The sequence below is a fragment of the Balaenoptera musculus genome, chromosome 16 (assembly GCF_009873245.2).
Source record: "Balaenoptera musculus isolate JJ_BM4_2016_0621 chromosome 16, mBalMus1.pri.v3, whole genome shotgun sequence".
Classification (NCBI taxonomy): domain Eukaryota; kingdom Metazoa; phylum Chordata; class Mammalia; order Artiodactyla; family Balaenopteridae; genus Balaenoptera; species Balaenoptera musculus.
Window position 1 is genome coordinate 20,174,292 of NC_045800.1, and position 144,179 is coordinate 20,318,470.

The window sequence follows — 144,179 nt, forward strand, 5'->3', positions numbered from 1 at the left end:
GGTGAAGGGCCCCAGCTCACAAGGCGGCATGCTGTTCCCAGACTTTCTCTTGTGGGGGCTTGTGCTCTGAGGCTACATGCTGTCTTGATTTCTCTTTGAAATCTGTGGCGGCCTTGCAGCATCTGCTGCTTATTTTGTGAACTGTGGCCGAAAGGAGGCCCCGCAGAGGCCCAACAGCTTCTCCCAGCACTCTGGTGTTCCTGTTTTGATCATCTGCTGCCCTGATAAGCCTTGCAGAGATCTCAGTTGCCCACCAGTATTCGGCCGTCTGTCTGGTGTCTGTCTTCTCTCTTTAACCAGGGCCATACAGAGTGGGAATACTCCTGCAGACAGCAAATGCACCAACACCTCACCCAGGTCTCAATCATCTGGACTAAGAGCCCTGAATTCAAATACATTCAGGAACATGGCCTGCAGCATGATGAGTGGGGCCCACTAGGTGGGCCCTTGGTGGTGCTGCTCAGCTCCAGCCTGTTCGTTGCAAAAATTAAGCAGGAACCACAGGCCCAATGTTAATAGATCTTTGTGTGTGGGGGGTAAAATCTCTTCATTTTTATGAGTTGGCAGCTATTTTTTTTTTTTAATCTTAAAATACCATGTAGCCTAAGCTAAACATACCTATGGGCTAGAGTCAGCCCTCAAGTACCTGATTCACGACCTTCGATCTAGGTTTTGACTTGAGTGGCTTTTGTCTAGGAATTATCCAGGGAATCACCTAATTCTTCACTTTGCTTGGTGTGTGTATGGATGCAGCCCTTGCTCTTGAAATTATAACTGCCCCAGTGTTTGCTGAGCTGGGTTTGCTCCGATCACTGAGTGACCGGATTGCACTGACAAGACCAATAGTAGAGAATCATCAGAGCTGGGTTCCAGTCTCATTCTGCAAGAAACCAACTATGTGGCATCGCTCACATGAATCTCCTGGTTTGAGCATCCTCATTTATAAAACGAAATCTTTGGTGGGGGGTTGCTTCCAGTTCCGAAATTCCATAAATCTATGGCTGTAATTTACATGATTGAATTACTTTCTTTTGTTTGTAGCTAAAATATGTAGACTAGGTGCTTAGAGACTCAGGTTTATGGCACACTGTAGAAATAAATCTGATTTACTAGAGTAATGGGGACCTTTGAAGTATACTTTTTCCAATGGCTTCCCTGAAAAGAGAGGCTAAGTAAGGCTTCTCTCTAAAATGAAGTGCCACTTCACTTCCCCAGTGGCAAAAGTCATTTAGAATTTCATTGAAATCTGGGGAGAGTTGATGGAGGAAGGAGGACAAACATATTAATCAAGAATAGTAAGAATAGACAAGGATGTAGAGGAATTGCAGCTCTTATTCATCACAGGTGGGCATATAAAATGGCACAGCCACTTTAGAAAACAGTTTGGCAGTTCCTCAAAATATTAAACATAGAGTTACCGTGTGACCCAGTAATCCATTCCTAGATATATAGCCAAGAGAAAGGAAAACTTATATCTACCAAAAAAAACTTATACATGAATGTTCCTAGCAGCATTATTCATAATAGCCCCAGAGTGGAAACAACCCACATATTGATTAAAAATTTAATTAATTAATTAATCTCTGACAAATAAAAATTATATATACTTAAGACGTACAACGTGATGTTTTGATAAATGTATACATTATGAAGTGATTACAACAACCAAACTAACATATCTACCACCTCCCATAGTTACATTTTTTGGTGGTAATAACACTTGAGATCTACCTTCTCAGCAAATTTCAACTGTATAATACATTATTATTAGCTATATTCATCATGCTGTATATTAGGCCTCTAGAACTTATTTATCTTATAACTAAGATACCCTTTGATCAATATATCCTCTTTTCCCTACCCACCAGCCTCTGGTAACCACTATTCTACTCTGTTACTATGAACTTGACTTAAAAAAAAATTCCACATATTAGTGAGATCATGTGATATTTATTTTTCTGTGTCTGGTTTATTTCACCTAACATAATGCCCTTCAGATTCATCCATGTCTCAAGTGGGAGCACTTCCTTCTTTTTTGAAGACTGAATAATATTCTATTGTGTGTATATACCACATTTTCTTGATCCATTCATTCGTCAATGGATGCTTAGGTTGTTTCCATATCTTGGCTATTATGAACAATGCTATAATGAACAATGCTATAATAAACATGGGAGTGCAGATTTTTCTTTGAGTTTGTGATTTTATTTCTTTTGGCTCTACACCCAGAAGTGAGATTGCTGGATCACATGGTAGTTCTATTTTTAACTTTTGGAGGAACCTCCACACTATTTTCAAAAATGGCTGTAACAGTTTACATTCCTACCAACAGGGTACAAAGTTTCCCTTTTCTCTACATCCTTGCCAACATTTGTTATGTTTTTAATTTTTTAAAATCATAGCCATCATAACAGGTGGGAGGTGATATCTCATTGTAGTTTTGTTTTGTATTTTCCTGATGATTAGTAATATTGAATACCTTTTCATATATCTGTTGGCTATTTGTATGCCTTCTTTGGAAAAATCTCTATTCAGGTCCTTTGCCCATGTTTTAATTGGATGATGATGATGATGATGATGATGGTGATGCTCCTGCTGCTGCTGCTATGGGTTTGTATGAGTTTCTTTTATATCCCAAATGTCCATTTGAATGGATAAATAAAACGTGGCATATCCACACAATGGAATATTATTCTGCAGTAAAAAGGAATGAAGCACTGATAAGTGCTACAAAATGGATGAACATTGAAAGCATTATGCTAAATGAAAGAAGCCAGACACAAAAGATGTCACATTGTGTGATTTCATTTATATGAAATGCTCAGCAGAGGCAACTCTACTAAGAGAAAATAGATTAGTGGTCGCCCAGGGCTGGGGAAAATGGGAGAAATGAGGACTGATGCTAAAATATAAGAGGTTTCTTTTGGGGGTGATGAAAATGTTCTGGCATTAGATAGTGTTGATGGTTGCACAGCTCTGTGAATATACTAAAAACCACTTATTTGTACACCTTAAATGGGTGAATTGTATGGTATGTGAATTATATCTCAATAAAACTGTTTAAAAAAAGAATAGTAAGGATAAACATATTTAAACGAAGGAATGGATGAGTAAAGAGTTAAACAAAGGTTGATGAGAAACGGGAAAAGAATGTTATATGACTAGGTTAAGTTACTAATATATCTCTTTAGACATTCTCATTTTATTCTAAGAGGGGGCTGCTTTTGGAAGGCAAATTATGATTAGGGAAAGGGACGGTCAACAGTCAGAAATTGTGATTTTCACTCCTGGCTATGGTCTTAAGCACAAAATTGTTTTTCTGGTATTTTTAGGCAGTGTTTTGAAGCTCAGGCAGCCTGTTACTGTATTTTTCAACTCCATTTGTTTGAGTTTAACTGGTTTGAGTTAGTAATAAGGATGCATTATGGCAAAAGGGACACTCATAACATCAGCACCAACAGGGCTGCCAAAACCCTGGAGGCCTTGCCAAGCCCCAGTGAGTTGCCTCACACCTTACACAATCCAAATCACCAAACAAGAAGTGGGGGACTTGCTTGTTTGTGCTAAGTTTGGGGGAGTCTGTGTTTAAGTGCCAAAGGTGAAAACATTCTAGCAAGAAGTAGTTGATTCAACTCAATTGCCAGGGCAATTTCAGTGGAGTGGAAATTCAGTCCGTGCTTTGTCAAATTCTTTAGGAGAAGGAATCACTAACTGGGATGTGTACAGAGGTCTAGAAGGTAAAACAGAAAAGACAACATGGTCAAATGGAGGGCTCCCTGTCCCATCTCAAGGGAGTAGCCCGTGCTCCATTCACGCTGGTGTTGCTGAAACAACCAGCAACAAGAAGGAAGGACCAGTGTTGCTAAAACCAAACTTCTGATTTTCCAGAAGAAGCTGAAGATGTGGATTCTTATTTTTATTTATTTTTGAATGAATTTACACCCTTTTTTTTTTGGCCGCCACACCACATGGCTTGTGGGATCTTAGTTGCCCCACCAGGGATCAAACCTGGCCCTCGGCAGTGAAAGCGTGGAGTCCTAACCACTGGACCACCAGGGAATTCCCAAGATGTGGATTTTTAAATAGCGAACATCTCCTTTTTAAATGTTGCTGTCTAATTAGAATAAAAAAAGCAACAACCACAGAATGGGAGAAAATATTTCCAAGTCATATATCTGATGAGGGACTTCCATCTAGAATATATAAAGAATGCTTACAACTCACTAATAATAATCCAATTTAAAAATGGGAAAAGCATCTGAATAGATATTTCTCCATCAAAGATTTACAAATGGCCAAAAAAGCATACGAAATGAAGCTCAACATCATTAGCTACCAGGGAAATGCAAATCAAAACCACAGTCAGATACCATTTCATATCCACTAAGATGGCCAGAATCAATAAGAAAAATAATAACACATGTTGGTGGGGATTTGGAGAAACTGAAATCCTCATACACTGCTGTTGGGAATGTGAAACACGTAGCCACGTTGGAAAACAGTTGAGCAGTTTCTCAAAAGGTTGAACATAGACTGATCATATGACTCAATATTTCCATAGGTATATAATCATGAGAAATGAAAACATATGTCTACAAAAAAACTTATACATGAATGTTCATAGCAGCATTATTCACAATATCCCAAAAGTGGAAACAACCCATGTGTGCATCAACTAAAGAATGGATAAACATTATAGGGAATATTATTTGGCAATAAAAAGGAATCAAGTTGATACATACTACACCATAGATAAACCTTGAAAACAATATGCTAAGTGAAAGAGGCCAATCACAAAAGACCATATATTATGATTCCATTTATATTATATTATATTCCATATATATTTATATGGAATCCATTTTTCCATAGAAATTCCATTTAATGGAATTCCATTACATGTCCAGAAGAGGCAAATCTACAGAGACAGAAAGTGGATTAGTGGTTGCCTAGAATGGAGAGGGTGAAGGGAATTGGAGAGTGATGCTAAAGGGTGTAGGTTTCTTTTTGGTGTGATGAAAATGTTCTAAAATTGATTGTGGTGATGGATGCACAGCTCTATGAATATACTAAAGAACTGCATACTTTAAATAGGTGAATTGTATGGTACATGAATTATATACCCATAAAGCTATTATGAAAAAAGAATACAGTGAGGGCCACATAAAACTTATCTGCCAGGCTGCCAACTTCAAGTCCTCTTATTAAGGCTTGATCAAATGCATAGCAGGTCTGGAAGGGGCTGGTCCAACCCAAATTCTTAGGAAACCAGAGAAGAGGGTGCTCTGCTAGTTCTAAAGTCACATGACTTTTCAGTGGCTGAGCCAGGGCCAGTACTTGTCTCTTGACCTTGACCTCTAGGCCATGCTACCTCTGTCCAAAGCCTAGGTTTCAGGGCATAGCCAGGAAGGGACTGTGAGAAGTCAAGATCAGGAACAGCTGGATATACTCTCTTTCTTTTGCTACGTTTTACAAAGGTCCCTCAAAGACTTCTTGAGAAAGGGATAAAATATGGTAAAAAGGAATCCTCTTTAAGGGAAGAGACAAACATAGTGCTTCCCTGAGTGCTAAGTTTTTTGTATAGCATGGGAGGGTGTGTGTGTTTTAGATTCACTTACTCTGTATGTTTCTGATTCATTTACACTTAGCTCATCAATATGTTGTTTGTGCAAGAAACTTTTGATGTCCAAGAAAACCTCTGGGCCTCCTGAGGTTTTTTTTTTTTTTTTTTTTGAACCAGAGAACTGAACTTTGCCAAGAGTAAATGGAACTCAGATATCAAAGGTCTGAGTTCAGTTTTCATTGAATACAAAGGGTGAGTGGATTCTGAACTGAGCCAAATGCATTCTCCCACCCTTAATTTACAGTACATTGTTTTGGCAGACTCTACAATCCTGAAAGTTGGCTTTTCTTCTCTGATTCCTTTCTAGGGTGTAACCACAAGCCTATCGTTCAGTTAACTTTACAGAAAATAAGACCATATTATAACAATTTATGAGAGCCTCACTCATCACTGTTCCTATAACTATCAATTTTATTAGAACAAATTGAAATGTTTGAAAAGGTTAAAACCATCCTCTGAAGTTTGTAATTTTGTTTGATAGCTTACAGGAATCTCTCTTTTTTTTCAGTCCTCTCATCTGGGTGTTTACGAAAAAGGATGTTGCCCTTCGCCGCAATCATTGGTCTGGGCATCAACCAGTTATCAAGTTGACTATTGAAGGACTACTATTGCATGTGGTGCTCAGATTTGAAGGATGGAACAGGTTCCTCATTCTCTCTTCAGAGGTGAAAGGCTCAGAGAAATGACTAGTACTTTGAATTTCTTTTAAATTAAAAAATAAATCTCAAAAAAAAAACAAAGAAGCAGAGCAAAATTAAGATCATCCCAAATTCTGCCACCTTGAGATAAGCGTTATTAATATTTTGTGGATCGTTTCCTTTTTATTCTAAAAAATAAATCTATATCAGTATAGACATATTTATATAAAATTATAAAAATGGGATATTACATTGTTTTACAATCTATCAATACTTGTTCCATTTCTTAGTTTAAGATTATCAATATTAATACAATTATATCTACTTCATGAATAAAATCCAGTTGTATAGATGAAGCATAATTTACTTAAATGATTCAGTGAGGAGTCTTTTGATTGCAAGTGACAGAAAATCCATATCAAACTGACTTAAACACAAAAGGAAATTTTTTGGTTGACATCTGAAAAGTCTAGTGGGAGATCTGGTTTAAGGCATGGCAGGATTCAGGGATCAAATGATGTTATGAGGTTTCCGCTTCTCTTTCTTTCTCTTTGCTCTGCCTTCTGCTGCTTTGGTGCCATCCACATGCTGCATGTAGAGGCAGCAGTTCCAGAGTGGATACATCCAGGTTTTTGCCTGGCAAAGGTGAACAAGGCTCTCTTCCAGCACTCACCATGGAAATTTTGTTGCACTGGTCCCAAAGCAATTTCTGAGCCTATCACTGTGGCTTGTGCCTGGAATCCAAGTGTTTCACCAAATAACATAGACTGAGAATGAGAGAGGGAGGGATGGAAGAAAAGATGGGTCCTTAGAGGGAAATAGGAGGAGGGTTACCAGAAGAATAATGGTTGAATGTTGTGTGGCCAAAATAACAGTTCTGCAATTCATACACTTGGACATTTAGAAGTCATCTTGTATTGTTTCCTAGGGCTTTTGTAACAAACTACCACAAACTGGGTGGCTCAAACAGAAATTTATTGTCTCACAGCTCTGGAGGCTGGAAGTCCAAGATCAGGGTATCCTCAGTGTTGGTTCCTTCTGAGAGCCAGGATGGAAAATCTGTTTCATGTCTCTCTCCTAGCTTCTGGTGGTTTGCTGGCAGTCCTTGGAGTTCTTTGGCTTGTAGATGCATTGCCCTGAATTTTGTTTTCATCTTCACATGGCATTTTCTCTGTGTCCAAATTCCCTCTTTTTATAAGGACATCAGTAATTTGGATTAGGGGTTCACTCTGCCCCAGTACAACCTTATCTTTACTAATTACATCTACAACAACCCTATTTCCAAATAGTGTCACATTTTGAGGTACAGGGGGTTGAGGCTTCAACATATGAATTTTGGGAGGACACAATTCAACCCATAACATGTTTCCACACAATGTTTCTGGCTACATTTACAACCCATCCAGTCTGAGTTTGAATGATGAATCCAGTTGCCTCCCGCTTTCCACTGTGTAGACTAGGAGGTTGAATGAGGTGACCTCTAGGGTCCCTTCCATATAACTTAGTGATGATTAAGTGCTTGGGGGCTAGGAATCCATCCTGCTGCCTGTATGTATACAACACTCCAACCACTGACTAGCTTGTGGACTTTGGGCAAGTGACTCAACCACTGTAAATCTGTCTCCTCAAGAGTAAAATGAGGATTACAGTCCTTTGCTCATTGGGTTGTTGTTGGCTAGGCACATTGCACTCAGTAAATGTTAGTGTGACTGTTCCACCTCTTCAAACATGTGAGGACTGCAGAGATAGGAGAAGAGCCTGACATAGCCTCAGTGTTCTCACCCTCTGCTGATAATTCGGCTCAATAATTTCTCCCTGAGGTTCTCCTGAAAGAAATTCAAGAAGGGGAGGGATGCTTTGTTATCCTGCAAACAGAAATTCAAATCCAGTTCAGAGAATACAAAGTATTTCTCTTTCTCGGCTAAAGCCAGATGCGATAAATCTTGAGCAGCCTCCTCCTAGGCGATGTGATTACGAAATACCTGTTCCCTTTAGGTCCCACTTATCTGTCTCTCAGACATCTCCTTTTTTTCGTACAACTTGATCTTTCCCACCATCTTTTAGATGTGGGCTGGAACCAGTCATTATATTTACATTCTTTTTTTTTTTTTTGGCTCCATAAATTTGGGGAAATGAAGCAGATGGTCTGCTGCTTTCCAAGGCGCCACATCTTTTAGTTCTTTTATACTTTTTCTACAGGGTCTAATTTAGCTTGTCTAGATGCTGATCGAATACCAACTAGAACTCTAAGCTCTTGCAGGCAGCATAACCTACTTGTGATACAGGTGTATCAGGGGTTCACCAAGGTCAAAGCAAGAGGTGTAGGTCGCTTTTAAAAATGTGGTCACTTTCATTTAGCAAATATTTCGGAAGTGCTGACTCTGTTCTGGGAGCTGTTCTAAGCACCAGGGTCAGAACAATGAACAAGAGAGCGACCATCCCTACCCTTGAGTACTGCACATTCTGGGGACATTCACTGATGCAGAAAATATGTAATGAGAACTTACTGCATGTCAGGTATCGTTCATCATTAAACAACACAGATACCATTCCTGCACTGATGGCTATGGTGTGTGTGTGTGTGTGAAGTGTGTGTGTGTGTGTGTAAAGTAGGGGGCAGAATACAATACATATAAATACATTTTTTAAATCATGTTAAATGATAATAAGTGCTACAGAAAAAAACTGAGCAGGTTAAGGGGGATTAGGAATGTCGGGGGTGGTTTACAATTTTAAATAGGGTGATCAGGGTAGGTCTGTTGAGAAGGTGATACTTGAGCTAAGATTAGAAGGCAAGGGGAGGGGAAAGGTGAGGAAGGGACCCTGGATTTTGGGGGAAGAGCAAGTCCAAGGGCCCTGGGGCATGAGTGTGCCTGGCTTTTTCAAGGAAAGCAAGGAGGTCAGATTCACTGGAGCAGAGCGATCAGTGTGAGAACAGCAGGAAATGGTTAGGGGCAAATCAAGCAGAGATTTTAGCCTGAGTGAAATGAGGAACCATCAGAAAGTCCTAAGCAGAGCAGGGACAAGATCTCAGAGTTCAAAGGACTGAGCTGGCTGCTGTGTTTAGGCTAGACTGTGCGAGTGCCCGTGGCATTAGGGAAGCCTGAGTAATCAATCACAAGGGTGAGAAGGTAGTGACGCAGACCTAGAGGGGGGACAGGTGTGGGTAGTGAGGAGCGGTTGGATTAGGGATCTGTTTTGAAGACATGGCCGACACGATTTTCTGCCAGACTGGACGTGGGGTGTGAAAGAGGAGGCAGGGATGACTCCAAGATCTAGCCACTGATTGGTGGAGCACAGTTTTGTTTTGGTGCATTGGGCCAGGAGTGCCGTTCGGACATTGTAAGTTTGAGGAGACTATTGGCTATCCAAGTGGAGTGAGCAGCTGGATTTTGCCTGTATAAGTGATCTGGGGGATATAGTAAAGCTTCAGGAAGTGAGGTCGTGCTGAGGTACTTCCAGAATCGGCCACGTCCTCCTAAAAGCGAGAACATCCCTGAAGGGCAGCTCATCGCGCCGCAGCCCCTTCAGCCGACAAAGCCCTTCTTTTTCCTCCTTGGGGAATGGCGAGAAAAAGGAACAGAACTGACGCGCCGCGTCAGAGAGAACAGAACTCTCGCTCGCCGCAAGGAAAGACGCGATGCGTGTTGGGATGGGAACGCAGACGGGTCCCAGCGGGTGGGGCGGTCTCGGGGGCGGGTGGGCGGGGGCCTGAGGGTGGGCGGGGCCGCGGCGCGGGCGTACGTCACCGAGGGGGGCGTGGCCGGCCGCCTTCCCTCCCGCAGGTCCACGGGAGATCAGCTGGTCTGCGCTGCCATGACGTGGGCCGGGGCACGTCACCGCCGAATGGCAGCCTCCAGGAAGGCACCGCGAGTAAGGTGAGGGCACTCTGCCACGGAGCCGGTGTCCGGGCAGCGCGCGCCACCCCCGGCCGCGAGCGCGCATGTTGCACTCGGGAGGGCAGGGACGAGCGGGTGAGGAGCGGCGGGCTGCCCACCGCAGTCGGGCGCCGGCCGGGGCTGACCGGAGCCCCGCGAGCGAGGCCACGGGGAGGGAGCCATGCAGCCGGGCAAGTTCCGGTTCCTTTCCGGCGGGGTCGCGGGCACCCCCGGGCAGCCCGAGCCGGGTCCCCGGACGAGTGTGTGTGCGGAGCTGCGGCGCTCGGCCTGAGGGGGCGGTGGCCATCGCCGCCCCCTCCCAGGCCCGGCCAGAGGCCCCGCTGTGGCAATAAGTTGACCCCTCCTGGCCCCTCCCGGGGTTCGGGGAGGCGGGCGAGCCCCTGCCCTCGCCCCTCTACCCTGGGAATCTAATTCTCAAGTTACATGTATGACAGTATGACAGTATGACACCTGCAGTTCGTCTTCCTGATCTGTCACCGCCACTAGGATCGGCAGCCGCGGCCCTTCCCACCCAGATGGGTTTCAGAGGCTGTGTACGGGAATACTTGGGCATAATCTCCAGGAAAATCCCACCAGTAACCTGCCCTGGGTTCTCCCTGGATTCAGGGAGGTGAGAAGGATGATCCCCTGGATTCACATTAAACAGCTTTCAGCCTGTGCTTCAGACGCAACCAGGGTATATTTACCAGAGCAGCTAGCAAAACAGGAGACTGAGAGATACGTTGAGAGGTCACAAAGGCCAGAAGCCAAACTCCCTGGCAATCCACACGGGGTCAGCTGTCCTCTGACCAGTTGCAACTTGAATGAAGAGGCTGGACAGCATGGCCAGACGCACTTGCTGAACACAGACCATGACTTGTGCTTGTGTTTGTGAGTGGACGGATCCCAAGCTGACCTTGACTTGGACTTGGCCTTGCCACAGCGTGTTGGGGATGAGTAGAGGACCTGCCCGCTCGGTGGAAGGGTGTCTGATGTGGGGCTAACCTGCATGGGGAGGGAAGGAGCTGCCTATGTGTTAAGTGCTGGAAGTGGGGTCAGGCAAGTGGATAATGAGTTCTCTTTCTAGAAACTTCTATGCCGAGAAGTAGCCTTTGAGGACCAAGTTGATCTTTGCTGGATTCATAGAATCACAACATTTTAAGGGTAGAAGGGTCTTTCAGCATCAGCTGAGAGAGCCTCCTTACCTCACACAAGAGGCAACTGAGAGACTGAGAGAAGGGAGGCCATTTGCCCCAGGCACCTCCCCTAATGGCAGAATTTGAGTGCCATTCAGTGTAAACATGACTTAGTTTAGGTGATGGAAACTAAACTCAAATTGACTTATGTAAGGGGGTGAGCTGGCTTCTAGTGCAGCTGAGTCCATGAGACCACACTGGCATCAGACTTGGCTTCTCTCTTACACCTCTTGGCTCTGATTTCTTCAGTGTTGGCTTCATTCTCAGGCAGACTTTCTCCTTTGGCAGGGTATGACAGTTCTAGTCTGACAGCCCCCGCAGAAATAGGGCCCTTTTACCTAATGGTTGGAGCAGAAATTCCAGATCTGATCCTCACTGGACTGATTTGATCCTTATGTCCATCCCTGAACCGATCATTGTGATTTGGAGGGTTGGATTGAGCAGGTCTGGGTCCCAGTACTTGGTGGGTGAGTGGGTGAGACTCATTCCAACTCTGTGGACTGAAAGTGGAGAAGAGACGTTCTCAGAAGGAAAACCTAGGTGCTCTGATCAAAAGAAGGAGGGTTGGATTCTGGGTAGGCAAAGTAACATTGCCCACTTCTTCATCCTAGAACTTGTTCCATTCTACCCTTGTCTCACCTCACAGGGCATGATTGAGCATTTTGGTCCTTGTGTTGCCCCATCCTGAATGATATACATGTACGATTCTCATCATGGACTGGGGGAAGGGGGAGGGTAACAACACTGCTGGGATTTCTTTAAAAAGAGAGAGGGAGAAAAATGTGTCATAACCATCTTATAAAAAGATTGAATAGGAAGTTCTCTGCATGCTTCTTTCTTCTTACCCATCTCATGGCACATCATGACACTGAGAAGGTGTAGGCTGAAGAAGTCCTGGGCAGGAGAAGAGCAGTGAGCTGGAAGTTGGGAGGCCTGGACTCCAGTTCTACCTGTGTCATCCTATAGCCCTGAGGCCTTGAGCAAATTGTTTGATCTCTGTTTCTCAGTTTCTTTCTAGAGGGGGGAGCTGAGCTGGATCATCCCTGAGGTATATTCTAGCTCTAACATTTAATGATAGCCCTGCTTTGACCGAGAGTCTGAGAATGTGTCTGTCCAAGTAAGAGAAGGGTAGATGGATCTTGGACTCTACAGAGACCAGGGTATGACAGGAGCATGACCATTTTAATGTTTAGCTGCTTTGTGGCTCCTTTGATCCTTACAGGCAGGTGGAGGTGGTGATGCTGACAGAGAGAGCTTAAACTCAAGTTCTCTGTGAGCATCAGCTGTCAGACTTGATTTCTGGTCTTGGCTTTGCAGCTCCTGATGTGTATGGCCTGTGGCAAGTTATCTTTGTTTCTTCTCTTGTGAAGTGAATGAATAGGGCTACTTCTGAATAACCTCCCTCCAGCTCTCTTGTCCTGTGTGTGAACCAGTCACTGGCACCAGTTAAATTTGAATAGATAGAGAAATTGACTTCCTTGGCTCACCATCTTGTAAATGTGCATATGAAGTCAAGGGAGATCAGGTGAGAATGTGACTTGTATCGCTGTCCAAGAAAAGGAGGTTTCTTACTTTGTAAAATATAACAGCTTTATTGAGATATAATTCATGTACCACACAATTCACCTATTAAAAAGTACAATTCAGTGGTTTTGAGAATATTCCCAGAGTTTTACAACCATTACCACAGTCAATTTTAGAACATTTTTAATCCTCCCCAGAAGAAACCCTGTACACATTGCAGTCACTCCTCATTTCCCCAACTCCACCGCAGCCCTAGGCAACCATTAATCTACTTTCTGTCTCTATGGATTTGCCCATTCTGGACACTGAATATGGAATCAAACAGTATATGGTCTTCTTTGACTGGCTTTTTTCACTTAGCATAAAATGTTTTCCAGGTTTACTGTGATGTAGCATGTATCAGTAATTATTCCTTTTTATTGCCAAATAATATTCCATTGTGTGTTTAGACCACTTTTATTTATCCATCAATTGATGGACGTTTGGGTTGTTTCTACTTTTTGGCCATTATGAATAATGCTGCTATGAACATTTGTGTGTAAGCTTTTTTTTTTTTTTCATTTTTGGCATTTTAACATGGAGACAAAAGTGGTAACAATAGCAAAGCAAAAAATAATAATAAAAAAAAACAATATTTAACTTTCCCATCACCCAAGTCTCACACTGAAGTTCTATTCCCGTGTCCCCCATCAGCACCACTGAACTAAAAAATCTATTTTAAAGCACCCAAACCAGTCCAGACCCTCTCGAAACCAAGAGCCCCAGCCAGAGCTGTCGCCTCTCTTGGGTCCAAGCAAGAGGAGGGTTCCGGGAAAGGCACCTCATAACTCACGCAGTGCAACACCGGGGACGGGTTCGGGCACAGGGCACTTGGCGGGGAGCCGGGGTGGCAGTCACAGCCTCTGTGCTGACACGCAGGGAAGGGGACTTCTTCCGTGATCCCAACTATTTGGTTACACAGCCAAGTAAATGTGACTAGAGAGTTGGGTTAGCGGAACAGGAACCCGGGCCTCAGAAACAGACCGGAACGCTTCCAGCAGGATCCAGCGGGGGGAAGGGGGTTGGAATAAAGACAGAAGCACAAAGGCGATAAAGGCTGGTTGTGTGTAAGCTTTTATGTGGACTTAGTTTTCTTCGGTATGCACTTAGGAGTGGAATTGCTGGGTCATAGGCTAACTCTGTATTTAATCTTTTCAGGAATGCTAGACAGTTTTCCAAAGCTATTATACCATTTTACATGCCCATGAGCAATGTCTGGGTGTTCCAATTTTTCCACATCCTTGCCCATACTTGTTACTGTCTGTTTTTTTGTTTGTTTGTTTGTTTTTAATTATAATCTTCCTAGTGGATGTGAAGTGGTATCTCATTGTGGTTTTGATTTGCATTTCCCTAATGAATGATGATGTTGAAAATCTTTTCATGTGATTATTGGTCATTTGTATATCTTCTTAGGAGAAATATCTATTAAAACCTTTGACCATTTAAAAATGGTAATATTTGTCTTTTTATTTTTGAGTTGTAATAGTTCTTTATATACTCTGGATACTAGAATCTTATCATATATATGAGTTGCAAATATTTTCTCTCATTTTATGGGTTGTCTTTTCACTTTCTTTATGGTATCCTTTGAAGCATAAAAGTCTTTAATTTAGTGAAGTCCAGTCTATTTATTTTTCTTTTGGGGCATGTGCTTTTGATGTCATATCTAAGAAATTGCCTAATTCAAGGTCAGGCAGATTTATGCCTGTGTTTTCTTCTAAAAAAACATTTACGTCTGTGTGATCCATTTTGAGTTAATTTTTGTATATAGTGTGAGGGTAGACGTTCAACTTGGTTCTTTTACATGTGAATATCCAGGTGTCCCATCATCATTTGTTGAAGAGACTATAGTTTTCTCCTTTGAATGGTACCCTTGTAAAAAATTGACAGTAAATGTGACGATTTATTTCTCAACTCCATTTCATTGATAAGTCTATCCTTTTGCCAGTACCACACTGTCTTGATTACTGTAGTTTTATTAGTTTTGAAATCAGGAAGGGTGAATCTTTCAACTTTGTTCTTTTTCATGATTGTTTTGGTTATTCTGGATTCCTTGCATTTCCGTATGAATTTAGGATCTGCTTGTAAATTTCTACATAGAAGCTAGCTGGAATTTGATAGGAATTGCATTGAATCTGTAGATTATTTGGGGGAGTTTTGCCATTTTAACAATATTGTCTTCCAACCCATGAACATGGAAAGTCTTTCCATTTATTTAGGTCTTCTTTAATTTCTTTCAAAATGCTTTGTAGTTTTCAGAGTATAGGTTTTTTACCTCTTTTGTTAAATTTATTCCTAGGTATTTATTGGTTTGATGCTGTCATAAATGAACTTTTCTTAATTTCATTTTTGCATTGTCCATTGCAAGTATGTAGAAATACAATTGATTTTTGTATATTGATTTAGTATACTGCATTCTTCTTCTTTTTTTTTTTTGGCCACATTACATGAAATGTGGGATCTTAGTTCCCCAACCAGGGATCGAACCTGTGCCCCTGCAGTGGAAGCATGGAGTCCTAACCGCTGGACCACCAGGGAATGCCTGTATCCTGCATTCTTGATGAGCTGTTTGCTAGTTCTGATTTTTTGTGTGGATTCTTTAGGATTTTCTATATTGAAGATAATGCCATTTGCAGTAGAGATAGTTTTACTTCTTTTTTGCTAATCTGGATGCCTTTTATTTTAGTTTCTTGCCTTATTGCCCTGGATAGGACCTCCAGCACAATTTTGACTAGAGGTAGCAAGAGTGGACATCCCTATTTTGTTCCTGATCTTAGGGAGAAAGCATTCAGCCTTTTGACATTAAGGTTGATGTTAATCATGGCTTTTGTAGTATTCTTGATCAGACTGAGGAACTTCTCCTTTTCTAGTTTGTTGAGTACTTTCATCATGAAGGGGTGTTGGATTTTGTCAAATGCTTTTTCTGTGTTTATTGAGGTGATTATGTAGTTTTTGTTCTTTATTCTATTGACATTGTGTATTACATTAATTTTTATATGTTGAACCAATCTTGCATACCTGGGATAAATTCCACTTGGTGATGGTGTATGATCCTTTTATATCTTACTGGATTCAGTTTGCTAGTATTTTGTTGAGAATATTTGCATTTATATTTATAAGAAATATTTAGGTACATTACTTTTTAATGAAAGAATATACGGTTCCCCCAGTAAAGGACACCTCATTCTGTCCAAGGAAATTAAAGTAGCAGCCATCTAAGAGCAGGCCTGGAGTGACTGGTGAAAATGTCTGGCTGTGTGGTGGACTAAGCACATACAAATGTGGTAAAATTATAACAAAACTATTTTTAAGTTCATAGCTGAATAAAATCTAAAACCCTTTCTGTAGCCAACAACAGGCTCCTTGTTGCCTCTGATCTTGTCTCCTAACCGCTTACCTCCCCGTCCCCCAGCACACACATCAATACCCCACTGGCCTCCTTGCTTTCCTTCAGGTATACCATGCCTTAGGGCCCTTGCACTTGCTGTTCCCCTTTTCTGGAGTGTTCTTCCCCTAGACATCCACATGGCTCCATCCCTCACTTTTTTTTAGGTCTCTGCTAAAATGTCATCTGTTAGTAAAGAGGCCTTGCCTGGCAACCCCATCTAAAATAACCTTTCCTCTTACCTCGCTGACACTGTCTTCCCCTTGCCCTGCTTGACTTTTTTTCATAGAACACATACTCACTGCCTGATAGACCGTTTTCTTGTGTCTGTTGCCTCTCCTCCTATATCCTCCCCTTCTAAGAGCCTCCCGCTTTCCCCTGCCCCACCATGTAAACCTCTTGAGGTCAGAGATGTTGTCTGTTTTGTTCACTGTTGTGTCTAGAATAAGACCTGGATTATAGAAGATTTTCAGTAAATATTTATTGACTGAATGGGCTTGAAAGAAAGAGAAATCCTCAGGTGCCAGAAATGTAGGGGAGCTTAAAGCCTGCATGGCAGTTGGTAAGCTGAGCTTGAGGGATTATACATGCTGTAGGCCTTCGTAGTTGGGGTCCACGGCACCAGACTATCCTTGTATGAGGACAGGACACTTGTATGTAAATCTCCTTGCTAAGAAGTTAAAGTGAAAATTAATCTCAGAAGCAAACAACAGTGACAGCAGTGCTTGTACAATCCAGGATACGTCTCATTCTCATAGATAAAATAGTCTGTGAATCTATAAGAAAAAGAATGACCCACGAAGAGGGAGCCAGCCGACCAAGCAAACTTGAGGATTACTATTCCAAGACCTTCTAATGGAGGGTCTGAAATGAATTTTAAAATAAGGGCCCCAAATAATTAAAGCTAAGAGAAGGAATAGAAACCATAGTGAAGGAATATGACACCATGAAGAAAGGACAGGCAAATTTGAAAAAGAACCAAATAGAACTGTACATGTGAAAAATATAGTCATTGCAAATAAAATATTTTTAGACTAGTTAAACAGGAGATTAGACATAGCTGAAGAGAATTCATGAATTAGAGATTGGGACTGAGAAGGTTTACCTGCCATGGTGTTGTTGTATCTGCAAGTTTTATCTGAAACTTATTTATTTCATCACTGATACTGGGGTGAGAGTTTTTCTGACTCACGAAGGAAAACGGCTAAGTCAAGTTGATGTTCCTCTCTGACTAAGCCTTGCCACGTTTACTAAGGTCAAAGTCTGCAATATCCTGTTCTTTCTCTTCCTTAGGGCAAACTACCAGGATTTTCAGCTGAAAAATCTAAGAATAATTGAACCTAACGAGGCGACACACTCAGGACACCCAGGTGTAGAAACAGGTAATAATTTTGTCTGTTACTGAGATGGAACATCTCAAAAGGATTTTGGGTTCCCTCACCCCAACACCAAGTTGGGAGAGAAGAGAGGGTAAGGGATTAATAATGAGTGGGGATGAAGGGATATATATCTGGAAATTAAAAACCGTTTTGTCTTTTGGTTTCCTGGGTTGTTATTGTTTTTATGTGTGTGTGTGTGTATAGCTATTTTTCAGTAGAAAGTTAGAGTTATGGTTTTTGCATTTCCTGTTCTTGGGATGGTGGTGATGGTGGTGGTAGTGGTAGAGACAGGTTGTTATTGAAAAAGTCCTATTCTGATTTTTCTAATTTCTAATATAATCCTTTATTGACCACCTTAGAGATTAGCTTTCAGTTTTCGTTATAAGACTATGAAATAAGAAAAGTTTATGGTGTATTATTGTGCTTTATAAATTGAATGGGCATTCAGGAAAATCTTTTTGGGAAAAATTTCTGGAACATATCCTCTTCCCAGGACTGGTTAGTTATATTATTGGGTTGCCAGAAACCTGAATTCTGAAAAGTGATGTATTTCTATATTTCTGTCCCATGTAAACTGGTGCTTTTCTGTGGGCTACCCAGGAGAACTATAGTGTTTCCTTCTAGTTGACTGAAAAAATCAATCCTGTGAAGCACGTTAGAAACCATAACGGATCTCTCTTTGGAAGGTCAATGCTGCAACTACATGCAATTTTAGGTCCTTTTTCTTTAAAAATTTGGATGTATCCAACACATTTTGGGCCGTGTTAGGAGGGAGGACAGGAAGGAATGGGAAAAAGAGGAAGTAGGAAAGGGAAAAGTGATAGAAAAATTGAATTTAGAGTTTGAAGAGAACTTATCTTTCTTTCTATTACATATGAAGAAATAGAGGTTCAGGGAGCTTCAGTTGTCTGAGGTTGTAAATCCCAGCTGGAAACTGGAACCCACTTGTTTCGATTCCTTTGGTCTTAAAATGCTTTAAGAGAGCCTCTGTTATGTTCCCTAGATAATATGATCTAATAGAGCATGGGCTTGGTAATTGGATAGAGCTTGGGTCCTGGTCCTGATGACCCAGTTGATTTGGGCAAGGATTTAACTCCTGTTTATTTATCTGTAAAATGGGAATAGTGAAATCTCCCTGGGGGGGATTATTGTGAGAATTAACCACTAATGTATGTAAAGCCCTTGGCCCTTGCTCAGCAGTGGGACAGAGAAACAAACCACCATCTCTAAAGCTATGGATGCTGGAAAAGGAGCTTGGCATCTGTGCAAATGTTAAGGTGCTGAAATTGGAGTAAGCCAGTCCCTTCTATTCTTATAACAAGGCATGTAGGAATCCCAGCTGGTGCTTCAGATTCAGATTCAAATAATATTTCTTGAGCTTCTACAATGTATCAGATGCTGTGCATGGAGCTTTCACACATGCTGTCATGTTAAATTCTTCTAGCCACCCAGTGAGGTAAATAGGGTGTGCTCTTCATGTACTTCCAAGCAGTGAAAAGTCTTTTGTTTGTGATAAAGGCTGAAGGTTTAGGAGCTTATGTCTAAAAGCAGACCCACATATGCAAGAGACTTTCAAATGAGTCATTCTTTTTAAAGCATGATTTAAAAATACCTGGCAATGTATGGGCTAATTTTACATCATGGCCTAGGTTTGTTGCTCTTGGCTCCCCACTTCCCTGCACACCCTGATTAGCTCTTGGCTGCTTCTAACATTTCTGAAAAGTAATGGGATGTGGAATGAGCAGATGCTATTATACAGCATCTTCTAGGATCCTAGCTTTCTTTCACTGAAGATTCATTACTGTTATGCTGAGTCTGAAAAGATCATAAACACAAAGTTGTGATATTCATTCAGCCATCTTTGAGTGAGTGTATGCATATGTTAGGTGCTTGGCTAGATACATGGATTCAGAGATGAAGTTGACATGGTCCCTGCCTTAAGGAGAAGCAATATATACACCTAATGCACCATTTATCACATTGCTTTCATAGTTAGTTGTGTATCTACCTCTAGTAATTGCAAACACAACATTTACTATACGCCAGACACTGTTTCTAAGTGCTTTGTATATAGTAGCCCATTTAATCCTCATAAAAATTACCCTATGAGGATCACCAGCCATAATTTTCACCTCTGCCATCTTGACTCATTTCAACTGCTGCCACCTCAGTGGCTGGGTTTTATAATTATACCTGCTTTGTCTCCTCCTCAGCTCTAGCTGCTCACCCATTCAGTCACTTTTAAGGCCTGTTGGCCTGTGGCCACCTCTCCCTCAGTCACCTTTGCCCATTGTATCCTCCTCCTTGATAGGTGCCTCCACTGCCACAGCCCATTCGTTGCCTCAGCCAGTGCCCCTTATCACATCCTATCTGTTAGTTGTGGTATTGGGAGTTCTTTCATTGGGTCTGATATAGGTGACAGGTGGCTGCCTCAGACTCAGGACACCGACCAAATATGAAGGGCATGAAGGATGAGGAAGGAAGGCGCAGGGGAGATGTTAATAGTGGTGAGGGGGGCAGGTGGCATTGTGGAGGGAAGTGTGAAGATGCCACTGTAGTGGAGTGAAACTGAGGATGCTGGTGATTCTGGGGAGGCCAGTCAAGAGGAGGAATGTAATGATGAGGCAAGAGATGGTGATGAAGGTCAGAATGTGGTGTTGAGGAGGCCGGTTGTGGTGACCAGGAAGCAGAGGATGTCTTTGACCGGCTCCATTTTGCCTTTGATGGTTTTCAGTTTGTAATTGAGGATTTTGTGCTTGCCATTGGTTCTGTTGACTTTATTGATGAAGTCAGTAACATAATATTGATCCATACTGCAGTCAGTGCTACAAACACCCAGTCGGTGCCATCAAAATCTGTAAGTCAGGATGTGCCCAAATAGAAGCCAAATTCTATAAGGAAATTAATGATCTTGAAAGAAAATATACTGGCTGCTGTCATATAGTTGGTTTTTAAAATTCCAGATGCTCAGGCTGTACTCCAGGCTAATTAAATAAGTTCCCCAGGTAGTTCTCATGTGCAGCCAAGGTTGGAATACTGCTCCAAAGGATGTCTACGTTTTTGCTTGACTTTTAAAAATGTTAAATTGCTCAGAAATATGGTTCAGAAACACAAATTTATTCTGAAGCTCCTGAAAGATGTCATAATAAAGTTTTCAGATGCTGGCAAGCTTATGAGGTCATAATAGGCTTCATTTTGAACCCAATGGAGGTATTGACATATAAATTTAGGTCAGATTAGATACTTCTGATCCCTCTTTTTCAGGTACATGAGAAATTATAGGCTCAGTAGGTCAGACAAAAGGAAAGGATGTCCCTCTGAAAAGTATTCAGAAGCATCTGTAATGCAGGGATCATGGACATGTTTGAATCATGAATAGGACCATTTCCATTGTCTCTCTCTTTGAGTACTTCTGTCTTTTGGAGACTTCTGAGTGGGAGCCCTGAGGCCAGCAGCTGAAGCTACCCTTGCAGATTATGAATAAAATGGGGCACTTTTTCAGTGAGTCCCAAGAGTAGTAGTATGGTACCTCGTAGGGGAATCTATTGGAGAGAACCATAAAGACTGAGGCTTTTATAGCCTAAGGTGCTGGTGATGATGGAGAAGCAGCAGATAAAAATGCTAAAGAAAAAAACAAAAAAAGGATCTATACCTAGCAGAGTACAAGCCACAGTGAGCCAGGGTGTAAATTCTTGAAGATAACCTGTAGTACAATAGCCTCAATGTAAATTACTTACAGCATTGTGCATTAGGATGTTTTTGGTTAAGTCAGGTATTTTTTATTTGTTTAAAAAATGGGTTGGCAAAATCCAAAAGTCTGACAACACCAAATGGTGGCTAGGATGTGGACCAGCAGGAACTTGCAGTCATTAATGGTGGGAATGCAAAATGGTACAGCCACTTTAGAAGACATTTTGGTAGTTTCTTACAAAACCAAATATACTCTTACCATATGATCCAGCAATCATGTGCCTTGGTATTTATCCAAAGGAATTGAAAACTTATGTCTACAGAAAAACCTGCAACATGGATGTTTTATTTTTATTCATAATCACCAAAACTTGGGAGCAACCAAGGTGTCCTTCAGTTTGTGAATGAATAAACAAACTGTGGTACATCCAGACAATGGAATATTATTCAGCAATGAAAAGAGATGAACTATTAATCCATGAAGAGACATGGAGGAATCTTAAATGCATATTGCTAAGTGAAAGAAGCCTATCTGAAAAGGCTATATACTGTATGATTACAACAATATGACTTTCTGGAAAAGGCAAAACTATGGAGACAGTAAAATGATTAGTCATACCAATGGATTGGGGGGAGGGGAAAGAAGGATGAATAGACTGAGCAGAGAGGATTTTTAGGGCAATGAAAACTATTAAACTTAAATCATAATGATGGATATGTGTCATTATACATTTGTCAAAACCCATAGAGTATACAACACCAACAGTGAACCCTAATGTAAACTGTGGACTTTGGGGGATCATGATGTGTCAATGTAGATCATCAGTTATAACAAATGTACCACTCTGGTACTTAACTAGTCAGTGAGTGGCGTGGAGCAGTCTGGTTTTGGTACAAACTCTCCTGTTGTTGCAGACAGCAGAATGGCTCCAAAGGTAACTTCGGAGCTGCTTCGGCAGCTGAGACAAGCCATGAGGAACCTGGAGTATGTGACAGAACCAATCCAGGCCTACATCATCCCGTCGGGAGATGCCCACCAGGTACTGAGTGGAGATGGGCTGGTGATGGAACTTGTCAGCCCCTCGTTTCTTTTTATTCCTTTCCCTCAGCCCCAATGTGTTCGTAGGATTCAAGTTGTCAACCCACATCTAAGCATGTTCTCCAGGGCTAGGTACAGGGACCTGTGTCCAGTAGAGTCTCACTGAATGCTTATTGATTTGGCCCTGGCTTCCTTATTTCCAATGTATATAGCTAGCTTTCAATAAATTGTGGAAGAATTAGGAGCTAAATGAAGGGGCAGAAGTCTGGACCTTTCTGTTGCTGATGCACTTTACCCCATCTCCTTTGCCACACCATGTCCCCAGCAGAATTGTCTGTCCTGCCTCCCTTCTCCCCATCCAGACTGTCCTGTCCCACTGGCACAGCCAGAAGGGCAGCCAGAAATTCATCTTGGTTCTCCACTCTAGCAGGTTTTAGGGATGATTCTGCATATTACCCCCATCATCCCCCCAGCCACCACCTTTGGTGGAAGCGTTTCAATAAGTGCCCTCTATATCTGAGAACACGAGTGATTTAATTATGGGAGAGTCAGGTTTAGAGAGGTGGAGACTGCATGTGATGGGGCTGAAAAGCAGAGGACGAAAGGATTCTAGGATTTACTTTTTTAGGTCATTGAGTCAGCAGGTGTTTGGATGCCTACACCATGGTCGTGGTACTGCAGGGTTACAGAGACGAATTTAAGTTTGAATTCCTGCCCTCCCCATGTTTACGGTTTAGTAGAGACCTGAGACGGTATACAAAGTGCTATTCTTCCATAGAGTTATCGACACATATACTTCTTATAGCCTTTGTTTATGTGCACTGCCTTAGGTATGGTACATGACACAAAGATGAGAATGGTCCTGGTCTCAAGAAGTAGACAGTTTAGTAATGGAGTTAAGATATGCATACACATGTCTATATTGCAAGGTGGAATGTGGACGTGCCATCAAGAAAGTCTGGGCAGAGGCTGTGGATGTTTGAGGGTGAGAGGGGAGGGTGATGGAAGGCTTCATGGGCAGGGGAGGCATGTGAACTGGACCTTGAAGGACACATAGAGTTGGGTAAATAGAGAAGGGGGAAGGGATTCTAGATAGAAGGATTAGTAGGAGCAAAGACAGAGAAGCAGGAAGCTTAGAGTGCTTTTCAGAAACAAGGTGGTAAGTTCCTCTGGCAAAAGCCTAAGGAAGTAAAAAGCAATAGTCAGAAATACTGGTGTTCTAGAATTCTTTAGTTGCAGGCAATAGAAACCACCTTGAAGTACTTTGAGCAATAAAAATGCTGCTTTATAAGGATTTAGGGGCAGGGCCACTGCACTGGCACAACTCCAGGTTGTGAATGGTACTCTCTGGAGTTGTGCCTCAGGTAGTCTGTCCCGTGGAACCTGAGGGCAGGGTGCAGCTGGCCCTCTAGGAGGACTGGAATGGGAGGGGTTTCAGCTCTTGCTGCAGATAAGTTTCTTTCTGTCTCAGGCAACAAGGTAGATAGTGAATAGATGGCCATCTCACAGTTTCTGCATATATATCTCTTTATCTGTTACTTTCAAGATACCAGATTGAGCCAGAACCTTAATTCCAAATCCGGAGGCCTGGGTGAGAACTTGATTGGTGTAGTAGCTTGGTGTTTATCCTTGGTCACTGTGAGTGTGTAAGTACGTGTGTGTGTGTGTGTGTGTGTGTGTACGCGCGTGCATGTGCATGCGTGCTCACATGTGAGATCACGTGTGGCACTGACATGACTGATGAGGGTCTGCCATGATGGAGGGGGTGGCAGATAAGGGTATTACTGTAAGCTGAAGCAAAGTTCCCGAAAGAGGTCCACTCTAGCTGACCTCCTTTCTGCCCCTCCTCCAACAGTGGCAAACCATATGGTCGTGACAATATCAGGCCAGTGTTAACCTGGGGACAGCATCAAGATTGGACCCCTGCTTGGAGGCACAGGAGATTTCCTGGCCTCAGGAGCAAATGAAGGGCTGAAATGAATAACCAAAGGGACTGGATGATTTGAGGCAACAGCATGACATTCAGGATATTTTGATGTTTAGAACAGAGTTTCCCAAACCGTATTCTACAGCATTCCTGTTGTGTTTTGTAAGGTGTTCTGCAAAAAATGTAGTCAGGGGTCAAGAAAATAGTGAAATGAGCTGAACAGTTTCTTTTTTTTTATTGTGGTAAAAAAACTTAACATTTAACCATTTTTCACACCACTGTACAATGCATCAGTGTTAACTGTGTGCACATAATTGTACAGCGGATCTCTAGAACTTTTTCGTCTTGCAAACCTGAAACTACAGCCACTGAACCCCTCTCCCTGTCCCCGCCAACTGCCATCCTACTTTCTAAGAATTTGACCACCTTAGGTGCCTCATCTAAGTGGAATCATGCAGTATTGTCTTTTGGTAACTGAAAAAAACTTATTTCACTTAGTGTAATGTCCTCAAGGTTCATCCATGTTGTAGCTTATGACGGGATTTCTTTCTTTTTTAAGGCTAAATAATAATCCATTGTATGCATATACTACATTTTCTTTATTCATTTGTTTATGAACATTCAGGTTGCTTCCACCTCTTGGCTCTTGTGAATAATGCTGCACTGAACATGGATCTGTAAATGTTTCTTTGAGATCTTGTTCAATTCTTTTGGATATATACCTGAAGTGGGATTGCTGGATCCTATAGTAATTCTATTTTTAATTTTTTCAGGAACCTCCACACTGTTTCCCATGGTGGCCATGCCATTTTACATTTACCCCAATAGTGCACAAGAATTCCAATTTCTTTACATCCTTGCCAACACTTGTTACTTCTTTTTTTTGATAGTGGTGTCCTAATGGATATGAGGTAATATCTTGTGGTTTTGACTTGTATTTCCCTGATGATTAGTGATGTTGAGCATCTTTTCATATGCTTGTTGGCCATTTGTGTATCTTCTTTGGAGAAGTGTCTATTCAAGTCCTTTGCCCATTTGAACAGTTTTCTGAACTGTAGGATTTCTCAAGGCCTTTAATATATGAGTGTGTACTGTACAACTCTAAGGAACAGATGAAGTATTCAGCACTTTTCAGATTTAAATGTCCATGGAATTCCCACAGTCATCTCAGGAGTAGGGTAGGGGACTCTGTTCCATGGAATTCCTTAGTCTGTTGATCTTCAGTAGCACTTTTTGTACTACAGTGGGTTTGAACTTGCTCCTTGAAGACGTGAGAGGAAGGGGAGGTGTAAAGAGGAGAGGCCCCTGAAGATGAGGGTTTGGCAAGTAGACGCAGTTGAAGGGGTGAAGGGGGAGGTGGGAGAACAATGTGTAAGTGTAGGAGAAGCAGCAGATCAGGCTGGAAAGGGGCTGTTGGCACGTGAGAAAGCCGAGGTGGCCGTGTACTGTAATGTTAAATTTAGTAGGGGGGGGAGGTAAGGAGAGACTGGTGGGGTTTAGGGTGGGGCTTTGGTAACAGAATTCTTCCATTCACCTCTGTTCTGTAGATGAACAAGATTCACCAACTTCATAGGAACCAAAGTTTCATCTTGACTAAGGGCTGGATGAGTAGGTAGGGTAGCCAACATAGCTTGGGCCTGAGGAGGTGTAAGTAGCAGAGGAACTGGGCATCCCACCATTTAAGAAGGGCAGACCTTGGCCTTGTCCTCAAGGAACTCCTTGTTTCTTCTCCTGCCTGGGTACCTCTGATGGGCTCTTCCTTGCCTCCTGTCAGGCCCAGGCTTCAGCCTTTGGACTTGGGCTTCCTGTCACATGGATTCTCTGCTGGATTCACCAGTGGTGTTTTTCATTCTCTGCCTTTCAACTGATTGGATGCAGCCCATGTGTATCGGTGAGGGCGATCTTTATTGGGTCTACCAATTCAAATGTTAATCTTTTCCAGAAACAACCTCGCAGACACACTGAGAAATAATGTTTTACCAGCTGGCTATCTGGGAATCCCTTAGCAAGTCAAGCTGACACATAACATTAACCCTCACAGCACTAGCACACTGCTGTCTGAAATTGGGTCTCTCCTTTGAAAGGGTCTCACAGGCTGTTGTGGAGCGGCAGCCAAACTCCTGCTAGTTCTGCTTTACTTGTGAACCTTCACCTCCAGGGGAGGCCTCATTGTGTGGAAAGATTGGACCTGTGAGTATTACTTGCGTTAACCTTTGAAGGCTTCCAGTTAAGGGTGTGCTGGAAGCTTTGTAGTGTTGGTATTTCAGTTTCAGTTTCCTTTTGCCTGGAGTTAGGATAAAATCTGTATGTTTACTGGTAGGGGATGTTCTTGTAGCCAAGCCAAGTTTATCTTGATGTTCTTGGTCCTGGGTGCTGTTCCTGAGCCAACTTTTTTTGGTATCATAATGCTGGCTTTTGGTCTGATACTCTGATTGATTTTTTAAAATTCTGTCTTTGACATTAGGTGTGACCTAATAGACCCAAAGCAATTTCTTATTCAGCTTTGGGAATGGCAGCGACACTGGCCAAACCCCAGTGATGTTCCAGGCTTTCCCTCAGTGTTTCATCTCCTGCTAATGGATCTGGAATATCAAAATTGGATGGGTCCTCCCTAAATGAGGAAGTTTAAGCTCTAATCCTGGAAAAATGTGTTTTCCAGCAACATCCTGAAAACGCAAAAAGTTAAGCTTGCTTGATATGAGCTGTCACTTTTATTGCAGAAGTCACTATTTGTTTAGGCTTCACAAACTTATATTCTTGTACTCTTGCTGTCCTCTTCTCTCTCACCTCCCTCCCCACTACCCCCCCCCCCATTTTTCTTTTATAATCTTTGGTTATCATTTCTATTGCTGTAGCTTAGCCATCTGCCTTGCAAGGCGGGAGAAGTTGTGTTTTGCTTGTCTGGTGCATATTTCCTGACTAACCATATCAGGGCTAAGTATTGGGACAAATGTAAAAGGCAAGCAGTTAGCATATAGGTAAGCGTATGGGCTCTAGAAACTGTCTGGGTTCAGGTGGCAGATTTGCCACTTAACTAGCTGCTTGACCTCAAGTAAGTTACCTCAAACTCCTAAGTGTCAGGTAATCTCTCTGCGTCTCAGTTTCCCCACCAGCAAAAATGGGACAGTGACATATCTATTTCTTAGGGCTGTTGTTAGGATCAAATGAGTTAATAGATATAAATGCTTAAAGCATATCTGTCACCTAATAAGTCTCATTATATTAGCTGCTATTTCTGTTGTTGTTATTATTACTATTATAGAAATGAATGAGGGAAAATATTCCCTTAAAGAGGTTAAAGAGTAGATAGCCCCCGTCACAAATCTAACACAAAATGCGACTAGTAAATGTCATAGGAACGAACTCAGTCAGCACTGTCCAGTAGAAATATATGAGGCACATATGTAGTTTTAACTATTCTAATAGCCATAGTAAAAAAAAAGTAAAAAGAAGCAGTGAAATTATTTTTAATAATACATTTCATTTACCCCAGTATGTCCAAAATATTATCATTTCATCACATCATCAGTATAAAAAATCATTAGTGAGATAGTTTACATTTCTTTTTTTATACTGAGTCTTCAATTCCGGTATGTATATCATTACAAAACATCTCAACTTGAATGTGGAATGTTCGTGGGAAATATTTGATCTGTATTTAGATTTCATAAAATTTACAGTTGAAAAAGTGGCCTTACATACCAAAGTTTTTCTAAACATACTTAAAAAGTTTTGTAATAACTGAGCCTTGAGCATCAGTTTTAAAATTTATATTTAAATTAGTTGAAATAAAATCAGACATTTAGTTTCTCAGTCACATTAGCCACATTTCAAGTGCTTGGTAGCTACATGTGTCTGGTGGCTACTCTAATGCTAAGCACAGATTTAAAGTGTGGACTGAACTCATAGGTGAGAGGGAATATTTTAAGCTGACAGGGTCAAGGAAGGCTTCATGATGGAAATGCATTTAAATTGGAATGTGAACAGGTAGAATTTGGGTGCTTATAGGTAGAGAGGTACAAGAAATACCATGGGCAAATCCATGGAAGTAGGAGAACATGAATAACAATAACCCTAAAGAAGAAAGAATAATAGGGTCTGGTCAAGGCCACTCAGGAGCCACCAGAGTCAGGAGTTTAGGTTTCTGTTAGACGGTAAGGACCCACTGAAGGTCTTTGAATAAGAGAGTGACACGATCAATGAACGGGAGCAGTGTTCAGTGTGGATTGGAGAAGGGAGACACTGGGAACTGAGAAGCCTGTTCCGAGGCCACTGCAGGATCCCAGAGTCGGGCTACAGAGGGCCTGGACGTGGGTGCTGGTCTTAGAAGCAGAGAAGAAGGGAAGGATTTGGAGGAGAAGCGGTAGATAGATGGAGCGAGGACCTTGCAGGCAGATGACCGAGGGAACTGGGAAGTTTGGAAGCTGAGAGGGTTTGTGGTGCCATCCACAGAAAGAAATGAGGAGCCCCACGTTCCTTGTTTCAGGCCCCATGGAGAGGAGGGCCCTCGTTGGGATGACTGTTAGGTGGGACTCTGGGTCCTTGCCAGGGCTGTGAGGACAGGGAGGAAGTGCTGGCTCTGTGTGACCTGCCGCAGGAGCCTCCTCAGTAACAGAGAGGCTGCTGTTCTCTGGGGCTCTTGCTCCTGTTTCGTTTCAGGCTAGATTCAGCGTTGCTGGAATTTCTCCTATGGGTTGGGGAGGGAGGGTGTTAGAGAAATGAAGAGGAGTCTTGAATTCTGTCCTTTGTGTACTTTGCAAAGCACAGATACACACACCCACACACTGTTGCGTGTTGGAGACAGTACGCACCCCGAATACGTAATTGTGCAAGGACTTGGCACTCCAGGGCTCTGCTCCTCTCTGTCCTTTGCGACTCTAAGGGTTTTTTCTTTTAAACTCAGAACAATGGTTGTAGTATTAATGAGTTTGGGCCCGGGGGTACTTTTACAGCGAGGAAGTGTCCATTGTCTCTTGTAATCTGGGTATTTTCATGTACCTTCTAAGCCAAATGCTGGGATTTGCGGGCACTACTGGCCCCAAATCAGGAGAATCATTGGCTGGGGCCAGAACTGCACTGGCCCCACCTTTGAGAAATCCGAACTCTTCATCCTCCCCTTCTGTGAGGCCCCTCGTCTGCTTTTGGGCTCCGCTTAGTCCAAAGATCCCGTTCTTGGAGGGGGCGGCCCTGCCACCTTGAGCTTTTGGCTGTGTTTATGGTTCCTCCTTCTGGAAGACATGACTCTGATTTTCCGAAACTCTTTTTGATTCTACTCCCATTCCTCCAGAAGCTGGCTTCCTGTTTTTATTTCTTAAATAAGCTCTCTCCTGGGGTGGAGGTAGTGATTTTTATCCCAGAGTGATTTTATTCACCGTATTAATTAGAGTAACGCTAGCTGTGGTAACACATCTCAAAGTTTCAGTGACTCTGTATTGTAGAGCCTTATTTCTTGTTCATGTAGCAGTCCAGAGTGGGTGTTCCTGGTTGGTGGGTGACTTTCTTCCACTAGGAAGAAGAGTGATTCAGGGATCCAGGCACTTTCCATCCTGTGATGCCACCATTCCAGCTGGCGGAAGGGAAGGAGTATGGAGAGGGTGCGTCCATCTTTAACTGCCCTGACTCAGATATCACTTCCCACCCACTTTCCGTTGGTGAGAACTAGTCATGTGATCCCTCCTAGATGCAAGGGGGCCTGGGAAATGAAGTCCTGGATGGGAAACCAATCATTCTTCAGTGACTTTACAGTAAGGAAAGGGCATGAATCTTTGGGCAGCTATCCGTTTTTCCCACGTACCTTGACTTGGTTTCATTTAAGAGACAAGAAAGCCAGTAAGTGGGAGCCAGGCTTGAACATAGGTTTGATTCCTGCATGTAGGAGACATCTATTATGTGGTTGATGAAGGTGGAGGTGAATGGGGGGCATACCTGTGTTCCTTGTTCCCTCAGAGTTTATAATCCACTTGTGCAGACCAGATGTGCACAATCTCTGTACAGAATAAAAGAGGTTGCTTGGCAGTGTGGTAAAGGCATGGGCTTTTGAAAGTCAGACCTGAGATCAGATCTCGGCTCTGCCACCTAGAGCAGTGGTGTCTTGGTTGGGGGGTGGTGGTAAGTAAGTAATTTACTTCCCTGAGCTGCTGATTCTTCTTCTTTTTTTTTTTTTTAAATCTGTAAATGGGAAGGATGATACCTTCCAGAGCTGCTGTTGGGGTTAGAATTAGGGGAAATGAAGATAGTTATTGGCAAGTAGTCAATCTTAGCCAATATTATTTGTTATCATCACCCAAGGTGGGGAGCATCGATAAGTGCCATTGTGGATGGTTCGGTAAAATTGAGAGGTGTGGGAGATCTCTGAAAGCTGGATGGGTCAGAAAGCTTTGTGGAAGAGGGCATGTTTGAGCTGGATTTGGAGACATGGCTGAGGCTTTTTTTTTTTTTTTTCTGTAGTTTACTGATATGCTTTATTTGGCTGTGTGTTATTTAAATTGTTTGAATTAGATGCCAACATTTAAAAATTGAGTGATCTCTCACGAACATACATATATTTAGCTTTTCCTGAAATATTGAAGGTTGGCAACACGTGGTTCACATTCCAGCATGACAGGAATCAGAGCTGAGTAGGAGCTGCTCTCTCTAGAAGAGACAGCCTCTTGTCCTGCTTTACTCATTTAGTTTACCTGCCTGTACCCTAGGGCTTTTGAGTTTGAAACCCCAGTTATAATCCCTTCTGGCCTTTTTCCTGTTGGATAAAGCATTAGTTTCCTGTTGCTGCTGTGACAAACTTAGTGGCTTATAACAACACAAATTTATTATCTCACAGTTCTGGAGGGCTGGAGTCTGCAGTGGTCAGCAGGGCTAAAGTGACTTCTGGAGGCTCTGGGGAGAATCCATTTCCTTGTCTTTTCCGGTTTCTAGAGGGCACCTGCATTTCTTGGCTTGTAGCCCTTTCTCTGTCTTCAAAGAAGTGGCTAAGGTCTTAACTACGGAGAAAGGTTCATCTCTCCTCCTGCTTGTTCATTTATTCTGCAAGTATTGGTTGCGGGACTAGTGTGTGTCACCTGTGCCCGGTACAGGGACAGTGACAAACAAGACAGACAAACACCCTGGTCTCATGGGACTTACATTCTGTGGGGCAGGACAATAACAGTGTAAAAGAGTCATTAAGAAGAGAAACATCTAGAAAAATGCGCTATACAGAGAGGTAGAAGAGGCTGAGTGGCTACTGTAGCTGGATAGTCTAGGCAGGCCTCTCTGGGGAGGTGACATCTGACCTGAAATACAATGATGGGAAGGAGCCTGCCATGCCATGATCAGAGGGAGACTTTTATAGGCACAAGGAAAAGCATGTGCAAAGGCCTTGAAGCAGGAATGAGATTGGCAAGCGCAAGGAGCAGAAAGCAGGTGGTGTGGCTGGAGCACCGTGAGGGGGAGGATTGTGGGAGGAGAGCAGGGCCGGATCAAGCTATGCCTTGGGGACTGGGCTGGGGTTTGGATTTTATCCTAAGTGTGATGGGAAGTCACTGGAGGATTTTAAGCAGGATGCTAACATGATATATACACATTTTGAAAAGCTCACTCTGAGTGTGTGTGAAGAGTGGATTGTAGGGACAGTGGTCCAGGTAGAGATGAGGGAGGCTTGGACGGGGGCATATTAGAGATGGAGAGAAATGGACAGTTTTGGAGGAAAAAGTCAACGGCTGTGTTTCTTTGCGGCTTTTTCCTAGTATGCTAAGGCTTTGGCTTATTTTAGGCCTTTTGCTGTTCTCTAGGGAGAATGTTCCCGGGCTTTGCCAGCTTCATGGCTGGGGGAAGAGTGGGAGGCCCGGGCCCAGTGCTCGTCTGGCCTCTGCTTAGCCTTTTGGTGTGGAGGTGACAGCTTTGGTCAGTGATGTCTTTCTGGCATGTTGGCCACTTAGGTCATGTCTAGACGTTCTTGCTCCACCCTCATCTCGATCCCAAACCAAACACATCCACCTGCTGTTAATTCCATCTCCCTTTGGAGAAACTCTTCTCCTGCCTTTGCTGAGAGGCAGCTCCAGGTAACCCCTGGGGGGCCGTGAGCCTCTGCCCAGGCTTCCCCAGGTAGGGGTGGGGCACTCCTCGAGAGCTGTGTCCCTGCGTGCCAGAGCCCAGCCAGGCTGAGCCCCTCACCCGCCTCCTCAGCCAGGGGGACCTCCTTGTTGGTCCAGAATGCCCCCTCTGTATTTTCCCCGTTGTGTACTCTGATTTTTAGCGCAAGGTTTTTTTTGTTAACTGAGTTTCCCCAGCCTCTTAGCTCCTTTTTCACCACTCAGGAGGAAGAGATTAATAGCATCTCTTCTGGTGCATGTGCGCAGCACCCCCGGGTTTCTGGCGAGTTGTTCTGAACACTCACTTACTGCTCCTCTCACAGGAGAACTAGGAGAAGGGCAGGAAGAGACTCCCCCATGTTGGCCTTTCCTTTTTCAGTCTTGCACTCACTAATCCCTGGTGAATAAACAAAGGAGGGCACTACAGTTCATAAACGATGCTGGAGGCCACTTCTTTTTATGTCCTTAGTGCTATCTGGTCAATGTTCCCTTGTGTTTTCGAGATCAAACATTTGCTTGCCATTGCATTCAGCAATCTGAAATGACCCGTTGTAGAAATGAGGAACTGAGGCTGAGAGAGGAGAGGAGACTCGTTGCAGACCACGTAGCTGGGCCTGCTAGAGGGCAGGTGTGGCCCAGAGCTCTCAGAGCTCCTTCATCCTGCCATCATGATTCTTTCTGCTGACCCTTCCAGCACCTCTGTGGGTCACGGTCTTGTGACTGGTCTGAGGCTGCGATTGTGGCTGCCTTGGTAAAAGGGGCAGCTCTCATCCACGCGGCAGGACTAGAACCTGGGAGCCGTTTTCCCCTACATCATGTTGACTGTCCCAAAATGCCTTGGGGTCCAGCCAGCAGCCCCCTTCTCTATCCTAAGCATTCTTAACCCTGCCAAGTCCTTTAGCTCAGGAAAAACCTGCTAACAGGAGAAGGAGCAGTGGCTCTGGTCTCAAGTAGATCAGATCCTGGCCCTGCTATTGACGTGTTAGTTACTTAAAGATTCTGTGTTTGAACCTCAGTTTTCTCATTTGCTATTGGTATTATCCTGGAGAGTTATTTTGAGGTTGGGAGACGATGTGTTTTATGGGGGCAGCATGGCATAGGGCTTCAGAGTTGAGGCTCTGAAACCGCCCAGGTTCAAATCCTGCCTCTGCTACTTATTAGCTGTGTGACTTTGAACAAGTTACTTGACTCTCTGTGCCTCACTGGCTATTACCAGAAGTTACACAATGTGGCCTCGTACCCTTTCCCCAGGAATGGGAAACTCTTACTTTCTTAGCCCTAATCCCATTCCATTCAGAGGCAAGAGATTATCTGGGAAGGGAAGGACCTGGATTTGAACATGATGTTTTATTTTGCTGAAGCCTCCTGGGTTAGAGGAAGCATTTCCCTTCGTTACCTAACAGGAAGGGACAGGGTCTGCGTGGGAGAGATTGGTGACACTGCCTTGGATGGGGGATACAAACAGGAAGTTCAGAAATAAGCTGATATCTAAAGAGACTTAAGTTAGAGAATTATTGGCACATAAAACAGAAATTCGGGCTTTTGAGAAAAATAACAGATGCCTAAATGTCAGTGGCAAAGAAGGGAGAAGGCTATTGGTTTGTTTTTTGAGTAAGATCTCAGTGAGGAAAGAGCAGTTTTGATCTGTTTCTCTTGACTTGCTTTGTTCTCCAGATGAAAAAATTGAGGTTAAAGGGAACAGCCCTTTAGCCCTTAATTAATTAGGGTCTTCTGTAGTGTGCACTAATTAAAAAAAAAAATGTTCAGCTTGCCTTTTCAGCTAGATTGGCAGTTCCTTGAAGGCAGGTGCCCAGCTTTTCCCAGCCTTTGCAGTCCTGCTGGGCTGAGCAGGAGTCAGCATGTGACTGATCAAGGTCCAATTCCTTGTCCTTTTTGTTTTCCAGAGTGAGTACATTGCTCCGTGTGACTGTCGGCGGGCCTTTGTCTCTGGATTTGATGGCTCTGCAGGTGAGTTTCTAAATTCTCTTTGTTCTTTTGGTACTTTTGTTTGCCTCTCAAAAATAACTAGACCCAGTTTCAGCCTGTGATATAGAACCAAAAAGAAAATGCAAACCAGACGTCCCCATGAGCCTCTGCAGAGGGGATGTGGTCCCGGCACCCCCAGCTCCTAAGCTTACATTTTAGTGTCTCTTTATGCCTTTGCTTTTCAAGTCTTAAAAAATGTTACTTAAAAAATATTTTTGAACTTTTTACTAACTGTAACATACATACAGAAAAGTGTATCAATTAACCTGAATACCCCTGTGTAACTAGCACTCCAAATAAGAAGTGGGACACTAATAGCATCCTTAAAACCCCTCTCCTTAGCCTATTGGTCCTGTGTAATTGTCTAAGCGCTTGACTTTTGGTTTCTCTGTTTTCAGTTTCAGCTTAAATAACAAAGATGAATGTCGAGCTACATTGTTGCCCTGCCCTAACTTTACCAAAACTGTTGTGCCCTTGAGTTTTAGGATGGGTTCCCCCCTTCAGACTCCCATCCTTCAAGCTGCTAGACTTGGTGCGAGCCCCTCTCCTTGCAGTTAGCGCACTGCTTCCGTTGATGTAAAAGGCACTTTAGGATTGGTGTTGGCTGACACCTCTGCTGAAAGCCCTGAGTTCTGCTGGGCCTGTGGGAACTGAGGGCAGGTAGAGGTGGGAGGCATAAACTCCCGGCTGGTGACCAACTGCTGTATCACAGTGAACACTGACAGCATCCAGGTGGTCTCTCTTGGGAAAGGTGAAACACCTCCTTTAGGGTGTCTCCTGGAGCAGATGGCTGTGATCACTGATCAGATCCACCACTATCTTGTTGTTAATTACGAGACCCTTGTGGCCGCAGGTCCACAGACCTCTTTCTACTGGCCTTGACTCATGCTGTACAAGTGGGGTCCTTTCTGTGCAGGGACCAGTACCCAGGCTGACTCAGGACTGTTTCTTTCACAGCTTGGCCCACAGCTGGTTTTCAGTGGTATCATCTTCTCTTGCCTGGAGGTTCTCTTGGAGTTAAAGGCCCCACTGCCCCACCAGAGGCCCCACCAGAGCGGTGGTGAGGCCACACGGGATCTGGTGCCCCTCACCGTGCTCGCCTGCCTGCTGCTGTTTTGTGCAGCTTCTAGGTGGTGGTCAGAAACCTTTCTCATCTCTTTGCTCCCCTGCTGTAGGCACAGCCATCGTCACAGAAGAACATGCGGCCATGTGGACTGATGGGCGCTACTTCCTCCAGGCTGCCAAGCAGATGGACAGCAACTGGACGCTCATGAAGATGGGTGCGTAGCGGCACCGCCATCTCAACTTTAGTGGGCAGCTCTGGCAGGGGACCCTAGGGCTCCTCAGGGCTTCTGGATCTTACCCCTTTTATGGGGCCACGGACCCCTTTTATGGGGCCACAGGCCCCTTTTAGAATCCAAGGTGTCTTAGTCTGCTCAGGCTACCAAAACAAAATACCATAGACTGGGTGGCTTAAACAACAGAAATTTACTTTTCATTTCTGGTGGCTGGAGGTCTGAAATCAGGGTGCTGTTGTGGTCAGGTTCTGTGAGAGCTCTCTTCCTGGCGTGCAGACAGCCTCCTTCTCGCTGTATCCTTCCATGGCTCTCTCTCTCTGTTCCCCTGCTCAGAAGGCCACCAGTCCTCCTGGATTAGAATTCTACCTTATGACTGCATTTAACCTTAATTACCTCCTAAACCCCCTGTCTCCAAATATAGTTGCATTTGGGGGAGGGCTTCAATGTATGAATTTTGAGGGGACACAGTCCAGTTCATGGCACAGGGAAAACCAAGAAAATGACATGCTGATATACACATACCATTACGCATTCAATTTTGGAAGATCCTGGTTCAGGATACTCATTTCAGTGAGGAGAAACTGAGGGCCAGAGAGGACAGTTGCTTTGCTGCAGCTCACATAGCTTGCTGTGCATTTGATTCATGCACTGGGGCCTTTCCACTGCTCTTTGCTGCCTCGTGATTCAGAGTGAGATAAAGGTAAGGGGCCACTGGCAACTGAAGCTAGGAGGCTCTCCCTCTGAGGATCCTGACTTGCTTCTGGCAACTCAGCCATAGGGCAAGAGCATGGGTCTGGAACTTTCTTGGGCAAGTTGCTTCACCTTCAGTGCTTCAGTTTCATATGTAAGGTGGAACAGTAATAGTAAGTACCACATAAAATGGTGAGGATTAAAGAAATAGTATATGGGAAGCATAGAGCTCAGTGTTTATTGGATAATGATTGTGTGTGTGTGTGTGTACTCTTGTTTTTTCATTTAATTTTGTGCTGTAGTTTTCCTTGTCACTATAATAGTCTTTTGAAACATGATTTTAGTCGTACAAAGGTCTCTGCCTGCTGAATTTTGAACTTGGACAATAGAAGGAGGGAAAAGGGGCTACCAGGGCTGAGTGAGGAACAGAAGATGAGGCCAAATCCCTGATATTTCTTGTTTGTAATTGGAAGTAATGAGGAAATCAGGTTGTTACCAGACTCATGGTTCAGGGAACAGAGGGCTGTTGACACTGAGTTGAGTTGAGTTGACTCCAAGATCCAAGCAGTTAGCCTACTGAGGTAGTGTGTGTGTGTGTGTGTGTGTGTGTGTGTATGTATGTGTGTTTCACACACTCTCCACATATATGTGTTGTTTGTCTTAGGGAGGGAGGAATTAGGAACGTTTTTATCCTGGCAGTGGATTTATTTTAAATTTCTGTTTCTCAAAAGTCTTTTTAAAAATATAGAAACATCAAAGCTACAGGTGGTTGTTGCCCCAGTTGTTCTCCCTCTTCTCTGTCTCTCTCTCTCTGTCACACACACACACACACACACACACACACACACACACACACAGAGGCACTTGGGGCTGTAGGGCTATTATAAATGGATAGGCCACTAGACCTCTACACTTCTTGATTACATGCCTCTGTTGACGGTATATGTGCCCAGTCCATCTGTATTTCAAATACAAGCAAAGATTAATACCTTATTTTTTAAGAAAAATTACAAATGGAAGTCCTAATACTTTCTGCTTGTACCCCAGTGGATCATTCAGTGTGCCTCTGGGGTGTGGGCATCTCTCTTTGGGGCCTAAACTCCAGCTGTTAGATAAGTCAGCGCTTTGGGGTTCAGAGTGTCAGAGGAGCGAATACTGTCTGCCTGTCCTCTAGAACAGCCCCAGCGGATGAGTCCTTCGTCCTTCCAAGCCCCTCTCTAGTTTCTGCCCTAAGCCCACCTCCTCACTGTCTCTCCTGTGTAGGGAGATTCTGGTGGGTGTAGCTGGGGAGTGGTTCATCCCTGGGGTTTTTGCCAAACATCTGTCTGCTAGGAGATGATATGACTTCATCCTGTGAAAGTTATACATACTAGGGGCATTAAAGAAACTTGGTTAGTAAGTGGCTTGTTCAGCGGTTTGAAAAAAATAGGAAAGAATCAAATAGCAAAATAACTCAGTGCCAGCTTCTAGGCAGTTTTTTAGAACAGATTCATGAGCTCATTTCTTTTTTTTTTTTTTTTTAAAATTTTATTTATTTGTTTGCTTTTTTGGCTGCATTGGGTCTTAGTTGCAGCAATGCGGGCTCTTCGTTGCGGCGTGCAGGCTTCTCTAGTTGTGGTGCTCGGGCTCCAAAGCGCGTGGGCTCTAGTTTGCGGCACACAGGCTCTCTAGTTGAGGCGTGCGGGCTCGGTGGTTGTGACGCCTGGGCTTAGTTGGCATCGAGGTGGTTGAGGCACGTGGGATCTTAGTTCCCCGACCAAGGATTGAACCCACGTGCCCTGCATTGGAAGGCTGATTCTTAACCACTGGACCACCAGGGAAGTCCCATGAGCTCATTTCTTTACAAACCTTTGAACTTCCCTTCTGTGGTTATGTGGTTATCAGTACTCGCTAGGGAGAATAGTAGAACAGTACTATTTCAGAATATGTGAACTTTTGCTCTTAATATTTTACCGAAATGTTAATTGTTTAGCAAAAATTTGATGAAAAAAGTATACATCCGAAACATACAAGATACTGGGTCGAATTAAAGAAAAACGGGGATATAAAAATAACTTTAGGGGCTTCCCTGGTGGCGCAGTGGTTGAGAATCTGCCTGCCAATGCAGGGGACACGGGTTCGAGCCCTGGTCTGGGAAGATCCCACATGCCGCGGAGCGACTAAGCCCGTGAGCCACAATTGCTGAGCCTGCGCGTCTGGAGCCTGTGCTCCGCAACGGGAGAGGCCACGATAGTGAGAGGCCCGCGCACCACGATGAAGAGTGGCCCCCACTTGCCGCAACTAGAGAAAGCCCTCACACAGAAACGAAGACCCAACACAGCCATAAATAAATAAATAAATAAAATTTTAAAAAAAATAACTTTAGTTCCTTTTTTGAAGCTTATTTGGTGTCCTATGACTGTTTGCTCTTGGTAGTTAGGAAGCCCAGGGAGCCAGTTAAAGACACGATGTTGGGTTCCTGTGTGTCCCTCTTACAGTCTTTGGATACGTTTCTCTGCTGCCAGTCAGGCCCTGGTTGTCTGGTGGGGGCCTTCACTCTGCAATGCTGCCCTCCAGATAAGGGGAGGGCACTGTGGGTGTGTTCCCTTACCTGGTGTGGCGATGTAAGGGAGGCTCCCAGCTCCAGCCTTCACCATGTCACCACCCACCCTCTCATCATCAGTAGTGGTAAAGTGGACCGAAGGCTGATACAAGATGATCTTCACGATGACACCATGTACCTGTATTGCAGCGATTCCTGGGAATGCCTTTTACCAGGGGTCTAATGAAAAATCCTGTTTCTTTTTTCTTCTGTCTCACCCATTCCTTATATACCATCTTACTTTATGTTTTCCTTTTATAGCATCTTACACTTTTCATAGCCTTCCAGGATTAAGTTCAGATTAAGTTCAGTGCCGTCAATTCTCTTTGAAGAAGGTGCTTAATAAAGACCCTGCTATCATGATGTTGGTGAATTGCCTTCTTCTGGATAGGACAATGAGCTCGGGTCCCCTGGGAATTGCTTCTCATCTGTTCCTTCCCTCTGTAGGTCTGAAGGACACACCAACTCAGGAAGACTGGCTGGTGAGTGTACTTCCTGAGGATCCAGGGTTGGTGTGGACCCATTGATCATTCCTACAGGTGAGTAAGCATAGGCCCTTTCATCTTGGGTGAGGAAGTGAGTTCTAGAGGCCTCTCCATCCTCCCTGTTTTGCTTGTGGGTTGTGGAACATTTGGGGGCTCAGCATGATTTGATGTCACAACAAAGGTCAAGGTGAGGAGAAGAGTTAGCACAGGGCCACGGGATAGCCTTTCAGAAGGTGCCAGGCTCTCAAAGCCCTGCTGCCTGTAAAGGGTGTTCAGTTCATAGCTAGACCACGTGTGTTTTCTCCTCAGATTACTGGAAGAAGATGGCCAAAGTTCTGAGAAGCGCTGGCCATCACCTCATTCCTGTCAGGAGAACCTTGTGGACAAGATCTGGACAGACCGTCCTGAGCGTCCCTGCAAGCCCCTCATCACACTGGGCCTGGATTACACAGGTCAGAACCACGGCTGTGCCCAGAAGGCCCCCGACCATCGGCCCCTATCACCTAACGAAAGTCCGCTGAATCCAGGTCGAGCTTGAGCTGATTGGAGGATTTTGCCCCACCCTGGCACATGGGGCATTTGATGCAGCAGGAGTTCAGTTTGTTTCCACAGTTGCCACCTACTTGCCACCTACTTTGGCATAGTTTATTCTTGCAAAGCTCTTCTGGGCAGACCTGTGGGTGCTGCTGAGATGGCTTTTTTACCATTCAGTTGCTAACTGCCCCTCTAACGTGTCTAATATTGGAAACAGACTAGAGGTTTCTTTTCTTTTCTTTTCTTTTTTTGATTTAGTCACCTTGAAAGTTTTATTTCTTTATTTAAATTTTTTTTCCTTCTCACATATTTATTAATCCACAATCAGTGTCAACAGCTGATTGGGTTGTATACACACCCCAGCCTTAGCAGATTGTCTTTTGTTTTGTTTTGTTTTTTAAATTAATTTTTATTGGACTGTAGTGAGCCTAGAGGTTTCTAGATTCCATTTCCTTTTCTTCTGTCAGCATTTGTAGGTTTACCTTCCCAGGCCCCCTCCTTCTGTCCGTCCTCTGCTTTAGTAACTTTCGGGTGTGGGTGGGTTTCTTTGGCTTGTGTGACAGTGGTGAGTGAGGGGCAAGCTCTGTGAACATTCTGTGGGCGATGAAAGTGCGGTTTATGGGAGAGTGAGGAGTGCAGAGGGAAGGGCCTGGGAGGTGGGGCTGCCGGGGAGGGAGCCTTGCTGTAGAAACGGCAGAGGAGAGGTGGATGGGGGATGTCTGGAATGTAGGCACATTGCCCAGAGGGGTCCTGGGAAGAAAGCGTTACAGCCCAGACTCTCAGTCAAGTTTGAAACAGCATTCCCGAGCTGGTCTTCACAGCAGCGTTTAGTTGTGGGGACAGCCCCCAGCTTGCTTTCCTTGTGACACCCTCACCTGAGGGTATTACAGATTAGGGGGATGGGTCCAGTGAGCGGCCCAGGGTCAGCTAAACATTTTCCATCAGCGTGTTCTGAGTTTTGTTCAACTGAAGCAGAGGCTCTGACCTATTGCTTATAGAAGGGGGGAGAGCAGGTGTGGCTGGTAAAACTTCTGTTCAGCAGACACGAGTGCCTGCTGTGTGCAGGACACTGCTAGGTGCTGGGCGAATAAGACAGATGCTTGCCGTGTTCACAGGTGGCTGCGCCCTGCATTACATGTGCTGTTTCAGGCTGGGTGGTGGTGGTGGTGGTGCTGATGGGGTGAGCTCCTCTAGGACCCCAGTTTCATCCTGGGGAGAGCAGGGAGGCCGTGGCTGTGTCTGACAGTGCAAGTGTGATTTGGAAGTGGTTGTCACACTGAGTCAGACTGTAGAGAGTTCCTCGGTCTTAGCACTGAAAGGCAAGTCTCGTATCTCCAGGAATGTAAAGTGGTTCCCCTGACCTCTAAGACTCGGTGAGTTCTCTCTGCTGGGTAGTGTGTTCTCAAAGCTCCCTGTACAGAAGTGTAACTAATTGCTGGTTTTTTGGGTTTCTTTTTTTAAATTAATTTATTTTATTTTTGGCTGTGTTGGGTCTTCGTTGCCGTGCGCAGGCTTTCTCTAGTTGCGGAGAGCGGGGGCTACTCTTCATTGCGGTGCGCAGGCTTCTCATTGCGGTGGCTTCTCTTGTTGTGGAGCACGGGCTCTAGGTGTGCGGGCTTCATTAGTTGTGGCTCACGGGCTCAGTAGTTGTGGCTCGCGGGCTTAGTTGCTCCAAGGCATGTGGCATCTTCCCAGACCAGGGATCGAACCCATGTCCCCTGCATTGGCAGGTGGATTCTTAACCACTGTGCCACCAGGGAAGTCCCACTAATTGCTGGTTTAATTGTCTGTCTTCCCCTCTAGATTATAAGCCCCATGAGCGCAAGGACTGCATGTAGCTCAGAGCTGTAACCACAGTGACCAGCATGGTACCTGCAGATATCTATGCCTGGGAAGTGTAGATGCTTCATAGACATTTGTTGGATGAACAAATGAATTACTTTTTCTTTGAGGCAGTCAGGGCTCTTGACAGTCAACTAGCTTAGAGTCACTTCTCATGTATGGGGCTTGAATCTGGGCCTTCTGTCTGCTCAGATAACATGCTCCCTGGGATATGGTGCTGGTTAAAAATGTTTGGAATGGGTTCTTTCACTTGGCTTCCGCAGGTCCCTGGGACCAGACCAGGGCTGGAGTCGCAAGTACGTTTGTTTCTTGCAGGCATCTCCTGGAAGGACAAGGTTGTAGATCTTCGGTTGAAAATGGCCGAGAGGAACGTCGTGTGGTTTGTGGTCACTGCCCTGGATGAGATTGCATGTGAGTGCTCTGGTTTCACTGTTGGGGTGTGTTACCCAGTCTCTGCATTGGTTCTCTGGGAATCTGTGTGTTCATGCAATTCAGCTTTCTGAGTGGCCAGGGAATAAGCAAAAGACTGTCACCAGTTGGGTATATGATATGCCGAGTAGGATGGAGAAGTAATTATAGGGAGTCGGGGAGGGGAATGTAGCTTGGTCTGGAGCTGTATTACAGCCAGGGGCTGATATTAAATCTGTGATGATGTCCCCCTCTGGCCAGTCTACTCAGGACTGTGACATCTCTGAGGAGGGACATTTCCAACAAACTTTTGGTGCCTGTCAACATTCGTGTGTCTCTGTGGGTATAGAAGTAAGATCATAGGAGGTATTTTCTTCTTTATCCTTTTCCTGTATATCCCCAAGTTCTTCACAATGAGGATGTTCTACAAATATTTCTACTTCAGAAAACTCAGGAACTGAAAGTTCTTCAACAAGCCTTTTGGTACAATAGCAGTTTTTTAATCTTTAGACTTTAAACTATCCCCATGGAATTGTTCAGTGCCTTCTAGAACCTGAAGGAATCTTCTTATTCTGTCTGCTATTTTCTGACTGGATTTGACCCAGGGTACCTGAGACAAGGCACTGCCTTATCCTTTGATTTTTCTCACTGGAGAAAGAAAGTTTACTGCACAGTGTCCTAGCTCTCTAATCCCCAGTTCCAAACTTTGTCAAGAGTGTCAGCGATTTATATCCCTAATTAACTAAATAACTTTAACATCAGAGGAAATAACATATAAAGCTAATTTCTCTCCTTTATTATTAAAAAGACACACATTTCCATTGCGGAAAACCTGGAAAGTGCAGAGGAAGTAGAAAGAAGAAAAAAAAATCACCTATAATTTTCTTACACACAGAGAATCACAGTTAACATTCTGCACATATATAATTTTGTAGCTAGATTTTTTCCAATGTATCGGGATACTCTAAGCATACATAAGCATAATTTTAAGTGAATATTAAATATCTCATCATATGGTTGTATCATAATTTACTTAACCATTCCCCTACGTATGCCCTTTGAGTAATTTCCAATTTTCTCGTGATTTTGTTACATCAGAGTACTTGGTGCATCACAATCCATGTCTTAGTTTCAGATAATTTTCTTCCAACTTCTGGTTGGCTTTAGAGGTGGAGTTATGGATTAGAGGGTGTGTGCATGGCAGGGCTTTTGACCATTTTGCCATGTACCTGCCGGGAAGGTTGCACAGGGGTGTATGAATACACCCCTCTCGCCACACCCTCGCCAGCCCCAGGTGCTGTCATTTAAAAAGAGTGCTAGTTTGGTCTGATAGGAAAAACATGTTGCCTCATTGCTTTACTTTGTGAAGCCAGATTTTAAAATAGAGGCAGTGCTTTTTACGCCAGGGTCTTCTCTGCACTCTCATCCTCAGGGGAGCAAGCATGAGGCAGCTGGAAGTCCTCGGACCAGAGCTGTGCTCTCTGCTGGTCCCTCCAGTTTCTCCAACACGCAGTGACCTCACTAGACCCCCTGACACTGGCCAAGGCAGGTCCTCCACCCAGCCGTGGTTCCGGGTGGGCCGCAGGCTCGGGTTTCATTCGTGGGCCGGAGCCCTGCTGACTCACTGCTTTTGTTCCTCTGCCGGGAAGCCCCGCCTTCCTGGGGCTCTTGACCCTCACACAGGGGGCCTCATCTGGCCTCCCTCATGGGTGGGTCTCAGTTTTTCTACTCTAGGTCGTTCCCCTCAGAAGGGAGCGAGTGCTTGGCTCCCCTCCCCTGTATTTGGGAGTGCCAGAGCGTTTTTCTGTGGCACGTCAGGCCTGCTAGGCCTGGCAGGTCACCGCCGGGTGGACCATTTCAACTCTTGTCTGGAGGGCATTTGTTGGGTTTTCTGACTAATAACTCTTGCATCCCCTTCTCGGGATGGTGATGCGGTAGCATAAGAAACAGTTCTGGTGCCATCATTTGGCGGATATGAGCAACTGCAGCTCAGAGGTGGGACCAGGAAGTGAGGCTCCCAGCTTCTCGGAGAGATGCCGCCCAGTGCTTCCCTAGCGAGTGGAAGCTCTTCCCTTGCTCTACAGGCTGCCCCTTAAACTCTCACTCAGGCAGGTGACAGGACCTTTTTTTTTTTTCAGGGCTGTTCAATCTCCGAGGATCAGATGTGGAGCACAATCCAGTGTTTTTCTCCTATGCAGTCATAGGACTAGAGACCATCATGTGAGTGCTGGCCCCGCGCCTGAAAGTCCTTCCCCACAGCTCCTCGGAGCCCCAGTTGCCCCCTTCTGGCCCGTGCCCGCCAGTCTCGGCCTGACGTGCGCTAGTACGCTGCTTTTCTCCTGCCTTTTCCCTTTGCTGCCTCTCTTCCTTCCCCTTCTTGTCTTCCTTAACAATAGATATTTATTTATATCCTGCCTCTCTTTTAATCCTGAAAATGATTTGAAATCTCTGAAAGTCTCTGTAGTACGAGGAGATAAAAAAAATAGGTGGTCGAGGACATCAGAACAAAACTGGAGAGAGTGAGGTTAGTTCACAAAATTCCTGCTGCAAAGTCTTGTTCAGGCCATACATTTGATTCCAGATTTCCCAGCAGCCAATGCCAAGGGGAATATGGGCTCTGTTATACAATCCTGGGTCCACGATGCAAATAGACCCAGTCATTTGGAAGGTCAGAAGTGACACAGAAAAACCCCCTGAGCTGTGCCTTGTCAGTTTCTCTTTTAAACTGCTGCTTGTGGCCAACCTGCCATTGCTCTTCTTATTTGGATGGCTTTCTGCATTCAGACAATGTATTTATTGAGTGCCTCTTATGTGCTAGGGTCTCTGTTAGGTGTTGGGGTGAATGAGACAGACAGCGTCCTGGGTTAGAGTTGCAGAGATGAGAGGTTTCCTCCGGGCATTCGGGCACATAGTGGGCACTAACTTGTCATTGGGGTGGGTACGGGTGTTACTGGAGGGGCCTGGCCTGGTCAGAGAGGCTCTTGGGGAAAGTAATATTGAGTCCGAGATTAAGGGTACATGGGGGTTAGCTAGGTGAGTAGGGGGCGAGGAGGAAGAGGAACGGTGATCTAAGCAGGGGAAGCAGCGTCTTCAGAGGCTCTGGGCAGGAGAGAGCAGTGTGCGTGGAGGACCCAGAGTGGTCCAGTGTGGTTGGAACCTGGAGTGGGAAGCCGGCAGGTGGGCAGGGCCCCCATAAGGAAGGCCTTGTGAGCCAGGTTCAGGAGCTTGAGCTCTTGTCCTGAGGATGCTGCGGAGCTACTGAATGAGTTTTTCACACGGAACTACGTGGTCAGGCTTGTAAATCATAAAGAATGTTACGATTGGAGTGAAATTACGGGGTGAATTATGATTGCTGCAAAAAATAGGGTGGATAGGGAAGACTGGAGGCAGGGAGACCAGTTAGGAGGCTGTGGCACGGATCCAAGTGAGAGACGGTAGTGGCCTGAACCTGGGCAGCGATTGGGCCAGGCTGCAGTGAAAGCTGGAGAGGTCTGAGGGGTGTTTAGGCTATAGGTTCAAAGATCTCAATGTAGGAGGGAAGGAGGAGCATCAAGGAGGACAGTGCCCAGGTCCTGGCTTGGGGAATGGGGTGGAAGGTGACAGCATACACAGGGCAGGGGACACAGTTTGGGGAGCAGGATTTGGGAAAGGCATGGAGGAAAGAGAAACTGCTTGGTTTGGATGCCGGGAGGTAGAGCCTGTCGCTTGTGTGTGGGTCTGTGTTCTCGTCCTCTCACTCCTGTGCCCGCCTTTTCTGTCACCTCACCTCTGGCCCCTCTGCAGGCTCTTCATTGATGGCGACCGCACAGATGTCCCCAGTGTGAAGGAGCACCTGCTGCTTGACTTGGGCCTGGAAGCTGAATACAGAATCCAGGTGCTTCCCTACAAGTCCATCCTGAGCGAGCTCAAGACCCTGTGCGCCAGCCTCTCCCCGAGGGAGAAGGTGTGGGTCAGCGACAAGGCCAGCTATGCCGTGAGCGAGGCCATCCCCAAGGTTGGTAGCCCCAGAGACCCATCTAAACCTGCCACTCCAGCTGCCAGGCCCTTTCCAGTCCTGGCATCGTGCGGCTTGTCTTTGAAGCAGAGGTTGTTCAGGCAGATTTCCAGGACTGGCTGTTGGGTCAGAGGTGTCATCTCCCTGGATGAGCCCTTTGGGCTGGAGTGTGAGGCTTTTAGAACCCATTGAGTTCTGTGTTTTCCAAAACATGACATGAGAGATGATTTTAGGTGGTACACATTCATACTTAGGTTTATTTAAATGTATCTGTTTTAAAAAGCATTTTAACAGTTATACAGAGAATGAACTAGTGGTTATCAGTAGGGAGAGGGAAGGGGGGAGGGGCAAGATAGGGATATGGGATTAAGAGGTACAAACTACTATGCATAACATAAATAAGCTACAAGGATATATTGTATGGCACAGGGAATATAGCCAGTATTTTATAATAACTTTGAATGGAATTTAACCTTTAAAAATTATGAATCACTATGTTGTATACCTCACACTTATATAATACTGTATATCAACTATAAAAAAAGTGTTTTAGTGTGTACTAGAAAAAAATATGATTAGCATATGAGACCATATATTATAAAAATTGTTTCTTAAGAGAGAGTTGAGTTCAGTAACCTATGTTGATTCAAAGATAGTCTAAAGAGAAGTCTTAGTAAATAAGGGTCCAGGGGGTAGCAGCTAGGGTAAGACCTGTGCAGGTGGTATGAGAGTATCTCACGTTTGGGAGACACTACTCTACACCCACCTCTCCCACCACATTTCATAGTTAAGGAGACCTGAGGCCCAGGGAGGCTTTGGGAGTTGGGGATTTATCAAAGGTCAAATGATACTGATAGCCCTGCCTTTGACTGAGCCCCTGCTGGGTGGTGCTAAGCAGCTGACACCTTCCCCCTCATTTTAACTGAGGCCTGGCGCAGGAGTTCAAGGCACCTTAGTTGTAGCCTTTTTGACTGTCCTGCCCTGGGCCTCTCTCCTCCACTAAGCAGTGGGCCATCCTGGGAGGAGCCCAGGCCTGGCCCTCTAGACCTGGCCTGCCATTGCACCCCTGTCACTGTCACACTGCATGACATAGTTACTCAGAGCTTTACCTCCTTGGGGATCATGCCTGCCTTTGTCTCATGACGGGTAGGTTTCTCAGAGAGAGAGCAAGGAGAGTGGAGAGAGAGAACGCCCTTTGAGAAGCTCTGTGCTAGTGCAAGTGCAAGGTGGTGCAAAATCCCTCCCCCCTCCAACACAGGGCTGGATTCTAACTTGTTTTCAAATTGGGAAGGCTCTTCCCCGGCCCTTTAAGGCCCTTTAAGATCAGGCCTTTAATAGTAGCTGATCCCTGAGCAGGAGGCAGGAAGGAGCAGGAGCCTCCCCTCCCCCCTCATCCGTCATGTGCGTCCCTAGACAGTGGGAAAAAGCCTCCTTTGTGCAGCCAGAAAGGGGTTGTTTCGGTCAAGCTTTGATCTGTTAGTGAACTCTGACCATGACCTTGGAGGTTTGAAAAGCAGTATCTCTCTGATGGCTGGCAGCCAGCAGTCTCAAAAAGCTACGGGGTGGGGGATAGACGAGAAATAACTTGTTTTATGTTTTTACTTTATCTTTTTGGATGAGCTCAAGCACCTTTTGCCATGCTCAGAGTCACCAACCAAAAAGGGCAGGTCTTCGGGCCCCAGGGGACAGCTGGGTGGGTCCTGGGTGGGAGCTCTTCCAATGATTTGTCTGAAGTGTGCTGTGCTGGGTGGAGAGGTGATAGCCTTGGTCTTGGGTGAGTGGAGCCAGACTCGATTTCCCATGTGACTGCCTTTCGCCCCAGGATCATCGCTGCTGTATGCCTTACACCCCCATCTGCATCGCCAAAGCTGTGAAGAATTCTGCTGAATCAGAAGGCATGAGGAGAGCTCACGTGAGTAAAGCAGCCTGTGCAGAAGAGGGGAGGCATGGTGGTCAGGAGGCCCAGCTCCCTCACCTGCTGTGTGGCCTTGAGCCTGGCACAAGGTGGGAACTTCTCTGAGCTTTCCAGAGTTAATGAGAGAATGAAATAAAATACTGGATGGGCTAGATCTTTACATAATATAAAACACAAGAGGAGATTGATGATGATAGTGTAGGTGATGGTGATGATGAAGGTGAAGCCTCTGAAGAGGCCTAGATTTGTGTTTCAAGGCCAGTAGTGGATCTAGAAAGATTTGGGGCCCAGAGACGGCTTTTGACAGTGGCCCGTCTTTCCTGCTCCAGTAGTACAGGAATGACCCCTCTGAGGGTGCTCGTGTGTGCTCTGAGGTGGGCCCCTTCCTGACTGTGCCTGAACTACTCAACAGCAGGGGAGCCCTTTCCCCCGTAGTGGAAACTGCTGCACACTTGTTCACAGGAAATGCCTGCATTTACATGCACCCTGATTGCTGATGGTTTGTAGCCCTGTAAGAGTGCAGCCCTCTCAGTATCACATTAGGGCTGGGCTTTGAATCTGCCCATCTGATTTTCAGTAATAACTTTAAAAAATGTCTCTGTTATTTGCACAGATTAAAGATGCCGTTGCCCTCTGTGAACTCTTTAACTGGCTGGAGAAAGAGGTTGGTTCTTAGTCTTTGTTTAACACATGGATATAGATTATTCAGAAATTATCTACATGTGATTCGAACTGTGGCTCTGGTTGACCACGAGGTCTAAGATCTTGATCCAATTTTAGTACTCTCTTTTAATAGTTCTTTGTGGAAATTTGGTGTGTATTTAAAAATTCTTTAATTATAAATAGTAGTAACAAAGATGAAGAAAGAAATTCCTTAATAGAATGGATACTTTCTGGTTAAGGAATTGTCTTATAACTAAGTGGAGTTTCATTATAAGAAAAAATGACTCTTAACGATATTACAAGCAAGCTGACTGTGTTAAGAGAAAAAAGATCTTTGTGTATATTTTGAACTTTAAGCCATAAAACTTTTTATATTAAATTGACTCCTGGGCATTAGTTTCTTGCCCTTTCACTCCTTGTAGTTGACAGGAAGGTGATTTCTTTGTGCTCTTATTAAACAATATCATATTCACTTTAAATATTATATAAACAACTCTTTTAAAGTAGCTTAAATTGGAAGAAGAAAATATCACCCTGATTCCCACTGGTGTAACAGTTTTTTCCTCTTTGGCAATTGTTCATCTGTGTACATTGTTTTTCCAACATAAATCATTTTTACATGTCTCTCACTGTACAGCTACGATTTTGTATTTTGTTTATTTTATTTATCATAGTGTGAGCATTTTCTATGTGCTTTGAGGTCTTTAAAAAAATGATTCAAATAGAGACTGTGTTTAGTTGCTAGACTGATTTATTTACCCATTCCTCCTATTTTCAAATGTTTAGATTGTTTTAAATTTTTTTTGCACTTACCAAACACCTTGTAATAATATCTTTGCATTTATCTTTTTTATTTATTTAGGATCACTTTCTTAGGATGATATCCTAGGTGGGGATGCTTTTTAATTTTTAAATTTAGGTGTATTAAGTTTTGGGAGGTTTCAGGATATAACACTGAGGGAAATAGTTGAGTGAAAAATTAAATGTATAGAAACACTTCTACTTTTAGATGGCTTTGGTAAGAGCCTTTGGAAATTCCCTCCTTGTAAAGATGAGACATATGCTGTGTCCTATAGATTGGACAGTTGGGACATGGGGATTGAGGAAAAAGCTTTTAATGCACCCCCTATAATATGTAGGAGACGGATGAATTTATCACACCCCAATGGTTTATAAGCAACTTCCCTTATAGGTGCCCAAAGGTGGCGTGACGGAGATCTCCGCTGCCGACAAAGCTGAGGAATTCCGCAGGTAAGGATCACTTTGGGGGCCCATGAACCTTGTGCTCGTTTCCTTGGTAAGTTAAATGAAGCTGGGAGGGCCCTGATTCTTGGCACGGTAAAAACCTTTAAACCACTCTGCTCTTGTGTGTCTTTCTGTTCCAGGCAGCAGGCTGACTTTGTGGACCTGAGCTTCCCAACAATTTCCAGTACGGGACCCAACGGCGCCATCATTCACTACGCGTAAGGCATGCGGAGGAGCACGCCGCCTGGCTTTGCTGCTGCTTCTGCGCAGGAGCCTGAGCAGGGGAGAGACATTATTTTACCAGAGGCCCTGGCGCCCACCTCCGTGTGTCTGTTGAGATTGTTCTTATATGGGAAATACGACCTTGGAGGTCTTATTTTCTCTTCTTTGCTCTAAATCCCCAAGCCTCTGCCTGTTGGGAGCCAACTCTTAGGCACAGACGTTTCGCATTGACGTTCTCGCGATGTCAAACGGGTTGTCCCTCTTTCCTTTGAGGCTGCAGTATCTGTATTCATAATCCCTGAATCTTTTTTTTTTTTTTTTTAAATTTTTATTTATTTATGGCTGTGTTGGGTCTTCGTTTCTGCGCGAGGGCTTTCTCCAGTTGTGGCAAGCGGGGGCCACTCTTCATCGCGGTGCGCGGGCCTCTCACTATCGCGGCCTCTCTTGCTGCGGTGCACAGGCTCCAGACGCGCAGGCTCAGTAGTTGTGGCTCACGGGCCCAGTTGCTCCGCGGCATGTGGGATCTTCCCAGACCAGGGCTCGAACCCGTGTGCCCTGCATTGGCAGGCAGACTCTCAACCACTGCGCCACCAGGGAAGCCGCAATCCCTGAATCTTAGTAGTTAGAGTGTTTAGTGTTTTTCTTTTCTGACAGTGGCAGCCCTCTTGATGCACTAGTCCAAACATCCTGTGAGCGCCATCACCTCCATACCAAAAAGCTTATCGCTAGGCTGTGGAGCACCCTGCTGCGGTTGAAGAGATAATCTGTAACCTCTCTCCTCCCCAGCCTATGGGGGTTTGTGCCACATGACCTACAAGAGCCCACGGGCCCACAGAGCCACGCATCCCTGCACTGTGAGACAAAGGGGACACTGGTGAATGTAGGACTGCTAGACCTGCCTGTAGAGGTGGTGGGAAATGGGGCTCCAGCTTCAGCTTTGCCTGGCTTACGTGGTTCTGCCTCGTGTGGGCATCTTGAGTCCTTCGCTCCCCACCTGTGATGTGCATAGTGAAGGAACACTTGGCTGTCTCACTGTGCTGCAGTGCTGTACGTGGGCACAGATTCCTGCCCCCCGCCTTTTTAATCGCCTTTAGAGTTTTTAGTCTTGGGACAAATTTTGAAGCTGTTGTGTGGGAGACAGTCACAGATATGTGACTGTACAGTTCTCTCACATTAATGCCTCTGTTCCAACATTAAAATAGCAAAAGGACTTCAGTTTTGTCTTAGATTTAATGCAGGTGATGAATTTCCTGGCTGGATACTACTCTAGAATTTTGCATATAATTAACACAATAAATAATTTCAGACCAAGGGGGGAGAATTTTGCTTCTCCTTTGGTGCCTCTTCATTGTGGCTGTTGGAAGCCTGTTGACAGAGAGGGTGCTGAAACTGGGCCCATGTCTGGTTGTCTTTTCTCCCAGTTGGGCTCGAGTGCCCACTTTCACCCTTATTGCCTGGAAGTGAAGGAGAGCCTCTCTGAGAACCTCTCTCGGCTGCAGGGCGGAGACTTGGAATGCTCGCGTCCCTTTTAGCTTTTCCCAGTGCAGCATATTGTCTGGAAAAAGGCATGGAGAAATCAGATCAGAAATCAGATTTTTTCCCCAGCAAAAATCCCGTTCGGTTTTCTCCCAGACTGAGACATTGACCTTCTGCCTGTCTGGTGGTCTAGGAAGCAAGTGGGGAGGCACCTGGTGGGATTAGGACTGAGGGAGGGAAGTGGAGGTTGAGGCAGCGGCCTGGACCACCACCCCCGCCCCCCCCCCCCCCAAAAAAAGACAAATGACTGCAGCTGCTCTCTTCCCACTTCCCAGCTTGGTCTTATTGCTTCTATTGATTATTATTTTTGTAGCTTTTACAATTATCTGATGAACACTTGTTTTCTTCCAGTCACAAATGGAGGAAGATACAAAGAAATATGTTATTTCCTTCTCCCGACCTCTTTATCTGCTGGGGAGATAGGTTGACTGGGTCTTTGAATAGTAGAAGGTTAATATTAGTTGAAATAATTAACCTATTGGGTAACTTTAGTTTGATATAATTTAAGGCTTACATAAATTGTTCGCACAGTACAAAGAACTCTTGTATTCCCTCCTCCCAGATTCAGGAAGCATTTACATTTGTGGAATAATTAATTTTTAATTAACTTTCTTAGGCCAGTTCCTGAGACGAATAGGACCTTGTCTCTGGATGAGGTGTACCTCATTGACTCGGGTGCTCAATACAAGTAAGTGAATCGGGGCTGCGTAGAGCTTGACTCCACTGAGTCAAGGCAGTTGAGTGGGTGGACAGGCCAGGCTCCAGCCGAGAGTGCTCAGCTGGTCATCTCGTTCTGCGCCAGCCGCTGATGGAATTGTTTCCACGTCTTGTCCTTTTTTTCACCCCTTGTTGAAACAGCCCAGTTGTGATCCTGTTCCCACAAAAGACTGTTTGATAGAAATGTTTAGTCCTTGGCTGGAAGCTGTTAAACACTAAATAAATAACTGAAAGTAAGCTTTCAGAACTATTGGGAAGTCTGCTCCAGCCTATAAACCACCTGGCAGCTCCCCAGACTTTTAGTGGCCCCAGGGCCTTGTGAAGTGAGGGCTTAATTTTTTAAAAAATCTTTTTTCTTTTATTTATTTATTTATTTATTTATATATTTATTCATTTATTTTTGGCTGTGTTGGGTCTTCGTTTCTGTGCGAGGGCTTTCTCCAGTTGTGGCAAGTGGGGTGCCACTCTTCATCGCGGTGCGCGGGCCTCTCACTATCACGGCCTCTCTTGTCGCAGAGCACAGGCTCCAGACACGCAGGCTCAGTAATTGTGGCTCACGGGCTAGTTGCTCCGCAAGCATGTGGGATCTTCCTGGACCAGGGCTCGAACCCGTGTCCCCTGCATTGGCAGGCAGATAGATTCTCAACCACTGCGCCACCAGGGAAGCCCGAGGGCTTAATTTTGAATGAATGAATGGGAAACGAGGGTTGTCCCTGAATTTCTGAATTTCCTTCTTCATGCCTTGCTGCTTTCGCAGTCATCATCTAGAATAGTTTCTCAGAGAAACCAAGACTTGGTTGGGTCTTGATGTGGAACCCACGAGGAGGAGCAGGAATAGGTGTTGTCTGCATTGAGAGAGCACGAGCAAGGCCTTTTACTGCTCCTTTCTCCACTGAAGTTGGGACTTTGGCTGGTGGAGATGGAAGCCACAACCTAGCCTTGGGCCGTGTGGGTTGGAGTTAATAAAAGCCTAAAGCTAAGGGTATTTGGATTTCTTGGGTAATGGTGTAACTTTGGTTCACTTCTAAATTTTAGCAGGGTTCTAGAAGTTACTCTATGTCAAGGGGTGGATTAGGGTGTTCTAAAAGATGCATTTGGGTATTTTTAGGGTCCAGTAAACCGCTTGCTATCCTGACAGGAGGAATTAGAGTTTGACCTTCTTTTGCTAGAAACAGGTTCCTATTTACTTTGTCCACCTCCCTTTCATTCATAACCCCAGGGATGGTGTCTTCCGTGAAACAGTCCTCACACTGTAGACCAAGAGTGTGTCTGTCAGGGCCTGACTGAGTTCACTCCCACTACACTGGGCCATCCTTGCATTCACACTTTGTCTCATTTTATTTTTTTTTAACAATTTCATTGAAATATAATTCAGCTTACTCATTTGAAGTGTACAATTAATGGTTTTTAGTTTATTCACGGAGTTGTCAACTGTCACCACAATCAATTTTAGAATATTTTCATCACCTCAAAAAAGCACCATTCCTGTTAGCAGTCACCTCCCACTTTCCCCTACCCAGGGAACCACTAGTGTACTTTCTGTCTGTATGGATTTGCCTATTCTGGACATTTCATATAAATGGAATTATATGGCCTCAGTGGCTGACTTCTGTCACTTAGCGTAATGTCTTCAAGGTTCATCCAGGTTAGAGTGTGTATCAGTATTTCATTCCTTTTTACTGCTGAATAATATTTCATTGTATGTGTATACTACATTTTGTTTACTCATCAGTTGATGGACATTTAGGTTGTTTCTACGTTTTGGGTGTTATGAGTAATGCTGCTGTGAACAATCGTGTACAAGTTTTTGTGTGGACATATGTTTTCGGTTCTCTTGGGGGTTTACCTGGGAGTGGAACTGCTGGGTCCTAGGGTAACTCCATGTTTAACCTTTTAAGGAACTGCAAACTGTTTACCAAAGTGGCTCTACTATTTTATATGTCCACCAGCAGTGCATGAGGGTTCTAATTTCTCCACATCCTCATCTGTCTCACATTTGAGCAAAAGCTTATTCTGAGTGACAACTAATTTGTCCTTCCTTTTGGAAAGGGATGGAACCACAGATGTGACTCGTACCATGCATTTTGGAACCCCTACGGCCTATGAGAAGGTAAGAGAAAACTCGAGAGGCCCTCTCTGCTCTTTGACAGTTCTCTCTTGTGAAAAGGATTGTATACATAAGTAAAAATTATATGTGGGACAATAAAATAGCTCATTACTGTGGAATCAGGCTTATCTGCTTTATGACATCCATTTAATTAATTATTGGAGAGATTTTAAAAGCATTCTGTCTGCTAAGGTCAGAGTGGCTTAGATTCAAGTTTTAATAGCTTTGGCCTTCTCTTCAGTCAGGAAATTTCTTTGGGGAAGGGAATGGGGTAGTGAAATATATGCCTTTTTACGAACAGTGTCTAGATTTGATTCTGAAAGCTACCCCCGTTCTTTTTTCAAGTTCAGCGTTCCTATTTATAGGCTCAACTCTCTAGGAACCCTCTGAAATGACATGCACTGCTCAGTTTTTGGTCTGTCTGGCATGGAAAAGAGGAAACAGCTGTAAGGTAGAGGGATGTGTACCATGAGTCTGGAGACTGGGCTTCAGATCTTCTCTGCTATTTACAGACTCCATGACCTTGAACTCAACACTTAGACCATCCATAAAAACGGTGAGAAGAGTACTCACCTCCAAGGCTGGCTGTGAAGGTTCCGTGAGACCAGCAGGTTCTTGGATGATAGTCACTGCTTGGCAAATACTGGTTGAATCTCTGAGTATATCTCTTTTTCCAGGGAGCTCCTTCAGGAAGCTTGTCCAGGGAAGAGGGCTTTATGGGATAGAGCAGGGCAGATTTCCCAGTGTTGGTCCCTTGTGTCATTCACTTGTAGGCACCAGCAAATGAAGAAGGGTTTGACCTTGGGTCCAGATACCTACCTTTGGTGTGACTCTTCTTGTACTGTGTTCAATCCAGACCAGATTGAACAGTGTGGGGTTTAGTCCTGACTCTGCACCTTACTGGCAAGCCACTACCCTTCCAAACAGCACTTTTCTTGTCCAGGCAGTAGGGACTGAACCCTGAGTACAGATGGTGGTGAGGTGCACAGAGGCTGAAGCAGGACTGCCTGGCTCCAAGGCCACATGCTGCCACTTAGGAACTGCACGACCTGGCATTCATCTCTCTGTGAAGTGGGGATGGCAAGAGTGCCTCCATCATGAAGTGTGGGATTAAACGTACAGTGCTGTACGTGTCGTGCCTGGCACAGAGGAATAGCTCAATAAGTGTTAGCTAGTGTCATCAGTACTTTTTAGTACTTTTCCCCAGTCTTTCTGAGGCTCAGATGGCAGAGAATATGGCAGAATGTTCATTACAAGGGAAAGACTGGCGGGGTCATCTCTCAGTCAGTTCTCTTTTATTAAATCGAATTTCAAGATTTTCTGGAAAATTGGTACCAAGGCCAAGGTTTTTTTCCACCACCAGATTTTTTTTCCTTTTTCCTCTGATTTTCTCTGTGGTATTGCTACAAAACCTTCAGAGGCAAGGTTTTCAGAACTACCCAAAAACTACAGGATTAAAACATCTGTGCCAGTCCTGAACATGCCCTCTGGGTTTTCTTTGGCAGGAATGCTTCACATATGTCCTCAAGGGCCACATAGCTGTGAGTGCAGCTGTTTTCCCGACTGGAACCAAAGGTAGGTGATTCCTTCAATCACATGGCAGGCTTTTTCTTGTTCAGGCATCAGACGTGTCTAAGTTTGGGTGGAAGAACATGTCCTTCCCTCGCCGTACCAGCCCCCAGCCTACTTCAGGCCCATCCTGGGCGAATGGGGGTGCTGCGTGGCCTGAGCTGAGAGGACCTCCAGGGAGCCAGGCTTAGGATTGGGCCCAGGGTCAGGTGTGAACCTCCCTCCTGACCAATTATGGTGTCGGGTGACCCATGTGGGTGGCTCCCAGGAGAGGGCAGCAGGGCATGAAGGCCTCAGGGCCCCAGTGGAAGTTGGTGCAGCCTCCTGTCTGCCCTTCAGTGCTGGGCCAGTGCCTCCTTTCAGGACCCTCATTGGGATTTATTTTACTGAGAACCTGACTTGAGATATGTACCGTTTTGCATGAGGATGGGTGGGTGGGCCATTGCACGGGGAGTTGACAAGACCTGGGCCTTGAGTCTGCTTAGGCTAGGCTGGCACTCATCTCCCTGGGCACCACTTTCCTCATGCTTGCAGTCTGGTTAGAATCTCATCTTGTAATTCTGAAACTGCAGGGTCCCAGCGCTGGGAAGGGAACGTCCGTGTCATCTACTGCAGCCCGTACCTGCTACGGGCGACCATTCCTCACCTGCATCCTCCAGCTTCAGACTGAGCTCTGACTGGGGGGGGAGCTGCCCTCCGCAGGAGCTCTGACTGTTAGAAAGTTCTTCTTTGTGCTGGGCTGAAACCTGAACCCTCCAGTAACTTTTACCCGCTGGTTTCTGTTTCACCTTCTGGAGCCAAACATAACAAATGTAATCTCCAAAGTGCTTTGCAAGTTGAAAAGTACTGTACAGAATCACCAAGCGGTTCTTAATATGTCTTTCAGGCCACCTTCTTGACTCCTTTGCTCGCTCAGCTTTATGGGATTCTGGCCTGGATTACCTGCATGGGACGGGACACGGTGTTGGGTCTTTTCTGAATGTTCACGAGGGTCCTTGTGGCATCAGTTATAAAACATTCTCTGATGAGCCCTTGGAGGCCGGCATGATTGTCACTGATGGTAGGTGTCCCTCACCTAGAGGGTGTGCGTGGGTCCTCTGGCCTTTCTGAAAGCTCTTTGTTGTTTCTTATATTTTAATTATTATAAAGTAAATTGGAAATAATTTCTCCTTCCTGAATTAACAACAACAGACAACAACCTTTTTTGATTATAAAAGTGATAAATATTCATTGTAGAAAAAGTGAGACTATGGAACAGTATAAAGAAGTATAAAGAAGAAAATGAAAATCATTTGTAATCCAGACACCCAGGGGAAACATGACTTAATATTTTGCTATGTTAGCTTCTTGTCTCTTCCCATATCATTACCGCATCTTTGTGAATGTATTTTACTGCCTGCATCATTGTGTCTTACGGATATGCCCCATAATTTATTTGGCGGATCCTCGGTTATTGTACTCCCTACCCTGCAGCCAGTTCTCAGGAACTTCTGAGTCTTTCTCTGTCTGGACCTCAAGTGCCTATTAAAAAGTGCCCCGCGGGAGGAGGCGTCTCTGGGCTCTTACACCCAGATTGAGTGGCCCTTCATCTGTTTCTCCTTCTCCTTCGGGGAAGCGCTGTCATCCCAGGAGTGCAAGCTTCTCTGTGCTTATCTTCATCATGGGCTGCTTCTCATTTTGGGGTTTGGTTTGTTTTAGAGCCAGGGTATTATGAAGATGGGGCTTTCGGAATTCGCATTGAGAATGTTGTCCTGGTGGTGCCTGTGAAGACCAAGGTGAGTAATTAGGTTTTTGTTTTTAAAATTCCCTTATTCCTTAATGGGGGAGGATGAGGACTTTTGTCCTTGGAACCAAGAGCATGTCATTCTGGGGCCAAAATGGAGCCTCCTTCCCCTGATAGTGGTGTCTCTCCTGGAATTCATTCTCCTCTGCAAAGCCAGAAGGAAAATCCTTAGTGAACTGGGACCCAGAACTGGACCTCATGGAGCCCCAGGCAGGCCCCTGCTTGATGTCAGCTGGGGCTCTGAGTTTACTGGAGGTAGCTTCTTGTCGTGAAGCCGCCTCTGCTGTGGGGGAGGGGTGCTCGCTTAAAGGCCCCTTCCAGACACTGAAGCAGAATCTCCACGGCTGGGGCCCGGGAACTATTTTCAACAAATGCCCCAGATGATTTTTATCAGGTAAAGCTGAGGAAGCCTGAGTTATCCCCTGGGTCGGGCCCCACAGCTGTGGTGCCCTCTGGAAGACAGGTGTGTCACCCTTTCCCCATCACATTACCAAGAGGTCGCAGGCTTTAGGTGCTGGGCTTGACCTAGAAGACCTGTTTGCTCCTCCTCCATGGGTGATTTTGGAAATGGAACAGTTGGAGGGAGGTGGCTTCCTAAGTCTTCAGGGAAGCTGACTGCAGGGGTCTGCTCTCTGCTTGCACACTGACGTCACTCTTCTTGAGAGTGGCCTCTCCCCTCACTCCCGCAGGCCCTGCCAGGAGCAGAGACCCAGTGTGCCCTGTGTGCCCCAGCCATTCCATGCCACGTGCACTGGACGGGCCTGTTACCTGTCACCTGATGGGCCTGGCGGGGTCACGGCAGGCTGCGTGGCTGATGTCAAAAAAAGGGATCTGCTGGGGGACTTACACCTTAGCAGAGGCTCGAGAACCAAAACCAGAGATCCCCCTGCTTCCAGACACCCTCTGTGCCTCTTCTCCATCACAGCAGGCAGGAGTCTTGTGGACCTGCTGCTGGGAGCCCCTCAGCTCTCTTTGGCTTTTCCTGGTGGCACAGGCTGTTGTTTGCCCAGTGGAGCAGCTCTTGGAAGGTGGCATCCGCTGTGTCTATTAAAAATGGTGACCAGTGAACCACGTCTCGATTCCTAGTTACACCCGGCTCTGAGAGACGGTCCTGTCTGGTGGGAGTGACCTCGTGGCGGGTCATTGTGGTAAAGAGGAGTAAAAGCTTCTGTTTTCTTCCTTCTCCCACAGTATAACTTCAGTAACCGGGGAAGCCTGACCTTCGACCCTCTAACTTTGGTTCCGATACAGACCAAAATGATAGATGTGGATTCTCTTACAGACAAAGAGGTAAAGAGGAGGCCTTGGGGGAGGGCAGAAGCGTGTGGGGTGGGGAGCCGCCCTACGTTCTCCCCTCCGCTCTCATTTTTAAGTTAGAGCCTAGGCCAGCTGAGTTGGAAAATCCTAGGTCTCCTGAGGACTGGAGGTGCTTTTCCTGTATTTTTGGGTCTCGAGGTAGATGTAGCCCTGCTCTCCTCACTGTTGGGGATGGTAGGGCTTCACAGGTGGGAATGAATAGTGTGCTATGGCTTTCCAGGAGGGCCGGAGCCATAGCTGCCCTGAGGCGTGTTTAGCAAACATGGGCATGTGTCTTCCCTGCATTTTTGTGGGTGGGTGGGTGGGGCCACTGCACATGCCAGATTGTTTTCTGGTGTTGCGTGAAACGTTAAGGAACTGAGAAGCAAATGCTATTATCATATGCCGAGTTTTGTCACAGGCAGGGAGAGAGGTTGTTGCTTTGGGCTCTGAAGCCCGTCACAGAGCAGACGCACAGCAGTGCTCACCTGTCAGGCTCAGAGGGTGACAGGCCTTGGAACCCCTGCAAATCCCAGCACGGGTCCCCAGGCTCATGAGGCCAGCTGAGGCGGCAGGCCCAGGAACCTGGAGTACGGCTTGAGGGATCAGGCAGGTGATCAAGGTCAGAGCAGGGACAAGGGTCAAAACAGGGTGGAAACACCACCACCCCGGCTGTCTGCTGTGAAGTGGTCAGGCCCAAGCCAGGAAGACAGAAGCCAGAAGGACACAAATTCCAGAGCAAGGCAGGCAGGCAGAAGTCCAGCAGAAAGCAAATGCGTAGCAGAAGCCAAAGGCAGGACAAGCGTGGTGCATCACTCTAGGAATAAGAAGTATTTGTTACCAGAGGCAGCCGCTGGCCTCATCCCAGGGGCTTTTGAGGCAGAAACGTACCCTCAGTGGAGCCTGCGTGGGCCTTGTGCTTGGCACTAGAGGAAAGTGCCTCTGAGCGCTGGGGAGCCCCCTCTGCCGGGCTGTGGAACGGGCCCTCCCAGCCAGGAGCCCCCTCTCTGCCTCACCCAGCTCACAGAAGGGTGACAGAGGAAGGTCATCTGCTTGCTGCTTAGATTCCCTCTGTGCTTGGGCACCTCATCTTGACCACCAGTGCCTCGATTCAGCCAAATGTTCCCACTCACAGCACCCAAACAAGCCCTGCTGATGCTGGTTTATTCAGTCCGTAGATGGATACAGAACAGGAAGCAGCCTGTCAGCAGCACAGTGTCAGGTGTGTCTTTTCAGCGGGAAGAGTCTCTCCTGCGGTCCTGGGGCTCTTCTCCGGTCCCCACAGGGGTGGCTTAGGTGAGAGGGGATGACGACACAGAAGTGAGCATGGGAGCCACCCTGCTTACAGCCCTCTGCCCAAGGAACCAATCTCTCCTCGTGGCCCTCGAGCACAGCTTCGAGGGTCTTAGCAAGGGACCCTCTACTAATAAGTCACTTTGCCCTCTTGGAAGCCCAAGGCTGTGGCTTCCGCCAAGTGATTCCAGGTCACATAGGCCTTGCTGTCCGCATGAAGTGTACCAGTCAGGAGACATTTCTTCCACATGACCTTCCACTTTATCCAGGGAAATAGTGCATTGAGGAAGGTTAAGCAAGGCCATTTTTCCTTGAGGGAGAGAGTCTTTTTAACCTGTGACTCCCCCATGACATTGGACAAAGACCAGTGTTCTCTGTCTGGTCCAGTGTTCATTACTGTACCTTACATACCCCAATCACTGAACTATTCTTTTAGCCAATTAGTTTTTATAGGACAGATAATATCTTCTTACCTTGGAATCATTAGCAAGTTTCCACAAATTACAAGTAGAGGACAGTATTTAATATTCCAAGCAGAGTGTACTTATTATCTCTTTTAGCAAAAGTGTTCATTTCCCATATACCACTCAGTAAATCTGGGGCTTCATTCTGTCTTAAGAAGGCATAGTAATACTCCACAGCAAGATTCTGTCCTTTGGGCTTTTAAAATACCAGTCATTGCCCTTTACCGTCTCCCAAACAGTCTTAGTAGAAACTTTAGGGAGTTTTGGGGTTAGGTCTGCATTCCCATCGATTTGTCACCAGGTGGCAGCAGAGGACTTTGGTTGGACACGAATGTGGGTGCTGCAGGCTGCCAAGGCCTTTGTGACCTTGCTCCAGCCCCCTGCGGGTGCCCCAGCTTGCCCCAACCCAAAGGGTCTTGGGAGTGTCTGTGGTCCCAGGCTTGCTCCTGCCTCCTGCACTGTTGAGCTGCTTTGGACGGCAGGCTGCCTTAAGCCCTGCCTGGCCTTGCTGCTGACGTGCAGCCGTTTGCTTGCGTTTGATATCCCACCCCTCTTCCCCACCTCCCAGAAAGACTAGTAGGCGCTTATCAGTGGGCATAGGAGCACCAGTTGGGTCAGTCTTCGGCAACACCACCCCGTCTGTCTGCTGTGACGTGGTGAGGCCCCCTTCGGGGCAGTGCAGAGCGTGGGTTGTCACTCTCTTGGCAGAACGTGCTTCCCTCCAGCCCTCATCCTCCCTCACGCCTCACCCGGAGGAGACTGGCAGAACCCTTGTCATCAGGTTCAGCGCATCAGTACCCCCCGCCCCGTCCCAACAGACAGACACACACACACCCCCCAAGTCCCATCGGGCTCCATACTTTTACCTCTTTTTTATTGCCTGGTGTGGTCGCCCCATTCATTTGAGGCTCTGAAAGTCAGGCTTACTCCCAACCCCACCCTGCAGCAGCGCAGTCCTTGACCTCCAAAGGCTTTGGGTGCATCTAGACGGCCACACTCACAAGACCCTCACCGGCTTGACTGATCCTAGTTTATTCAGCTTTGTAGGTGGATACGGGATAGGAAACTCAGCGCGTTGGTAGGACAGCCTCAGGTGTGTCTTCACAGCAGTTGAGGCAACCAGGGTGGGTGCAGGAGCTGTGAGACCCCTGCCCCCACTCTTGCATCATGGCTTCCAGGGGTGCTGTCGAGGGGGACACCCGGTTACAAGTTACTCTGCATTCAGGGAAGCCCAGAGCCGCGGCTTGCCGTCAGGCATTCGTGGTTCCCTCACACTCACTCCAGTCCACAGGCAGTAGATGGTTCCAGGAGCATTTTCACCATCAGCCATGTGGCCTCGTCCCATCTATTTCCAGGGAGGTAGAACACAAGGAGGTCGCTTGTCCATGAGCAGGGAGAAAGGGTTTTGTGCTCCTTTACTCTCATCCTGTGATCTCAGCACATGGGGCCTCACTGCTCGCTGCACAGCCTTTGGTGAAGGTGTGATGGTGAGACCACGTCTGTATTCCTTCCCTGTTGCAGTGCGACTGGCTCAACAACTACCACCTGACCTGCAGGGACGTGATTGGGAAGGAACTGCAAAAACAGGGCCGCCAGGAAGCCCTCGAGTGGCTCATCAGAGAGACGCAGCCCATCTCCAAACAGCATTAATACCTCCCCGTTTTTTTTTTTTTAAAAACGCTCTGGGGAAAGGAAGAAGCCTGGCCCACCCGTGACATCTTTCCCCTTTCTCTCCTTCTTCCTTACCTCCCCGTTTTACTTTTAGACTCTGAGAAGAACTCAAAATCTTCTTATCCTCTTTGATATTTTCTTGCAAACACTCGATCTTTTATGATTTTTTTAAAATTGTTGAGAATGAGCCAAGAATAAATTGCTGCCCCAGCAGGAGGATCGCCACAAAGCCAAAAGCTTGATCAGGGGTACGCCCCGAGCAGCTGCAGGGAGTCCTCCGGCCACTGATGGTGAAGCAGCGAGCGCTCTGCGACAGTCACGCTCCAGGTGCTAGCCCCTTGTTCGTGATCCCCTTCGTGCGCACAAGACTGTATTTATGACCAGTGAATAAAATGTCAGAACGCGCTTCATCTGTGCCGTCTCTCTTCTTCCGGCACCATCCACCCTGTGTGTGGGGTGGGCTCACGTCCAGGGCACGTTTTCTAGGTGGACGGACCCCTTTGAGGAGAGATTCCCTGGCCTCCCTGCATATTTTCTGACTTAATTTCAAGCCTCTTAGTCTTTTCTCTAGAAAGCCTAATATTTTGTTGAGTATTCTTATTGTAAGTTTTTCTTTCCTGCTTCTAAAATATGTCATTGATGTACAAAAAACAACAAAAAATCATGTCGAAAGTGGCAGTCTACTATGGTCTACCCTACAGTGGACAGTGCAGGCATCTCACTGTCTCACTACTTATAGACAGTGGTCTTTGGCAGGTGCCTGCTACTCCCTATCCTCGGGCGTTCTCTGGACTTGCACGCGTGGGGCAGCCTGAAGGGCCAGCAGAGCTAATGCCTCTGAGGCCTCAGACCATGATGGTCGGGCGTGGGAAAACGGACTCGTCTTCCCTCGGCTGGGATGTCCGAGGCGTGGTCTACACTGCCTCCTGGGGTTCCTCAGTGGGGCTGAGCCCTCCTGGCCCACTGTGGGAACTTGTTCAATAACACACCCTTTATTTTCTTCCTTCCCTTCTGCGTCTTACTTTCCCTTTCTCCCACCAGTGCTTCCTGGAGCCATCTCCCATTAAACCACTTACAGGCAAATCCTTGTCTTTGGGTCTGCTTCTTTAGGAACCCAAGTCATACCCCATATGTATAACCACTATTTGCTATGTATTTTTGCCAATTTCTTTCTTTGTATTTAGCATTCAGTAATATATAGAATAAGTATGTGTGCATGGACAAAAGAATATCTATGCACACATACACATCACATGCACAGACATTGGGCCATTCTGTACATATGCAATTTCCTTTTTTAACTTGGCAATATATCCAAGTTATTTTTTCATATTGGTACCTATAGATCCAATTATTTTTAATGACTGTAGACTATTCTATTGCATGACTGTCTTCTTTTTAAAACCAGTTTCATTAAATCTCAAACCACATCTTTGATTTGGATGGCTGTGACGGGTAAGTAAGTAGAAAGCATACTTTGGCCTTTCACCAAAGCACAGCTGGCAAGGTCCAATGCTCATTACTTTCTCCACCTGGGGAGCAGCAAATGAAATGAACTAATCTGTATTTACCATTCAGATCCAGGGTAGCAGCAAAGAAAACTTTACTGGTAGGGTGAGCCTAAATTGACAGAGTACCTAAAAATGGACTTGTCAACATTTACACCACCCCTCCTGCCTTCTTTCAGGGATCATTGATTCCAGCTTGCTATGTGGGAGGAAGCAAGAGAGACAGCTAGTTCTCTGGTTAGATTTGTAACAAGGCCAGGAAAACATAGGAGCAGTGCCTCACAGTAACACGTAGTTTGATCCACCAAAGATCAATCCTTGAATGCCTTTGGTTCACCCTTGCTCATATTTCTAATACGTTCCCTAAGACTGGACTTAAAAGAGACGTTTCTCCTCAGATGGCAGAACTTACTAATCGTGTTTCTTATCCATCAACTCTCTAAAAGGCAGAGGCCCTCCGCTTGAGGACTCGGACCGTCTTCTTCTCTGTGACATCCCGAACCTTCCCCTTTCTCAGGAAATGGGAGCTGTGAATTGCAGCTGATCTGGAGTTTAAACAGACTGTAACTCAAGTGTGACAGCAACTCCAATGTCTGTTCACCAGGCTGTTAAGCCTGTCACTTCCCAAGGCAGCCTCAAAGCAAAGTTTGATTTAATTGGCTCAAGCCCGCTTTCTTGATCTCTCCAGAAGGTGTCAAAGAAGGTTTTCACACAGAGACACTATGACTGTGAGATGCATCCTCATTTCTGAGTTGTTAGAATGTGAAACTCCATGTGGATTCCATCCTCTGCAACGGGAAGTATCTATATGGATAAGGGTTCTCTTCTACAGTGCTGTTTCCTATTTAAACAAAGGCTTTGTGCTGTGAGATCACTAGAGGTTTATGTTCACTCGGACCCCAGAATCTTTTTCTGCCCTCGCCACGTGTTGTGCTTTGTACTCTGTAGCCTCAGGTAGTCTGTTAGTTTAGTGGTTTGGAGCTCAGCACCAATAAGATCAAAATCCTTTGTTGCAACCCCAGGTGAGCCAGTGGATTTCCTTTGTTCCATGATTGTAGCCAATACCTTTAACCTTGTCACCACTGTCATGGTGTCCTGGCTTCTCTGCCCCATCCCCATCCCTTCAGTTCAAAAATGAGGTCCTTTAGCCACCACCTCCAGGACCAGCTCACCCAGAATCTAGGATCAGGCCCGTCCTCAGTCAAGCTGAATACTGAGTTGATTTCAAATCCTTTTTCTGCCAGTCCTGTTGCTCCTTTGTGTCCACTTCTAAGGTAGGGTCTCAGCTTCTGAATGATTCTCCCTGCCCGAGATCCAGCTTTTGCGCTCCTATCTGAGAGGCAATATCTCCTCTCACCGCTACCCCCCGCCGTCTCCTGCACTCCCAACCCTCACCTCTGCTCCCATGCTGATCTCATGTAGGCAGCTGACATTTTCAGATTTGGACACACTCCTTGCACAAGCTGGATGTCGTGGGAAGGCTCGGGGAGCTGGGGGGAACACTCTTGGTGATTCTGTTATGGATGAAATTGTATTTGCCACGATCATGGGTCAAGGAATAGCATCTGCAGACACAGATGTAGATGTTCCAGCTGTCCTTTGGCAGGAAGATGACAAAACATGAGGTACCAGTGGGTGTACAAATCCACGTGCATAAAGAGAAGGGGAGGTTATTGTTCTCCACCCCCCTAGCCCAGTGTGCAAGGGCAGAATTAGAGGACACATGTGTAAGAGACAGACCTGATGCTAACTGGCAGAAATGCTCTCACTGCCTTATGAAGCAAGAGTCACTAATTAAAACACAATGTTCGGAGGAGAAAAGAAGATGGCGGAAGAGTAAGACGCGGAGATCACCTTCCTCCCCACAGATACATCAGTAATACATCTACACGTGGAACTGCTCTTATAGAACACCCACTGAACGCTGGCAGAAGACCTCAGACCTCCCAAAAGGCAAGAAACTCCCCACGTACCTGGGTGGGGCAAAAGAAAAAAGAAAAAACAGAGACAAAAGAATAGGGATGGGACCTGCACCAGTGGGAGGGAGCTGTGAAGGAGGAAAGGTTTCCACACACTAGGAAGCCCCTTTGCGGGCGGAGACTGTGGGTGGCGGAGAGGGAAGCTTCGGAGCCACGGAGGAGAGCGCAGCAACAGGGGTGCAGAGGGCAAAGCGGAGAGATTCCCGCATAGAGGATCGGTGCCGAGCAGCACTCACCAGCCCACGAGGCTTGTCTGCTCACCCGCCGGGGCGGGCGAGGCTGGGAGCTGAGGCTCGGGCTTCGGTCGGATCGCAGGGAGAGGACTGGGGTTGGCGGCGTGAACACAGCCTGAAGGGATTAGTGCGCCACAGCTAGCCGGGAGGGAGTCCGGGAAAGGCTGGAGCTGCCGAACAGGCAAGAGACTTTTTCTTGCCTCTTTGTTTCCTGGTGCGCGAGGAGAGGGGATTCAGACCACCGCCTAAATGAGCTCCAGAGACGGGCGCGAGCTGCGGCTATCTGCGCGGGCCCCAGAGACGGGCATGAGACGCTAAGGCTGCTGCTGCTGCCACCAAGAATCCTGTATGCGAGCACAGGTCACTTTCCACACCGCCCCTCCCGGGAGTCTGTGCAGCCCGCCACTGCCAGGGTCCCGTGATCCAGGGACAACTTCCCCGGGAGAACGCATGGCGCGTCTCAGGCTGCTGCAACGTCACGCCGGCCTCTGCCGCTGCAGGCTCGCCCCGCATCCGTGCCCCTCCCTCCCCCCGGCCTGAGTGAGCCAGAGCCCCTGAATGAGCGGCTCCTTTAACCCCATCCTGTCTGAGCGAAGAACAGACGCCCTCAGGCGACCTACACGCAGAGGCGGGTCCAAATCCAAAGCTGAACCCTGGGAGCTGTGCGAACAAAGAAGAGAAGGGAAATTTCTCCCAGCAGCCTCAGAAGCAGTGGATTAAAGCTACACATTCAACTTGATGTACCTGCATCTGTGGAATACCTGAATAGACAACGAATCATCCCAAATTGAGGAGGTGGACTTTGGGAGCAAGATATATTTTTTCCCCTTTTCCTCTTTTTGTGAGTGTGTATGTGTATGCTTCTGTGTGAGATTTTGTCTGTATAGCTTTGCTTTCACCATTTGTCCTAGGGTTCTCTCCATCCGTTTTTTGTTTTTTTTACTTAAAAAATTTTTTTTCCTTAATAATTATTTTTTATTTTAATAACTTCATTTTATTTTATCTTACTTTATTTTATATTTTATCCTCTTTTCTTTCTTTCTATTTTTTCTCCCTTTTATTCTGAGCCATGTGGATGAAAGGCTCTTGGTGCTCCAGCCAGGCATCAGGGCTGTGCCTCTGAGGTGGGAGAGCCAACTTCAGGACACTGGTCCACAAGAGACCTCCCAGCTCCATGTAATACCAAACGGCGAAAATCTCCCAGAGATCTCCATCTCAACACCAAGACCCAGCTTCACTCAACGACCAGCAAGCTACAGTGCTGGACACCCTATGCCAAACAACTAGCAAGACAGGAACACAGCCCCATCCATTAGCAGAGAGGCTGCCTAAAATCATAATAAGGCCACAGACACCCCAAAACACACCACCAGACGTGGACCTGCCCACCAGAAAGACAAGATACAGCCTCATTCACCAGAACACAGGCACTAGTCCCCTCCACCAGGAAGCCTACACAACCCACTGAACCAACCTTAGCCACTGGGGACAGATACCAAAAACAACAGGAACTACGAACCTGCAGCCTGTGAAAAGGAGACCCCAAACACAGTAAGATAAGCAAAATGAGAAGACAGAAAAACACAAAGCAGATGAAGGAGCAAGGTAAAAACACACCAGACCTAACAAATGAAGAGGAAATAGGCAGTCTACCTGAAAAAGAATTCAGAATAATGATAGTAAAGATGATCCAAAATCTTGGAAATAGAATAGACAAAATGCAAGAAACATTTAACAAGGACGTCGAAGAACTAAAGACGAACCAAGCAATGATGAAAAACACAATAAATGAAATTAAAAATACTCTAGAAGGGATCAATAGCAGAATAACTGAGGCAGAAGAACGGATAAGTGACCTGGAAGATAAAATAGTGGAAATAACTACTGCAGAGCAGAATAAAGAAAAAAGAATGAAAAGAACTGAGGACAGTCTCAGAGACCTCTGGGACAACATTAAACGCACCAACATTCGAATTATAGGGGTCCCAGAAGAAGAAGAGAAAAAAAGAAAGGGACTGAGAAAATATTTGAAGAGATTATAGTTGAAAACTTCCCTAATATGGGAAAGGAAATAGTTAATCAAGTCCTGAAAGCACAGAGAGTCCCATACAGGATAAATCCAAGGAGAAACATGCCAAGACACATATTAATCAAACTATCAAAAATTAAATATAAAGAAAATATATTAAAAGCAGCAAGGGAAAAACAACAAATAACACACAAGGAAATCCCCATAAGGTTAACAGCTGATCTTTCAGCAGAAACTCTGCAAGCCAGAAGGGGGTGGCAGGATATACTTAAAGTGATGAAGGAGAAAAACCTACAACCAAGATTACTCTACCCAGCAAGGATCTCATTCAGATTTGATGGAGAAATTAAAACCTTTACAGAAAAGCAAAAGCTGAGAGAGTTCATCACCACCAAACCAGCTTTACAACAAATGCTAAAGGAACTTCTCTAGGCAAGAAACACAAGAGAAGGAAAACACCTACAATAACAAACCCAAAACATTTAAGAAAATGGGAATAGGAACATACATATCGATAATTACCTTAAATGCAAATGGATTAAATGGTTCCACCAAAAGACACAGACTGGCTGAATGGATACAAAAACAAGACCCGTATATACGCTGTCTACAAGAGACCCACTTCAGACCTAGGGACTGCAAATGCAAATGGATTAAATGGTCCCACCAAAAGACACAGACTGGCTGAATGGATACAAAAACAAGACCCTTATATATGCTGTCTACAAGAGACCCACTTCAGACCTAGGGACACATACAGACTGAAAGTGAGGGGATGGAAAAAGATATTCCATGCAAATGGAAATCAAAAGAAAGCTGGAGTAGCAATTCTCATATCAGACAAAATAGACTTTAAAATAAAGACTATTACAAGAGACAAAGAAGGACACTACATAATGATCAAGGGATCGATCCAAGAAGAAGATATAACAATTGTAAATATTTATGCACCCAACATAGGAGCACCTCAGTACATAAGGCAAACACTAACAGCCATAAAAGGGGAAATCGACAGTAACACAATCATAGTAGGGGACTTTAACACCCCACTTTCACCAATGGACAGATCATCCAAAATGAAAATAAATCAGGAAACACAAGCTTTAAATGATACATTAAACAAGATGGACTTAATTGATATTCATAGGACATTCCACCCAAAAACAACAGAATACACGTTTTTCTCAAGTGCTCATGGAACATTCTCCAGGATAGATCATATCTTGGGTCACAAATCAAGCCTTGGTAAATTTAAGAAAATTGAAATCGTATCAAGTATCTTTTCCGACCACAACGCTATGAGACTAGATATCAATTACTGGAAAAGATCTGTAAAAAATACAAACACATGGAGGCTAAACAATACACTACTTAATAACGAAGTGATCACTGGAGAAATCAAAGGGGAAATCAAAAAATACCTAGAAACAAATGACAATGGAGACACGATGACTCAAAAATGCAGCAAAAGCAGTTCTAAGAGGGAAGTTTATAGCAATACAATCCTACCTTAAGAAACAGGAAACATCTCAAATAAACAACCTAACCTTGCACCTAAAGCAATTAGAGAAAGAAGAACAAAAAAACCCCAAAGTTAGCAGAAGGAAAGAAATCATAAAGATCAGATCAGAAATAAATGAAAAAGAAATGAAGGAAACAATAGCAAAAATCAATGAAACTAAAAGCTGGTTCTTTGAGAAGATAAACAAAATTGATAAACCATTAGCCAGACTCATCAAGAGAAAAAGGGAGAACACTCAAATCAATAGAATTAGAAATGAAAAAGGAGAAGTAACCACTGACACTGCAGAAATACAAACGATCATGAGATTACTACAAGCAACTCTATGCCAATAAAATGGACAACCTGGAAGAAATGGACAAATTCTTAGAAATGCACAACCTGCCGAGACTGAACCAGGAAGAAATAGAAAATATGAACAGACCAATCACAAGCACTGAAATTGAAACTGTGATTAAAAACCTTCCAACAAACAAAAGCCCAGGACCAGATGGTTTCACAGGTGAATTCTATCAAACATTTAGAGAAGAGCTAACACCTATCCTTCTCAAACTCTTCCAAAATATTGCAGAGGGAGGAACACTCCCCAACTCATTCTACGAGGTTACCATCACCCTGATACCAAAACCAGACAAAGATGTCACAAAGAAAGAAAACTACAGGCCAGTATCACTGATGAACATAGATGCAAAAATCCTCAACAAAATACTAGCAAACAGAATCCAACAGCACATTAAAAGGATCATACACCATGATTAAGTGGGGTTTATTCCAGGAATGCAAGGATTCTTCAATATACGCAAATCAATCAACGTGATACACCATATTAACAAATTGAAGGAGAAAAACCGTATGATCATCTCAATAGATGCAGAGAAAGCTTTTGACAAAATTCAACACCCATTTATGATAAAAGCCCTGCAGAAAGTAGGCATAGAGGAAACTTTCCTCAACATAATAAAGGCCATATATGACAAACCCACAGCCAACATCGTCCTCAATGGTGAAAAACTGAAACCATTTCCACTAAGATCAGGAACAAGACAAGGTTGCCCACTCTCACCACTATTATTCAACATAGTTTTAGAAGTTTTAGCCACAGCAATCAGAGAAGACAAAGAAATAAAAGGAATCCAAATCGGAAAAGAAGAAGTAACGCTGTCACTGTTTGCAGATGACATGATACTATACAGTGATAATCCTAAAGATGCTACCAGGAAACTACTAGAGCTAATCAATGAATTTGGTAAAGTAGCAGGATACAAAATTAATGCACAGAAATCTCTTGCATTCCTATACACTGATGAAAAATCTGAACGTGAAATTAAGAAAACACTCCCATTTACCATTGTAACAAAAAGAATAAAATATCTAGGAATAAACCTACCTGAGGAGACAAAAGACCTGTATGCAGAAAATTATAAGACACTGATGAAAGAAATTAAAGATGATACAAATAGATGGAGAGATATACCATGTTCTTGGATTGGAAGAATCAACACTGTGAAAATGACTCTACTACCCAAAGCAATCTACAGATTCAATGCAATCCCTATCAAACTACCACTTGCATTTTTCACAGAACTAGAACAAAAAATTTCACAATTTGTATGGAAAACACAAAAGACCCCGAATAGCCAAAGCAATCTTGAGAACGGAAAATGGAGCTGGAGGAATCAGGCTCCCTGACTTCAGACTATACTAGAAAGCTACAGTAATCAAGACAGTATGGTACTGGCACAAAAACAGAAATATAGATCAATGGAACAGGATAGAAAGCCAAGAGATAAACCCATGCACGTATGGTCACCTTATCTTTGATAAAGGAGGCAAGCATATACAGTGGAGAAAAGACAGCCTCTTCAATAAGTGGTGCTGGGAAAACTGGACAGGTACATGTAAAAGTATGAAATTAGAACACTCCCTAACACCATACACAAAAATAAACTCAAAATGGATTAAAGACCTAAATGTAAGGCCAGACACTATCAAACTCTTAGAGGAAAACATAGGCAGAACACTCTATGACATAAATCACAGCAAGATCCTTTTTGACCCAACTCCTAGAGAAACGGAAATGAAAACAAAAATAAACAAATGGGACCTAATGAAACTTAAAAGCTTTTGCACAGCAAAGGAAACCATAAACAAGACCAAAAGACAACCCTCAGAATGGGAGAAAATAATTGCAAATGAAGCAACTGACAAAGGATTAATCTCCAAAATTTACAAGCAGCTCATGCAGTTCAATAACAAAAACAAACAACCCAATCCAAAAATGGGCAGAAGACCTAAATAGACATTTCTCCAAAGAAGATATACGGATTGCCAACAAACACATGAAAGAATGCTCAACATCATTAATCATTAGAGAAATGCAAATCAAACTACAATGAGATATCATCTCACACTGGTCAGAATGGCCATCATCAAAAAATCTAGAAACAATAAATGCTGGAGAGGGTGTGGAGAAAAGGGAACCCTCTTGCACTGTTGGTGGGAATGTAAATTGATACAGCCACTATGGAGAACAGTATGGAGGTTCCTTAAAAAGCTAAAAATAGAACTACCTTACAACCCAGCAATCCCACTACTGGGCATATACTCTGAGAAAACCATAATTCAAAAAGAGTCATGTACCAAAATGTTCACTGCAGCTCTATTTACAATAGCCAGGACATGGAAGCAACCTAAGTGTCCATCAACGGATGAATGGATAAAGAAGATGTGGCACATATATACAATGCAATATTACTCAGCCATAAAAAGAAACAAAATTGAGTTATTTGTCGTGAGGTGGATGGAGTTAGAGTCTGTCATACAGAGTGAAGTAAGTCAGAAAGAGAAAAACAAATACAGTATGCTAACACATATATATGGAATCTAAGGAAAAAAAAAAAAACCGTCATGAAGAACCTAGTGGTAAGACGGGAATAAAGACACAGACCTACTAGAGAATGGACTTGAGGATATGGGGAGGGGGAAGGGTAAGCTGTGACAAAGTGAAAGAGTGGCATGGACATATATACACTACCAAACGTAAAATAGCTAGCTAGTGGGAAGCAACCACATAGCACAGGGAGATCAGCTCTGTGCTTTGTGACCACCTAGAGGGGTGGGATAGGGAGGGTGGGAGGGAGGGAGACGCAGGAGGGAAGAGATATGGGGATATATGTATATGTATAACTGATTCACTTTGTTATAAAGCAGAAACTAACACACCATTGTAAAGCAATTATACTGCAATAAAGATGTTAAAAAAAAAATCTTAAAAGAGAAATAGGTTACATGTGTAACCTTGGGTTGGAGATACCATGTTAACCAAGACAGCAAACCCAGAAATTATAGAGAAATAATAAATAAACATATTTTATTACAAAACAAAAAAACAAAAAAAACACAATGTTCACTGTGACTTTAATATTAAATACCTAAGACATAATCTCTCATGAGACAGACATGAAGTGGAGTTATTTATAGTCTTTCACTTTAGTATGTTAACTTACTGTATTATTTAAAACCAAATCAACTCTAGGAGATTTAAGGTGCTTTTATTTGGCCTCTTTTCAGTGAACTTCATACTGTTTTGATACTTTGACTTGTGAGATCATCTATTCTCTTTCTCTTTGTCTTTTTTGACAGTGTCACTCAGCCCTTTCATTGAGCATCTATTTCATTGGTGGAATGGGAAGGGATAAGAGAACATGTCTCTACTACTGAAGAACCTACACTGTATTGGAGTTAGAGTTTATTAGGTGGAGATGGGGTCACATTAAACATGTGATAGAAACTGTACCAGCTGGATTCTCATTTGCAAGAATCAGAATCTTTGCCCATATTTAGGAAAAAATGTGGAAGGGAGAGGGATTCAGGGAAGGTTGCTGATAGCATTGGTGTTGGGGCATCAGGAACAGCTGGTGTCAGAAGGCTGCAGTCACTGTCGAATCTGCCCTTCCACCACCCCTCCAACTTGGTGCGACTTGGCCCAGGGTCAAGGTCCCAGGCATGAACATGTGACTGGTCTAGCCTGGGTCACTGGGTCAGGGGATAGTAAAGAAACGATGTGGCCTCTTGACATGTCCTGGTACAGGAGGCAGTGCGAGGTGGCAGGGACCAGGACTTAACTTCTGTCAAGATCTTGCACGTGGGGAATTCTCCCAAACAAGCTAACGGAAATAGCTGCGAGGGCTGAAGGCTGGACAGCCCAAAACAAAACGAAACTGTCCTCTGGGGAAACAATGGCAAAACCCACCAATTATAGGGAGATGCTGGTATATACCTTGCTTTATGCAAAATATAAGGTTTAAAAAAAGTTATGTTTATAAGGAACCCTATGTCAGACGGGCCAGGATACCACCAATTAAAAGACACTCTTGGTGCATCCTTTTGCAAAGTTGTGATGCAACTAGGCTCAGGTTGATTTAGTTTTAGGTGGAATTGTCCTATAAAGGATTGTTCCAAAGGAGATTCAGCTACATATGTAACTGCACACGTTTAGGAAGGGGAGATCTGAGTTTCTCCTTGACGGTCTCTCTCCTTGAATTGATCTTGATGGAAAATTTCATCACAGACACCATAATCTCACCAGACAATTATTTCTTAAGAACTGGGAGCACTGGGATGTTCTTACTTTTCTTATTTCATGTTTATCTTTTTGCTTCCATGGCTCCTTCAGGGCAGGGGATGAGTCTGAGTAATTTTTCTTTTGAGGTTTCTCCATGGGTAAACGTTGAATGGATGCTGGTACAGATGGACTCAAACTCCATCACAAGTGGTATGTTTACAGCAACCCAGGCAATATTTTTTACCTTCTGCCCCAGAAGTCAGTGCAACATGCTTTTTTTTTTTAAACTGAGTGCCTGCCATGAGGCACTGCAGTCTCTTCAAAGTCCTGCTTCAGCTCTGAGGGCCTGAGGACATGGCCCACAGCTCATCCTCCTCTTCCCTGAATTCCTGAGTTGAGGACTCTCAGATTTGAATTGAAGCTTTCTTGCTCTGTTTTCTGGTCCTGTCCTGTAAGTGGGTTACAGACTTCTTTGCTGCCTGAAAAAACCCCATCTAGTCTTTTTTAAAGGGAAGTTGAAACTATTGTTTACTGTCACTGTGTGGACGCAGTATGGGGGGGCTACAAACCTCCCCCACTTCTCTTTCCTCTCAAGAAAAGCCAAACGTTTTGGTTCTGCAGCTTCCCAGGCCCCGCTCAGAGTCTATGGACTTCATTCCTTTCACACTCGGCCACCAGAGGGGGCTCTGATCAGAAAGCTGAGACTCGAATCTCTGCCCAGTACGTCACGGGACGCAGAACGCTGGAGCTCAATCAGACCAGCAGGGCCCACGGTTGGGGATTTCCTGGCCCAGTCAAATTTCAAGCCAATATAATTTAGAGAGAGAATGTGCTGAACAGGGACAAACCCAAATGTATCAACAATAAAACAAACAAAAAAACCACCAAACTTCCAGGACATTATTACAAAATAGATAGACGAATATCGTCTCAGAATAAAGGACTGTCATTTAACTTAAACACATTTTAACTCACTGTAAAACTCATGGTATTCTTTTTTTTTTTTTTTGCATTTTTGGGGACTAGATTCTTGCAAACGTCCTCATTACACACGGCACCATGGACGATGCTGAATGGAAGGAACCAGGCACAAAATAGGGCACACTCTAGAAGTCATATAGAGGCGGGATGAGCACAGGTGAGGCTGATCTATGTGGCCCGAGGTCAGGGTCTGTTTACTCTGGGTGGGGAGTTAGCAACTGGAAGGAAGCATGAGGGGCTTTGGAGCTGCCAGTGATGCTCTGTTTCTTCATCTGGGTGTTGGTTTTATAGCACGTCCAGTTTGTGAAAAGAGAACTGTGCACTTATGAAACATGCACTTTTCTGTACGTATTATACTGGAATTGTGTTTAAAACACACAGTTCATCATTGTCTACCCTGAGCCTTTAGTCCTTCGGGACCTGCTGATCAAGTTCAACCCCACATTCGACAGAGGAGGAAACCGAGCCCCCCAAGAAGGGAGGCACCTGTTCTGGGTGACAAAGCAAGTCACTGGCCGAACTGGGACAGGCTCCCCAGTCTGAGGCTTAGCTCGGGGACCCCTCGCTGCTTCAGGCTTCCTGGTCCTTTAGTAAATGCAGTGCTGGCGGCTGTGCTAGCAGGAAGGGTCCCGGCTGCCTTCGGGGGTGCCCTGCCCATGGGGAAGGTGCTCCGTTGATGGGTGAGACATGGAGTGGGTGTTGCTGATACCCTGTCCTCACCCTGAGGCTCTTCAATTCCCTCTGCTGAAGAGATGTCTACTTCCAACCTGCAAGTCCTTTGCTCATGACAGCTTCATTTTATTATTTTAGAGAAGAAAGTTCTTCTCCTCCCTTTCAAGGCAAACTCTTCTCCCACTTACACCCCTGAGGCCAGCCAACCTGCTTTATTGCATTAATTCCTCTTGTATTGGCATCTTTTATCTTTTTCTCCCCCATAGGGTCTTATCCTTCTGACTACAGTTGTACCCAGTATTTTTCCCTCCTGAAAACAATCCTTTTCCTGGTCCTGATTAATGAATGAGTCAGTACATGTTTGGGGAGTGCCTATGCTGGGCACTGTACCAGGTGCTGGAGAGACACTGCCTCTGCTCACAGACATGCAGGTCTGGCTGCCTCGCAAGTTATTTTCAATGTCTTCAGACTTTTTGAGGAAGCTGAGTCCATCTTCGTTCTTTCCAGCTCCTCATGTCCTATTTCTCTTCCACTTACTCTTATCTGACTCCATCCTCACTACCATTTTATTTGTTGTTTAATTAATTCATTTCATTTAATTAGATTTTATACAACCAACGTCCTTTGAGTCGGATGAACACACGTGTAGCTTGCCTGGGACAGTCCCATGGTACCCGAGCTCTTATGACTAGCACCCTGTTTCGCTCTCTGAAGTGTTCTGATTTGGATGTGAAGCTATCCGGTCACACTACCTCTTAGTAGTCACATACAGTGGTCTCTTCTTTTGCTCATTTGTGTTGAACCTTGTGTCAGTTTTGGCCAAATGTTGGTTAAGAGCTCAGGCGTGAGTTTAAATCCCAGAACCTCATCTATGCACAAGCTCTGAGCTTCAGTTTATCTGTAATTGGAGGAATAAAGGTAATCGTACCCACTTCATAGGGCAGCTGCTGGCTTCAGGGAGGGAAGCGTTTCAAGTGCTTGGTGTGCCTCTGGGCACGGGGTGAGTGCTCGGTAAGTAGCTTCTGGAATCTCCCCTCTCTCTTGATGTCTGGCCTCCCCAGGGTCTCCTCCAGCTCTCTGATGCTTTCTAGAATCTTCTCTGGCTTTTCAGCCTCTCCTGCCCTAACCTGCTGGAATTCACGGCTCCCCGATTTCTGGGATACAAGCCTAGTCTTGTAATGGAGAGTGTGGGCCATGGCGACAGATGTCCTGGTTCAAATCCTTGCGCTGACAACCAGCTGAGTGTGCTTGGGCATGCTGTTTAACCTCTTGGTGCCTCAGTGACCACACCTATAAAATGGGGCTGCCTACTTCGTAGGGTGGTTATGAGGATCCTGTGGGCTAAGACTTGCACAAAGGGCTCAGCACAATGCCCGGCACCAGGGAACATCCAGTAAGTGTTGTTGCTATGCCCAGCCTCCCAGGTGTCCGAACTGATTCCTTCTTCTCCCGTACCCTGTCTCGTGCAATTTTGTCCATTCTGCCCCTGGGAACCCCTCAAAAACTGTCTCCTCTCCCTTCCCATTGCTGCTGCCCTAGTGTTTCAGAAACCTGTTCCTTCTTTCTGACCTACTCATACCAGCAACCCTGCTACAATTCCCTTCCCTTTCCAGTCCACTTTCCATGTAAATAGCAGCTGAATATTTTCTGAAGCACGTTTCCAATTGCATCACTCTTCTGCGCTAAAACCTCCTACGGTCCACAAGACTAGATCTCAAATCCCCAGTTTTGCGTCTCAAGCTCTGCCAGCTGGACCCCACCTACCTAACCAACTTCATTCCCCAGCTTCACCCTTCCTGTGCCTGAAGATCCAGCTCAATGGACTTGATCTTTCTCTCTCACGTCCTCCCTGTGATTACCCATCTCAGAGCTTTGTCCCTGCTGTCCTTCGGGGACACCCACACCCTCCCACATTCCCAACTTCTACCATCCTTCAAAGCCCAGAGGAGGGCTTCCCTGGTGGCGCAGTGGTTGAGAATCTGCCTGCCAATGCAGGGAACACGGGTTCGAGCCCTGGTCTGGGAAGATCCCACATGCCACGGAGAAACTAGGCCCGTGAGCCACAATTACTGAGCCTGCGCGTCTGGAGCCTGTGCTCCGCAACAAGAGAGGCCGCGATAATGAGAGGCCCGCGCACCGCGATGAAGAGTGGCCCCCACTTGCCGCAACTAGAGAAAGCCCTTGCACAGAAACGAAGACCCAACATAGCCATAAATAAATAAATAAATAAATAAATAAAAGTCAATAAACAAAAAAACCAACAACAAACAAAAAGATTTAAAAAAAAAAAAAAAAAAAAGCCCAGAGGAAACGATGCCTTCTGTTTGTAGCCTGTCCTGATTTTTCCTACACCCCAAATTGGAAGGATTCTCTAGAACTCATCTGAATCTCTCCAATGACTGCTCCACTTTCTACGCTGCATTTTGTCTGAATATAATTTATCCACCACAGGTCATATGCCACTGTTCCTGTGTCTTCTTGTCTCTTGCCTGCTGTCATTAGCCTTGGCCGCCTCCCTCAGCATGTCCAGGACAGGAGCTATTTAATGCCACTGTGTGCAGGGCCTGTGTGCAGGCTCCGAGGTGGTGCTATGAAGACCATCCGAGTCTCCTTCTCTGCTGCGAGGGAAGAGAAAGCTGAGCTGGGGGAAGGACGCGTGCACCTGTGTGCACACACACACACGCATGCAAATGTCTTAGGGACGTTCTCAGCAGCACAGCACATAAGCTGGGGCAGACTGAGGCGGCGCCCCAGAGAACTGGTGAGTCCGGAGAGGCTGCAGAGCAGGAAGGACTTGCCTCGTGGGTAATGGGGGAGCCTTGGCGGAGCAGGGAGTTTGCACAGAGACTGGAAGGCAGGGAGGCACAAGGCTTGGCTGGCAGGAGGTGGGGACCCTGGGCAGGGGGCAGTCTGATCTGTTTCTTCATTCGCCTGAGCGACAATTCCTGTCCCAGCTGTGAGACCTCTCTGAGTCTCCGTTTCCTCATCTGCCTACGTCATGGTCTAGGGACCAAGATCACAGGCTTGGTTAACAGAGTGACCGGGTTTACATCCTGGATCTCCTAATTGTTGACCGAGTGACTTTGGGAAAGTCACCTGAGCCTGGGTTTTCTCATCGTGCCAGGATTGCAGGAGGTAGAATGACAGAGTGAGCCTAAGTGCCTGCATGATCATAAATGCTCGATACAGCCTAGGATGCAATTCCAGAGCCTCAAGCTCTTTGCCTTCTCTGGGGAATGCTGCAAGCTAGGCTCTGTAAGGGCTGGGTACACAGTGCTTAATTAAATCACAGGTTACATCCCAAAGCAAGATGGGTCTAAGGTTAAGTGATGCAATATGCCAGGATGTGTGAGCATTACAGACATAATTATGACCACAGCCCCCATTCTCACGGGGCTTGTAGCCTGTTTAGGGGGATTAAGCCACCTTGAGCCAGTCTGTCGAGCACCTTGATTTACTGGTCAGAGAAGACAGACCAGGAAGGTGAAGCAGCTGGGAAACTTGTCTTAGAGACGTTTTAGCAGGAAGGTCAGGGTCTTCAGCGTCTCAGAAGACTCTGCAGAGTGAAGACTCATTCATTCAACAGATATTTATTGAGTGCTACTCTGTGGCAGGCTCCATTCTAGACACTGGGGTTACAAGAAGTAAAAAGAAAAGACAAAAATTCCTCCCAACAAGGAACTGAATTTTTTCCTGCAGGAGGAAGTTGCAACAAAAACAAGCTCGGTATCAGGGTGACCTTCCTACAGCCACTGATTCATATACAAAACAAAACGTGATAGACCTAGGACTCTAAGTCATGGCTTGGAGTTCTTGCAGGGTTAGGTGGCATGTGGCCAGCGGGCCCATCGTGACTGAGGTCCTCATTCAGTCACGGTCATCCTGGGTCAGGTAGAGTGACAATACCCACGTGGTGGCCTCTGAGCTCACCTCCTGCTGAAGCTGAGTTAATGAATGACCACCAGGAGGTGCACCATACTTTCATACATCTGGCCACAGACATGCCTTTCCCCCCCATTATCGTCATTAGTATCTCTGAAGGACAAAGGGCCAGTACAGGAGGGTGGGTTGTCATGGATCTACTTGGAGATGATTTCAAAATGACTATTCCTCTAGGAACAGATGTGTCAGTTTAGCACCGAGAGTAAAGCTAAATCATGAAAGCATATTGTTATTACTAAACTTCTGGTTAATATTTCCCCCCTTTCACCAGGCAGTTCCTCCTTTTGTAGCGATAATTTTTATACTGGCTTTGAAACCCAAATTCAATGATGTTAACGCTTTGCTTAAACTCCTCCAATGACTTCCCTGGCTCCCAGAATAAAGACCCTGGAACGTGGGGTTAGGGGCCTGCATGATCTGAAGCCATCCTTCCTCTCTAACGTATCCCTTGCCACCCGCTCCCTAACTCTCTTCCCTCCAGCCCTACGACCCTACTTTCAGCTCCTGGCAACTTCCAAATTCCTTCCCCTGGGCCTTTGCACACTCACTCACTCAGCCTGAAATGCTCATCTCCTCTGTCTTCACCTGTCACCTCCCACTCATGAATCAGATCTTAGCTAAAGCTTCATATTCTCAGGGAAGTGTTCCCTGATTTTCTGACCAGATCAGGGCTTCCACCGTAAACCCTCTCACCACTGCACAGGCTGCTCCTTCTAGCACTTATCGCGTCTGTGAGCCAACATTTACTTTGTCATGATGTGACTGAGGGTCTATCTCTCCCACTAGACTGTGAACTCCACAGTCTAAGAGGCCGTATTTTTTCTTCTCACAATTTCATCTCTAGCATATAGCACCATACCTCACACATGGTAGCGAAGTTTCACAGTTAATTTTCTATTCATTCAGCAAACATTTATTGAGCATCCACTATGCAATTCTAGTGATTATTGTACAAAGTGAGAAAGGAAAAAAACCCCAAAAGATAATGGTGGTGGAATCACCGGAGAAAGGAAAGTTGCAGAGGCAACATGATTTAAAGAGGCAAATGAATAAAATACAGAAGTTAGTGAAATGTGTTTCTCAGTGTCCGACAAAGGCTCTTGGCTTTCCACGCTTCAACTCATGGCTACTACCAGGTATTTGTGGTTTCCCAGGATTACAGACTTACTGATGTAGCCTGCACTTCCCATGAGACATCAAAACAGTAGTGAGGAGTTGTTCAGAACTCTGGGAAATTCAACGGAGAATTTTTATTTCATTCAGCAAATAGTATAAATACTTAGGGAGAGTCTTTGATGGGGTAGCTCTTACGTGTTAGGAGCAGCGGGAAGAGTCTCACCTGTTCAGACATGATTCAGTCACAAGGCAGAATGTACTTTGGTGACAGCAGGAAAGAGCTAGAGCCTAGATTTTTTTTATGTCAGCTAAGACGAATCTAGAGAATACCATTTTTCAGAATGGAAATCAAATCCTGCAGATGAAGAACTGTTTTTTAAGGGAAGTTTGTTTGCACTGACACGATCACTTGAGAGCATCAATTTGAGTCTCTGTATCCAGAATTTACTGAACTGTAGAATGAATATACTACATATCATCTGCCTTAGGCATTGCATTGTAAATATTTCATGGCTTTAAATATATGCCATGATTAGGTATGTGTTTTAGTAGTCAAGTGAATAAGGGTTTAAAGCAATGAAATGAAAATATTTCCTTTCAGTTCAGCATATATTCATCTGGGGGCTTTAAAAACATGTCACAGAGAAAATTCTATTCAAAGCTGAGGTTCTCCTGGTGATAGCAGAACTGAGGATGGGAAAGAGATCCCGAGTCTTGGTCTTTAGTCTTGTTCCTTCCCATTTTTTATACAAGAAAATTCCCTAAAAATGCTCATAAATGTCCTCAGCTATTTCACAAATTTGTTTTGGTATTAGATAATATTACTCCAAAAGCCAGTTTTTAAATACATTAGTCAATAAAGATGGGGAAGAGGGTTTTACTGTTGAAGTGGCCTTGAAATCAAATGAACAAATAACATTCAACAAATCTTACTGAGCACGTACTATGTATTGAGCTGTTTATTATCCAATTTGAGATAACACTTAGCAGCTCCTGGCACCTTGGAGATCAAGTTAAGAATTATTTGAACCTCTAAATCCATGTCTTGTGAAAGTACATATTCCTCTAGCCTTAAAGGAATGTCCCATTTAAGGGGGGAAGTAAGGCAGGTTCAGCAGTAATTATAGAAGAAGTAAAATCTACAGAGGGGAAAGAGGCAAGTGTTTAGGGAGAAAGAGAGAGGAACACTTCCAGCTGGAAGAATCAGAGAACGCTTGGAACTATGGAGATGGGTTTAGATGAACAAAAAGGATACAATTTTGGATCAAGGATATAGTGTGAGAGAGGACATGGCGGCAGGAACGTGTAGGCAGGTACAGGGAAGACTCATCCTTTGATCTGACTGGAGTGAATGGTACATTATGGGGAGAAGTGAGGATTAGGCTGGAAAGGCAAGAGAAGGCAGGATTGGGGGGGACTTTGGAAGTTAAGGATTTTACCCTTTAACCTGTAATCCAAGAAGAAATTATCCAGATGTCCTGTTCTTATCCCCTGACACTAAGGATATTCGCGTATGATTTGAGCACCTATTTTCAATTCTTTTGTGCAAATACCCAGAGGTGGGCAACCTCTGTTCTTAATCCTGACCTGATGGACAATCCCATTCCATTTTCACAGCTTGGTCCCAGATCCATCCCTCCTGAGGAACTCAAAAACACCATTTCCCTGCTTTGATTTAAATAGGTCTTATCTTCTCTTTGTTGGAAGGCAGTGTGGGATAGGATAAGGGACACAGGATTAGAAGCCAGGAGACCTGCAGCCTAGGACCAGACCTATCAGTTGGTTAGCTAATTGTGTGTCCTTCAGCTTTGTTAAACCTCAGTTCACTCAGCTCTACCCTTTATTCCTCTCAAGCCTGTGATTAGCACTGAGGCAACTGGAGTTTTGGAGAGTATTTTCCAAATATGAACAATTGCTCCATGTAGGTAGGTACTAGGTCCTTAAAATTTCAAGCCAGAAAGAACTTTTAGAGATTAACTGCTGCAAAATGCTGTCATCTCACAGATCTGAGGCCCAGAGGGGTGGGCTATTTAGGGGCTGAGTTAGGGGTAAACTCCAACCTTCTGACTTGAGGTCTGGGCCTTTTCAACCTCAGCACAGCCAGACCTCCTTCTGAGGCTCAATCAGATCCTTTGTCCTTTCTCCTCTTACTGGGAAAAAGCAAGAGCAAAAACTGTCCCTCTGAGTCATTCATTGAATCAGTTCAGCTCAGATTTATCTCTGAAGTCTGGCTGCTTTGTGACCTTTCCTGAATTCCATTCTCCAGGCGTGGGAGGGAAGTCAGTCCTTCCCCGGCCCCCCTGCTTAGTATCATTGGGAATTCTCTTATTTGTATTCCTGTCAGTGCCACATTTAATGCACCAAAGCTGGCGTTTAAAGCAATAACCAGCCTGAAGTTTATGAAATAAAAGATTGATATCAGCTTCATGAAACTAGGCAAAGGCAATATCTTTTCTATATCTTGCTATGCCTTTAACTCCAGGAACCTTAGTATTTGGTGGTCACTGAAAAATGAAATAGCAATAATAATAATGACAATAATAAAAAAAGGTGATGTCGTTTAAGAAGTAGTTTTGGGTAATGTTGTCTTTAATTTCTTTATTGATTTAATGACAAGGGAAGATTAGAGCTACTACTTTCTTCAGTTTCCAAGTACATTTTCACTTTTAAAAGAAAGATCAGGGACTTCCCTAGTGGTGCAGTGGTTAAGAATCTGCCTGCCAATGCGGGGGACACGGGTTCGAGCCCTGGTCCGGGAAGATCCCACATGCCGAGGAGCAACTAAGCCAGTGTGCCACAACTGCTGAGCCTGCACTCTAGAGCCTGTGAGCCACGACTACTGAGCCCGCGAGCCACAGCTACTGAATCCCGCGCGCCTAGAGCCTGTGCTCCGCAACAAGAGAAGCCACCGCAATGAGAAGCCCGCGTACCACAATGGAGAGTAGCTCCCGCTTGCTGCAACTAGAGAAAGCCTGCGCGCAGCAACGAAGACCCAACGCAGCCAAAAATAAATAAATAAATAAAATTAAAAAAAAAAATAAAGATCACATAGCATGTAGCTTAAAGATTCACATTTTGTTTGTCACCTGGCCTGTTTATGCACTGGGGGCTTGGGCAGCTGAAATGCATGACCACGGCCATGCTGTTTCCTCACGAGGAAAGAAAAAACCCGGAGATGGGAGAAATATTTGCTTTTCTTATGAAATAAAATATTCTGGAAAGTTAAGTCAGCTTTATACCTGTTCTCCCAGAAAGTCATTCCATTTCACAGGGTGGACTATTTATTTGCACGCAGAAGGCACAAGTGACTGTAGTAAGTATAGGTTTTGACATCTCTGACACAACATAATTTGGCTTCATCAAACTTCCCAGGCTTACCTCTTGTTACTTACCTTTCCAAATCTAATGACTTCGTTAAACTGGACATTTGCCATTTCCCACATGATTCTTTTCTTTTCTTTTTTTAGTTTTACAAGATATTTTTATTTTATTTTTTGATTTTCTTTTTTCCCTTCCTCCTTTTTTTTTTTTTTTAAATTAATTTATTTATTTTTGGCTCTGTTGGGTCTTCGTTTCTGTGCGAGGGCTTCCTCTAGTTGCGGAGAGCAGGGGCCACCTTTCATCGCGGTGCGCGGGCCTTTCATTGTCGCGGCCTCTCTTGTTGCGGAGCAAGGGCTCCAGACGCACAGGCTCAGTAGTTGTGGCTCACGGGCCCAGTCGCTCCGCAGCATGTGGGATCCTCCCAGACCAGGGCTCGAACCTGTGTCCCCTGCATTGGCAGGCAGATTCTCAACCACTGCGCCACCAGGGAAGCCCCCTTCCTCCTTTCTTTCTCTTTCTTTCTCTTTCCTTTTTCTTTCTTTTTCTTCCTTCCTTCTTTCTTTCCTTTTTTTTCTTTCTTCCTTTCTTTCTCTCCCTCTTTTTCTTTCTTCTTTCTTTTTCTTTCCTTCTTTCTCTCTCTCTCCCTCTCTCTCTCTCCCTTCCTCCCTCCCTCCCTCTCTTCCTTTAATTGAAGTATAGTTGATGTACAATATTATATAAATTACAGGTGTACAATATAGTGATTCACAATTTTTAAAGGTTATGCTCCATGTATAGTTATTATAAAATATTGGCTATATTCCCTGTATTGTACAATATATCCTTGTAGCTTATTTGGTACATAATAGTTTGTACCTCTTAATCTCCTACTCCTATATTGCCCCTCCTTCCCTCCCCACTGGTAGCTACTAAAAAAAAATACAACTAGTGAACGTAACAAAAAAGCAGACCCACATGATTATTTTCAATTTTACTTTTATTCAGTCAGACATCATCTACCCTTTAACTGGAGGGTTTCATCTACTTACTGTCAGCTGGATTTGAGTCTAGTATCTTGCTGTTTGTTTTCTATTTGGGCCACCTATTCTTTGTTCCTTTTTACCTCCTTTCCTGCGTTAAGATAAACTGAAAATTATTTAGGGTGTTATTTTATCTCCTGTAATGGCTGTTTTAAAGCCCTTTCTGCTACTCCCATTATCCCTTTCATTTCTGTATCTGTTTCTGTTGACTGATTTCTCTCTTGGACATGGGTCACATTTTCATGCTATTTCATATGACTAGAAAGTTTTGATGGTATGCTGGATGCCATGGTGTGATTATCTGTATTTCATTGTCTTCCTTGATAGCAGTGTTAAGTTGTGTTCTGGCAGGCAGTTAATTTACCTGTGGATCAGGTGATCATTTCAACGCTTGTTTTATGCACACAGTGAAACAAAAAATATTTAGGGGATAGATCACCTAAGATTTTGTAGACATCAGTGCAAAATCTGGATTTTACTGTAAGTAAACAAGAAGCCATTAGAAAATTTTCAGCAAAAGAATGATATAGTCTGGTTTATCTTTTTAAAAAGATTACTTCAATAAATAAACCCTTATTGAAGCCCCAATAAGAGCCAGGACAAATGATAGGCACTGGAAACAAGACCATGCATGAATATATAGGATCTTCCTGCCCTTGAAAAGCTCACAGCATGACTGGGGCTATTATGTGTAAATGCCAAATGGAGGCAAACTCAGGGAAGGACTGGGAGCAGAGCTGGTGCCTCAGAGAAGGGCTCCTGCAGGAAGTTACTCTCAGCTCTCTCTCCAAAACCGCTAAGGCTTATCCAGAGGAAAAGAGGAGAGGCGTCAGAGGCAGGCAGAAGGCCTTAATTAAAGGTATGAAGGTGTGTCTTTCTGGTTCAGGTGTTTAAAGAGACTCGTAGAGGGGACTTCCCTGGCGGTCCAGTGGTTAAGACTTCGCCTGCCCATGCCGGGGGGCGTGGGTTCAATCCCTGGTTGGGGAGCTAAGATCCCACATGCCTCATAGCCAAAAAACCAAAAAAACATAAAACAGAAGCAATATTGTAACAAATTCAGTAAAGACTTAAAAAACGGTCCACATCAAAAAAAATCTTTAAAGAAACTCACAGAAATTCCAGTGTCATGGGAGGGACAGTAATTAGCCCATTTTAGTTCAGCCCACCTTGGAGTTCTTATTAGTCCATCTTGGTGTTCACGGGATACCACCCTGGTCCAATCAGCTGTGACCCAACCAAGGGTTCCTTAGTTTCTTTGACATGGGGATGGGGAGACAGTGGGGCTGAGCAGGAAACCCGAAAACTATCCACTTCAGCACTTGATAAGACACTGTCTTGGATTATTCTATAATTGACATAATAATTATACTGACTTTGCCATAAGCTTCCCAACGGAAGTGACACCATCTTTTCCATCTTTTGTGCTTTACTCTCACTGCACACATTCAACAATCCCATGGCTGGTTAGTTTATCAACTGATCAGGATTGGAGCAGGAAACACTTTATTTAGAGAACTGCTATGTCCTAATAGTGGGCAGGGCATATTAATAGATGTATTAACATCTCAAAAATTTTCACAAAGACACAGCTGTGGTATCATGGAGAGATACTTGGTCTTTGTCCCTGTTTTCTAGGGCAGAGCTCCTAAAACCCTTGATAAGTGTGATAGGACGCGCTTTTGTTTTAACGAGGTGACTCTTGGTGGACCCTTAGATAGCTTCAGGATGGGGGCTTGGTCCAGAAAGACCAACCCTTGATTAGAAGCTTAGGACTTTCAGCCCTACTCCCCAAACTTTGGGGAGGTTAGGGGGCTGGAGATTGAGTTAATCACCAGTGGCCAATGATTTAATCAATCATGCCTACATAATGAACCCTCTATAAAACTTCCCTGATGGGGTTTAGAAAGCTTCTAGGTTGGTGAACATACTGAGGGGTTGGGAGGGTGACACACCTGAAGAGGGCATGGAAAAATCTGCGTACACCTCCCCCCAGTCCCATTCCCTGTGCATGTCTTCCACTTGGCTGTTCCTCAGTCATATCCTTTATAATAAATTGGTAATAGTAAGTAAAGGGCTTTCCTGAGTTCTATCAGTTGTCCTAGCAAATTACTGACCCTGAGGAAAGGGCTGAGGGAGCCTCTGATTTATAGCCATTTGGTCAGAAGTATGGGAGGCCAGGATTGTGACCGGCATCTGAAGTGGGCGCCGTCTTTTGGGACCGAGCCCTTCACCTGTGGGGTCTGTGCTAGCTCTGAGTAGTTTGTGTCCGAATTGAATTGAATTACTGAATACCCAGTTGGTGTCTGGAGAATCAGAGAATTGGTGGTTGGTGTCAGAAAACACCCTGGAACGGCCAAAGGGAAAAGCCCAGCACCAAGGAGGTAGAGAGGTTCTCGGAACAACTGCGCTTAACAGAACACACTGGTACCCAGTGGCTTAACTGCTCATACTGCATGAGGGGAAAAAACAACACCTCTCTAAATTACCCCGGGAAGTTAGAAACTGGCGGTACCACCAGGGCAAGTAGCAAAGCAAGATACTGTGATTTTCCAAATGGTACTCAGCTCAGGGTGACCAGGGTGACCAGGAGGTCTACAGCCTGGTCTCAGCATCTTCCAAAAGTCTCACCTCAGGAGCACTGGGCCACGTGGAATGAGGCTTTATCTCTAAGCTTCTCTTTCCATCCCAATTTTGACCTTCCCTGTGAATCCACACTCCCTGTCATAGGAGAAAAGCACCTTAGGGTGCTTAAAGGGACTCACAGAGGGTCTCTGAGGGCGCTGCCCCCAGCGGAGCATGCCCTTAGAGGAGGCACCCTGTTCTATTTAGCTTCACATACGTCATGGCTCCTGGCACAAGCCTGGGCACACTGCAGCCATTCCCAAGGTTTGCTTCGCATGCCCGGATTCCACGAGAATCTTATGCCTCAGCTTTGTTCAGCTCCAGTGAACTGTGACCCAGGGCTGGGCTCACACAGGAGGAGGAGGACTCTGGCTGCCAAGGCCTAAATGAACTGTGCTGTGAAAAGCTTCGTTCTCTATGAATGAAATGTCAAGCTTTGTCAGACAGCATGAGAGAACGCTTCTTCATTTTCACCAAGAACTAGCACTGTCTGGGTGTCCACCGGTGCTGTCTTCAGGCAAATGTGGCCTGCATCCTCTGCGTCTGCAGGAAAAGTGTTCACCTCCTGCACTAATGACAATGGTGGCTTCTTAAAAATACTGGAAACAGATCAACCAGGATGGCTAGTTCAAACCTTGCCATGTTTTGACAAGCCACACAAAAACGTTGGAAGGTACAACTACATGCCCTAGTGAGAGGAGAATGATAAACAGCACTAAAAGGCAATTCAGTCAACTAATAAACATTTACTGAGCACCTACTCCGTTCCGAAGACTAACACGGGTAACAAGATGTTAGAATCAAATAAAACATGGCGCCCTATCCAATACAACAAGCTAAGGATTTCTTTACACACAGGCTTATCTTTTTTTCTTTTTAAATAATTATTCCCAGCACTGCTCGTCTACTGTTAGGGATAAACTAAGTTATTAAAAATAAAAAAGGAGTGGCAACTAGGACTTCTGACCAGACTTCAAACAAAGCTTGTTTTTCAAAGAACTGCCTCAGCTTACAACTCTTTTCCTTTTGGCTCCAGCCTCCTAACTCTCTCCTCTCCAGCCTGGGCTAGAAACATAGGCAAAAGCTCCATGTTCTGAGAAAGAACGTTTGATTCCCGAGTGGGCCTCATTCTTTCCTCAGGGACCCTAACCCCATGAGCCTCAGGTGTGGGTTGGCGGTTGCAGAAACAACTTGGATATGAAGTTTCAGAGTCAAACTGCAGGGATGCTGAGTAATGGATCTCTACCGAGTAAGCAAGGATCAAACCAAAGTGTAAGGAGAATACGAAAAAGAATGTGTATAGATGTATAACCGAATCACTTCGCTATACAGCAGAAATTAACAAAACATTGTAAATCAACTGTACTTCAATAAAATAAATTAAAAAACAAACAAAGAAAAAACCAAATCATAATGACTTCCTTGACTACAGCTCCTCAGACCATGGTCCCTCTGACCCCCGTCTTCCCCTCAATACACATGCAGAAGCATCCTTTATTCTCTTTGTTTCTCACATCTTCAATTCTGGTGGAAAAGTTACCATGTGATATTTACACTGCAAGTTTTAAAGTTCAGTAACCTTAAAGGCAATTCTTCCATTTGGAAGTTCCTGTCTTCTCTTTCTTATTTTCCATGTTAGTAGGTCACAAATAGCGAGGTGAGGCAGGGAGAGAGAGTGGGAATGATCTTTCTTTGAAGAGATCACCGGCCTATCTATCTATATTGCACGTTTGCTTTCATTCAGTTTTTTAAAAATACATATTTATTGTAGAATAATTGCTTTACAATGTTGTGCTAGTTTCTGTTGTACAACAAAGTGAATCAGCTATAAGTATACATATATCCCCATATCCCCTCCCTCTTGAGCCTCCCTTCCATCCTCCCTATCCCACCCCTCTAGGTCGTCACAAAGCATCGAGCTGATCTCCCTGTGATATGCAGCAGCTTCCCACTAGCCATTTTACATTTGGTAGTGTATATATGTCAATGCTACTCTCTCACTTCGTCCCAGCTTCCCCTTCCCCACCGTGTCCTCAAGTCCGTTCTCTACGTCTGCGTCTTTATTCCTGCCCTGCCGTTAGGTTCATCAATACCGTTTTTTTTAGATTCCATATATGTGTGTTAGCATATGGTATTTATTTTTCTCTTTCTGACTTACTTCACTCTGTATGACAGACTCTAGGTCCATCCACCTCATTACAAATAACTCAAGTTCATTCCTTTTTATGGCTGAGTAATATTCCTTGTATATACGTGCCACATCTTATTTATCCATTCATCTGTTGATGGACATTTCGGTTGCTTCAGGAACAAGACAAGGGTGCCCGCTCTCACCACTATTATTCAACACAGTTTCAGAAGTTTCAGCCATGGCAATCAGAGGAGAAAAAGAAATAAGAGGAATCCAAATTGGAAAAGAAGAAATAAAACTGTCACTGTTTGTAGATGACAAGATACTATACATAGAGAATCCTAAAGATGCCACCAGAAAACTACTAGAGCTAATCAATGAATTTGGTAAAGTAGCAGGATACAAAATTAATGCACAGAAATCTCTTGCATTCCTATACACTAGCAACGGAAAATCAGAAAGAGAAATCAAGGAGACACTCCCATTTACCATTTCATTCAGTTTGACAATGTTGAACTTTACCTGAGCCCTGTGCTCCCAGAAAACAGTGATAGTTAAGAAATTCCCCCGACCTCTGTGTCCCAACAGACAGCTTACCACAAAGAACTACCCTTCCTCATGTGACTTAGTTGAGGCTTAAAGTGCACTTTTTCTCACGGTTCTCACAAGGCTTGGGAGGTGGCTCCCTTATTTACCTGTGACAAGGCCAAGCACAGACCTTTGCCTTTTGTCTGAGCCTGCGGACAAGGCTGAACACAGCCCCTCCAACTTCCTGGTCTTTGTCTCATGATTGATCAGCTGAGCTTAGAACCGTTTGTCCCCCTGAAACTAGCTAACCGCAGAGAAAGACATTTCCTGGTCTGACAACTGATTGAAACTTGTCCTGCTTGCAAAACAACTCCGACTGTAAATCACCTCATCTGTAACTTATTTATTCTCCTTCCCTTCCCATTAAAAGTTAAAGAAAAACCACCCTGTGGAGACATTCTGATCTTGGGATCTTTTTATTGCAATAGCCTGAATACAATCAATCTTCTTATTCATCTGTTTTTTGCCTCCCCCCTCCTGCTTTACTGAGATATGATTGACTGGTTTTTGCCTTTGACAAGCTGCCCAGGATTTATTGAACCTCTAACATACATGTGGGAGGGGGGACAGAGATAACTCTGACACTCTCTCTTCTCTCAGAGCTCATCATGGAATCGAGAAAAGATCCGTGAACCTAAGGAATCCTTGTACCTGGCAGGCTGTAAAAAGTGCTCGGGTAGGTGAAGAGTGCCAGGGTACCTGTGGAGATGGAGAGAGGAATTCTACCTGGGGAATTTGAAATTTAAAATGGGTACAGAAGAGCAAAGCAGCCCCCCAGTGAGGGGTCTCCTGCTAGTGGTACTGAGGCCTGAACTGGGAGAGTTCTCATTACACCTTGCATCAGCTCTCCCCAAGCTATCTCGAGTAAACACACAATCGCAGTAAACCTAGTGTCCTTGATATGCAAATATGATAGCATGAAAAAAAAGTCTTCTGGCACCTATTCCAACCAGATTGCTTCTTTCTGTAGAGAAAATCAGTGGCAGATGCTGTCTGCTTTCTAGAGTCTGAAAGTTACCAGAGCAGCCAGAATGAGACCAACTAACCTGGGGCAGAGGGATGTAGTATCCACCCAGCCTCAGAGAGGTGATAAAGGGACTGATTTGCTGAACTGATTGTTGCAGGAAGGTAAATTACACAAACCCAATCTGGTCCTGCCAGTGGAAAGTGGATTGAATGGAATTACCAATTAGTAGTTCATCATGGCTTCAGCCTTGCCTTAGTATGCCTGGGCTCAGATGGCAGCAAGTGGGTTGGTCTCCCTCCCTTTCAAGATTGAGGATGGGGGAAAAGGGGAGAAAAATGCCCAAACAAAACCAGATTGCAGACGGCAGTCTATCACAGCTTCCAAGGAATCATAAAGGGCACTGTCTTTATCATAAATCACAAATGTGCATGAACTTAAATGCACATTACAGTAGCTGAAGCCTGGTCTAAATTGGTACATTTTGTTTCAATAGCATTTGATTATTCTTGTGATGTTATTACTACGATCATAACTATTGCAATTTGCCAGTATATAGAGACGGCTTGTCCAAAGAGAGACAGCTTGAAATCAAGAATAGCACAGATGATTTGCTGTGAGCACCCATTTGGAGGGCAAATGGGCAGGCAGCATTCCATTTCAGGAAGCTCACTCAGTGTGTTTGGGAGAGCCTGGTCACTTTCCACTGGGGAGAAAGATGCTGTGGAAGGAGAACTATCCTTAAAGACAAGTCTTGAACAGTGGTAGAACCTTGGATCCAAGTCACTTGGCCCCCGCTCCTGCTATGAAGTTCTGTGAACACACTGTACTGCAAATCATTGCTGCCATTTCTTTGCATACCCTGTTGCTCTCATCTCTTTTTCTCAAAGGTTCGTCCACTTGGTGAACGGTCTTCCTTCAACAAGAGCATCCCTTCATTAGACCTTCCCCTGGTCTCTCCAGGTGGACCAGATGACTACGGACAACCATCCACATGTATTAACACCACACACGTAAGACAGTCTGGTTGTAGTAGGGCTCACTTATCACAGAATTACACTTATTTGTCTACTTGCTGCCTGCCTATCACACTCTAAAGTGTCCTGAAAACAGGAAGTGTGTGTGGTTCTACTTTATATCCACGGCACAGTGATGGCACTTGAGGACTCAGAAAATATTGGCTGAATAAGTTTCTTCCTCAGTATAATAAAAATTCTCACAGAATTGCGGCAAGGATCAAGCAAAACTGTTAATTATTTAAAGTCCTGGTAATGAACTATACACAAATCAAACATTTTCGTAATCTCCCAACTGCACAAGAAGAATCTGGGTGAGAAATCACACAGCTGCTTGTAAACTCAGCTGGTATCTGTCAATCCCAGTCTTTGAGAATCCAGGGCTCCTACCTCAGTGGCTTGGCAGAAAAAGAAAATCCCATTTCATGAGTCAGAAAGGGAAAGGTGTTGCCATTTAAAAAAAGCAGAGCGTGGAGAGATATAGTGAACAGCAAAGTAGAGGGATGCTTTGAAACAAATCCTACCTGTCAAAAATTGTGTTTGTCAGCATTGGTTCTGCCACACTCTTAAGACACTACATGGCTGGTTGGCCTCTGAAATCCAGGGTCTTCTCCTACTTAGAAGGTCCAGGGGATGAGTTGGGTTGCTCCATGGTGCTCACTCCTTCAACAGGATGGAGGGAAATATGGGGTATCAGGAAGAACAGAGAAAGGGGTTTGGTCATGGAGGGAGTCAGGAGAGGAAGCTTGGCTGGGACACCCCGGGCTGCCCTCTGCTACTGCTGGTTGGGATCGCTCACCTTACTCTGCATCCTGCCCTCACACGGACACAGATGGCAGGCAGAGGAGAGGACACACCACCCAGAAACAAGGGGAAAGAAGTCCTCAGGACACACAAAGCCGTCGCTTTTAGCACCAGGCCTTGTTCTCCCAAAGTTTGCCAGTGGCCTCATCAGCAGCAGGCAAATATTTACCCAAATGATTCATTTTTAGAACTTCAGTTCCATTGTTTGTTGTGGATATATTTTATGGGAGTGGGGGCAGGACCAGAAAGCGATGGTTATTTTCTCTTGCCAGGGAAACTGGGCAGAGCAATCCAGCTACTGGATGTGGGCAGGACTGATCATTGTGTCATTGAAACTCCTGCTGGGGTGAGGACCAGAAGGAGGATGTGTACTGCCTGTCAGGTGAATGTACATCCATTCTCGCTGCCTTCCTGCTAGACTAGAGTGTAAGCTCCCTGAGGGGAGAGGCAATGGCTGGCTCACTTAGTTCTGCATTCAACATGCGTAGAATAAAAGTGGAGGAATGAATGAGGGAATGAATGAATGAGCTCTTAAGCACCACCCATGAAGAGAGAAGGGAACCTGGCTCTATTGTGGGGGAGAGTATTGCAGGAAAGTGGAGACAGGGGTGGGGAGCCATGAGACCTGGCTTCTAGAGGAGGACCAGGCACCATGAACCCAGGGACTGAGTTCTCCCCAGAAAGAGCAGCCAGTTAATCTGTTTTCACCCAAAGGCCAGGCTGGAGCAAGTGGGGTCAGGCAGGTTCCTTTCTCTAGGTCTCTTGCAGGTCAGAGGAGAGGTTCTGGAAAAGGTGAAAGGGGAACCCAGCTCGGGCTCTACCCATAGACACGGTATGGCCTGGACAAGCCCCTTTCATTTCCTGGGTCCCCTCTTCATCATCACAGAATTGACAAGGAGGTGATTCACTCTGTGCTCCTCTTATGTTCCACTGGGGTCCACCTGGTAGCAGGGGAGAGAGAAGGCCTGTGGGCTTGGAGCACAGCCGAAAGCGGCTACTGCAATCAATAAAGTTTTTGACAATACCACTTTAAAAAATTCAGGCAATGGGACTTCCCTGGTGGCGCAGTGGTTAAGAATCCACCTGCCAAGGCAGGGGACACGGGTTCGAGCCCTGGTCCAGGAAGATCCCACGTGCCGCAAAGCAACTAAGCCCATGCGCCACAACCACTGAGCCTGCGCTCTAGAGCCCATGCTCCACAACAAGAGAAGCCACTGCAGTGAGAAGCCCGTGCACTGCAATGAAGAGTGGCTCCCGCTCGCCGCAACTAGAGAAAGCCCACGTGCAGCAACGAAGACCCAACGCAGCCGAAAATAAATAAATAAATAAATTTTTAAAAATTCAGGCAAATTGCTCATTTGACTGAATAGTATTGATATATGTGTTTGTTTTAATACAGAATGTGTATGCAGAAAACCTCAGTGCACAGAACTATCTTGGAAGCTGAGCCATATTTCCCTTTGACTCCTAGTTCCCACAGGCATTACCACCTCATTCCTTGAGTGTTGGGAACCTCAAAACTAGATGCTCTAGGTCCCTTCTAACTCCCAAACTTCATAATTTTTAAACAAAGTTGAAGCAGATGGCTCCTTTCACGCCCCCCCGTGCCTGCACCAACAAACCCACATTCCCTTTCCCTGTTCCACAATATTCTGATCTGAATGTCGTTCTTTGATGAGAAAGTTGAGGGTATAGCAAACTTCTATGGAATTCTTCAGTAAACCCTTGAATTCAGTAAAGTATCCTTCACTATCTGGTGTATTTCTTCCTGGCCACCATGGCTCTCAACATCCCTGATAATTTAAGTGGAAAACATTCATGAAAAATTCCTATCCAGATATCCTTCTTCTCTAAAAGCACACCATAACCCTCTCCGTGGATGTCAGCTAAGCTACTTGCTTCTTTTTTTTTTTAACATCTTTATTGGAGTATAATTGCTTTACAATGGTGTTAGCTACTTGCTTCTTGATAACAACTTGGTGAAAAAACTGCAGGGAGAATACTTATTCACTATTTGCTTTTTTTGTGGGGACATCTTAGTAATTAGTTTTATAATTGCTAGACCTCTGTTGGCTCCAGTAAACAACTGCTTGCCATTTTAAAGCATTCGTGAGTTACAGAGATTACTAGACGTTGACAGTGCGAGAATTACGTGGCAACAGTAATATATAACGTCTCTGGTGTCCCTGTGCATAATTTGCCAGCTCTTCCTGCTCAGTCCTAACAAACTCAGTGAAGGATGGCTTACTGCTAGGGGCCAAAGAGCAAGTCTCCCTTGATTACAGCCACTGGGAGAACACATTGGTTATGCTGACAAGGAAATTACTCAGTCCTTAAATCAGAATGCCATCTTCATCCCCCGGGGTAGGAAGGCAGGGGCTGCCATCCTTCCAACTTTCTTAGACATAAGACCCATTTAAAGGTCCATCTCAAGGACATCTCTTGGGCATTGCTTGTGACAGTTGGATGTCACTAAAAGGAAACTGTCCACTCAGAACATGGGCTTATCAGCACATTCAGCACTCTGTCTTTTGGGACGACCAATTCCACGTGAAAAATGGGGAATAGTCTGAAGGGGAATGAGTATTGTTGCCCCTGCAGCTGACTCTTCATTTTTGTGTTTTTTAAAAACCAACTTTATTGAGATTTAATTTATCTACAATCAAATGCACTCATTTTAAGTGTATGGTTTAACATTTTGGCAAATATATGCACCCATGTAACCATCACCATGATCAATATATAGAAAGAACATTTTTATCACCCTCCCAAACGCTTTCATGCCCCTTTCCACTCAATGCCCCTCACCCCTAGCTCCAGGAAACCTCTGTTTTTTGTTACTACGGATTAGGTTTACTTATTCAAAATTTTTAAATGAATGGAACAATATGGCATGTACTCTTTTGTTTCTGGCTTCTTTTGCTCAGTGTATGGTTTCTGAGATTCTTCCATATTGCTGTGCATCTCAGTAGTCTTTTCTTTTTATTTTTGAGTAGTATTCCATTGTATAAATATACCATAATTTGTTTATCCATTTACCTGTTGATGGACATTGGGTTGTTCTCAGTTTTTGGCTATTATGAATAAAGTTCTATGAACAGAAGTCTTTTTTGTAGACATACATTTTCACTCTTCTTAGGTGAATATCTAGGAGTAGAACTACTGGATCATCTGGTAAGTGTAGATTTAAATTTTTAACAAATTGCCAAATGATCTCTAAAGTGATTGTACTCATTTACATTTCCATTAGCAACACATGAGAACTCTAGTTGCTCTGTATCCCCACCAACACATGGTATCGTCAGTCTTTTAATTTTAGTCAATTTAGTGTATGTGAAGTGGTAATCTCATTGTGGTTTTACTTGAATTTTCCTGGTGACTAATAATGTTGAGCATCTTTTCATATGCTTATTGCCCATTCACATATCTTTTGTGAAATGTCTGCTCAAATATTTGGCCAGTTTTTATTATTTGTTTTCTTGTTATTTTGTAAGTTTAAAAAATTTTTAGATTTTGTCAGATGTATGTAGTGTAAATATTTTCTCCTAGTCTGTTGCTTGCATTTTTATTTTTAATAGCCAGAAGTCTTAAATCTTAAATTCAATTTTTCTTTCTTCTTTCCTCCCCCTCCTCTTTTTTTTCTTCTTCTTCCTCTTCCTCTTCACCTCCCTCTCCCTCCCCCTCCTCCTCCCTCTTCTTCTTTTTCTTTCTTCTTCTCCTCCTTCTCCTTCTTCTTCTTCTCCTTCTTCTTCTTTCCTCCCTCTCTTTCTCTCTTTTTTCTATGGCTCATGATTTTTGTATCCTGAGAAATCACTGCCCATTCCAGGGTTTCAAAGATCTTTTCTGCTTTTTTATTTTTTTCCTGGAAGTTTTAAGTTTTAACTTTTCCACAGAAGTCTATGATCCATGTCAAGTTAATTTTTACATATGGTGTGAGGTAAAGGCAAGGTATATTATATCTATGTCTAGTCGTTCCAACAGAAATGTTGAAAAGGATATCATTTCCTCAATGGAAGTACCTTGGCATGTTGCCAAAAATCAACTGACTATAAATGTATGGGTCTATTTCTGCATTTTCTGTTCTGTTCCATTAATTTGTATGTTTGTGTTTATGCCAACACCTCATAATTTAATTACTAAGTCTTTAGTAATTAGAAATCAAGTAGTGTAGGTCTCCTGTATTTATTCTTTTTCAAAATTGTTTAGACTATTTCAGTCTTTTGCATTTTCATATAAATTTTGGAATTGGCTTTAAAAAATACTAGCAAACCTCTTTGGGTTTTAACAGGGATTACATTGTATCTATAGATTAGTATAGGTGTATCTTTCATTTATTTAGAACTCCTTTAATTTTCTCTTAGCAATGTTTTATGGTTTCCATCCTCTAGGTCATGCATATATTTTTATAGATTTATCTCTAAGTATTTCATGGTTTTTGATACTACTAAAGGTAGTATTGTTTTTTTTTTTTTTAATTTCACTTTCCACTTTGTATATAGACATAAAATTGATCTATGTACGTTGACTTTGTGTCCAACAAACTTGTTAGACTTACTTGTCAGTTCTGGTAGCTTTTTGTGAATTCCTTAGGATTTTCTCCATACACAATTATGTCATCTGTGAGTAAAGACAATTTTACTTCTTTTTCTATCTGTATGCCTTTTATTTCTTCTTTCTTTCTTTCTTACTTGCTTATTTCATTAGATAGAACCTCTAGTACAATGTTGAATAGCAGTGGTGAGGGTGGACATCCTTGTCTTGTTCCCAATCTTAGGGACAAAGCATTAAACCTTTCATCATTTAGTATGATGTTAGCAGTAGGATTTTCATAGACACTCTTTTATCAGGTTGAGGAAATTCTCCTCTATTCCTAGTTTGTTGAGAGTTATTATTACGAATGGGTGTTGAATTTGGTAAAACACTTTATGCATCCAAGTAAATGATCATATAACTTTTCTCCTTTATTCTGTTAATATGATGAATTGTATTGATTGATTTTTAAATGTTAACCCAAACTTGCATTCCTGTGACACCTCCCACTTGGTCATAATTTTTTGGCTTTTTAAATATATTGCTGGATTCACTTTCTTAATTTTTAAAAAAATCCATGTTCACAAGGGATGTCAGCCTGTAGTTGCCTTTTCTTATAATATCTTTGTCGTACACTGATTTTTATGTTTATCATTTTTTTAAATGTAAGCATTCAAAGTTGTAACTTTTCCTACAGACACTTTTTATTTTATTATTTATTTAAAATGAGGTATAGTTGAGATACACTATTATGTAAGTCTCAGGTGTACAACATAGTGATTCACAATTTTTAAAGGTTGTATTCCATTTATAGTTATTATAAAATATTGGCTATATTCCCTGTGCTGTACATGGATATACTGCAGACACTTCTTTAATTGCATCATATATATTTTGATATGCTGTATTTTAATTTTCATGAATTCAACATTTTTTCTCATTTCTTTTGTGATTTCTTCTTTAACACATAGGCTATTTAGAAATATGTTAATTTTTAAATATTTGGAGATTTTTAAGACATCATTTTGTTATTAATATCTAATTTAGTTGTATTTTGGTCAGAGAACATACTTTCTTTGATTTCAATTTTTAAAAACATATTGATTCTTGTTTTATCGCTTAGCATCTGGTCTGTTATGGCGAGTGTTAGATGTGAAATTGAAAACAATGTGCATTCAGCAGTTTGGGGTAGAATGTTCTATAGATATCCATTACGTCAAGTTGGCTATAGAACAGAATAAAAGATAGGATGTTATAGCTATTCTATTATGGCCAGGAGCAAAATCCCCTTCATTTACATTTGAATGTACATCCTATAATTAAACCAGATTGAAACAGGTCCCCAAATCCATCTTGAATCAAATGTAACACTAATCCATATTTAGAGATCATTCCTGATCCACTGCTTTCAGCTGGTTCCTTTCTAAAAAGAATGGCTTCTTGGTATCAACATAATTTTTTTCCCACTGAAAGCAAGTAAAACAAGAGGTCCAAATTATTAACTCTGGCTCCATCACCACGTAGAACTGTGTATTTAAAAAATGACCAAAGATAAGTTTACAACTTCTAGATAATATTACAGTTTGTAGATAGAGAAGTTAATTTTATTAATGGCTATAATTCAGAAATTATTTACTATATGATAAAGGAATTGAAAATTATGGTTAAGATAAGGAGTTTCTTACCTCCACCTATATCCAGAATCCCATTAAAAATAACTCTGTTGGGACTTCCCTGGTGGTGCAGTGGTTAAGAATCCGCCTGTCAAGGCAGGGGACACGGGTTCGAGCCCTGGTCTGAGAGGATCCCACATGCTGCGGAGCAGCTAGGCCTGTGTGCCACAACTACTGAGCCTGTGCTCTGGAGCCCATGAGCCACAACCACTGAGCCCGCGTGCCACAACTGCTGAAGCTCACGCGCCTAGAGCCCGTGCTCCGCAACGAGAAGCCAACGCAATGAGAAGCCCGCGCACCGCAACGAAGAGTGGCCCGTACTCACTGCAACTAGAGAAAGCCTGCGCGCAGCAACGAAGACCCAACGCAGCCAAAAATAAATAAATATATTAAAATAAATAAATAAATAAAAATAACTGTCAATTAAATTTGACCTGTGATCAAGTTCATTGACTAAGTAAAATATATTCTGCAATAAATGATATGGTGGTAATAGTGGCTGAGAAAAAGGAAGGAAGAAGAGAAATAGGAGATAGGGGATAAAAAACTATTCAGTTTTTTTAAAATAAAAAATTTACTTATGTTTAATTGCTCTAAATGACACCTGCTTGTTTAAAGCAAAAATAGTAACAATGTTTTGTGTGTTTGTAGCATACATAAAATTAAAATACATGACAATGATAGCACAAAGGACAGGAAGGAGTAACTGAAGGTACACAGTGAAAAGGTCCTTAACAAGTATAGTTCAACGACATTTCCACTCACTACTTTTATTATGAATACTATGTTATGTGTATTTTACCACAATAAAAAATTGGAAAAAAAATAGGCTATTTCGAAAATTATATGTGGATAAATATAAATCCTACAAAATCTTATATCATCTTAGAATGTTTGGAGGGGGTACAGAATTTTTACTGTTGTTTTGTTGGTTGCACTGACGTTCTTAGGCCTTTCTTCAGTTTTTCCAAAGGGCAGTACTTCTCAATGTTCAGTCTTTCTTTAAGGGGAGAGCAGAAAGCTGAGTACATAGTTGGTTATCAAAAATCACTGTCTAAAAGATTCTTAATGTATTATTGAAGTAGTGTGGAGTAGTCCAAAAAAAATCATTTGTCTTCAAGTCAAGAAATTTGATCTTGATATATAGTTTGTCACCTACTAGTGGGCCCTTTTCCAAAACACTGTGGATCTTAATTCATAAAGAAAGTGTGCTGGACTAGAAATTCAATGGGTTCTTTTCAGCCCTAAAAAATCTATAACTCTGATTGATCTATGTTGCTGTGGCGATCAACCTGGGAAACTAGATTTCTGAGTTTGCCCGTGGTATAGTATCAATACAATTCCTGTTGCAAGTAACAGAAAACAAAAACCAATGCCCACCCCAATCACCTTAAGCCAAAGAGATGAGCTCTGTGAACAGGGATGCTTACTTCACCAGCTTAGCCAGATGGGAACAGCGTCCCACCACCTTTGCCATATTCTATTAATTAGAAGCAGATGTCAGGTCCTACTTACCGTCAGGGGTGGTGGTGAGTCTTGTTAAAATCTTTATTGAGGTCTGCCTTCAGTAGGGCATTAATTCCATGTTCACAAGTTTGCTTCCTTTACTCTTTGCCATCCTTAAGGTCAAGTTTTTGCAGTTTTTGATGGTCCTTGGAAATGGCAGAGAACCAGTCAGCTGCGGAAGACAGAAAGTTGCTGCTCAAGGCATTGTGTGGGTTTACCTTGCTTGATCTTCCAATTAAACCTAATCAGCAGTAAGTTACTGTTACTCCAACACACTGCTTTCTCAATGCCCAGGGGAAGACCCCTAGGTACCCTGGGGGTGTAAGGAGGCCAGGAAAAGAGGGTTCTGCAAAGAGAACAGGCAGAATGAATCCCGTTTTCAGGGATCAGGTGAATTCCTTCAACCCAAAGACATGAAGTTCAAATTAATTTGCATACTTGTTTCCCCATGAATGAAAAATGCTTGAAAGTAGATAAGCAGCTACTTTCATCTGGGTCACTGATTAAAACACCATGTTTATTATGTCCTCTCTATTTGAGGGTATAGGTTTTTGGTCTGACATATATAGAGGCTGTGTTCAGCATCTAAAACTTATCACCTGCATGTTTCTAGGCTGAGGCTGCCCCAAACCCCTGAGAAGGGCAAGGTGGTAGAATGGGAAGAATCCAGGGCTTTGGAGACAGATCGGGGATTGTGTTCCAGCCTCCCTTGCTATCTCTGTGTCATTCATTGAGCAGATTATTTCCCCCTTTTTGAGCTTCAGATCCTTCATTTGTATACTGGACTTAATAATACCCAAATTGAAGATCAAAAGAGTGGATACTAGTGAAAGAGTTTATAAAGTACAAGTGCTCTATGTATGAGGTACTGATTATCAAATCATGGTAGATTTTTCACTGAAGTCTTGGGTCAAGTAAAGGGATATGTTTATCTGACGATGCCAAGATGGAAAACCATAGCATCTTTGCTTGGACACTAGAGTGCTAGGTGGTAAGGACACTGATCTGCCCCAATATAGTAATGACTATATTTCATATATTTTGAGTTTGAAAAGGCTTCTGCAATGCTCTGAAAGGCTGTATAAAAAAGTAAATGGACTTCAGAGAAATTGCCATAAACATGTAATGGGAAAACATGTGCTGTTCGGAGAATAAAATTTTACTTGTTGATAGACAAAAATTATATGCAGATACTGCAGGAAGCTATGTATAACATAGTAGTTTTTACCATGAAATGTTAGCAGAACTTACCCTCCTGTTTCCAGAGAATTTTTCCTTTGATCACAGAATCAAGAACAGGCCAAGAATGAGAGTTCTACATTGATTTTCTCCCATGGGACCAGAGAGTTTCTTGATAGTTGAAAAAGGGATTCTTTAATATCTCCTTTCCCTGCTTTTGTTCTGGTTTCTGATGAATTTGGCCACAGGAAAGTAGTGAATCTTGCTGTCTTTGGATATAACTGATTTCACCATGAGTTAACGGATTCAGCCTAGAGAAAAAGTAAAATGAGGAGAGAAAAATCCTATTAGGATCATTTTCTTCATTCCAATACAGCTGAGACTGGGGCCTTCCTGCCAGTACATCCTTGGTTTCTTTGTCCAGCTGATTTTTAAATAACTCAGGTGATTGGCCTCATTATTTTTCTTGGGAACTCAATCTACCATGTAACAGAGCTGACTCTGAGGAATTTCTTCTTGACATAATATTGTGTGTACAGTTTCTTCATACATCTTCCCTTTACTCAATTCCATTCTGTAAGGAAATCAATAAGCATAAAAAAAGAGAAAAGAAAGTAGTTAGGAGACAGACAGGGTAGGGGAGCAGGAATTGTTGGCTGGTAGGATGAGGGAGAGGAAGCAGGCTGTGCCCAGAGTCACCAAATGAAAGGATGAGTGGAGGGAAAATGGCCCTCAGGATGGACCGGAAAAGGCAGCAGGGGCTCAGGAGCAACAGCAAATTTCCTTCTTAATTTTGAGCTCTCCCTAAACTGGGGTGTGCCTCAAGACGCTGATTTCAGTCATCTCTATGGATATGGTCAATTTTTCGGTTGCTACTTCAAACTGATATTTAATTATTTTCAAAACTCCATAGCTATTCACGTTAGCTGGCATAAGCCAAGGTTTGAACACCTGTCCCAGGAGGGCTGGGGAGTGAGGGTGAGGAAGATCCAGTTACCCTCCTCCACGTGGTAGCTTAGCCACTGGTTTTCCCATAGACCCGACCCACGCCCTGCTCCCTAGTTCACCTCACTCGTTACTCCATGGTTGAGCTCTAGCTCACAAAGGAGTGGATTTCTGAAGGAAACACAGGAGGGCAGATGCGCAGCACACAAGAGGGCTCTGTCTCCACAGCCAAAGCAAAACCGGGCTCCCCCCATCTGGGCAGTCAAGAGCAGAGATTCCATGCAGATGTTGAGAGGATAAAAGCCTCACATGACATTCTTAAGGTTCCCATGTAAAAAGACATACACAAATTTGAGAGATATTCAAGAACTACTTCATATCAGTCAGAGGCAAGCATGCTTTAAACATTCAAGCCTTGTTCTACTCTTCATAGTTACTGGACCACAAATCCAACCATTTAACACACCCCAGTGACTTGCCATTGTTCTTGGAATGAAATTCAAGATTGTCCACGTGAGCCACAAGACCCTGCCTGAGTCGGTCCTTGTTTGGCTCTCTGGCCCCATGTCTGGCCAGTCTTGTCTATATTCTATCCACACTGATCACCGTCTGGTTTCCTCAAATGTGTCACCCTCTCTGTGCTAATGGACCTCCAGATGCTGCTTCCCCTTCCCCAGTTAATCCCCACCCACCTCTATACCATTGCTTAATCACCCCATCTTCAGGGAAACCTCTGTCTCTCACCTGAACTCTCACAGAGCTGTGCCTCCAGAGTAGCTATAATTAGAGCCACAATCACACAGGTACACGTGTAAGTGCGTCCATTGCGCTGGACTGTAAACTCCATGAGGACAGAGACCTTGTCTGCTTTGCTCACTACTGTATCCCCTGGACTTCTAATGCCTTGTCCTTACTGGAAACTTACTCATTTCTGTAGGAAAAATGACTGTGTAGGTTACAGCCCATGCTCAGAGACAAGCCCATTTATAGTAAGGTGTGACCCATCTGGAAATGGCCAGAGATTAACCACCAGGATCCAGAGACCTGTGGGTGGTTGGTCAAAGTGATTAGAACAATTAACACTGACTGTCTAAACTAAGGAAACCTTTTCCATTTGGAAACTAGTTTGCTGCCGGTTTAAGTCATCAAAGCAACACTCCAAGCGTCTCACAAGCACCTTCCGGTGGGTTCGCAGGTTTATTAAACACATGTTCAGAAACACACACCCCTCCATGCATCTCAAACATTCTTACAAAGTAATTAACAATCTCTTAGTATTTTGTCTCCTTTCCTGTTGTGCTTTCCCTGACTTCTTAGATAATATATATATATATATATGTATATATATATACACACACACATATATGTTTTTTCTTTCTCTAATTGGTAACTCAGTGAAACACATCTCTGTTTCTTCACAGCAACCAGTGCACTGTTAGATAACACTTACAATAATACCTAAGGATAACAACCACAGAGTATGTCTTGGGAAAAATAAGAGGCTTTTAGAGAACTTTTTATTTTTCTTATATTGTGTGTAGCTCACGGGGATATTTAAGTCCCAGTTAAATGTGTATTAGAAGAGTGAAGAGATTCACTGATGTTACATAGATGAGCACAGATCATCAATTATCCAGAAGCTGCATCATTCAAAGATACGAGGAAAGGGAACTGGTGAATAGAAACCCCCGTGGCTGCAGGAGTCACCCAAGCACATGAATGAGCTAATAATTTCGGGAGAAAGGAGACTGTTCCAGAGGCGTTGTCAGGGAAAGGGACGATGAAGATTTGGAGAAATGGGGATGAATAGCGCTAAGGGCCCTGTGAGGAAGACATGGGGCTTGAAAAGTGTATTAGCAGGACCATGATACCGTAATCACCGTATTGTGTTAAGGCTGAGTTGGTGAAGAGCTTCCCATGCAGCCTTGGCCAGTGTTGGGAACACGAGGAGGTGGCACAGGAGCAGGAGCTCATGTTCCCAACTTTCTTATCCGTCCTGAGTAGGAACACAATGGATGATACTACAATGGCCCCAAATGAACTATCAAGGTTAAGACCCACAGGCCCAAGAGGAGGTGGTCAGGAAAGGGGAGAGAGTCAGGACCTCCTCTCTAAGTCCTCCTTCACCTCCACCCCTAGGGGTCTTTTCTCAGCCGGACTCTTCCTGTTCTCACTGCTGTTTCACCCACCTGGCACTGAGGTTTGATGTTCCTGGCAGTCAGTATCATTAGTGTGAAGCTGCCATGTCTCTCCGGTTAGATCAAGGAGACCATGGTCCACCTCCTGCCACTGTGTTGGTCACCTCAGGGCATGGTACTGAGACGGACGCTGCATAGCTCTAACAGTTGAAACAACAGTCTTGCTCTACATCCAAGTCACACGTGTAGAAATCACTGGGTGCATCCTACTGATGTTTCCTGGTATCTTTTGGTCTTAATGCTGACCTCCCAACAGAAGAGCTCTGTATTTTCAAGCCCGGCTGCTTGTTGCAGATCCCCTCTGTTAGAACATCAAAGAAACTGTAGCATGCCTCTCTTTGAATCAACTACAAGAGTGGAATTTTCTTTCTTTTTCTTCTCTCAGTGCTACAGTTGTTCAAACAAACACTGGTTATTGATGATGCAGGTGCCCCAGCTTCATTCCCCTCTGTGCACTTTAATTTGCCTCCTTTCTGGGTCACGTTGTTGGCCTCCTTCTGGGTGTCACTGGACACAGGACCATGTGGGTGGTCTTGTGTTTCCTTACTGGATTCTGCAAAGATTATTGTTCTTAGTTGTTCTGCTCTTGCTGCTCTCTGAATACATCCATAATCATGTCTATTCCATTATACTCTGATTTAAGAACTTAGGTGCATGATCTGGAGCCAAGATGAAGTGGGAAGAGAAACCAGATTCTTTTCCTATTTTTTTAGCTAAAAACTTAGCAGGAGAAAAGCGTGGTGTCTTCAATTTCAGCTGTTAGGTAGGATAACAGAGTGCAAGATGGATTAGAATAGATTTTATTCTGTGCTTTGCTACCACCTAGCCAAATGACCTTGAACCAGTCATCTCAACTTTTGTGGACACTATTTTTTTCATCTAAAAAATAAAACGATTTCATAAAGTGGACCAATTCTAAGGCCCTTTCTGGCTCTAACATTCTAGAGAGACATGGTACACAAACCTCAAAGGCTTAAGGAATGTGTCTGTTTTAGTCCAGTGGGGGATTTGAACATGACTAATATAAGGATAATTAGAAACTGGAAAGTCATAAGGTGACGCCTTTCATTTTCCCCTCTGAAAATGACTCTCATCCATGGGGTTCCTATGTGCAATGATACTACACAAGGCAAGTAAAAGAGATAACAGCAGGAGAGACAAAAAGTACTTCATAGAGTAAGCACAAATCATTTTATTAAAATTTTCACAATAACTCGTTAGGTAGACATTATTATTATTTCTTTTGGAGAACAACACTCGAATGACCTTTAATGTGCTTAAAACGAATCACTTTACAAAAAGCACGAACACTTTTTTTAAAAAAATTAATTAATTAATTAATTTTTGGCTGTGTTGGGTCTTCGTTTCTGTGCGAGGGCTTTCTCTAGTTGTGGGAAGCGGGGGCCACTCTTCATTGCGTTGCATGGGCCTTTCACTATTGCAGCCTCTCTTGTTGCGGAGCACAGGCTCCAGACGCACAGACTCAGTAGTTGTGGCTCACGGGCCCAGTTGCTCCGCGGCATGTGGGATCTTCCCAGACCAGGGCTCGAACCCGCGTCCCCTGCATTGGCAGGCAGATTCTCAACCACTGCGCCACCAGGGAAGCCCCACGAACACTTTTTAAAATGTAACTTTGGACAGAGTTAACAAATTAAAATAGCGGTATCAAAAACCACAGTCGCATGGTCTGATCCTCTAAAATGGACTTTAGGAATCTCTGAGCAATTTACTAGGATTCTAAATGTTCATCCAATGAGCCTAGCTATGTTTCTACAGATTTGAATGTTGCACTGAGAACAGCTGCTCAAAGATGAGTTCCCTCTGTCAATCTCCAGTTTTTCAAGGTCAAGTTACCTGTGAGCCCATTTGCATCCTCACTCCTTAAAAGTGTGCTATGAAATAAACCAGCAGGATGTATTGGGCGGAAACTGATTCCCAGGACACGTATGGATAAGCAAGTCAAACATTAAACATTCTATTTGAAAGAGAAAAAAAGCAAAGAAAGATGTACCAATACACATCGTTCAAGGAATAGGAGTTTCTACTAAAAGACAAAAGTTGCGCAGCAGCAGTTACGACTTTTAATGGCATTTTGTTACGTGGGAAGACATATCCTACCAGATATCTTGCAGGGAAAACTTTCAAGAGAGGTCATACCTAATTTACCCCATACACTTAAAAATGGCCAAATCTGAAACTCACCAAGTCGTTTTAGAGATGAGGAAACAGGGCCACAGAAGTTAGGTGCCATCGTTTATGGCCATCTGGAGTCAGCATTTTATTCACTAAGCCCCTGGCTGAAGCACTCTATCCTTTACTGCAGGACTTCTTGCTAAAAACCCACGCCATCAAACGTCCCCCTGTTCTAATCACAAAGTGGTCTGCAATGTTAGCCACCTGTTCCTTAGTTTTCCTTGAGGCCAGATTATCACCGGCCAGGACCTCTGTATAAGGACCTTCCCCACACTTGAAGTGGTGTATTAATTAAGTCAACCGCAGGCCAAGTTCTTTAACGTTTTCTCTCTTGGGGTTACTTCTCTGCCCTGGATGAGCACCTGCTCTGCACCTCTCGGGCTGGGCAGTCCTGGATGTGCTATGGAGTCCCTCACCTCCATTCCTAACCCACCTGCTACCTGCCATCTAAACTACTGGAGGAAGCTGAGACAGAATACCGGTTGGTTGACTAGTCCTAAGTGTAGGATACAGCAATTTTACCCCACCTACTAGAAGTGGGGAACTTCTCTCATTGCTCACATGGCAAACCTTGTTTGCTTTTTTTTCATGTGTGCACATATTGTAAAGGTGCAGTCTGCTGGTTCTAGTTCAGTGTCTATTATAGATAGTTGATGCCACCTGCAAAGCCCACTTAAATCTACAAAGTAAATTACTTTTTTACTCACATTTATGCACCTAAACCAATGTGCTGGTTCTTTTTTTTTTATTTTTCAAATTTATTTTATTGAAGTATAGTTGATTTACAATGTTGTGTTAATTTCTACCATACAGCAAAGTGATTCAGTTATATATACACACACACACACACACACACACACACACACACACACACATTCTTTTTCATATTCTTTTCCATTATGGTTTATCACAGGATATTGAATATAGTTCCAGTAGGACCTTGTTGTAAGACTCTGTCTTTTCTGTACTACATTTACTACTTTAGATCATAAAGGAAGAATGCTTCCCCATTTTTTTCATTAAAGTAATATAACACTGATTTCCAAACTGAAAAAGACATAGTTATATGGCAACTGATTTTCTTCACACAACCATGTACCCAGCCATGAGCAGAGGGCACTGTGCTGGTTCTTGATGGAGAAAGAAAGACTTAGTGAATGCTTACTTATCACTTATCATCAGCTGGTAAAGTGTGCACCTCAGAACCACTGAGGTGGTTCTGCAGCAACGGAGGGGCTGTGTGTTGAGTTACGCACTGAGTTATACACTCGCTCTACGGTGGTCCCCCCCCTGTCATGGGCTATACTTGTGGAAGTCATGGGTTCCTCACATCAGCGTGTTTATTCAGAAGCACCTTACACAGAACTTCAGAACCAGGAGAGATCCAAGTGATAATCTGGTCCAGCATCAGACTGGCTGGGGCTGGGGCTGGGGCTGGGGCACTGGACCATACGAGGATTGGTACATGACTTTGGTCTCAGGTACATCATGTTCTTCTGAATTAGTTGAGACTATTTGATTTCAAGTAACTGGAAACCACTTAAGCTAGTGTAAAGTGAAAATGGGAATTTATCATAAAGATAGGGGAAAGGGGACTCATAGAGGCAAAGGAAAACACCTGAGGCTCAGGAGCTGGAACCGGGAAAGTGCAAAGTGACAGGAACCCAGGGAACCCTTGGTGCCTCTCACACCTCTGCTTTGTTTTGTTCACTTGTCTATGTCTGTAGACTGGCTCTCTTAGCAGATAATCACATGGCAGAAAGGATCTGGATTAGATCCACAGGGGTAACTTCTACTCTCCATCCCCATGAAAAGGATTCTCATTAATCCACCTTGCGTTAGATGCTGTGTTAATTACATTATTGGTCCCAATTCTTTACTGCCCTTTCGAAGAATTATATTTCTACAATCACTGCATGGTCTCTTGGTGAACAGACGGCAGTGAGAAAACTCTTATAGGATGCTGGAAGAATGGCAACCCGTGTTACGTACTGGTAAATATTTTGTGAAACTATTGCCTGTGGCAGTCTGGAAAACAGAGAGTATTCTTGACTTGAGCACTGGGTTAGTCAGTTTTAAAGCAGAATTTGAAAATGTGAGCTGGTTGCTACTAGCCTTTTTTGATAAGGTAGTACAAGAAAGGGATGGGCGCAGGGAAGAAAGTTTGCAAACAGATTCAGATAGATATAGAGAGCCCAGGGATTCTGGGACTCTCAGGGTTGGAAAATGAAACTGCTTCTAACCATTTCAAGGTGTGGCCATTAAAGCACAGCCTTAGGACCAGGACCAAATCCAGAGCACAGCCACTAAGACAAAATCTCAGAGCAAACAAATGTCGCAGTCTTTGTTAACTCTTCTGAAAAGGCTAAGATATTACCGAGTAGATCCTTTTACCCAGACAAAAGTGTTGTTAGAAATACTAGGGATGTGGTCCCACCTAAGCCCAGGTGGTAGATGCTCCTGGTGCCCCACCCAGATTCCCTTCACCAGGTTGGTGCCCTCATCCCCCAGCTGTCGCCAGTGGCTCTCACCTGCCATCTCTTCCACATGATGACCCCTAGCTGACTAGAACTGTCCCAATCTCCTGCTGGCTTATGGCCTTTGTCTCTTCATTCAGTGGCCTTTTCACAAAGAATTTCCAATGATGGCAAACTTAAAACAAGAAGGCAGAGTTTAAAATGGAAACCTAGAGCAGCTCTAGAAGTTAACTCATCAGTGAGGGTGTGGAACAGTGACTCTGCCTTATCTATTTACTTAATATGTGAGATCCCAGAAGGACAATCCCACAGCATTTAAGCAACTTTCCTCTGTGTGATGTAGATAAAAGTAATACCCGAGTCACAGGCAGCATCCTTTTTTTTCCATTTTCCCTGATAATTTTGCTGAAGTTTAAAAGAGAATAGGAAAATGCGGAATATTATTTAGAACACATCACAAAGCCAGCTCACAAAGCCTCAGTGACTGTAACAAAGGCAACTGATATGAATAGTAAGAAAATGGAATCATTACTACCCAGAATATCTTGACAGGTGAATGCAGCTGACCTTCTGATGCAGAGTCCTGAAAATTGTAAAAGGGGAAACAGTCTCCTGAAAAAATGTGCTGCTCTGTTCAGTGTAAAGCAGTGGTTCTCTTTAGCTCTGATTGTGTCACAGGTTCTGTGACTCTGTCACCACTCTTCTCCTAGTAGCAACTGATGTGGAGAAAAGCCACTGCTCCCAGGAACCCACTGAGCAAGGACTGTCCAGGGCCTTCTCAATCTGGCCCCCTGTCCAAGCTCTCTGGCCTCCTTTCTCACGACACTTCCCCTCCCTAGGAACCACTTTCACTCCTATCTTGGTTCACTTCTAAATGGGCGATGAATGCATATATCATGCCATTCATCCATCTCCTCTCTGGTTAAATCATTCTTTAGGTCCAAAGATACCTAATTTAGAGGAGGGTGGTGAGGGGATGAGTGAATAGCTGAGGGTAATTAAGAGGTACAAACTTCTAGTTGCAAAATAAATGAGTCATGGGGATGAAATGTACAGTGTGGGGAATACAGTCAATAATTATGTAATATCTATGTATGGTGAAGAAAGCAGCCAGTTACAAGATAAATAAGTACTAGGGATGTAATACAACATGATTAATATAATTAACACTGCTATATGTTGTATATGAAAGTTGTTACAAGAATAAGTCCTAAAGTTCTCATCACAAGGAAAAAATATTTTTTCTTTTTCTTTTCTTTTGTATCTATATGAAATGACAAATGTTCATTAAACTTACTGTGGTAACCTTTTCATGATGTATGTAAGTCAAATCATTATGTTGTACACCTTAAACTTATACAGTACTGTATGTCAATTATGTATCAATAAAACTGGAAGAAAAAAAACAACAAAGATATCTAACTTAATTCCTTAAGTGGAGCAGAGCGGTCCTTCCTCCAAGCTCTGTCAGAATGTTGCATGCAGCTTTTTTGATGACTTTGCATTGCATATAGGATAAAATCCAAAGTCTCTTCCATGGCTTGCAGTGTCCTGAATAATCTACTTTGATTCCTTTTTATGCATCACCTCGTGTCTCACAAGTCTGTAGCCACACTGGCTTCTTCTAATTCCTCAGAAGCAGGGAAGCCATAGGGCCTTTGTCTATTCTGTTCTTTCAACCCAGAACAGGTTTCTCCCTACTGCTCATTTGTCCAATTTCTGCTCATCCCTCTGATGGCTTAATGACACTTAAAAGCAGCCTTGCAGAGTGGTTAGTAGTGTGTGCCGCACAGGCAGAATGTCTGGATTCCCATCTGATTTCTACCACTTATAATATTTGAAATTGGGAAATCTGCTTAACCTCTCCAGGTTCTGGTTGCCTCATCTATATCATAGGAATAATAATGGTAAGTACCTCAGAGGGTTGTTAAAAGGCTTAAGCAGATAACCCAAGGGAGTCTGGAATAATGGCAGTGGTGGCATTATTTTGTCATTTCGCCAAGTACACCTGTAAAATTAAGCAGAGCAATTAGGTAGGAAAAACTCCAACTCTCCCAAGTTTATAGTCAACATCTACAAAAAAGCTAGTTGACCAAGTATCTTCATAAACAGTAAGTATGAGTAAGTGGCACCAAACCACCACCAACTCCAAGACCTGAACTGTATTCACAACTGCGCTGGGGAAAGCAAAGGAAAGCAGTGGGGCATCTGACGCATGCCACAATCTCCCAAACAAGCAGACAGGTGTTCACTGGAAGCTGGAGGGCCAACCTGAGAACAACTGGTGAGACCAGGAGTTTTTCAGACTCTGCCAGCCTGTGTTCAAGTGGTGAGCTCTCAAGGGTCTGGCATTCAGGGCCCCACAAACTCTCAAAGCTAACCAGACAAAATTCCTTCTAAGACCACACCCCACAGTGACTTACTGCCGGGAATAAGATCCAAAGTGAGCAGCACGGGGTTAATACAGGCAAGGAGGAAAGAAAGTCCAGATGAAAGGAGGGGAGACCAGAGCGGGATTTTCAGTAAGGAAGGCAACATATTGTGAACATTTCACAAAAACAGCAGAAGAGGGAGCTCTAGAGCCATGAAGTTAAGGAAGGAAAACAACCAATTCCATATAAAAATGAATGACAAAAAGATCGAGATCAAATTTCATATACAGGTGTTAAAATAAAAAGGGAATAAGGAGCAGAATAAGATTCTTACCGACAGTTAAAGCACGCCACAGGCATATGTTTACAAAGCTAGTGGGAACATATTCTCAGGTGTAGAGAGGAAACGGGAGGAGGAGTTCATCAGTAGGGCAATGGCACCTGCTAGAGAAGCCTCTGGGGAAGGGATGGTGGAGGGAGTTGTGGGCGTTTTCTAATCCTCTCCCTTGTGGAGAATCAGGCAGAGCCAGTGGGGTGCCATGCCAGCCAGAGACTTAGTTCCAAAAAGCTAACTGGGGCAGTGGTTACCATCTGAGAGAATCCAGAGCAGAAGGCATGATCTTGCATGGAACCAAGAATCTAGACCACAGCAAAGAGGGTAAGAGCCCAGCAGAGTTCCACAGGGTGAGAAATCAAGCAGAGTTACAGCAGCAGGAAGTGACGTGGGAAGGCGTTCACAAATGGCTTTGGAGCCTGCCCAGCGACCACTTAATGGTCAATGTGTAGGCAGCCTACAGGCACATCAAGCTGGTTTAAAGTTACAGAGTGGGTAACAACATCCACGGATGGACGGGTGCCGAAAAAGGAGGAAAGATATTTTGGAGCAGAGCAACACCACCAGCATAGCAAAGGCTTGGGATTTGGAACGTGTAAGGTCTCTGCCCGTTAAATCCACTCTCTGACAACCATCTTCCATGCTTCCATCTCGCCTACTTGGAATCTCCCATGTGACCAATCACATAACCTCACTATTACTTTCAGTCCTCTTACGCTATCACGTTTCCCCTATTCTCAATGCTCCCGGGTCCTTTTTACCCTTCTCGCTCAGTCAGGCTCCATGGTTCTACAAGCTCACTCACTTGCAAACACTGATGTCATCCCCTTCCTCCACTGTCCTCAAGTAGCAACCCTGGCCCTGGTAAACCAATCTATAGATCAATAATGGCACAATATCTTTTTCCAGCTCTGACCTTCCCTAGCAATTCCATGTCTAAAAGCCTTGAAATTTAACTTACTGAAACAGCATCGATTTCCCTCACTTCCCTACTCCTATCAATCTTCATGTCAGTAAACAACGTCACATTTACTGGTTACTCAAGTCAAAAGCTAGTTCTCTTTCCCTCAAACACCACATTCAATCTACGCATACGTCGCTGGTACCTTCTTCCCAAACGTACACTGAATCCATTTACGCCTCTGCACCTCCACTAAATACCTCTGGTACAACTCACTATATATCCCCATCACAATAGTGTTCCAACGAATCTCCCTGCTTCTAAGGTTGCCTCCTACCTCTATCCATTTCCACCCAGTAGCTGGAGTAATCATTAACAATATGAATCCATTCCACTGCCTAAAACCCACAGTGTTTTCTGAATGCCCTTAGACTAAAATCCTGAATTAAGCTTTCATGGGCCTGGTTAATTTGCCTCTCTAACCTACTCAGCCCTCCTGCCCACTATACCCTAGCCACACTGGTCTTCTTTAGGTAGCCGGAAACTGTCAAGCTTGTTGTGATCTGAGGCCTTCAGGACAAAGAAGAAATGGAGGCGTGGTGCATGGTACTGGGGAGTCTCTAGTAGGGAGGCCTGACCTTGTCTTGGGAGGCAGGGAGGATTTCCCTGAAGGAGTGACATTTGTCCTGGGATATAAAGGCTAATCTGGACTATTAACTATGTGAAGAGTGGCAGAAGAGAGCTCCATATAGAAGAGCATGTGCAAAGGTCCCGGGACTGATGAGATGGTGGTATGTTTGAGGAGAGAGACAAATATCACAAGTGGATATAAGTCGACCTGGGCAGAGGCTGGATCCTTCAGTGTCTATAGGTCACATCAAGAATGGTTTGCCTGGGGCCCAGCCTACTCATAAGGCTGGCTATTACTAAAATCCCACTCTTAGCAACTCATTCTTTCAGACTTAGGGCTTGGTCTCAGTTAAAATGTAAAAACACAGAGGAGAAGAAATTCCACTGCTATCTTGGTGGAAATGATGTCTCTGTGAGCAGGTTGTATTAGGGGAGGAGTGGGTGTGTTTTCTTCTGGGAGTCCTGAAAGAAAGAACAAAGAATACTGGCGGGATACTTCTCACTTCAGTCCATAAGGGTCCTTATAGTATGCCTCAATGGGAGCAGGAGAGGGAAATATCTCCCAGCAACTCCTATTGGCCAAAGCCTTCCTCCTCTCCAGAGGGCCTGAAAGGACCTGTGTGGTCTGAAGAACCAGCTGGAGCGCGGGCCAGTTGGACGTGAATGTCTGCCGAGCTGCTCTGGTGTCTGGGTTTTTCCATTTCCATAAATTACAGGGATAGGAAGCAGGTACCTCTTAGAACTCCTGAGCATTTGAAAATGAGAATAACATTAGATTTGGGCCAAGTTTGCCAGATCGCTGAGCAATTCTAGGCATATTACAGTTCTAGGTTTCAACCTCCTCTTGCTCCCTTTGATTCTTTAATGAGTAAAGAATTCACTTTCATTTTTCTTCTGTGGTGACTTCTGTCCTTCACTTGCTCTCTTGTTTTCCCTTCAGTCTCCCTCTTGCCCTTTCCTCTTATTTTGCAAGTTAATTAGATAAGCCAATGCTCATCGTATGTCTCTGTATCCTCAGCTTGACTGCCAGCCTTCAATCTCCAGATCTCATTTCTGGCCACACATAGAAGACTTGATTCCTGCGTGCCTCCCCATCACCTGCAGGAATAGCTGAGAGCTTGTCCCTTTAAGATAGACCTGATGAAGTGTAGACCCCTCTTCCTCTCCTATTTTCCCCTATATGAACCTATTTTCCAAACCCTGCCTTGTTTATAGGTCTTAAAGCCTCAGAGACAATGACAAAATTCCTGTCTGTGCCCTAAAAGCCAGTGGCAGAGAAAGGCAGTACCAGGTGTCCTTGGCCCAGACCCTTCAGTTCAGTGTGATGGACTGATAGTTCGGAGGCCAACGGCTCACCTGAATGGGCAGCATGTATTTTCTAGTGATTGATCTCTTCCTCCATAAATTATGGATATGAATCTCTGCTGAGGCCGGTGACTTATTGAGAAGCCCTTTAAGCAGTAAATCCCCTCTCTCTCCATTCTCTGGGCAGCAATGACATTGCTCAAGTCACAGAGAAATACAGGGCTGCCCTTTGCAAGGCACTTTCTTAAAAAGCAAATTTTCACTTGTTAAAGCCTCAGCAGGGAGACTTTTGGGAGAAGATCAGCAACTTTAGTCTGGGCAGCCTCGCTTCCTTCAATTCTCTTAGCAAGGAGGCCTGGCTGGGAGCAGGGCACAGATTTGTATGAATCAAAATGCATAGCTTTGGGTTTGTTGTTGTTGTTATTATTATTATTTGGGGGCAAAAGAAAATCTATTTGTGGGCTGATACAGGAGAGTAGGTATCAGAGGGAAAGGAATGCCTCCCACCTCACCCCACCCCACCCAGAGAAGGGACCATGGAAGAGAAGGGCCAGGAAGGCCCCTGTCCCATCCACCAGAGCAATTTGCCTATTTCCCCGCAAAGATCCATAGGACCAGCCTCATTCAGTTCTCTTACCAAGTCAAACTCTCCGCTGGCCCAGTCCAGATTTCATACCAAAGATGTGCAGACACCCAATAATTTGATTTAAAATCTCCCATGAATGGATGACCAGATCTCACACTGGTGCACACTCCCGCTACCACTCTCCACGTCATACCCCTCGAAGCCCGTCACTTCCTCTCTCGCTATCCCAATCCTCATCCTCCACAGAGGCCACCTTCCCTTTTCTCTACCACTGGCCTTCTCTATGTTTCTATCCCCGACTCACACCTCATTTACTTTATTCAGCTGCATAAATTTTGAAAGTGGACCCTATTTTTCCACTTCTTCCCATTCTTATCTATTCTCTATTAGTCTTCTTATACAAGTAAATGAGATTTTTCTACAGAGGAGATACAAAGATACCACTCAATGAAATCAGGAGGTTCATGAGGAAATAGTCCTAGGTTTAAAGAATTAATTCACCACCAAGGGCTCTAGGAGTATGACTCTTTTCCAGGACAAAAGATCAACTAGAACCTTGAAGGAGATGTTCCCAGAAATTATTGTCCAAAGCAAGTGAATCCAATTAACTCAAGGGGTTAGACTGTAGTGGATGCTATGGTGCACCCCAGCCCTGTCCACTCGCACATTTAGGCCTGAGAGAGTCGTTCTCCCAGTTGCTGACGCTGTTGGCAGCCGACAGCTCTCAGCTGAGTTGCTCTCTGAGAACTGCCCTTAGCTAAAGAGAGCTACCTCACCCAAGTTCACACTTCCTCCCTATGGGAATCAGCTGAGGACACCGTTGTGACCGTATCATGGTTCAATCCCTCCTTCTTCATAATTCTACTTGTTTTTCCCTATAGGTTATGTCTTGATAACATTCTCCAATAAATCTCCTGGATGCAAATCTGCATCTCAGAGCCTATCCCCTGAGGAACCTAATCCATGACGTATAATATCCATGAAAGCATCCCAGAGTTTTCACAACATTGCTTGGTCACTCTTATATCCTCTGTTACTTCTTGACAAGACCTGCTTACTGCCCTCATAGCATTCTCTTATATCCTCAAAGGGCAACGTTCTTTCAGTGTTCTTTTCTTCAGTTTAATGTTAAGCTCACCTCTTACTTCTTGCTCATTACCTTAATTATGTGACTGCTCAGTGGTTGCAAAAATAAATTACACACATCGATTACACTTTGGTTATGCATCTGTGAAGAATGGTCACCAGTATCCCCGAGTGCCCTTGTTGGGAAATGTGGTAGATCATACACTGGTCACTAGGAAATGTTACTCTGCTCTAGTTTCCTCATTATGTAGGCAGTGAGCTTATTTTCACTGGACATGTTAAATCAGAGACAAAGAAGGAAGGGGAAAGAGAACAAATATTTATTAGCTACCTGCTGTGTGTTCACTAGCCTAGGACTTCTATACATGTTTTCTCATTTTATCCCCCCAAACAACCTTATTTACAAAGTGCCATTAAGCCCATTTACAAGTGAAGATTTTGAGGCTCAAGGAGGTTAAGAAATTCCTGGGACTTCCTTGGTGGCACAGTGGTTAAGAATCCGCCTGCCAATGCAGGAGACACGGGTTTGATCCCTGGTCCAGGAAGATACCACATGCCACAGAGCAACTAAACCCGTGAGCTACAACTACTGGGCCTGTGCTCTAGAGCCTGCGAGCCACAACTACTGAGCCCTTGTGCCACAGCTACTGCAGCCCACACGCCTGGAGCCCGTGTTCCACAACAAGAGAAGCCACTGCAATGAGAAGCCTGCACACCTCAACAAAGAGTAGCCCTCGCTCGCCACAACTAGAGAAAGCTCGCGTGCAGCAACAGAGACCCAACACAGCCAAAAAAAGTAAATAAATAAATAAGTAAATAAATAGGGCTTCCCTGGTGGCGCAGTGGTTAAGAATCCACCTGCCAATGCAGAGCACACGGGTTCGAGCCCTGGTCCGGGAAGATCCCGCATGCCACGGAGCAACTAAGCCCGTGCACCACAACTACCGAGCCTGCGCTCTAGAGCCCGCGAGCCACAACTACTGAGCCCATGTGCCACAACTACTGAGCCCACGCACCTAGAGCCCGTGCTGTACAAGAGAATCCACTGCAATGTGAAGCCCGTGCACCAAAACGAAGAGTAGCCCCTGCTCACCCCAACTAGAGAAAGCCTGCATGCAGCAACGGAGACCCAGTGCAGCCAAATATAATAAATAAAATAATAAACTAAAAAAAGAAATTCCCAAGTAACATACTAAGAAAATGGAGGATTTAAAATTCCAACTAGAATTTACTTGACTCTAAATCCCATGCTTTTTCTCTTAAAACATAGTTTTATCCAGAAGTATAAGGTGAATCGTTTGTGTGTGTCTCTTTTACAAGAAAGTGACACCTCAGTGGACGATTTATGCATAAGAGTGGTTGCGTGGCTGTGTGGACAAATGATAAAGAGTGATGATTCTGGCGTCAGATTGCCTGGACTAGTTGTGTATCTCTGGGTGAATTTCTTAATTCCTTTCTTTATGTCTCACTTTCCCCAACTGTAAAAAAGAAATAATGTCAATAGTAATACCTAAATCATAGGGTTACTTTAAGCAATCTGAGATAGAGAATCAGGACAGGGGGCCTGGTACATCATTAGTAGTCAATAAATGTAAGCTGTTTTAAAAGTTATTAATAAGTGAAGATTGGACTCGATGAGTGGTTCAAAATTTGAAGTGTGCACTTACATCACTTGGCACTAAAAAAAATTATCCAGGCCCCAAATTCAGAGAGTCTGAGAGAGTACATCTTAGATCCAGGCCCAGCCTTTGTATTTTAAAAGAGTCTTCCCAGATGGGTCTACTACAAATCAATGGGTAAGGACAATTCAATCAGCAGAACAATACGTTTCCTTATATTTCTGAGATTCTGTGATTCTAAAGGGCTGTTTAGAGAAAACACGTAGATCATTCATTCTCAATACAGGTAATATTGCCCTCATGGGGGCAAAAATTTATTCTTGCCAGAGCGCGATGGTGAAAAAAACCTTACTCTTTTACTATATATATATATATATATATATATATATATATACACACACACACACACACACACACAATACATAAACAGATACACAGTATATCTATGATATTAAAATTTCATTGGAGGAGGGTGATTAGGAAAAATTGTCTAAAAGGGCTCTTTTGAGGGATAATAATGAAAAAAAGTTTGAGAAACACTGTTGTAAAGGAGTGGGTATGATTTTAAGATTAAAGCAAAGATACAGATTTCCCACCTGCCTTTGAGTTTGACTAATTCATATGGATGCCACTACTGAGTTGTGAGTAGGAAAAACAGAGTTAACTGGTAGTTCAGAGATCAAGAAAAAGAACCTTAAGAAATCTGAAGACATCTGTGGGCTAAGGTTTAAAGCAGACCTTTCATATTTAAGAGTTGTTTGGTTTTTCTTTGTCTTGTTTGTTTTTTAAGCCTGATAATTACTTTACTCTTTTGGTAACCTGACTGCTCTCTGTGTGACCTAGAAAGTAGTAGTGGACATAGGAGACAAAGAGAAATACTATTTGAGAAATACTCAAAACCAGAGAAAATAGTATTTCTTCTGAGGCCTTGTATTAGAGTTTGCAGAAGTAAGCTGCAGAGCGGTTGGGCATAAATGATGTAGGAAATGCTCATTAATAAAGACTTGACTGCCTATTCTTCAAACACCTTAGTGACAATATAGTTGGAATTTTCTTTTTCCACCAAAATCTCTCACATTAAGCATCCTGAATGAGACTTTATGGGCATCTCTCCTGTAGATTTACTGCTTTTCCTGCAAGAACATCTTCTTCCTTAAATGCTGGGCAGAGGGAACTTAGGCTGTGAACAGGTGTGCCTGCTTGTCAAGGATCATGGCAAAGACAAAGAATCAAATGCCAGATGTGCTGTCCTCTGGAAACCACTTCTGTCAGGCTATGCTTCGTGTCAGCATATGAACTTTGAATTTTCATATTGCACATATTTATTTTAGAAAGAATCGTTCCATTCCTCTCACCCCACTTCTAAAATAAATACATACACAAATAGATACATCACCTTTAATGAAGTAAAAAGTAAATAATAAATGGAAAAATACTTGCAACTTCCATAAGAGGAAATAGTTACTATTATTAATATTAATAAAAATTACAAATGTTCAAAAATATGTACTCATAAGTCACAAGTAAAGAAATGCCAAGAGCCATAAAATTGTTCTAAATGTCACTCCTAACTAATAATTTAAGATATATAAATTTAAAAATTAAAATGTATTCATCTACTTATTTCCTCAAAAAAATTAAAATAGAATTACTGTTCAATCTAGCAATTCCACTTCTCGGAGTATACCCAAAAGAACTGAAAGCAGGGACTTAAACAGATATATGTATACCCATGTTCATAGCAGTGTTATTTACCACAGCCAAAATGTAAAAGCAACCAAGTGTCCCCGGTTGGATGAACGGATAAACAAAATGTGGTAAATGCTTACAATCGATTGCACACATTAAACATGTGTAGTTCTTTGTATAGTAACGATACTAAATAAATACATAGGGGACTCATATAAACCAAAAGCCAAAAACCCAAATAATCCAGTTAAAAATGAGCAAAGGAACTGAATAGACACTTTCCCAAAGAAGACATACAAATGACCAATAGTTTTATGAAAAAGTGCTTAACATCACTAATCATTAGGGAAATTCAAATCAAAACCCAATGAGATATTGCCTCACACCTGTCAGAATGGTTATCATCAAAAAGACAAGAAATAGCAAATGCGGGAGAGGATGTGGAAAAAACGGAACCCTTATACACTGATGGTGGGAATGTAAATTGGTGCAACCAGTATGGAAAACAGTATGGTGGTGTTTCAAAAAAATTTAAAAAAAACTACCATATGACCCAGCAATTCTACTTTTGAAAATATATCCAAAGGAATTGTAATCACATCTTGAAGAGATATCTGCACCTCCTTGTTCACTGCAGCATTACTCAGAATAGCCAAGACACAAGAGGCAACCTACATGTCTATCAATGAATGGCTGAATGGATGAACGAATAAAGAAAATATGGTATATATGTACAATGGAATGTGCTTCAGCCTTAAAAATGAAAGGAATCTTGCCATTTGGGACAAGATGGTTGAATCTGGACAGGGGTACATTATGCTAAGTGAAATAAGCTATACACAGAAGGAAAAATGCTACGTGATACCACCATGAAGATTCTAATATAGTCAAACTCATAGAAGCAGAGAACAGAATGGGCTGCCAGGGGTTGGAAGAAGGGGTAAGTGGGGAAGTATTAGTTAAAGGTTACAAAGTTTCAGGTATACAAGATGAGTAAGTCCTAGAGAGTGATGGTACAGCACAGAGGCTACAGTTAACAATACTGTATTGTATACTTAACAATTTTCTAAGAATATGGATCTCATGTTAAACATTCTTTTTACACACTAAAAATAATAAAGAGAACAGGAGAAAAAAAAAGAAATAAGTCTCCAACTTCAGCTATTAAATCATGAAACGTTAAAAAAAGCACACTAACCTTTTGAGTTCTCCTTTAAATATAGAAAAATTTTAAATCTTTTTCAGCTTGTTTGTTATGTTTGCTATCTAGCAGTGCCCAAAGGTATGGCTAACCTAAAATATAATAGTAATAAAAGGAAAAGAAAAGTATATGAGGCAAACAATAAAACTTACCCTGAAAGACATTTCAGAATAGAATTTTTCAGTAAACAGTAGGGTCATCTGCTCTAAGAGAAGAAGCAACGCTAGTAGACAAAGGGACAAATGCAGTTTAATAGACACCATCTAGCCATACCTGGTGTGAGAAGACTTACATCTCTGGTTAAAGAATTATGGGATGAGATAAAAAGTAAATGTGATTCTTTCATAACAACATTCCATAGCCATATTTTATTAGTAACTAGCATTTGTGAAAACCTGAAGCTACCTCTATAGTAAATGGAAACATAACCAGATAATTCACACCTCCCCTGGAGCGCTACGCTCCGTGCTGTGCCTGTTAATTCCAGCAGATCTGGAATCAGGCTGAGGTGTTTTGCATGACACTGACCACTGATCAAGGCATGAAGCGTACTGATTAATAGTATTGCTCTGTCAAAGGAAATTACAAACAAGACGACAAGACAACCCTCGGAATGGGAGAAAATATTTGTAAATGAATCAACAGACAAAGGATTAATCTCCAAAATATATAAACAGGTCATGCAGCTCAATATTAAAAAAACAAACAACCCAATCAAAAAATGGGCAGAAGACCTAAACAGACATTTCTCCAAAGAAGACATACAGATGGCCAAGAAGCACATGAAAAGCTACTCAACATCACTAATTATTAGAGAAATGCAAATCAAAACTACAATGAGGTATCACCTCACACCAGTTAGAATGGGCATCATCAGAAAATCTACAAACAACAAATGCTGGAGAGGGTGTGGAGAAAAGGGAACCCTCTTGCACTTTTGGTGGGAATGTAAATTGATACAGCCACTATGGAGAACAGTAGGGAGGTTCCTTAAAAAACTAAAAATAGAATTACCATATGACCCAGCAATCCCACTACTGGGCATATACCCACAGAAAACCATAATTAAAAAAGACACATGCACCCCAATGTTCATCGCAGCACTGTTTACAATAGCCAGGACATGGAAGCAACCTAAATGCCCATTGACAGACGAATGGATAAAGAAGATGTGGCACATATATACAATGGAATATTACTCAGCCATAAAAAGGAACGAAATTGGGTCATTTGTAGAGATGTGGATGGAGTTAGAGTCTGTCATACAGAGTGAAGTAAGTCAGAAAGAGAAAAACAAATTTCATATATTAACGCATATATGTGGAACCTAGAAAAATGGTACAGATGAACCGGTTTGCAGGGCAGAAATTGAGACACAGATGTAGAGAACAAATGTACAGACACCAAGGGGGGAAAGCGGCAGTGGTGGTGGTGGTGGTGTGATGGATCAGGAGATTGGGATTGACATGTATACACTAATATGTATAAAATGGATGACTAATAAGAACCTGCTGTATGAAAAAATAAATAAAATAAAATTCAAAAATTCAAAAAAATAAGAAAGAATAGTGTTGCTTTGTAATCCTGGGTCTGAGGAGTTTCAGGGCTGGGTGCCAGCACTCTTTATGTATAACAGTGAGACTGACAACGTGCATCTGGTCTCGGTGAGACTCCTGGAGGGCTCTGCTGTTGTGGCTGGTCACTTAGCAGAAGGATGCCTACATGACCAGGAAAATATAAAAATCTCCAGCTGAGACAGCATTTTGGACCCCCTGGTTCCAAGGTGTTCTCTGCACACATGGTTCCTGATCTTTTTGAGAAAGTATATTCTGCCAGGGCCTTACAGTAGGGGCAAAGGCAGCTTTCACCTAGGCGCTCCAGATCCCCTGCTGTGAGATAGTCTTTGGCGGTGATGCACATCCTTATTTGATGCCCTTGCTATACTGAGTATGCATGATCTGTGATGAACTGTGGATTTGTAAGCATCGTCATTTTGGGTCCTGTGAGTCTTCTTTAGCAATCCAACCTTGTTTAACTACCACCGTCATGCAAAATCACACACCGTAACACACTGAAGTTTCTTAATGTAAATTTAAAAGCCTGAAAGATCTTTTACAGTTTCTTCAAATATATAAATCAGAGGTTTAGAAAAATTTATTAGTTATACTTTGGTTCAGAATTCTGTATTACTTACTAGCTATTCCAATAAATAATATGAAGAACCAGATTAAAATTATACTCTATCAAAAAAATGGAAGGAAATTCTGGCATGCTATGACGTGGATGAACCTTAAAGACGTTATGCTAAGTGAAATAAACCAGTCACAAAAAGACAAATAATGCTTGATTCTACTTATATGGGGTAACTAATGTAGTCAAATTCACGGAGACAGAAAGTAGAATGGTGGCTGCTAAGGACTGAGGGGAAGGGGAGTGGGGAGTTAGTGTCTCATAGGTATGAAGTTTCAGTTAGGAAGATGAAAAAAGTTCTGGAGGTGGATGGTGGTTAGGTTGCAATACAATGTGAATGTCCTTAAGACCTCTGAACTGTACACTTAAAAATAGTTGAAATGGTAAATTTTATGTTATGTATATTTTACCACAATTTAAAAAATGTTTTCACTTATATTAGCAAAGTGGCTTTTTTCCCCCAATGATTACACACTGTGAGTTTGCTAACGTATTTAAAAAATTTTTTTAATTGAAGTATAGTTGATTTACAATGTGTCAATGTACTTTTGATAGGACAATAAGTTGGTACAATCTTTTGAGAAAGCAATTTGTTGATATGTTTCAGTGGTCCTAAAAATGTATATGTATCTCTTTGACCCAATTTTCCCTCCTAGGAGATTATCGTGTTTATACTCAAAGACTGTTCTATTAAGAAATGCATTGAAGCATTGTTTGTATTTTTTTTAAAGCAAACGGTCTAAAGGTTCCAAAATTCGTTAAGTATATAATGATGCATTTCTACTCTGGGACACTAAACAAGCATTAATATTATTTATGTGACTATTTAAAGGTATAGAAAAAAGTTGCTAGGACATAAATTAGTAAAAATGTCTACATACAATTATGAAACTATAATAAACTCCATTTGTTTTGTTAAAAAGCAGCTGGTTAGCTAGCTAGAAAAAATATTACTATCTATTATTATCTATTGTTACATATGCACATATAGAAAGATTTATAAGAGAATATACTATCCTTTTGTGGCAGGATTATGGTTCATTTTTATTTTCATCTGACAGCTTTTTCCCCCGTGTAGTTTCTAAACATTCTGCCCTAAATATCTATTCCCTTGCTAATCATAATCAAGTAATAAGAGTTGTTAAACATACAAAGTATTTTTCCAGGCCATTTTTCCTAGCCTGTGTTTCCTAATCTCTTTCTTTTGTCCAGGTGAAAGCAAAGTAGAGTCAAGGTTTAGTTTGGGATAAACAGAGGCATTGGAAAAAGCTTTCGAGGATACTCTGGACCAACCAATGACTGTTCTTGGCAGAAGAGAAATGTGGCTCTTGTAAGGTACCCCGCTGGGAAGCAAGATGGTGGAGGGAAACACTGCTGCCTGGGGCATTGGAAAACTTCTCTCCCTCTAATTTTATCAGTGACTCAAGAGGGACCCTGGGAAAGTCACTTCACAATTTGGGACCTCATGGTTCTCATTATAAAACAAATTTGGGTCTTTTAGGCCTTCAAGATTAATTGCTTTGCAATTTAATGTTGTGTATTGTTCGAGGTTGATTTGTGTCCAGACTGGGAAAGGATTAAGCCCTGCCTTTTTTTTTTTTTTTTTGCATATTCCAATTTATTCAAAAAATATGAGAAAATTAATATTTTGTTAAATTTTAATACAATTTTACCAACACAATAATTGTTGACAAAATGCCTTAATCTTATTAGGTGCTTTAAATATAATTTTGTCAACTTTGGAGCTGCATATTCAGTTCTTTCAACATACATATAATGTCTGACATATGAATTAATTATAAAAAGCAGTCCTCCTATAAATAAATTAGCCAAATCAGATTACTGTCAGAAAAAGCCTAACCTCATTTCTTGATTCAAATATACGTTACAAGTTCTTCAGAATATTATAAAAGCCAGTGAGAAAAAAATTATGAAACACTCTTTTAAGGATCTGCTGCAAAAATCAATCAAATCAAGATTAAAACAATATGAAGATACTAATTCACTTGCCTTTATAAAAAGCCATAATAATATTTATTCTATATGCTATTTCTTATTGCTTATCTGCAACAAAGCAATGTAATTTATACTAAAATCATGTTATTCACAATGTGAGAAGTTTGACAAAAAGGCATTGTATTTTTTTAATAAAAGTGTGAGTATACTGAAGTCTGTACATAATTTTAAAGAAAAATTAAATAGGAACCGTGTATAATGTTCATAATTAATTTCATTAATGTTATTATTATGACTAGACTTTCCCCATATGCTTAATAAAGCAGAAATGTATATACTCTTAAAAGTAACCCATCCAACATCTAATATATAACTTTATTTTTGATAATAGCTATAAGAAAATATTAATCATTTAAGTCTAATATTAATCACTTATTAAGGCTAATAAAATGACTGACTAATACTAAAACAAGATTTCATGATATGCTTGATAAAATAGGCTTTTAGCTGACTGTATCAGTGAGGGTTCAATACAGAAACAGAGGCTCTAGAAGTAATATCAGAATAAGGAAATTAGGAATTAAACCTTACATGAATGTGGGAGGAGTATGGAAAATGAAGGTCTGGAAGAGAAGAGTCAGAAGATCAAGATTAGAGAAACTGTCACTAACCAGTCCTCCTGAAGCACTGAAGTGGGCAGCTCCAAGCTTGCTGGAAAATCCAAGAACCTGAGATGTCTGACTGCCTGAGTGATACTGCGAAGGGGCAACTGATGGAGACAGCCATGGAAGCTGCCATCTCAGGAAACTGCTGCTTCTGTGCAGTAGCTCCCTGGGCTGCCGGGTCCAGGCACCTCGAGTTGAAGCCCTGCCTTCTGCAAGCAGTTTGGAATGTTGTTGCTTCTTTTTTTTTTTTTTAAACATATTTATCTAAAATATTATTATTGTTATATATCATTACATAGATAAAGAACCAAAAATATATATGTGGTGAGACAGAGGAGCAAGTCTGGCCAGCTGTTTAGGAAGAGAAACATTAGAGATTGTCATCACAGAAAACATAACAGAGGAGTGTTTCATATAAGGAAGGGTCAAAACGTCAAATGCCACTAAAATGTCAAATAAGGTAAGGATAAAGATCTATCCATTGATTTTGATGACAAGGTAATGAGGCAAGTCAGACTCTTCTATTAATCTATTTAAATTATTTAAAAATAATCCTCACTCTTTGTTTAAAATTATGACAGTCAGCCATCTCCTGAGAATTAGGGAACACTTTTTTCCCTTCTGAGTAGGAAGACTTTTCATGATTTCAGAACCAAAGATTCCTGAGATGTGGCTTCAAGTAAGTACAACATATTTATCAATTAACTCTACAATGGAGAAACCTAGCCAGCACCAGACCAAGTGATAAAAGTTCACATCTCTCGTAACCGGGCTCATGGATATGATGTCCCTGATATGTGACTCCTGATATGATGCGCTGAGACGAGCACAGCATCACTTCTGTGTGATTCCTGCTTAAAATGCAAAAATCATGACGGAACAGTAGAAAAAACTGAAGGACCTTCTACAAAGTAATTAGCTTCAACTCAAAAGATACTGAGGTCACGAAAGGCAAGGAAAGACTGAGGAACTGTTACACACTGAGACACCAAAGGATATGACATGATATTTAAATGCAATGCATGATCCTAGTTTGTACACCAAGCCTCTGAATTATATTATCGTAATTATTTATAAATCGTGACTAGGTACACATAATTATTTTCTGATATAAAGAGAAAATAAACTCTCAGCAGCAAATACCCACACTGCTTTTCATATTGAAATTTTGCCCACCCTTCCCTAAAAGATGCATCCTACAGATTCTACCAACGTTATGCTGGTTTATATTGGTTTACCTCCTATAAACATGTAGTTTGGGAAGAGTGGGCTGTTTTAAAAGGCTCTGATTATTATGTAATCATGGGAAATAAGATTTTGGGAGTCCTTTTCCCCCTTTATTTGTATACTGGGGACAGAAACTGATTTTAAAAATGATTAAAGTCCATCGGAAGAAATATAATAGTAGTGTTATTATTAACAGCGATAATAGCGACTATTGACTTGCTTAATATAAACTAGGCACTGTACAAAGTAATTTGCATACATTATCTTATACAGTTTTCAAAATTCTATTAGTTAGTTATTAGGCCCTAGATTTATATATGAAGGTTATAAACTTAGAGTGGTTGAATGATTCTTAAAATCACAAAACTATTAAGGTGACAGAGCTGAGATTGAACTCCAGCCCTTTTGTTACAGATGAATCAGGGGAAGGCCATGGAACTGACACCGTGCTCTGTTCCCTGAGCATCAACATCATTGAACGCCCCTCTGTAGCTCCTAATATATTAGCACTTGCCATAAAAATCCAAATTCTGATGGTAGTGCAAAGAATGGCCAAGCAAACCATCATCTTTTCCTTCTATTAAACTTGTTTGGCTGCACTCACCCTTGCCTTTTCCATTGTCTCTCTGCTTATGTAGTTTATGGAACTATTTCAGACTATATTTCATTCCTAAGAAAGATCTGAATGACTCCACTGCTGGATAGTAAGAAGTAGAGTGAGAACAAAAGGTAAGATTCTGAGCACATTTCTGTCCTGATGTTTCTAGACGGTAAAACCACAACATGACATTTATGAATCTCATATCGAATTTCATCTAACACTGAATTTTAATCTCATATAGAGGAGAGAGGAAGAGGTGATCTAAAAGTCAAGAACAGGACTCTAAATAAGATGCCAGTGTCAGCAATTTGGGCAGAGATGTAATTGGCACTTCTGCCTCCTAATTCACGGCCAAGGAAGCTGTCAGCAGCCAGACACTGATAACCCTCAAGGAGGCCACCAAACTGAGAAAGAAAGCTAAGGCTGATGAATGGTCTAGTAGAATAATGGCAAATAATCTTCTTGGCTTTTTGCTGAGTGAGCCAATGGAGACGTATTTTGTCTTCCCAGTAATTTGCAGCTGTAATGTGGATATCTTCACAGTAGTTTTCTGTACCCCTAGAAATATCCTTGTACTTTTTGGACACCTTTGCAGTGGGGCGGTCAAGGGAGAAGAGGGGATCAGATGTCATTCCCAAGGATGACTTATGCTTAAAAGTTTAATTTCCAATGGTAGGTTTCTCTAACATAAATCATACTGTTCTGGGGAGAGAACTAGTTATATACTCTTTTCAAATATGTTTTCCCAACTAATGATCTTATGTGGCTTAAAGTTATACTGACAGAAAAACAACTGCAGTTGCTTTTAAACTAATGATGCAATTCATGGATAATTTCCTCTAAATACCTCAGAGATGTGAATGAATGAATCATATATCATTGCAGGAAGCAATTTCCCTCAATGGATTCTACCTGATGGAACCTCAATGCATATCAGTTTGGGTAAAAACTTTCAATTGAAATAAGACTCTGAAACTGGCTCTGGAGCAAAACCCAAACCCTGAGGGGAAACAGCTGTGAATATATTTAGAACTTTCCACTTTCCAGGAGCTCTTGTGTTACCAACATCTATTTTCTGTGCACAGCAACATATTTTGTGAAGGAATCTAATGACATAGGTGGCTTCAACAATGCTTTCCAAGTTGAAAGAATGTGGGTTGGCTTTCTTACTGGGTCACCACCCTGCAATGTCTTAACTATATTCCCCCAGAGGTTTCTTTCTTTCTTTCTGATCTATGTAAGTCACAGACATACGGATGTTCATCAGGAAACTAAGGCACCTTGACAAACCCAATGGCAGCTCCTGGGAAGTTGTAATCAGAAGTTAAGTGATGCCTCCCAGGCCTAAAAAGGTTTAAAAATAATGTAGGGCTTCCCTGGTGGTGCAGTGGTTGGGAATGCGCCTGCCGATTCAGGGGACACGGGTTCGGGCCCTGGTCTGGGAGGATCCCACGTGCCGCGGAGCAACTGGGCCCGTGAGCCACAACTACTGAGCCTGCGCGTCTGGAGCCTGTGCTCGGCAACAAGAGAGGCCGCGATGGTGAGGGGCCCGTGCACCGCGATGAAGAGTGGCCCCCACTTGCCGCAACTGGAGAAAGCCCTCGCACAGAAGCGAAGATCTAACACAGCCAAGAATGAATAAATTAAATAAATAAATTAAAAAAAAATGTAATACCTTTTGCTTTTTGCTTCTAGTTCTATCATGCTAATACTCGTGTGTGTGTGTGTGTGTGTGTGTGTGTGAGAGAGAGAGACAGAGAGAGAGAGAGAGAGAGAGAGAGGGAGGGAGAGGGAGGGAGAAAGAGAGAGAGGAGGACTTTTTCTGCCAACCTGGGGCAGATCTTCAGAGGAAATCCTATTCATCTTTGTTTGCCCAAGTGTTCCTTTTGCTTTTCTTGTTTCTAGGTCTCTTCTAGGAGAGGAATAACCAAAAAACCTTTTGTGAGTCACTTGCTACTCAAGGAATACAAATGAATTATACAAAATCAAGCACCTAATCTACATGGATTAGGTTCAAGTCTTCTAATGCTCCTTAATGTAGTGGCTAAAGAATTGTATGTGGCCTCATGCTGCTGTCATCATCACAGTTACTCTGTCCCTCCAAAGAGACCACAGGCACCTTATGGACACAGAGGTGCTTCAGGGTTACCCCGTCCCCTACACAGGGTTGAGTACACTAATAGTTTATGTTTGATGCCCTGCAGAATGGCTTTGTTCAATACAGACTTACGACAGATGAAAGGGGTTACAGATGACATAGTAACTTTTAATTCTCTGATTCAGGTTTTGGGGAGATTTGGAACATATAATAGACTCAGCCTGTAATATGGAACCATAGCTTGTGGTGAGAAATCATAAAATCTGGGCTCTGGTCTCTTCTCCGACACTTAACTGGTTAGACGCTCTTTGATGACCTCATCGACTGAAAGGGGGACAACGCCTGTTCAAATGCCCCAACTGGCTGTTGTAAGGATGTAAGAGATGAGGATGTAAACACTGTTTGGTGCCACACAAATGCCTAAGCATCACTGTTGACATGATGCTGTGTTTTCTGGGGCTCTAGAAAACCACAGGGATAATTACATGGTACCGGAAAGCAAAGAAAAGAGACAGTAAAGGTAGGAGGCAGTGAAAGGATTGATGGGCACCTGCTTTTCCATAAATCTGTAAGGAGATTTTTTTAAAAAAGGCCTTGAAATAACCAAAATCCTTCTACAAATATCTGTTTGCCAACTACTATAATTAAGGCACTTTCACATGTTCCATCAATCAGGATAATAATGATAAGATCCACCATTTACTAAAAGCTCATTATGTACCAGCGCCCCACAGCAAGAAATGTATTAGGTGTAGTCACCACTGAATAAGGTTGGTATTGTTATTCCCATCTTACAAATGATGAAATTAAGGCTCAAAGAAGTTAAGTAACTGTCCTATGGCCATCCAGCTCATGAGGGAAAAAAAGAGCAAAAGTCACAAGGGATCAGCACCTGCCTCTGTCACATCTTGGCTGCCTTCCTGTTCTGGTGGCTTTATGTTCTATGTGACCAGGGGTCATTTCCACATTGCACTGTTTGGTTCTTTACAGCATGTGGCGCTATGGGTACCAGTTCAGAGGCCCTGCTGGTGCAGCTGATGGTGTGTCAGATCAGGGCAGGGTTTGACCCTGTAGCTAGTTCTCTGAAAGACACATGGCTTGTGATGGTGCTAACCCTGGTAAAAATAGTAAGTTCAAGATCAACATCACATTTCATCCAATTCCCAGAGACTGTAAACCACAGATGGCAAGGTGACTGGGTCCAGGAGAACCAAGATAAACACAGGCAGATCTTAGCAATCCAAACAGGAGAATCTGAAGTCTGGAGATCAGTGCATTGGGAAAATAAGTACTGCTTGGTCAACAGGGGGCACTCAAGCTAAATCCAGAGCCATCTTGAGAGGCTGCTGAACCAGCCCTATGATTACTTCTTGCTGGGTAGAATGAGGCAGTCAGGGGCATCTAGGTGACCGCCTATCCCTGACTGGGACAAAGCTGGACCCACAAAAGGCCCTCACACGGAGAAGTCCAGTTAGATACACAGGTGGCAGGCATTTCTATGACTGCGTGGGGGTCTCTTGGACTCCAGAGAGTTTTACACTCCAGAGCAATTCAGACATCAGTACCAGTGCTCAGGCCTAAAAGAACCAATGGAAGGATAAATGAAAGACTTGTTTCCAACGTGAGTGATGGGATGCCAGGGCTTTTACGGTGACACCAAAGATTGCCTATAGACACATGGTCCAGGCCCAGGAAAGATCTTTTATCTTCTTTCCCCCTATAGTTAAAAATAAGCAAATGAATAAACCCAACCCAAGCTGCACTCCAGTGATTCATTCCACCTTACATTTCAAGGGAAGTTAAAGCCCTTGCTTTTGTATTCTGTGCTTGATATGTTTCATGTTTCTTGCACTCACTGCTCTGATTTCTTTGCAGAACAGACGTCACCCTTGACAGAGGATAGACGTCATCTTTATAAAGTATTTCTAAACAAGGGACACTCGCGGCTGATGACTTCTGCATACAGCAGGCAGCTACCCCCACTCTCATCCTGCTCAGAAGGGAAAACACCAATCCTCACTTTTTATGGCCGCTGGCTGCCCATGAATGAAAGGCCAACTTATTTCAGAATCATCCCTAAACTTCAAACCCAAATGAAAGTTTGAGAGCCGCTGCCTCTGTGAGCTACTGTCAATGATTTAGCAGGGCTATGTACGCTGATGGGAGATTGGAAGCTCTGTGCTGGGGGAATAAGGGGAGCCAGTTTCCTGCTCCAGCTCTTTCACAAGCTGTGGGATACTGCTGTTTAACCCATCTGGGTTTCTGTGTCCTCATCTGCATGATGTGAGGCTTAGAGTTAATCCTCCTGCAACAGGCTGTAAAGCTATAAAGTGTAAATTAACACACATGTGCATATTTTCAAAGCATTTAGAATCATGGATGTTGAAAATATTAGTAATGTTTAGCCACCATTTTTTTGTTCCAGATGTCTAATAGGTATTTAATGAAAGAGTCATATTTTTTCTACCATAAACTACTTCTGGGCTTTCTGCATGCCATTTAATGATAATGGACATCTCTGGAATTATGACTCAAATAATATGTATGTATGTCGTTCCTTATTTAGTTTACTGGTATTACTGTCACCAGCATCACATAGGTTGTAAGAAAAAAACACTGCAGGCTATTTTTTTTTCCCTTGGAATTGACAGAACACTGCCCCATCTTCCCGCCTTGCTCGGTTTCTGGTATCGTGTAATGTCTGGTACATACCCCACCCAGTTCCCCACAAATGGTTGTAACGAGGACAGCTTAGTCCTCCTACAATGCATTCCTTGGTTCTTTTTGTGAGGGAGAGCACAAAAGAGGGCTGTAGTCTGAACCAATATGTTCTGATATTAAGTAGTCTTGGGGAAAAATAGCTTCAAACTGCTCTTCAAACACAAGGCATTAGAATAACTGATGAATGTACCCCTATCATTGTTACACTTCTACGCCAAGAATCATGACACTTATGTTGAAAGAGAAGCACAACACAGCACAAATCACCCTTTGGGCAGAATTTGTTTAAAACAGCTCAGGCGCCTGAGTGGGACCACTTGCCAGGATGATGGGTATCACTGCATCCTGGGAAGAGGAGCCAAGAATCCAATGTGAGCTTTGTGTCCTGTGACCGTGGAGCTGGGTTTGCTTTCCTCCCATGATCACCCTCATCTTTAGCCACATGCCTGGGAGGCAGGTTCTGTGTGTACTTTTGCCCCAAGCTGTATCTTCCTTTTCAACACAGACTCCTTCACTGTAAAAGGAAGGAGTCTTACACTGTTGTCTAAGTTTCTCTGTGTGTCTCTTTATCCTGATGAGACCTTTGAGGTCAGTGACTATCCTTTTTACTTTTCTCATTTTCCTCTTTGACTTTAAAGGGGTGCCTGGCACAAAGTAGATGCTCATAAATACATGCTGAATGAATGAACATATGGATGGATGGATGAGTGAGTAAATCTCACTCTTATTTTTTCAATTAAATTTTTTTAAAACTGCATAAAAGATTGGATATACAAAAAGGTATAAAGATTAATACGATGAATTGTATTATCATAGTGATTCGCCTATGAACGTCTCATGCTTCTACCTATTCGAATCTTCCCCTCATCCCCCGTCTCTTCTCAGGGAGGTTACTGAACTTGTTCATCATTCCTGTTTTTACTCTTTATATCTTTACTATGTATGTATGGATCCCTAACAAAAAACTACAGTATTTTTTGGCTGTTTTAAAAATTTACAAAATATTATCATATTGTATTCTTCTGAAACCTGCATTTATAATCAAAAGTATATTTGTGAGACAAATGCATGTTGATACACATCCTTCTGGTCCAGGCATCTTCTCTGTTGTGCAAATGTATCATAATTTAGGTATCCATTCTTGTGTTGACGGAATTACAAACAATGCCGCTAGCAACAATCTTACCCGTGTGCTGTGGGCACCTGTGGGCAGGATTCTATAGGGTATAAGCCGAGGAGGGGAATTGCTGGGTCACAAGGGATGCATATCCTCAACTTTACCAGGATTGCTGGTAAAGCAATGCTGGATCCAAAGCAGTTGTACCAATTTACATTCTCATAAATCCGCATTTATAAGACATCAGTTTTCTAACACTAATGCTTGTCTTTTTAGGTGCTGACTTCTGCTGGAGAATATGCTTTGTTGCCAAGCCTGCCTGAGGGCCACCTCTGAAATATGCTGATTCAAGGGCTGGCATTCTGTCCCACAGTGGTCGGAGTGATTCCCATTCCTCTGCTGTTGTTTCATAAGCTGAAGCCGCTGTGCTGCCTCAGTGTCTGAAGTATTGGAGCTCCTTCCTCCTAACCCTCAACTGTTTACACCACATTCATTGCAAACTCAGGTTCCAGGAAAACAGAAGGTTGCTTTTAATGGTAAAGAAAGGGTTACCTTCATCTAAATGTGATCTGTGTTCACAGGACTGATGGTCATCCCTTTCCCACACTCCTGGTGTCCCCACTCTGACTGTTCTTATTTTCTCTTTTACTGAAATATGGCAAGAAATACAGGGACCCATTGTGTGATGCACATTCTCCGTGCACTGCAGAGGCTGTAGGTCCTCTACCCACATTGTGTTCCCTCCTCTACTAGCATCTTTCTACTGAGGCTTTTTGCTTTTCAGCAAAAATAAACAAATGGGACTTAATCGAACTTATAAGCTTTTGTGCAGCAAAGGAAACCATAAACAAAACGAAAAGACAACCTACAGACTAGAAGAAAACATTTGCAAATGATGCGATGGACAGGTAAAGGACTTAATTTCCAAGATACACAAACAGCTCCTACAATTTAATAACAAGAAACTAAACAACCCAATTGAAAAATAGGCAGAAGACCTAAATAGACATTTTTCCAAAGAAGACATACAGATGGCCAATAGGCACATGAAAAGATGTTCATCATTGCTGATTATTAGAGAAATGCAAACCAAAACAACAACGTACCACCTCACACCAGTCAGAATGACCATTAAAAAGTCTACAAATAATAAATGCTGGAGAGGGTGCATAGAAAAGGGAACCTTCTTACACTGTTGGTGGGAATGTAAATTGGTATAGCCACTATGGAAAACAGTATGGAGGTTCCTCAAAAAACCAAAAATAGAGTTACCATATGATCCTGCAATCCCACTCCTGAGCATATATCCAGACAAAACTATAATTTGAAAAGATACATGCACCCCTATGTTCATAGCAACACTATTTACAATAGCCAAGACATGGAAACAACCTAAATGTCCATCGACAGAGGAATGGATAAAGAAGGTGAGATATATATATATATGCAATGGAATATTACTCAGCCATTAAAAAGAATTAAATAATGCCATTTGCAGCAACATGGATGGACCTAGAGATTATCATACTAAGCGAAGTCAGGAAGAGAAAGACAAATACCATATGATATCACTCACATGTGGAATCTAAAATATGCCACAAATGAACATATCTACAAAACAAAAACAGACTCACAGATATAGAAAACAGACTTGTGGTTGCCAATGGGGAGGGTGTCTGGGGGAGGGAAGTATTGGGAGTTTGGGATTAGCAGATGCAAACTATTTTACATAGGATGGATAAACAACAAGGTCCTATTGCATAGCACAGGGAAATATATTCAATATCCTGTAATAAACAATAATGGAAAAGAATATGAAAAAGTATATATATATTTATAACTGAGTCACTACACTATACAGCAGAAATTGAACACAACATTGTAAATCAACTATAATTCAATAAAATTTTTTAAAAAGACTTTTTGTTTTTCACACAAGGGGAGCAGACCCTTGTACACATGTGTAAGTTTCAGGACTCTATGAATGAAGGTAGGATTTGAAAAACAATGCATGTAGTGTTTACTAGCCAGCACGCTTCTGATGGAAATAACCAATTATTCAGCATATTATCTACCTTTGTCCTCTCTCTAAGGGAGAAAGCAATGACAACAGACAGGTTCACATCAGTAATGTAACCCAACGCTTAAAAACTGGTCGCCTTCAACACACACTTATTTCTACATCCAGACTGCAAGCCCTTTCCATCACAACACTCCCTGAACATTCTGAGTAACTGAGGTTTCAGAGTGGTGTGGAGCAGCAGATAAACCATGAAATGTGGAGACAGATAAATCAGTCTTATTCCCAGTTTGCCTGTGTGTGAGCAGTGTGGCCTTGGCCAAGTCACCTTGGCTCTCCAAGCTTGTTTCTCATTTGTAAAACAGAGAGAATAAGATTCCCATAGCGCTTGTGATAATGTATACAAATCATTTAGCACTCTGTCTGGCACCCAAAGAGCTCTTAACAGATGGTAACCCACTCCTACTCTAATCTTAGCTAGGGGTCAGCATTCTCCATTTTAGCATCTACCTCGCTGATGACAGTATTATTTGGTGTTGGGTTGACAATAATGGTCCTTCAAAAGTATATGGCAAGGACTTACCTGGTGGCGCAGTGGTTAAGAATCCGCCTGCTAATGCAGGGGACACAGGTTCGAGCCCTGGTCCGGGAAGATCCCATGTGCCACGGAGCAAATAAGCCCGTGCGCCACAACTACTAAACCTGCGCTTTAGAGCTTGAGAGCCACAACTACTGAGCCTGCGTGCCACAACTACTGAAGCCCGCGTGCCTAGAGCCTGTGCTCCACAACAAGAGAAGCCACTGCAATGAGAAGCCCGTGCACCGCAACGAAGAGTAGCCCCCGCTCGTCACAACTAATGTCCACGCGCAGCTACAAAGACCCAATGCAGCCAAAAAATAAATAAATACATAAATAAAATTTATAAAAATAAAAAAGTATATGGCAAGGACCATTTCTCATATTCAGGAGAAGGCTCAGCTGAACTTTCACATAAAGAAGAAAGATATGTGTGGCTTCCTATAAAGGTTCTGCACTCAATTCCAATTGGAATTCTCTGAACACCAGCTGGGTGTCCTACAGTCCAATTCAATTCTGACACTGTCTACCAGAAGGTAGTAACAGATTCCACAATTTGAAGATTCAGTCCTATAAGACTGCTCCCCGACCCTACCCCATTTCAGATGCCAATCCCATCTGAGGATAATTACCAGATAAAATAATAAATATGATAAAGGGAGAACAGAGGATGGTGCCTAATGTAGTTTGGGGAGTGGGAGACTGAAGAGGTGGTTGGGGGAGACTTTTCAGAAAAAAATGATATAAATCTGAGGCTTGAGGATAAGTAAGAGTAAGCCAAGAGAAAATGGATGTGATATGTAAATAAGCAAGGTGAAGGCAGGAAGGGAGAAGAGAAAAAGGGAGAGAGAAGGAGAAAGAGAGAAAAAGAGAAAGAGGGAGGGAGAGAAGGAGAGAGAGCTCTTGAGGTGGGAAAGAAGACAGAGAGAGACAGAGAGAGAGAGAGAGAGAGAGAAGGCAGAATCTCTACCCAGGGCTTTTCTCTTGTATCCTAATTAGTCTGGGGGAGGTAGTAGGGTATCCCAAGGGGACATAGGGGTTTGAAGATTATTTGCATATCTTCTAAAGAATGTCAAGCCTGTTCCTACTAGGGAAGATAGCCCTGGGTCTGACTCTGCCTGAGCCATAAGAAAGAAAAATTCTGGAGTGGTGAGGAGTGTCAAGCTAAGCCTTGAAGACTGTCCACAGGACCAAAAAATCATGTCTAATTTTAATGTATGATTTAGGAGACGGAATGGGTCCCCAGAAATTTGCGGAGCTGACCAATTAACCAGGTGGGTCTTTGGTTACCTGTACCAGAGTGTGAACTAAAAATGCCGCCTGCCACATCAGTAAACAAAGGATGTGGCAGCCGTCAAGCCACCACATTACAGCCGCCCTGAAGGGGATCCCTGAGGGAACGCAGGATGGACACAGAATGCTTGCCGTCTAGCAGCCAACTGATGCAGCCACTCTCAACAGTGCACCCTGAGGAGACTCAGGATGTGAAAACACAGGGTACTGGCCCCAGACAGCTGAGGCGCGTATCAAAGGAGTGATTTCAATGAGTCCAGACTTTGCATTGTCCCATGCATAGAAAAGCACTAATTTCATTAATTTGAGATGTCTGGTTTTCTTTAATGAACAGTAGTCTTCTGATGTTCCGACTACCTGGTCCTTGTTGCAGAAACTCCTATACATCCTGGCCCGCCCCTCGCCTCCTAAGAGCACCCCTCAGAGGGATCTGAGAGTCCTGTCTCCTCAGAACGTCCACCGAGTAAAACATAGCTCTCAACTTTCAGGCTGCGCATTTGTTTTTCAGTCTACAAAAGCTGCTACCTAATTAGTGCCCAGGGCACTGTCCCATCAGGTGCCCTGAAAAGCCCAGGTCCCAATTCTGTCTCTCAGAACGTCCACCGAGTAAAACATAGCTCTCAACTTTCAGGCTGCGCATTTGTTTTTCAGTCTACAAGAGCTGCTACCTAATTAGTGCCCAGGGCACTGTCCCATCAGGTGCCCTGAAAAGCCCAGGTCCCAATTCATGATTCCAACATGTCCTCCAGCAAAGCTCCCATGACCCATGGAATCCAGTTGTGGGAGAATACAGAGTGTTTGATAATTACACTTTCACTGAATCAGCAGTGGCTGACTAAAACATCCTACACCTGTCTAGGGAGTTAGCTACAACACATACATTTCAGGTGTTGTCCTAGAGATGCAGAGAGAAATCTTTCAGCGGGGGTGGGTGGGGATTTGCCACACAGGCACTTACTTCAACTCCCAGCCACTGGGGCTGAACATGAGACTCTTGTTTAAAGACACCTATTCTTTAATGATCATCCATGCGTACACACATATGCATGTGCACACGCAGTGCACTTATGTGAAAACACACATGTGCACATGCACATGCACATGCACATACACACACACCCTCCACAGGAAACCAGGGCCTCACTCACAGATGCTCATTAATCCTTCTCATTTCATAGTGACAAATTCTCTCGATTTCTGTCAGGGAGATCAGGTCTAAAGTTACACACTTGAGCTTTTCAGCCCAATTTGTTTTCTTTCCAACCCTTAGATAATTATTTGAAAGAAAATTATAACACACATTAAGTAAATAATTGATTTTCTAGGCAAATTTCAGATCTGAAGCATTTTTTTGAAGCATTTTTAAGTTGGGAAGTTTAAGAAAGTAACTGTGGAATTAGGGAAACATTCTCACTAGTTATTAATCATTTTTTCTTAGAACACATAAAATTGATTTAAAAAGAGGGACATAAAAAGGAGGTTATTAAGAATTTTACTGGGTCAAATGAACGTTTCAAGTTTTCTTGGAGAAGAATAAAGAGACCCTAATAGGACTTGTTTTATGTGCCTGCATGTTCATTTTAAACAGGGGCAGATAATGAATTTGGGGAAAAGCCTCATCTGGTTGGAGTCTCACTAACACCCCTCGTGCTTGGACTGCCTTGCAACAATAAACAGGTGACCTGTATTCACATCAAAGTGTGAGAAGCAGTGTTCTGTATCAGGATGACTTGGCTCACACTGTTCCCACTAGCTGCAGGTGACCTCCACCCATCCCTGCCTGTGGAGTTCTACACGCTTCATAACAAAAAGGAAAGAGGGAAGACTGTTACAGTCTTCTGCCTCCACGAAGCCTTCTTTGATCAACCATGTCCCTTTTCTGAAGCACATATTTGCAAACCACTTGGGTAGCACTGAGCGAAGGGTGATCATGCCTGTGCCTGTTATATCCCTCTCCCACAGGAGATGTGGTAGAGTGCAGTGGTTGGTCTCCTGAGCACTGAATCCAGATTGCTGGGGTTCAAAGCCCAGCAACTCCAATCACTAGCTAGTGACCTTGAGCAAGTTACTTAAACTCTCTGTGTCTCAGTTTCCTCACATGTATAGTGATGATAATAATAGCATCCTCCTCTTTTTTTAATTGAAGTAGAGTTGATTTACAATATTGTGTTAGTTTCAGGTGTACAGCAAAGTGATTCAGTTACATATATATTTTTTCAGATTTTTTTCCATTATAGGTTATCATAAGATGTTGAATATAGTTCCCTGTGCTATACAGTAAATCCATGTTGCTTATCTATTTTAGGTATAGTAGTTTGTATCTGTTAACCCCATACTCCTAATTTATCCCTTGACCCCTCCCTTTCCCTTTTGGCAACCATAAGTTTGTTTCCTATGTCTGTGAGTCTGTTTCTAAATAAGTTCATTTGCATTATTTTTTAGATTCCACATATAAGTGATATCATGTATTTGTCTTCTTCTGACTTACTTCACTTACTATGATAATCTCTAGGTCCATCCATGTTGGTGCAAATGACAATATTTCATTCTTTTTCTATGGCTGAGTGATATTCCACTATCTATCTATCTATCATCTATCTATCTATTCCACATCTTCTTAAACTAAGTGTCTGCTGATGGGCACTTGGGTTGTTTCTACTTCTTGTCTACTGTAAACAGCGCTGCTATGAATACTGGGCTGCATATATCTTTTTGAGTAAGAGTTTTCAGCTTTTCTGGATATATGCCCAGGAAGTAAATTGCTGGATCATATGGTAGTTCTATTTTTAGTTTTTTGAGGAGCCTCCATACTGTTCTCCATAGTGGCTGCACCAATTTACATTCCCACCAACAGTGTAGGAGAGTTCCCGTTTCTCCACACTCTCTCCAGCATTTATTATTTGTAAACTTTTTGAATAGCATCCACCTCTTGGACTGCCAATGAGGATCTATAAACAAATACATATAGGATACTTAAAACAGTGCCCAGCAACCCTGGCACTCAAGAAATGGCAGCTTGGTATTATTGAGGGCAGAAAGTACATTATTCCCCTTAAAATCCCAGCTAGCACCCGATACACTGCCAGGCATACGAGATGTGCTCAGTTAACAAAATGGAGGCTGTGCCCACAGCCAGTCAGCTTACCAGCTACCGTAGTGGCCTGGACTTCTCCACCCGCAGCTTCACTCCAGAGCCGCAGCAGCACGATGATGCCGCGGTCCATGAGCTTCTCCGGTTCACGGGGTCCACGTGGTCCTTGCGAACCGGCTTCTCCACGCGTTCCAGGGTGACCACGGCTCCAGAGGACCGCAGCCCGGCTCTCGGCGAAGCGTTGCTCAGGCTCGCGGGTCCCGGCGCACAGGGAGCGCTCGCTGCGCGTGACGAGCCCCACGCGGTCCACTCAGCTGTGGAGCGGCCTGAAGCACACGGGCGTCAGGTGGGGCGTGCAGACATGCGCAGCGCTTCCCGAACGTGGGGCAGGTCACGAGGCGCGACGGCTCCTCCTGATTCGTGGCTTTCTCCTCAGGGTTCAGCGGCGGGATCCGGAAGCTGCGCAGCGCTTTGTCCTTGTCGTTGCCTGCAGGGCATCACCTGGGTAGTTCCCCGAGGCGGCCTTGGGCGTGAAGGGGTCGAGGGGCCGGCTCTTTCTCCAGGAAGCTCCCCCGCCGGGTGCTGCGCCGCCGCCCTCGGCAGCTCCTTCTGCTTCTCACGCCCGGCGCCCCGCTGCTTCTCGTAGGCCTTCACCTGCCGGGCAGTCTCCTTCTTCTTTTAGTTCTTATGTTATCTTCACCAATGATCGACAAGACCGCGCATTCTATTGGCCCCAGCTGGGTCCCATCCCTTTTGGAAGTTGTTAGTGCGTGTTTGTCTTGGAGAAACTTCCACTTACTACAGCGTAGATATTACCTTCTGGGGAAAGAAAACAAAGACAACAACAACAAAGTGGGTTTATTTAGCTCCTGCGCCTGGGAGCCAGCATTTTAAATCTATATGTGGGCACATCAGTTCAGCAGTAGTTGAACAAAGCCATTCAATCCTCTAGTTCTTTAACTAACTGGCATGTTATTACTGTCTTGTCTCCTCATCAACCCTGAGGTCCTTTGAAATACCTACAAATGGAATGAAATGTGCATTTTAAGTTATCTTTTCACCCATGGGGTTTACGACTGCAGCCGACACCATAATCCTGGCATGGGGAATTATATCAGAAGGAGAGCAAATAATTTCACTCTCTTCCTCTTTCCCTGTGGGAAAGACTATTTTTCCATCTGCTGAACTGAGGATTTCAAGTCAGGAGCCAATCACTCAAGGCCCTGTAGGGGTAGAACAGTCTGCACAGATTTTCCTACAGATCACATGGCCCAGCAACTCTTCTACTTCCTGTCCTGGAATTGAGACACAGCTGTGTGTGGAGAGAGCTGAAAAGTGCTGATGCTTTGCTTGAAAATTGTGAACATCCATATGGATAAATTTCTATTAAACTTACTCTTTATTATTATTACTAGTCAATAGTGTTTATTTTATGTAAAGTGCTTAGAACAGTGTCTGGCACAAGATAAAGACTTATGTATTGGCTAGTTTCTCTCTATATTATACAACTACTTGGTATGTACTTCATTCTTTTTCAACATTCCATGTTTATAATAACTTTTGCTTTTTATTTTCTTCTCAAAACCCTTTATGAGGAGGGGAAAAAGAAGATATTGGCTCCATGTATTCAAGGAGAAAACTGAGACTCAGATAGGTATTTGGGGAATTTGGAACGTAATGCAGAAACTGGTTTTCTGACTTTGAAGCTGGCACTTTCCATAAATAAATCCTCTCCCAAGGGCTGGATGGATAGGGGACTGGATGGATCCAATGATTAATTTTCCTATTTTTCTGAGAACGGTATTTTCCTGAACTGAGGAAATAGCATGTCCATAACAGACCAGGGAATCAACCACTTGGAGGCAAAAACTTCCCTCTCAAAAATGCTAATGCTAATTCCATGCTAATAATGATGCTAATAATAATAATAATAATAAATCCAATGCATTAGAGCAACAAATATGAACACTGAAAGTCAGTTTGCTCCAAAGTCAGAGTCTCAGGTGGGAGGTCTAACTACACATTTATGGCACATGGAGGAGTCCTCAGTGAGTCACATTAGTGATGGAAGTGGTGGCAGAGGCCCTATGTGGCTGAGCTGCTGATCTGACGACATCCACTCATGTTTTGTACACAAGTCTTCAGATCAATTGTTCCTAGAATATTTCAGAAATCTTCAAAGGTATAATCTAGTTTTACAAAACATTTTTTTGTGGACACCACAGAGGCAGTTTGGTTGCCACACGTTTAATGGACAAAAATCCTGATGGGCTTGGGTGAAGTTTATCTTTCATGATTTACTATGGCTATTACTACTGCTACCATTTCCACAACAATGATTCCAGTGGTTTGCAGGGATGTAGCACTGTTGAGTTTAAAAGCTCCTTTGTCTGACCACTGACCTGCATTCTGTTTGCACAACAGCATTATGCATTACGACATCTGGCCTCCTGCAGCTGTGGGCACTGAGGCTACTGGGGTTAAGTGATTTGGCTGCACAGT

General features: G+C 43.5%; 1 protein-coding gene and 1 pseudogene across 1 annotated transcript; one reads left to right on the forward strand and one right to left on the reverse strand.

The window, feature by feature from the left end:
* The first annotated feature begins 10,043 nt into the window (after positions 1-10,043).
* Positions 10,044-63,091, forward strand: XPNPEP1 (X-prolyl aminopeptidase 1). Its single transcript, XM_036828823.1, is given in 23 exon segments — positions 10,044-10,139; positions 17,577-17,665; positions 22,268-22,392; positions 34,292-34,355; positions 35,549-35,653; positions 39,390-39,437; positions 39,440-39,481; positions 39,737-39,793; positions 39,796-39,879; positions 42,119-42,214; positions 44,350-44,431; positions 45,995-46,205; positions 48,028-48,117; positions 48,734-48,784; positions 49,976-50,034; positions 50,169-50,246; positions 52,403-52,474; positions 54,553-54,613; positions 56,116-56,185; positions 57,066-57,239; positions 57,878-57,954; positions 59,154-59,252; positions 62,537-63,091. Coding segments are annotated over 23 exon segments (2,025 nt in total). The 5' UTR covers positions 10,044-10,077; the 3' UTR covers positions 62,666-63,091.
* Positions 63,092-141,687: 78,596 nt separating this feature from the next.
* Positions 141,688-144,179, reverse strand: part of LOC118882905 — a 12,625-nt pseudogene continuing 10,133 nt past the window's right edge.